The sequence below is a fragment of the Pan troglodytes genome, chromosome 4, assembly GCF_028858775.2.
Source record: "Pan troglodytes isolate AG18354 chromosome 4, NHGRI_mPanTro3-v2.0_pri, whole genome shotgun sequence".
NCBI classification, from domain to species: Eukaryota; Metazoa; Chordata; class Mammalia; order Primates; family Hominidae; genus Pan; species Pan troglodytes.
The window spans coordinates 1692978-1833247 of NC_072402.2; the positions used below are offsets into that span (position 1 = coordinate 1692978).

At 58.9% G+C, this 140270-nt stretch overlaps 1 protein-coding gene and 3 long non-coding RNA genes across 13 annotated transcripts; 2 read left to right on the forward strand and 2 right to left on the reverse strand.

The window, feature by feature from the left end:
* Positions 1-10208: 10208 nt before the first annotated feature.
* SLC12A7 (solute carrier family 12 member 7) lies at positions 10209-118409 on the reverse strand. 8 transcript variants are annotated; one of them, XM_054684135.2, is made up of 24 exons: positions 118211-118409; positions 51655-51749; positions 51034-51156; positions 46419-46565; positions 45671-45725; positions 44330-44460; positions 42760-43001; positions 41279-41490; positions 39788-39955; positions 37776-37874; positions 37091-37148; positions 36227-36401; positions 34652-34770; positions 34098-34196; positions 32484-32603; positions 31682-31786; positions 30450-30618; positions 25273-25468; positions 24369-24538; positions 24130-24261; positions 20309-20416; positions 17457-17635; positions 13159-13292; positions 10209-12257 (listed from the first exon to the last, which is right to left on the reverse strand). In XM_054684135.2, the coding sequence occupies exons 1-24, from the start codon at positions 118401-118403 to the stop codon at positions 12166-12168; spliced, it is 3321 nt and encodes a 1106-aa protein (XP_054540110.2). In that variant the 5' UTR covers positions 118404-118409; the 3' UTR covers positions 10209-12165. The 8 variants fall into 8 exon arrangements, with proteins under 8 accessions (XP_054540110.2, XP_024212295.3, XP_054540115.2 ...); XM_024356527.3 differs by lacking the exon at positions 118211-118409 and adding an exon at positions 71878-72080; XM_054684140.2 differs by lacking the exon at positions 118211-118409 and adding an exon at positions 67532-67553.
* On the forward strand, positions 66047-67323 carry LOC129143916 (uncharacterized). Its single transcript, XR_008547848.1, has 2 exons — positions 66047-66705; positions 66841-67323. It is a non-coding gene; the product is annotated as an uncharacterized LOC129143916 (long non-coding RNA).
* On the forward strand, positions 72615-78199 carry LOC107974591 (uncharacterized). 2 transcript variants are annotated; one of them, XR_008547847.2, is made up of 3 exons: positions 72627-75822; positions 75992-76418; positions 76520-78199. It is a non-coding gene; the product is annotated as an uncharacterized LOC107974591 (long non-coding RNA). The 2 variants fall into 2 exon arrangements; XR_010157107.1 differs by having other exon boundaries at positions 72615-76418.
* A 3578-nt stretch (positions 118410-121987) lies between the features above and the next one.
* LOC107974592 (uncharacterized) lies at positions 121988-136286 on the reverse strand. 2 transcript variants are annotated; one of them, XR_002943870.3, is made up of 4 exons: positions 135794-136239; positions 134607-134725; positions 131010-131234; positions 121988-122313 (listed from the first exon to the last, which is right to left on the reverse strand). It is a non-coding gene; the product is annotated as an uncharacterized LOC107974592 (long non-coding RNA). The 2 variants fall into 2 exon arrangements; XR_010157110.1 differs by lacking the exon at positions 121988-122313 and having other exon boundaries at positions 130526-131234; positions 135794-136286.
* Positions 136287-140270: the final 3984 nt, after the last annotated feature.

A 140270-nucleotide genomic window follows, 5' to 3' on the forward strand; every position in this document is an offset into this window, starting at 1 on the left:
TGAGTCGATGGGTTAGTGTGAATGAGTGAATGGGTAGCTTAGTGTGTGAATGAGTTAGTGTGAATGGGTTAGTGTGTGAACGAGTGGGCGAGTTAGTGTGCGAATGAGTGGGTTAGTGTGTGAATGAGTGGATGTGTGAAGGAATGGGTTAGTGTGTGAATCAGTGGGTGTGTGAACGAGTGGGTGTGTGAATGGGTGAGTTCGTGTGTGAATGAGGGGGTGTGTGAATGAGTTGGTGGGTTTGTGTGTGAATGAGTGGATTAGTGTGTGAACGAGTGGGTTAGTGTGTGAATGGGCGAGTTAGTGTGCAAATGAGTGGGTGTGGAATGGGTGTGTGAAAGAGTGGGTTAGTGTGTGAATGGGTGAGGTAGTGTGTGAATGGGTTAGTGTGAATGCGTGGGTTCGTGTGTAAATGAGTGTGTGAATGAGTGGGTGGGTTAGTGTGTGAATGAGTGAGTGTGTGAATGAGTGGGTTAGTGTGAACGAGTGGGCAAGTTAGTGTGTGAACGAGTGGGCGAGTTACTGTGTGAATGAGTGGGTGAGTTAGTGTGTGAATGAGTGGGTTAGTGTGTGAATGAGGGAGTTAGTGAGTGGGTGTGTGAACGAGTGGGTGAGTTAGCATGTGAATGAGTGGGTGAGTTTGTGAGTGGGTGAGTTGCTGTGTGAATGAGTTAGTGCGTGAATGAGTGGGTGGGTTAGTGTGTGAATGAGTGTGTGAATGGGTTGTGAACGAGTGGGTTAGTGTGTGAATGAGTGGATTAGTGTGTGAATGGGTGTGTGAATGGGTGAGTTAGTGTGTGAATGAGTGGGCGAGTTTGTGAATGAGTGGGCGAGTTAGTGTGTGAGTGGGTTAGTGTGTGAATGGGTGTGCGAATGAGTGGGTGTGTCAATGAGTGGGTTAGTGTGTGAATGAGTGTGTGAACGACTGGGTGAGTTAGTGTGTGAATGAATGGGTGGGTTAGTGTGTCGGTGGGTTAGTGTATGAATGAGTGTGTGAATGAGTGGGTGGGTTTGTGAATGTGTGAATGAGTGGGTGAGTTAGTGTGTGAACACGTGGGTGAATTAGTGCATCAATGAGTGGGTTAGTGTGTGAATGGGTGAGTTAGTGTTTGGATGAGTGGGTGTGTGAACGAGTGGGTTAGTGTGTAAATGGCTGTGTGAACGAGTGGTGAGTTAGTGTGTGAATTAGTGGGTTTGTGAATGAATGGGTGAGTTAGTGTGCGAATGAGTGGGTTAGTGTGTGTCGGTGGGTTAGTGTGTGAATGAGTGTGAATGGGTGGGTTAGTGTGTTAGTGTGTGAATGAGTGGATGAGTTAGTGTGTGAATGAGTGAGTGTGTGAACGAGTGGGTGAGTTACTGTGTGAATGAATGGGTGAGTTAGTGTATGAATGAGTGGGTTAGTGTGTGAATGTGGGTGGGTTAGTGTGTGAATGAATGGGTGAATGAGTGTATGAATGGGTTAGTGTGTGAATGAGTGTGAATGAGTGGGTGTGTTAGTGAACGAGTGGGCAAGTTAGTGTGTGAATGAGTGGGTTAGTGTGTGAACGAGTGGGCGAGTTTGTGAATGAATGGGTTAGTTTGTGAATGAGTGGGTGGGTTAGTGTGTGAATGAATGGGTGAGTTAGTGTGTGAATGAGTGGGTTAGTGTGTGAATAAGTCCGTGGGTTAATGTGTGAATGAGTTAGTGTGTGAATAAGTGGGTGGGTTAGTGTATGAATGAGTGAGTGTGTGAATGGGTGAGTTTGTGAACGAGTGGGCAAGTTTGTGAGTGGGCGAGTTAGTGTGTGGAGTGGGCGAGTTAGTGTGTGAAGCAGTGGGTTAGTGTGTGAATGAGTGGGTGAGTTACTGTGTGAATGAGTGGGCATGTGAATGAGTCGATGAGTTAGTGTGTGAATGGGTGTGTGAACGAGTGGCTGAGTTAGTGTGTGAATGAGTTGGTTAGTGTGTGAATGAGGGATTTTGTGAGTGGGTGTGTGAAGGAGTGGGTTAGTGTGTGAATGGGTGTGTGAGTGGGTGAGTTGGTGTGTGAAAGAGTGGGTTAGTGCATGAATGGGTGGGTTAGTGTGTGAATGAGTGTGTGAATAAGTGGGTTGTGAACGACTGGGTGAGTTAGTGTGTGAATGAGTGGGTGTGAATGAATGGGTTAGTGTGTGAATGGGTTAGTGTGTGAACGAGTGGGCGAGTTTGTGAATGAGTGGGGGAGTTAGTGTGTGAATGGGTGAGTTAGTGTGTGAATGAATAGGGGTGTGAATGAGTGGGTTAGTGTGTGAATGAGTGGGTGTGTGAACGAGTGGATAAGTTAGTGTGTGAATGAATGGGTTAGTGTGAATGGGTTAGTGTGTGAGTCAGTGGGTTAGTGTATGAATGAGTGAATGAGTGGGTGGGTTAGTGTGTGAATGAGTGGGTGAGTTAGTGTGAACGAGTGGGCGAGTGTGTCAATGAGTGGGCGAGTTTGTGAATGAGTGTGTGTGAACAAGTGGGTGAGTTTGTGAATGAGTGGGTGAGTTACTGTGTGAATGTGTGGGCGAGTTAGTGTGTGAATGAGTGGGTGTGTGAATGGGTGTGTGAACGAGTGGGTGAGTTACTGTGAATGAATGGGTGAGTTAGTGTGTGAATGGGTGGGCTAGTGTGTAAATGAATGGGTGAGTTAGTGTGTGAGTGGGTTAGTGTGTGAGTTGGTGGGTTAGTGTGTGAATGAGTGAGTTCATGTGTGAATGGGTGAGTGTGTGAATGGGCGAGTTAGTGTGTGAATGAGTGGGTGAGTTAGTGTGTGAATGAGAGGGTGTGTGAACGAGTGGGTTAGTGTGTAAATGAGTGGGTGTGTGAACGAGTGGGTGAGTTAGTGTGTGAATGAGTGGGTTAGTGTGTGAATGGGTGAGTTTGTGAATGAGTGGGTTAGTGTGTGAATGAGTCGGTGGGTTAGTGTGTGAACGTGTGGGCAAGTTAGTGTGTGAATGAGTGGGCGAGTTAGTGTGTGAATGAGTAGGTGAGTTAGTGTGTGAATGAGTGGGTTAGTGTGTGAATGGGTGGGTTAGTGTGTGAATGGGTGGGTTAGTGTGAATGAGTGGGTTAGTGTGTGAGTCGGTGGGTTAGTGTGTGAATGAGTGGGTGGGTTAGTGTATGAATTAGTGTGTGAATGGGTGAGTTAGTGTGTGAATGGGTGAGTTTGTGAACGAGTGGGCGAGTTAGTGTGTGAATGGGTGAGTTAGTGTGTGAATGAGTGGTTGTTTGAACGACTGAATGAGTGGGTGTGTGAACGAGTGGGTTAGTGTGTGAATGGGTGAGTTCGTGTGTGAATGAGTCGGGTTAGTGTGTGAATGAGTGTGAATGAGTGGGTGGGTCAATGTGTGAATGAGTTAGTGTGAATCAGTGGGTGAGTGTGTGAACGAGTGGGTGAGTTAGTGTGTGAATGGGCGAGTTAGTGTGTGAATGGGCGAGTTAGTGTGTGAATGGGTCAGTGTTTGAGTGGGTGTGTGAATGAGTGGGTTAGTGTGTGAATGAGGGAGTTAGTGTGTGAGTGGGTGTGTGAACGAGTGGGTTAGTATGTGAATGGGTGTGTGAATGAGTGGGTGAGTTAGTGTGTGACGGAGTGGGTGAGTTGGTGCGTGAATGAGTGGGTTAGTGCGTGAATGGGTGGGTTAGTGTGTGAATGGGTTGTGAACGAGTGGGTGAGTTAGTGTGTGAATGACTGGGTGTGTGAACGAGTGGGCAAGTTTGTGAATAAGTGGGCGAGTTAGTGTGTGAATGAATGGGTGTGTGAATGAGTGGGTTAGCGCGTGAATGAGTGGATGTGTGAACGAGTGGGTTAGTGTGTGAATGAATGGGTTAGTGTGTGAATGGGTTAGTGTGTGAGTGGGTGGGTTAGTGTGTGAATGAGTGGGTTAGTGTGTGAAGGAGTGGGCGAGTTAGTGTGTCAATGAGTGGGCGAGTTTGTGAATGAGTGTGAATGTGTGAACAAGTGGGTTAGTGTGTGAATGGGTGAGTTAGTGTGTGAAAGAGTGGGTTTGTGGATGAGCCGGTGGGTTAGTGTATGAATGAGTTAGTGTGTGAATGAGTGGGTTGGTGTGTGAACGAGTGGGCGAGTTAGTGTGTCAATGAGTGGGCGAGTTTGTGAATGAGTGTGAGTGAACATGTGGGTGAGTTAATGTGTCAATGAGTGGGTTAGTGTGTGAATGAGTGGGTTTGTGAATGAGCCGGTGGGTTAGTGTGTGAATGAGTGGGTGGGTTAGTGTGTGAATGAGTGAGTTCGTGTGTGAATGGGTTAGTGTGTGAATGAATGGGCGAGTTAGTGTGTGAATGAGTGGGTTAGTGTGAGCGGGTGTGTGAACGAGTGGGTTAGTGTGTAAATGTGGGTGTGTGAACGAGTGGGTTAGTGTGTGAATGAGTGGGTTAGTGTGCGAATGAATGGGTGAGTTTGTGAATGGGTTAGTGTATGAATGAGTCGGGTTACTGTGTGAATGAGTGAGTGGGTGAATGAGTGAGTTAGTGTGTGGATGAGTAGGTGAGTGTGTGAATGAGTGGGCGAGTCAGTATGTGAGTCGGTGTGTGAACGAGTGGGTGAGTTAGTGTGTGAATGGGTTAGTGTATGAATGAGTGGGTGGGTTAGTGTGTGAATGAATGGATGAGTTAGTGTGTGAATGAGTGGGTTAGTGTGTGAATGAGTTGGGTTAGTGTGTGAATGAGTGGGTGGGTTAGTGTATGAATTAGTGTGTGAATGGGTGAGTTAGTGTGTGAACGAGTGGGCGAGTGTGTGAATGGGTGTGTGAGTGGTTTGAACGAGTGAGTGTGTGAATGAGTGGGTGTGTGAATGAGTCGGGTTAGTGTGTGAATGAGTGTGTGAATGTGGGTGGGTCAATGTGTGAATGAGTTAGTGTGAATAAGTGGGTTAGTGTGTGAATGAGGGAGTTTGTGAGTGGGTGTGTGAATGAGTGGGTGAGTTAGTGTGTGAATGAGTGGGTGTGTGAATGGGTGAGTTAGTGTGTGAATGAGTGGGTGAGTTGGTGTGAATGAGTGGGTTAGTGTGTGAATGGGTGGGTTATTGTGTGAATGAGTGTGTGAATGAGTGGGTTAGTGTGTGAATGAAGGAGTTAGTGTGTGAGTGGGTGTGTGAACGAGTGGGTGAGTTAGTGTGTGAATGAGTGGGTGAGTTGGTGTGTGAATGAGTGGGTTAGTGTGTGAATGGGTGGGTTATTGTGTTAATGAGTGTGTGAATGGGTGAGTGTGTGAATGAGTGGGTTAGCGTGTGAATGAGGGAGTTAGTGTGTGAGTGGGTGTGTGAATGAGTGGGTTAGTGTGTGACTCGGTGAGTTGGTGCTTGAATGAGTGGGTTAGTGCATGAATGGGTGGGTTAGTGTGTGAGTGTGAGAGTGTGAATGAGTGGGTGAGTGTGTGAACGAGTGGGCGAGTTTGTGAATAAGTGGGCGAGTTAGTGTGTGAATGAGTGGGTGAGTGTGAATGAGTGGGTGAGTTAGTGTGTGAACGAGTGGGCGAGTTTGTGAATAAGTGGGCGAGTTAGTGTGTGAATGAGTGGGTGAGTTAGTGTGTGAATGAATGGGTGTGTGAATGAGTGGGTGTGTGTATGGGTGTGTGAACGAGTGGGTGAGTTAGTGTGTGAATGAATGGGTTAGTGTGTGAATGGGTTAGTGTGTGAATGAGTGGGTTAGTGTATGAATTAGTGTGTGAATGAGTGGGTGGGTTAGTGTGTGAATGAGTGGGTGTGTGAACGAGTGGGCGAGTTAGTGTGTCAATGAGTGGGTGAGTTTGTGAATGTGTGTGAACAAGTGGGTGAGTATGTGAACGAGTGGGTTAGTGTGTGAATGGGTTTGTGAATTTGCCGGTGGGTTAGTGTGTGAATGAGTGGGTGGGTTAGTGTGTGAATGAGTGGGTTTGTGAATAAGCCGGTGGGTTAGTGTGTGAATGAGTTAGTGTGTGAATGAGTGGGTGGGTTAGTGTGTGAATGAGTGAGTTAATGTGTGAATGAGTGGGTGAGTTACTTTGTGAACGAGTGGGCGAGTTAGTGTGTGAATGAGTGGGTTAGTGTGTGAATGAGTGGGTGTGTGAATGAGTGAGTGAGTTACTGTGTGAATGAATGGGTGAGTTAGCATGTGAATGGGTGGGTTAGTGTGTGAATGGGTGAGTTAGTGTGTGAATTGGTTAGTGTGTGAATGAGTCGGTGGGTTAGTGTGTGAATGAGTGGGTGGGTTAGTGTATGAGTGTGTGAATGGGCGAGTTAGTGTGTGGGTTAGTGTGTGAATGGTTGAACGAGTGTGTGAATGGGTGTGTGAACGAGTGGGTTGGTGTGTGAATGGGTGAGTTCGTGTGTGAATTGGTTAGTGTTTGAATGAGTCGGTGGGTTAGTGTGTGAATGAGTGGGTGGGTTAGTGTATGAATGAGTGTGTGAATGGGCGAGTTAGTGTGTGGGTTAGTGTGTGAATGGTTGAACGAGTGTGTGAATGGGTGTGTGAACGAGTGGGTTAGTGTGTGAATGGGTGAGTTCGTGTGTGAATGGGTGTGTGAATGAGTCGGGTTAGTGTGTGAATGTGAATGAGTGGGTGGGTCAATGTGTGAATGAGTGTGAATAAGTGGGTGAGTTAGTGTGTGAATGAGTAGGCGAGTTAGTGTGTGAATGGGTGTTTGAATGAGGGAGTGTGTGGGTGTGTGAACGAGTGGGTTAGTGTGTGAATGAGTGGGTGTGTGAATGGGTGAATCAGTGTGAATGGGTTAGTGTGTGAATGAGTGGGTGGGTTATTGTGTGAATGAGTGTGTGAATGGGTGAGTTAGTGTGTGAATGAGTGGGTGAGTTAGTGTGTGAATGGGGGAGTTAGTGTGTGAGTGGGTGTGTGAACGAGTGGGTTAGTATGTGAATGAGTGGGTGAGTGTATGACTGGGTGAGTTGGTGTGAGAATGAGTGGGTTAGTGCATGAATGGGTGGGTTATTGTGTGGATGAGTGTGTGAATGGGTGTGTGAACGAGTGGGTTAATGTGTGAATGGGTGAGTTTGTGAGTGTGTTAGTGTGGAAATGAGGATGTGTGAATGAGGGGGTTAGTGTGTGAACGAGTGGGCGAGTTTGTGAATGAGTGGATGTGTGAATGAGTGGATGAGTTATTGTGTGAATGAGTGGGTGTGTGAACGAGTGGGTGAGTTAGTGTGTGAATGAGTGGGTTAGTGTGTGAATGAGGGATTTAGTGTGTGAGTGGGTGTGTGAACGAGTGGGTGTTAGTGTGTGAATGAGCAGGTGTGTTAGTGTGTGAATGAGTGGGTGAGTTGGTGTGTGAATGTGGGTTAGTGCGTGAATGAGTGGGTGGGTTAGTGTGTGAATGAGTGGGTGTGTGAACGAGTGGGCGAGTTTGTGAATGAGTGGGTGTGTGAACGAGTGGGCGAGTTTGTGAATGAGTGGGTGTGTGAACGAGTGGGTTAGTGTGTGAATGAATGGGTTAGTTTGTGAATGGGTGTGTGTCAGTGGGTTGTGTGAATGAGTTGGGTGAATGTGTGTGAACGAGTGGGCGTGTGTGAATGAGGGTGTGTGAACGAGTGGGTGGGTTAGTGAGTGTGCGAATGAGTGGGTGTGTGAACGAGTGGGCAAGTTAGTGTATGAATGGGTGTGTGAATGGGTGAGTTGGTGTGTGAATGAGTGGGTTAGTGTGAATGAGGGGGTGAATGGGTTAGTGTGTGAATAAGTGGGTTAGTGTGTGAATGAGGGAGTGTGTGAGTGGGTGTGTGAACGAGTGGGTTAGTATGTGAATGGGTGAGTTAGTGTGTGACTGGGTGAGTTGTGTGAATGAGTGGGTTAGTGCATGAATGGGTGGGTTATTGTGTGGATGAGTGTGTGAATGGGTGTGTGAACGAGTGGGTTAGTGTGAATGGGTGAGTTAGTGTGTTAGTGTGAATGGTGTGTGAATGGGGGTTAATGTGTGAACGAGTGGGCGAGTTTGTGAATGGGTGTGTGAATGAGTGGATGAGTTAGTGTGTGAATGAGTGGGTTAGTGTGTGAATGAGGGATTTAGTGTGTGTGTGAACGAGTGGGTGGGTTAGTGTGTGAATGAGCGGGTGTGTTAGTGTGTGAATGAGTGGGTGAGTTGGTGTGTGAATGAGTGGGTTAGTGCGTGAATGAGTGGGTGGGTTAGTGTGTGAGTGGGTGTGTGAACGAGTGGGCGAGTTTGTGAATGAGTGGGTGTGTGAACGAGTGGGTTAGTGTGTGAATGGGTGAGTTTGTGAATGGGTTAGTGTGTGTCAGTGGGTTAATGTGTGAATGAGTTGGGTGAATGTAAACGAGTGGGCGTTAGTGTGAATGAGGGTGTGTGAACGAGTGGGTGGGTTAGTGAATGAGTGTGCGAATGAGTGGGTGTGTGAACGAGTGGGCGAGTTAGTGTATGAATGAGTGGGCAAGTTAGTGTGTGAGTGGGTGTGTGAACGAGTGGGTGAGTTAATGAGTGGGTGTGTGAACAAGTGGGTTAGTGTGTGAATGAGTGAGTAGGTTAGTGTGTGAATGTGTGAATGAGTGGGTGGGTTTGTGAATGAGTGGGTGTGTGAACAAGTGGGCAAGTTAGTGTGTGACTGAGTGGGCGAGTTAGCGTGTGAATGAGTGGGCGAGTTGTGTGTGAATGAGTGGGTGACTGCTCTAGCCGAGTTCTTGCTCCTTGGGAAGCACCGGCCAAGGCTAGGAAGCAGCCTGGTTTTCGGGGTCCCAGGGAAGGGGACACCTAGGGGTTTCTGGCTGGGCCCTGGTCCCAGATGTGTAGGCATCAGTGGGTCTCCAAACCTCCCTGCTGGAATTTGTGAGCACATGGCCCTCAGGATAGTAGGCCCACCCCAGCCGGCTGCTCCCGTGCTCTGAGTCCCGGGTGTGGATGCCTGGGTGCAGCCAGCACTCACCCCTCGGGGGTCCGAGGACGACGCTGCTCTCACGGTCACTCTCCTGTGACCCGAGAGCCAGAGCGGGACCCGCCACCCTCCTGTGCCGTGTCCCTTCCTGTCCACCATGTGTCAGGCCCACTGGACACGGTGCCCGACAGCTTCACACACACTTCGCCCTTCGTCGTGCACGAGGCAGTGTTCCAGCATGTTCAGTCACATAAGCTTCACCACAGCCATTTCGGAACATTTTCACCCAAAAAGAAATCCATACCCTGTAAGCAGCCTCCCCCCATCCCCCATCTCCCCCCATTCCCCTTGACCCACCCCCGGCACCCGCCAGTGCACCCCCTGCCTCTGTGCCTGGCCCACTCTGGCATTTCGTGTTAAGTAAGTGCAGTCCCACAGCGTGAGACCCTTTGTGTCCAGCTTCCTCCCGAGCGTGAGGCTTCCAAGCTTGGCTCCTGGTTCTAGCTGAGTGAGGCCCGCAGCAGGCACGGCCCACATGGACTCAGCATGTTCTCAGACTGCATCCATTTTGGCTGCTGTGAACTTGCGTGCACCCGTTCCTGAGGCTGTGCCACACACCAGGAGTGGACCTGCTGGGGAAGGGGCGGCTCTGTCTCTCACACTTTCAGGAACCACAGGCCCTTCCCGTGCAGCTGCAACCCTGCAAGAGGGGTCAGATTCTGCACGTCCTCCCCGCGATTCTCTGGTTTTGGCTGTGGCCATCACAGGTGTGAGTTGGCATCTCACGAGTTAGAACACGCTGTCCCCACTCATGGCGGACTCTCTGGTGCCTCCATCCTTATATAAATTATAAATCGAATGGCCGGGCATGGTGGCTCATACCTGTAATCCCAGCACTTTAGGAGGCTGAGGCAGGCAGATCACTTGAGGTCAGTTCGAGACCAGCCTGGCCAACATGGTGAAACCCCATCTCTACTAAAATACAAAAATTAGCTGGGCGTGGTGGTACACGCCTGTGATCCCAGCTATTCGGGAGGCTGAGGCAGGAAAATAGCTTGAACCTGGGAGGCGGAGGTTGCAGTGAGCTGAGGTGACGCCACTGCATTCCAGCCTAGGCAACAGAGACTGTCTGTCTCAGAAATACATAGATTGGGTCACTTCTTCAACACACAGCACTACACACAGCACTAGGAAGTTTGGGGTAAGGTCATTTCCAAGCTGATGACATGATTTGGAAGCCCTCGTCCAATTCATATGGTCACTCTTCAGCCACCTGAGTTGGCTGTGGCTGGTCAGCCCTGACGCTCCTGCTAGAAAAGGGGCGGCCAGTACATTTTCTCCAGCTGTCTTTCATGCTGAATGAGACTCAAGAGATTCTTCAACATACTCAGATTTCATAGGATTTTATTTTTCTACTAACAAAGACAGGGAACCTACAAAAGGAAACGGAGTCAATTGTAAATGGCTGTAGTTACTGGTTACACGGAGTTGACAACACAAAGGATGCCTGGTGCTTGCGTGCAGAGGCTGCAGCCCAGGGCGGGGGCAGAGCTGAACCCTCACGAGGTGGTTTCGTGTGCAGAACTGAGCGGCCCTCAGAAGCAGGGCTGTTTTCCAGCCACTAACCAACGTTCAGAGCCAGCACCATGTGGCCGCTGTGCCTCTAGCCTGCTCTCCTCCAGGTGCAGGGGACACAGGACCTGCCGGCCCCATCCAGACATGGAGGAACGTTTTGCTGCTTAACTCATGCTTAGCCAAGGCAGGCAGAGGCTGTGGGAACTGCTGAGCCCCGCTGTGATGTCTGGGACACGCTCTGGGCAGCAGCCGGCACTCTACAGCAATGCCAGCCCTAGTCTGGCTCCTCAGAAACATCTGGGGGCACAAGTGCAGCCTCTGCCCCGATTTGAACTTTGTTGATGGGGCTGATTCCCTTGGGAGACCATGCAAGCCGGACGTAGCCCAAGGCCTGGCCATCTGGGGCCTCTAGTATATAGAAGCAACCTCTTTATGGACAACCTCGTTACCACGTAACTCCCTGGGGTGTTTAAATAAATAAATATGCCACATAGAAAGGGAGGCCCAGTCGGTGCCACTGCCCGCAGCCTGCAAATGTGACCACAACCTACAAAGCAGAAACTCACAGCCAGCCGAAGTGCAAAGTGTTGGGCCCTTGAAAGCTCTCTCTTCAGTGCCACCGCCGCCTCCATGCAAGGCACAGGCCATGGCGGGGGACGCCCGGGACTCAGCCAGACAGACCTGACACCAGGCGCCACTGCTGCCCGAGGACCTCCCACGCGGGGGCCGTGTCCTCCTACACTGGAGCACCGGGGTGGGGATGGCACGTGTGAGCCAGCTCAGGCTGAACTGTGTGCCGTGCTCCTGGGGTGGGGTGGGCAGTCCTGGCTGTCGTGGGCTGTGGGGGAACTCACTGTTCACTCTGCGTGCGTGTGCCCCTGGGTTTCAGTGCATTTGCCTGCATGAGGCACTGATCGCACCAGTGGCTGTAGGCTGGGCCCTGTCAGTGCTTATGAAAAGAAGTGGCTGGTTTTCTGAAGGCGGAGGGAGACTCGGACGGCTGCAAACACAGCCCGGCATGGCAGAGCCACAGCTGGGGGCCCCTTCCCGGAGCGTAGGCCCTGATGAACTGAACGTGTTCACCACACACCCGACAGATGATCCACCACGTTCTGGAAAAGCCGAGTTCCCTTTCCAGATGGCCCTGGCCCACGCCTCAGCTCGTGAAGTGTGGACCTGCCGAGCCCAGAGGCTCCCACACGAGGGTGACACGGGCATGGACAGAGTCCTCCAGCTTCAGTGCCTTGAGGTACAGAAACACAAAGTCAAGGAACAGAGTGACTGACTCGGAGGTGACCCGGGCCCTGAGCAGAGCCATGGCCAGGGCTGACGTTTCACCTTCATCATCAGGGACAGCTTCAGCTCCGGGTGCTCTTCCAAGAATGTTCTGGATGGGGTAGAAATGCAACCTAACCACTGGGTAAATCCAGCCAAGGAAAAGAACTTCCAGAAACCAAGGCAAGGGCTCACTGGCTTCTTGTGACCTGCGAGAAGATCTGGCCACGTCCAGGTCACTCCTGTAGCAGCGTCTGCCCTTAGATGCAAGGAAATCGTCCAGCCACGCCCTGATTTGCTGAGCCTGTTAAGGCTGAACAGGAGAGCCCTAGGTGACGGGCCTAGAAACCTCCGTAGGAAGCCCCATGGGCAGCTTGGGCGGCATCACTGGGGGACAGGTGTGTCTGCCGTCTGTTTCCCTGGGCCAGGCCCAGGCCCAGGCTGCCCACGCCATCCTCCGTGCCTGTCCCAGAGTGCCGTGATGCTGTTGGGCATTAGGAGTAGATGGTGATCACCTCCCGGCCGCCACCCCTGACCAGGAGGACTCTGTTCAGCCCCTCGGTCAGGACTTCAAGAAACTCCATGTCTGTGGTCAACAGAGTTAAGGCCGCAGCTGACCTCACCTGAGTGTGTGTAGCTGAAATCGTGCTAGGAGTGAGGTTCGTCCTCTTCCTGGTTAGCTAAGATTTGGTTTGAGAAACCCAGAGCCAAGGTGAAAAGAGAGGTGGGGATTAGAGAGACCCCCAGGCGGGGAGGAGCAGGGCAGGGGACAGAGGGGCCAGTGCTCAGGAAAGAGAGGGAGCACCATGGCCACAGGGAGGACGAGCAGAGACAGCGACACAGCCCACAGTGCTGACCCCACCCGACAGGGAACCCCAGCCATGGGACTGGGTCCTTGCCAGCCTCCAGGGGACCTGGGCCACGGATTCTGACCAGGACGCAGGGAGGACATGCCCTCACTGGCCCCAGTTCTTGGTGCCAACCTGGCAGGGATGTGCCAGGCGTCACCCTGTCTGTGCCAATACGCCCAGATGCACTGCGGAGTTCTCCTTCCAAACAAAGCACAAATTCCCAAAGCTGCAACCAATTGTGGCCTTAAAGCCGAGAGCTGGGCTCCTCACCTCCCACCGCTGTCGGCGCAGGGTAGGGCTGAGCCCCAGCGGACGTCCCAGAATGCACAGCTGCTGTGGGGATGCATGACGGGGAGCCTCCCAGCCCCAGGGCAGCCCTGAGCACCCGGGGACAGTGGGGCTGGTACTGTAGGCGGGCCCTCCCTCCCCCACACCAATGCCAGGGCTGGCCCCAACTCTGGCCCCGTCACCACTGGGCTCAGAGCCCCACTGCATCCCGGTCGTAGCTCCCAGGGCCTGGGGCTGAAGGAGAGGCGGGGAGCCAGCCTCACTCCCAGCACCCACAAACCCAGGTCTTAGCGAGAAGCCACCAGGGGGTGCCCGCACGCTCAGCAGGCACACTGCAGGAAAGGATACAGTTCTCGTCTCCCTGCCGGTTTTTGGGAGGACCTGGCATGTTGAGCAGGACCAGCTGCGCGTCCTGGGACTTGTTGAGGACGACGCCATTGAGCTTCACAGCCGTGTGCATCCGCCTGACATTGGACTGGTCCCTGCAGGGGGAGGTGGGCACGGTCAGCGGGCGGCGGGTGCACCCCACGCTCCGGACACGAGGCTGAGCCCTGCCTGATGAGCTGCATTCACACATGTTAGAAAGGGCTGTGTGAGTCAGGATCAGGCGGATTCTCTGACCCTGAAGGATGCAGAGGTGGCGGCTCCGAGCGAAAGGCGCTGACTGCAGCCAGGGCAGGCGTTCAGCAGCGGGATGCTTTGGCCTCCAGGGACCTAGAACTCAGCCCACTAAGGCTGCCAAGCTTCTAAGGGCTACAGTCACACGACACAAACCGCAAGCGCTTTCTTAACTACATCTACATCTGCAAAGCAGGCAGAACAGAGTGAAAGCCATCTGGGTGGCCTGTGTGCCTGACGCCTTCAAGGCTGACACATTTCTTTGACATCTACATCATCGCCCCTAAACCCCACGGCAGACGCTGCCAAACACAGACCCGTCAGGCTGGGCACACATGGCCTCCTCTCCGAGGGTCCTGATACAACTGGGTCCAAGCGGCTGGAAGCTCAGGAAGGAAAGACCCAGAGTCCCCAACACCGGCCTCTGCAGCCATTGCTGCTGAAGCTCCCAGGCCTGACAGGGACAGCGTATGCCGAGGACTCAGCTGGAGACACAGGCCCTCAGTGGCCACTACGAGGACTCAGCTGCAGGCACAGGCCCTCAGTGACCACTACTGGGTCCCCTCCTACAGCCCACCCTGCCCCTGTCTGGCCAAGGGCTAAAGGACAAGCACTTCCACCATGTGGCCATCCAGCCCCCGCCTTCCGTCCTCACAACACAGCTCTGCTCCACGACCCTCCCTGTCTGCTCTCTGAAGCTGCTGTGGCCAGTCCATGTCTCAAAGCGTCCCTGGCGGCCTGGGCCCGGCCACAGCCCCGCAGGAGGCTCCCCAGCCAAGTAGGTCTGGGGACACTGCAGAATCATGCTGTGAGGTGCTCAGGCCCTTGCGGGACAGAGCTTATCTCCCTCCTCTACCCCACGGTCCCCTCCTAGGCAGGCCCCTAAACTGCAGCAGAACTGGTGTTCCAGGAGGCCACCTCGGGAAACGCCGGGCGGAGGGCAGCCCTAGGGGAGCACTTGCGTTTCTGTGTTGGAAAAACCCGGCCCGTGTGTGGACTTGCAAGTCGGAGCGGGTCTCAGGCCAGCTGCAGTCAGTGCGGTCGTGACTGTGGCCCCCTGGGGAGGTCACCAGCGCCCTGGACGCAGAGGGGCGGCGGCGGATAGACAGAGGCCGCCCACGCAGGGTCACGGAGAGGCCCCACGGACGCCATCCAGGCTCACGCCCTTTGATCCGCTTGATGCTTAAGCCAAATAAGCCTGATCATAACCACCAATTTCCAGGAGGAACACAGGGAGAGACCTTCTATATTCTCTCCAGCCTGGTCTAATTACAGATGGGGTCTCTGTCCACAGCACAGTCAAGGGGCTTTCGTGCCAAGAACTTGGAACTTTGAATTCGACTTCTGGATAGACCACAATTACCAGTGTGTGTGGGGACAAAGAGCAGCTCCAGGAAGTGAGAGCAGGCCAGGAGCACAGGGGGGTCGGAGTGGGCAGCGTGTCCACAGCCAGTGAGTGCTGGGGTGAAGCGGGGACCTGGCCCTTGGCTACTGGTGGAGTATGCCGGCCGCCACAGCAAGGAGGACCAGTGCAGACACAGGCACAGACACGCACGCTAATGTGTGTATGCACAGACACACTGACGTGTACACACACAGGCAGTCACACTAATACACAAACACGTGCACACACTATCATGTACAGGCATGCAGCCACAATGTGCAAATGCGTGCAGACACACTAACATGTAAGACATGCATAGTATGTGCACACAGACATGCACACTAACATGTACGTGGACGTGCACACAGGCAGGTACACGTCCACCGGCAGGTGCGCTGACAGGTACACGCGAGCACGCACACAAACACACAGACATCCGTAAGTGTGCTCCCGGGGACGTCACAGTAAGCCACGCACATCTCACGCCTGCACTGCCCAGAAGAGGTCAGGGCCGACCTCCAGATCTTCGGAGGGCTTCTCCCAGCCCAACCCCGAGGAAATGCTGGGCCAGGAGAGTCAGTGCCATCCCCGACGCACGCCCCACATGAATACAAAGCCCACGCGTTGTCCATTCCTGACCCTACAGGCCTGTGGAGACCTGCCCCTGCCCCGACCAAGGGGAGGCAAGCCCCGGCGCTGGGAGGAGGCACAGGTGCCACTGCGGGTCCCCGAGCGTGTGTGCCTGCGCACGTGTGTCAAACCCTACTCCTGGGTCTACATGGTTCTGCGGCTTTAATTAACACGCTATTCTGAAGGCACTTTCAGATTTACAGAATGGAGCAGGAAGTACAGGGATTCCCTGCACGCCTCGCACATAGCGGCACAGTTTCTTGAGTCTGATTAATTCAGGTTTCGGGGTTAAAGATAAAAAGGTAAGTGTGGCCACTCAGCCAAGGCGGTCCTCACTCAGGCACCAGGCACTAGGCACTGCCTGCCCACAAGGAAAACATGGCCCAGGCGGTTACTGGCGGGGGCAGGCAGGGGACAGAGACAGCATTGAGGACTCCCAGGGAGCAGCTTGGGGGTCCGTCCAGGGTACACCCTCCCACCTGCCCCGGAGCTCAGACGCAGGTAGCTCCTGCCCGAGGGTCCGACCACACAGATAACTGATCTGCACCCCTCTCCGCCTGGAGGCTGGACAGCTTTAACATAGAAGGCATTCCAGGTGGGCACGCGACTCAGCTAGTGCCTGACCCAGAAGGATGTGGATGGACTCACTGACGGGCCCTGCGAGGCGCACGCCTCCCCTCCACTCCGGAGCGGCTCGGCCACCTCCCAGGTCCCAGTTCCTGGGACTCACATGGGCCCTGCGAGGCGCATGCCTCCCCTCCACTCCGGAGCGGCTCAGCCACCTCCCAGGTCTCAGTTCCTGGGCCTCACTGGACTCACACGGGCCCTGCGAGGCGCATGCCTCCCCTCCACTCCGGAGCGGCTCGGCCACCTCCCAGGTCCCAGTTCCTGGGCCTCACTGGACTCACACGGGCCCTGCGAGGCGCACGCCTCCCCTCCACTCCGGAGCGGCTCGGCCACCTCCCAGGTCCCAGTTCCTGGGCCTCACTTAGGAAGAGGCTTCAGGCGTGTGCTGGAGCCACCGTGAACAGAGGGGAGCGAAGGCAACAGGAAACTGACGTGGGAGCCGCGGCAGCTCTGGGTGAGCTCTGGCTGTACACGGACGCACACAAGCCACCGTGCACGGGGCAGGCACAGGCCTAGAACACGCGCACAGACACACGCAGGCCACACACACACAGGCATGCAGGGCAACCGGGCCCGGAAGGCAACCTGGTTGTAGCGAGTGGACTTACAGGTTTCCCCATTCTCTATGCAGGAGGAAAAAACAAGAGTGCGTTACTGACTTCAGGAGAGAGCACCAGGCTGTTCCAGATCGCATGGCTGCCCGGGAGAACGCCGCCTCGTCCCACCCACAGGGCCCAGGAGCCCCCAGCCCTTCCTGAGAACCTGGCTTTAGGGTCTGGCTCTGACCTCGGGTGAGAGGTGTCTCTGGCGCTCTCATCTGGAACTCAGAGGCTGCGTCTGCAGAACCAAACCCACACCCGCAAGGACCCTGTACAGCCCTGGTGTTCACAGCCCAAGGCCACAGGTGGGAGCCTTGCTGTAGGGCAGGCCCTAGGGCCTGACAGCAGCCTGAACTACCCACAGGGTGAAGGCCAGGAATTCTGTGCCCAGCGGCACAAGCCTCCTCGCCTCCATGGAACAGACCCATCTGCCTGCCGCAGTGAGGCTTGCCTGAGCAAAGCAGGCCTGGCCGCAGGGCTGACTTCAGGGCTGGCCCAGGTACCAGGAGGACTGCTCGTCACCCAGCTGTGGGGTTAACATCAGGGCCCACCCTACGTCCTACAAGGACCCCTCAGCGCTTGGCACCCAGGTCTTACAAGGACTCCCGGCCTTGGCACCAAAAGGACCCCTCAGTGCCCACTCAGGCAGCTCCCTGTTCTCTAACGGGCCCACTGGCCTGCAGGGTTGCCCCGAAGCTCTTCAGTGGTCAGGGAAGGGACTCTGTCCTCACTGCCGGGCCAGCACTGCCAGGATCTGTTCCCCCCAGGCCACACGCACAGACACTCACGGCTTCATGCTGAAGAGGTCTTTGAAACCGGATAGGCTGGTGTCTCTGTTCCTGTACTTCTCAGCAATCAGCTTCTCCCTGGTCCAGGTCATCTGCACCTTGTCTGGCGTAGGCGGCGCTTGGGTCCTGGCTGCCGCTGCGGTGTGGGACGCGGTGTTCCTGTCGTGGATCAGCTGGGCCTGGCGGGCCCAGGACTCGGTGAGACCAGCTGGTCTCAAAACTCCTCTGGGCGAGAACGACCCGGGATGCCAGGCCGGAGGTGAGGCCAGCTCACAGAACGTAAAGGGCCCTGTGTGCCTGCCCCGGGACCCAGCCTGGCATCCCACACTGGTCCTGCGCCGCCCCCGTGACTGCCTCCCTCCTCCCAGGCTTCCCGACCAAACGCTCACCCCCTCACCTTCCCGCCCTGGCCCTGAACTGGAAAGGCCCCATGACCCCATACTGACAGGAGGTGACACGTGCTGGCAGAGTCTCCCCCTCACCTGACGGGGCTCCACACACGTGTTCACCCCAGACCACCTGCTCGCCCACACGACCAGCACGCAGGCATCCCCGTCTCAGGGAGGCTTGGGGCAGGTGGGGCCGTGCCAGCATCCAGGCCCTGTCCCCGGGGAAGCAGGCTGTGTCTGACCAGCCAGGGGACGTTTGGGGGCCGGCCAGGCTGACAGGGGCCCTGTGGGGCACCGCTGGGGCCAATGACAGGGCCGGCCCCCTGTGCGTCACTTCTGACAATCCGAGGAAAATGAAAACACCGTCCACGCCCCTAGCTGTAGGCGCCGAAGGGGAAGTGGCGCCCTCACCGCGAGATCGCACCAATGACGCAGCCCCTGGTGGTTAAACACCCTCCACTGGGTTCTCATTCCTCCCTGCACCCTTCACGCCCTCCATGCTGTCGTGGCCAGCCTGACACGTAGGCCAATGGGAGCTCCCAGACACGGGTGCCACCTTGGAAGTGGTATTTATGCACACACCGGAATGGCCACCTCTCCCACTGTGGCTGGAGCCCCGCCTGAGTTTGTGACGCAGCCCGGGGAGCCACTCGTCCCAGGGGCATCAGGAGTTTGTGAGCCCCGGGGTGATTTTAAAAAGCCAAAGGTCCAGAGTGATTTCACTGGACCAGGTTCTTCTTCCCCGGATAAAACTGTTTAACTTGGATGTCGGTCCTTCCCGAAAAGGAAGAGATTGGCACAGATGGGGGAGGGCCTGGGGCTGCCTCCCTCTCTGGACACAGACAGTGGGCCCCAGGCCTCTACTCATTGTGGCTGGCGCTGCAGCCACCTCACAGCCCGGCCCAGCCTAAATTTCCCATGGCCTTGAACGTGAAACCAGAGCCCAAGGGCTGCCCGCTCTCGGCAGAGCCAGCGCCGCCCACCTGGCCCGAGGGCCACCGTGTAAGTCACTAGAGGGTGTCCACCCAGCGTCTGCACAGCAGCTCATCCAAACCCCGGCTTCTGCAGAGCGGTGACACCTCCAACCCCCACCTGGCCCAGGAGGGGCCCTTCGAGCTCGAGCTTGCTGTTCCCGCTCCCGGTCCCTCCTCGGTCAGCATTTGCTGACTCTCCACACTGAACTTCCCATCAAGCCATGAGTGGATTCTTGTTCCTAGCTGGACCCGGGCTGAACCCTTGTGACGCCAGGGCGACCCTGCCGGATCTCAGGGACCTGGCCTGGACAGAAAACAGAGGATGTGGGTCCTCCCAGACACTCCCGGCTGCCCGGACCCCCGTGGAAGGGGTCTCTGTCCACAGACAAGCTGGGCGGCCCCCCGTGTCCTGCATCTGTGCCCACCCTGACCTGCCCGGGGTCTGGGAGTGGGCAGGACCGCAGCTCCACACGCCTTTCTCTGTTGGGGGAGAGCAGTGGTCGCTGCTTAGTGATTCCGGCTGTCAGCGCATATGGCCCCACACGCAGACCTGTGTACTGCAGGTTCCTGCTGAGGCCGAGGCCCCAGGGCAGACAAATCCTCCATCCCTGCCTCCGCCGTCACTGCAGTCTCAGAAAACCAACACCTGCACCTGGTCTGCAGACACACGTGTGTGATACCAGCCTGGTGGGACCCACGAAGACCCCATGAGGCCGTGATCTCACAGAGCTGAGCATCCCGCTACCAGGTGACCCCCGTGCCGTCCTCCAGTGCGAAGTGACCACAAAGACGCCTGCCCTTGGGGTCTCACAGTGGCCATGGGGCCCAGGCCAGTATAACTCAGGTGGATACACCCAGACGTCCTCAGCAGCCTACAGTTACCCACGGAGCCAAAGCCGCTGCAGCCAGGCGGCCAGCTTCCACGCACGGAGGCTGCACAGGTCTGCGTCGGGGGGTGGGGGGTAGGGGGGGTGGCACCTCCCCTCCAGCTCGCTTCCCTCCCTCCCTGCACACTCACTCTCCCCTCCCACTTGGTCTTAGGACAGAAATCTGTGCATGCTGCGGGGAAGGGCACTGAGGGGCTCCAGGGTTTCAGGCTGTGAGACAAAGCAGCCATCTTAAGCAGCTGTGGACACTCATCCGGCTCAGAAGCCGCTGACCTGCACGCTGCTCGGTTAGAAAAGCTAAGTTCAAAGGTCTCAGCCCTCGTCCCTTCCTGCACATGAGCATGCATCTGGCAGGCTGCCGTTCCTCTAACCAGGCACCCGCACGCCCAGGCTCCGATGAGCTCTGGCTTTGACACCACTCCTGTGCTCCTGCAGGACCTCTGCCACCTCCACGCAGGCTGGGGGCTGAGACTGCGACGCAGTACCTGAGGCATGCTCTCTGGAGGACCCTCGTGGGCTGCAGGAGGGTCCCAGAAAAGACTCAGCGAAGCCGGCTATACTTCTCAGAAAGCCTGGTGTCTGTGGCCACGGCCCCCACGTACCTCTCGCTCCTGCTCGTTCTTGGACAGCTGCATCTGCTTCAGCATCTGCGACCTCTGCTCCATCATTAGTGTCCTCTCGTAGGTGAAAGCAGATATGTCGTTTTCAACCTAGAAAGTTCCCAAGCACGTAGTAAGCCCGGTGTGCACAGAACCACGGATGGCTCCAACACCAGCCCGGTACCCAGAGACCGAGCCGCCCCGAGCGGTGGGAAAGGCCACGCGTCCCGGGCCCCACAGGCCCCCTCTGGCTCTCAGGACCCCCGCCCAGTGGCCAGGAAGGTGTGAGCGCACGATGGGCAGTCACGCCGCACACACGCTCTGCTCATGTCCCTCCCCGGGACCCTCCGACCGGGCACAAGGGCAGCTGTGAGGACAAGGCCACAGCCACAAACCAACCTGGCACACACGGCTCAGGGCGAGGCACTGCCCCATGGGGCTGCATGATCCACGCTCACAGGTGTCATTGTCTATGCTCAGGGGAGCTTGGCACCATGGGAAACCCACCCAGAACACATGGAGAAGCCACAGCACAACCTCAGCGCCCGCCATGCAGGACCCCTGTGTCTCACCCACTGCACCCACCATGCGGGACCCCTGCGTCTCACCCACTGCACCCACCGTGCGGGACCCCTGCGTCTCATTCACTACACCTGCCGTGCGGGACCCCTGCGCCTCACCCGGAACATCCACAGTGTGGGACTGCTGCGTCTCACCCACTGCACCTGCCGTGCAGGATCCCTGCGTCTCACCCACTGCACCCACCGTGCGGGACCCCTGCGTCTACACCCACAGTGCGGGACCCCTGCGTCTCACCCACTGCACCCGCCGGGCAGGACCCCTGCGTCTCATTCACTACACCTGCCGTACGGGACCCCTGCGTCTCACCCACTGCACCCGCCGGGCAGGACCCCTGCGTCTCATTCACTACACCTGCCGTACGGGACCCCTGCGTCTCACCCACCGCACCTGCCGTGTGGGATCCCTGAGTCTCACCCGCCGCACCCGCCGTACCTGCCGCATCCGCCATGCGGGACCCCTGCGTCTCACCCGCCGCACCCGGCTCATGGGAGTTGGGAGCAGCTGTGCCTGTTAAGCACCAGTATTTAAAACAGCACACCAGATCAGGCGCGGTGGCTCACACCTGTCATCCCAACACTTTGGGAGGCCGAGGCGGGTGGATCACCTGAGGTCAGAAGTTCGAGACCAGCCTGGCCATCATGGTGAAACCCCATTGCTACTAAAAATACAAAAAAAAAAAAAAAAATTAGCCAGGTATGATGACGTGTACCTGTAGTCCCAGCTACTCAGGAGGCTGAGGCAGGAGAATTGCCTGAACCCAGGAGGTGGAGGTTCCAGCCTTGGGGACAGAGCGAGACTCTGTCTCAAAACTTTTTTTAAAAAAATAAACAGCATGCCAGACTGAATGGCAGCGACCCAGACGCCCCTCTCCAGCCAGGTGACACTTGTCCCTGCGGCCAGAGCTACGGAGGGGTGGGCAGCCCCAGCCCTGCCAGAGACATGGCTGGGAGCATGGGGGGTGCTGGGAGCTCCAGGTTCCCGGACTTCAGAGCTAACAACCCCTGCTCGGGAGCTGGTGAGCTGCTTCTGGCACCACGGAGGGGCTGGGGGTGCGGCTGGGGCCATGGGCTCACTTTGCCTGTTTCCTCTGGGCCCCAGTGGCCGCCCCACCTGGCCCCCTGGCAGGGCTGGTTCTCCCAGGCAGCATTTTGTTACTATTTTACTAAGTGGTTTTATGACTTGTAAATAACGTTATTCATACGACTATTAGCACCAATAATAACCCCTACAACCTCGAACCCGCAAAGCCTTGTCCAAACAAGACAAACTCCAGCCATCGTCCCCGAAGACACAGCCACATGGAAACTAAGCCCAGTGTACAAAACTGGGCAGAAAACCATCCAGCGTCACGCAGGCCTGCAGCCCTCGGCCTAGGAAAGGTCCTGCAGGGCAAGAGGAAGAGCAACCCCATAGGACAGCTGAGTTCCACGGGAACTGACACAGAAACACAGAAGGTTGTCGGTGAGGCACGAAGCCGTGCCTGGCCTCACTCACAGCCCGACACGAACCAGGAGCAGGTGCTCGGGGCCTCTGCCATACCCAGGGCTGGGGGACTGGGGGGCTGGGGAGACCGCACCTCCCAGGCTGCTGCAGGGGCACAGGTGGCTTCCTGGGGCTGGGGAGACCGCACCTCCCAGGCTGCTGCAGGGGCACAGGTGGCTTCCTGGGGCTGGGGAGACCGCACCTCCCAGGCTGCTGCAGGGGCACAGGTGGCTTCCTGGGGCTGGGGAGACCGCACCTCCCAGGCTGCTGCAGGGGCACAGGTGGCTTCCTGGGGCTGGGGAGACCGCACCTCCCAGGCTGCTGCAGGGGCACAGGTGGCTTCCTGGGGCTGGGGAGACCGCACCTCCCAGGCTGCTGCAGGGGCACAGGTGGCTTCCTGGGGCTGGGGAGACCGCACCTCCCAGGCTGCTGCAGGGGCACAGGTGGCTTCCTGGGGCTGGGGAGACCGCACCTCCCAGGCTGCTGCAGGGGCACAGGTGGCTTCCTGGGGCTGGGGAGACCGCACCTCCCAGGCTGCTGCAGGGGCACAGGTGGCTTCCTGGGGGTCAGCGTGACAGTCTCTATCCAGCTTTATGTCTTCCCAGCACCCACCTCCAGGAGTCCAGGCCCCTGAGGGCAAAACCATGCGCTGGGGTCACGGGAGCTGGAAGAAACCAGGACTTTGCGGGTTCTGACTTCAAGACCAGTGTTGTCGGCGTGATCCAAGTGGGGTCAGAACCCACAAAGTCCCGGGACCGCCAGCAGGACCAGAGGAGAAGGCACAGCCGTGGATCCGGGTGGGCTGGTAGCGAGCAGGCATGGTTCCATCCAGCACAAGGGGCCCACCAGATCCCCAGGATCCAGAGCTCCATGCTTGGGGGCCGGGAGCAAGCGCTCCAATGTCAGGCCTCCGCCCATCAACCCCGTCCTCTCCAGGCGTGAAGGACGGGACGAGTCTCTGTCCAGGCCCTGCCTATAGCTGACCGAGGGCCTGTCTGTCCCATGTGACAGCTGCAGCCTGGCCTCACTGACCAGTGCCCCTCTCCCCGGGTCCCGACTGCTGATGTGTGGTTTCCAGCCGTGGAAAGGTGAGCCTATCTGGGGAGAGCACCCAAAACGGGAGGTGCTCAGAGGTGCACCCACCATGGCAACACCATTGAGGTGTGAGGTCCTGGACGGGGTCCCGGGCCGAGGAGAACACGGGACCATGGGGCACACGGAGATGCTGATGCCGGCTCTAGGGCAACACCCACACCCGCGTGACACGAGGTGTCCACAAGGGACACACGGGGCTCTGTGCTTTCTGTGATGTCCCGGCGATTCCAAAACCAAGCCTCCTTGACCACCCTGCAAGGCCTGGCAGCCCCCGCCACAATCGCCACCGCCTTCTCCTCCCCACCTCCACCTCCACCCCCACCTCATGAGGCCCACAGCCCTCCCCGGCCACCCCCCACCTCCTCCCCACCTCCCCCCGACCTCCTTCCCTCAAGCCCGCGGGACTCACCGTCTCCACCACCTCCGCCTCCCCCGACCTGCTCCCTCCAAGCCCGCGGGACTCACCGTCTCCACCACCTCCACCTCCCCCCAAGCCCGCGGGACTCACCGTCTCCACCACCTCCGCCTCCCCCCGACCTGCTCCCCCCAAGCCCGCGGGACTCACCGTCACCACCACCTCCGCCTCCCCCCAAGCCCGCGGGACTCACCGTCTCCACCACCTCCGCCTCCCCCCGGCCTCCTCCCCTCAAGCCCACGGGACTCACCATCTCCACCACCTCCACCTCGGCGCTGATGCGCAAGTGGTACAAGAACATCTGCAGGTCCTTCTTCATCTGGATGCTGTTGTCGTCCACCTGGGCCACGGTGAAGATACGCATCCGGCACTTCCTCCACACCTGCAGACAGGGAGGGCATGGCTGTGGGGCCTCGGAGGAGCCCGTCCCGGCCCGCAGCACGTGGGGTGGCCGTGCTCCGGCTGGCGTGTCCCCGTCGCACGCCCCACCTTGTGCTGGCGCAGCAGGAAGGGCAGCAGCATGAGCATGCCGCCGTCGTGCACGATCCACCACACGTCGACGTGGCCCCCGCCGAAGCGCTCCTGGTTTTGCGGAAACAAGTCGACGTTCTTGGCCACCAGCAGAGCCTGGTGCGCGGCGGTGGTGTCGCGGACGGTGTCTGCGGAGAGAGGCGGCCGTCCGCAGGTCATCTGAGGCCAGGGTGCGGAAGGGGCCTCCCCGGGGACTCACAGCCAGTGCAGGGGCGGGCACGGCGAAGCGAAGGGGGTCCCCACAAAGCCCCCACCCTCACTCCGTCAGCTCCTCCAAGGACCAGCCAGAGACTCACAGCAGAGTTCAGCTGCTGGTCATGTGTCCAGGGAATCCCCCAGCCCCTGCGGGGCTCTGAGAGAAGGGGAGGGAGCGCCTGGACACTTTCAGATGGCTGCTCCCAGGGCCAGGGCCTTCGACAGCCTCAGAGCACACACCCTCGGGTCGGTGGCCTCAAGGCCCATCAGGACCTGACAGTGCACGGGCCTGGGGACGTCGAGGGGACAGTGAGGAGACAGAGGGGACGGCGAGGAGACGGTGAGGGGACAGAGAGGGGACGGCGAGGGGACAGCGAGGAGACAGAGGGGACGGCGAGGGGACAGCGAGGAGACAGAGGGGACGGCGAGGGGACGGTGAGGGGACGGCGAGGAGATGGTGAGGGGACGGTGAGGGGACAGAGAGGGGACGTCAAGGGGACAGCGAGGAGACAGAGGGGACGGCGAGGGGACAGCGAGGAGACAGTGAAGGGACAGTGAGGGGACGGCGAGGGGATGCAGAGGGGACACCGAGGGGACAGTGAGGGGACGGCGAGGGGACACTGAGGGGACGGTGAGAGGATGCCGAAGGGCCGCCAGCCATACCTACCCACAAAGTTCTTCCAGGAGAAGGGGTTGTCCTCCTGCTTCCAGGATGCGGGCCAGGCCATGAGCACCGTGTTGTGTTTCAGGCCGCCCAGGCCGGCCGACTGGATCAGGTGGGACATGCCATCCCGCAGGCTGGACGAGACCACCAGCTGGCAGAAGCCCTTGGTCTTCTCTGTGCTCATTAGGGACCGTATGTTCTGCGGGAGACAGGACAGGTTGGTGCTACGGCCCCCAAGAAGCAGGAATGGGGTGCAGAGACCCACGCCCACCACCCACGGTGGCCAGGGCACCCGCACCACCTCCTCTGTGGACCCAGCAGGAGGGAAGGCCCGAAGGCTCAACGGTGTGCTGCGGTGCTCCAGGCCGCTGTGTGTGTATGTGTGTATGTGCGTGCGTGTGTGTGCGTGCGTGTGCGTGTGCTCACACACTGGGGAGAGAGACAGAGCAGGTGTGACTGATGCCACGTGCAGGGGATGTGGAGGGCTGCTCTGGGGACACAACGCCAGGCAGTTCTCTGAGGCGATCCACAGCATCCCAGACCCACCCCCAGTTCACTCGGACGCTCTGGGCCAGGTTCATCCACCTGGTGCATCAGAAACACCCGAAAATGGGCCAAATGAGCAGCTCTTCAAAGGGAGGCCGTGGGGTCCAGGATGCAGCACCCTAACAGCAACGGCGGGGGGCGGGGGTGGGGGACTGCCGTGTGGTCTCCTCCCGGGCTTGGGGGGGGTCACTGCTGTGTGCAGTCTCTTCCCAGGGGTGTCTGATGAGGCTGTACCACGGAACGGCTTGACTCCATGGGGTTTGCACGTGCGTGGCCGAGGACCTGCCACACACTAAAGCCGTGCATGTGTGGACGCAGGCCTCCCACCCTCTGACCCTCAGGCCCTGGAACCCCAGGGCCTGCCCTGCTGGGTCTCAGCCTTGTGTGGTACCAGTGGCCCCTTCCCACCTGATTCTCCCTTTTGGAGCAAACATGCCTCTCCTGGCTTGTCCCCTGCTGCATTCTGGGATAACCACTTCCTCACTTGCACATCTACAGACACAGCAGTTTTGTCCAGGATGGACCAGACCCCGCATTTCACTGGCTTCTGGTTTGGATGCTTAGAGGATGAGATTTGGGAGCTCCGAGCAATGAGATTTACATGAGAGTTGGGACTCAGAGCTGGTCTGTGCAGGGCTCAGACTTCAGGAGACACTGAGATGGGGTGAACATACTGTACATGTGTGGCAGATATGAATTTTAGGGCCGAGAGCTCAATTGCAGTGGGTTGAATGGTGGCCCCAAAAAAGAGGATACCCACATCCCAGCCCCAGGAACCTGAGAATGCAACCTTATTTGGAAAACCTGTCTTTATGGATGTATTGAAGAACCCTGTAATTAGGTTATGATGTTGAGAGAGCATCCTGGGTCAGAGGTGGGCCCTGAAGCCACTGACAAGTGACCTTACAGGATGAAGGCAGGAAGAGCTCTCAGACTGGGAGGAAGAGACTGCGTGGAGGCACAGGCGCCCAGGGTCGCCCGGGGGCCCAGGAGCTGGAGGAGGCAGGAGAATCCTCCCGGGAGACTCTGGAGGCAGCGTGGCCTGCGGTCTCCTTCATCTCAGACTCCTGGGCTCCAGAACTAGGAGAGAACAGACGCCCTTTGCTGTGAGCCGTGTGGTCTGTGTCCCATCACAGCAGCCCCGGGCCACTCAGGGATCAGAGCCACCACCTGCCCCCTTTGCCGAGATTCCAGCGGCCCCTACGTCAGCCTGACTGATATCCTCACCCCCTACCCTGGCTCACACCTAGAGCTCCACCAGCCCTTCACACACAAAACAACATCCAATGTTCTCCCACGGCCCCACTCCTCCTCAGGCATCCCCCGTCCTTACCCTGCTCTCCAGACACCTGCACCTTCTGCCCAGCTGCCCGGGTGCAAGACGGGACAGGGTGCAGGGCCAGCAGATATGCTCCTCTTTGAGACTTTTGTTTAGGTCAGGAAAGGCCTGAACACGTTACCCCCAAGGGGCACCAGCCAGCAAGCGGAGGCAGGGGCCCCAGAGAGGCAGAGACCAGCTGGAGGCGGACGCTGCGGGGTGGACACAGAGGTCTCTGGGCAGGAAGGCACAGGGAAGCACCCGCATCGGGGGTCATGTGGGAAGGCGGCAGGAAGCGCGGCTATTTCAGCAAAGGCCACACAGCAGCCCCTTTATGCGGCTGCTTCTCATCCCCACGAGACCCCTCTGCAGGGCAATTCAGGTTCTCTGTTCTTGTGCCCCCATCTGGCCGGAGAACGGAGCCCAGGGAAACGGCTGTTCAGGATCAGCCAAGTTTGGATGCAGCCACTGGAGGGGCCATGAGGGCCTCCAAGTGCTGGAGCCACGTCACGGGGCCACTTCCTACATGACTGGCTGCTGTGCTCACCCCCACATGCTGGCTCCGAGGAGTCGGAGCTGGGGATCTCAACTCTCTTCTGGCCTCACTGTTGGGAAAACCACCTTGCAGGACTGCAGGGTTTCAGGAGGACGCGGCACTGCCCTGGCCTGGCAGGAACTCAACACTGTGTCGGGAGACCCTGTTATCGCAAGTCAGCACTGTGTTGGGGACCCTGTTATCACAAGTCAACACTGTGTCGGGGGACCCTGTTATCACAAGTCCCCGCACCTGCCGGGCGCAGCAGTCACAGAGGCCTCCGTGCAGACAGACCTCAACCCGGAGGACAACAGGCAACCCGGAGGACAACTTTACGAGTGGGGAGCAAGAACACCAGGGCCTTAGGACCCCTTTTATGCCAATCAGTGCCACACAGAACAGAGCACAAGGGCGCGCATGAGCCTCCCTGGCAACTGCATGAGTCACAAAGCTGCACACTTCTTAGAGAAATGTCCATGCTTTACAGACTTGCCCAGACCGGGTGCCGTGGCTCACACCTGTAATCCCAGCACTTTGGGAGGCCGAAGCAGACGAATCACTTGAGCTCAGGAGTTCGAGACCAGCCTGGCCAACGTGGCGAAACCCCGTCTCTACTAAAAATACAAAAATTAGCCGGGCGTGGTGGTGGGCACCTGTAATCCCAGCTACTGGGAGGCTGAGGCAGGAGAATTGCTTCAACTCGGGAGGTGGAGGTTGCAGTGGGCTGAGACGGCACCACTGCACTGCAGCCTGGGCAACAGAGGGAGACTCTGTCTTAAAAAATAAATAAATAAAAATTAACAAACAAAGAAATAAGAAAAGATTTGCCCAGATTTCTCTAATTTCACACTAACGTAGCCACGATGGAGGAGAATACAGCTCCCCAGGGCAGTGCAGCCCCAAAGGCAGCCAAGGGAAGGCGGGGCCTGCGGCTGGCTCCAGCCCTCGCAACCAATGCAGCTAAGTGACAGCCAAAGGCTCCCTGAGAGCAGCGGGGGCAGGGTGCGCTCGTCCTCCCGTCCGCGAGAGCGGGCTCCTGTCTGAGGCTGCCCCAGAGCCCCCAGCCGAAGGGCTGTCGGACGGAGAGGATCTGCCTGTGAGCTGCGTTAACGTGAGAGTATAAGTGAGCGCAGCTCTTCCCATAGCCGTGAAGACTGTGGCAGAGCGTGGCAGGGGGTCCCGTCATCCCCCAGTCACTGCAATCCCTGCCCTGTCCCTCATGCGCACAGACGCGCCCTCACACACCTCCAGGGAGGCCAGGCAGTGCCAGGATTCTTAGAATCCATGCCAGCAGGGCAGTTCCAACTCCGGGATTCCTCCTAAGAGCATTCGAGCATGGGATAAGGAACACGGAAAGGGACATATGGGGACCAGGACTGTGAACATCCCCCCGAAAACCACGATACCTAAATCCACGGGTTCACAGTCAATAGCAGCTAACGCCTGAACCCGTGGTGAGCCATGACGCCGCCGTCAGGGAAAGGGAAGGCCCAGGGCATCTCCTGTCTTCCCTGGAAAAGCGAACCTGCGCAACAGCCTGAGAGGGTGGCCATCCACGTGGCCAACGTGGCGGGAGCGGCGGGGGCCATTTTTTACCTCCATGGGATCCTGGCCCTAGGCCACGCCACCTGAGGCTGCTACCGTCCACGTGCCCACAGCCCTCTTGAGCAGGGTTCCCACCCCTAGGCTGACCGGCCCGGACCTGAACGAGCCTCAGTGCGGCTGTGGTTGTGCAGAGAAACGGACGGGGGTGGGGGGTGGGGGGTGGGGGGTGGGGGTGGCTGCAGATGCCTGGACACACCCACAAGGTCCCAGTGGGGGCCTGGCAGCAGGGAGCTGGCTCCCAACCCACAGCAAGGACAGAGGGGGCACCCGCATGGGAGGGACCTCGGACACACACCACTGTGACAGGCACTTGGTATAGGCCCCACAGACTCCCACACACACGAGGGGGAAGGAGGAGGCTCGAGGCGCCCACGGCAGCCAGCCCTGCCTGGGAATGAGGTGCCCTTGGCATGAAAATCACGCAGGTGGGCACTCAGAAGCTCCCTGCTTTAGCAAGAAATACAGAAGTAACTCCAGGTGACGTGACGTGACGTGACCCCACAGGCTTTCATCGTGTCATCATTCCGTTTCTGGATAGTGTGAAGCTTCCCATAAGAAGTTTGAAAATCAGAGAAATGAAGACACGAAGTCTCAGACCCCGATGTCCTGGGGCAGCCGACTGCAGCAGCAGGGCTCAGAGCTGGCACCAGCATGCTACATGCCCAGGGCACTCACCCGTCCCTCCCCACAAAGCTCTGAGTGGGCAGAAATTCAGCAGCACACGGGCATCACACTTATGCAGCCCCCAGTGAGCCCCCAGCACACGGGCATCACACTTATGCAGCCCCCAACACACAGGCATCACACTTACGCAGCCCCCAGTGAGCCCCCAGCACACGGGCATCACACTTATGCAGCCCCCAGTGAGCCTGAACAGCGGGAGACTGAGCTTGCAGCAGAACCATGACTACGGCTCTGGACGGGGCTCACCCATGGCAGGAGGAGGCGGTCCCAGGGTTCGCCCTTGGAAAGCTAATGGCCCTCAGCACCTCCCAAGCTTCCCGGGGTGCGGCTGGTGCTCCCAGGCCTTAGCGCGCTGCTCTGAGCTCAAAGCCACCACCACGGCTAAAACACAGCAGCACCGTGTTGACACGCTGCAAGAGGACATGCCAGGGCACGTTTCCTGTGCAGCTGGGGTGGGAAAGAGGCCTGGCCCCCAGACCCCGCCCGGCCCACCTCCTCGGCCCGCTGAGCCTCCATGTGCTTGTCCAGGTACGTCCCCTCCAGCACCGAGCCCACGATGGTTAGGCCCTTGCCGGCCTTCAGCTGCGACGTGAAGGACAGCAGGCGGGGGTGCTTCACGGCCTGCTCCGCGTCCAGGTTCAGCATCACCAGCACCTGGGGCCTGCAGCCAGGGTGGGACGGCTGTTACCACGGCAACGCTCACCCGGGCACGGCCCATCAACAGGCAGGGCAGATGGGACGGGTGGGGCACACGACACAGGTGGGACGGGGGATACACGACAGGCGGCACAGGGGACAAAAGGGGCAGGTGACAGATGGGATGGGGAAACGTGACACAGGTGGGGTAAGTTGAACAGGTGACAGGTGAGACAGGCCACAGAAGCCAGGTGGGACAGGCAGGACTGATAGACAGCTGGGCGCTAGCCAGGCAGGACAGGGGAATAGGTAGGTTAGACAGGTGGGACAGGTGACATGCTAGACAGGTGAGACAATGGCCCAGGACACACACCTGAAGCCCCTGCCGAGGCCCTGAGGGGACAATGGCCCAGGGCACACCCCTGAGGACCCCACCGAGGCCCTGAGGGGACAATGGCCCAGGGCACACGCCTGAGGCCCCCGCCGAGGCCCCTGAGGGGACAATGGCCCAGGGCACACGCCTGAGGCCCCCGCCGAGGCCCTGAGGGGACAATGGCCCAGGGCACACGCCTGAGGCCCCCGCCGAGGCCCCTGAGGGGACAATGGCCCAGGGCACACGCCTGAGGCCCCCGCCGAGGCCCTGAGGGGACAATGGCCCAGGGCACATGCCTGAGGCCCCCGCCGAGGCCCTGAGGGGACAATGGCCCAGGGCACACCCCTGAGGCCCCCGCCGAGGCCCCTGAGGGGACAATGGCCCAGGGCACATGCCTGAGGCCCCCGCCGAGGCCCTGAGGGGCAGAGGCTTCCCAAAGATGGCCTTTGCTTCAGCAGGAGCCACCCTCTCCCACCCCAAGCCCAGGGCTGTGCCAGCAGAGGGGCCGGCTCCCCACACCCCCACCCTGCAGCAGGGACACCCCCAGCCCCCAGCTGCGCCATCCGCTCTGCAACAGGCAGTGTTCACACCCCAGACCTTGCCTGAGCGGCTGAAGGTGAGAGACCCCTGAGACTCGAAGGTCCCCACTCAAAGGCCGACCTCAGAAACGGCTCTTCCGTGCGTCTGAGGACCATGGGGCATGGGCGGTGCTCACCTCCAGTTCTTGGTGTGGGGGGGACCGTGCTCCACGCGCAGCAGGGCGTAGCGGGCGGCGTTCAGGGACAGGCCACGGATGCCATCGCCCCACTCCTTCTCGGCCCTGTGGGAAAGGAAGTCAGGGTTTGTCCAGCCGCGTGCCTGGAGGCTTCTCTCCCACCTGGGAAAGAGGGGACTTCTGGGGGCAGGTGAGTTGGGGCAAACAGAACCCCCGGGAAAAGTCCCTGGATGAGGAGGGAGGCCTCCATGCCCACCCTTGCCCTCAAGGGAGCCCGTCCTAGGAGCCACTGGGTCAGAGGGTGCCGTGGCTGTGGAGGGAATGAGGTCTACGTCCAGCACGCGTGAGGTGCCTTCCTCACAGGACGGGGGGCAGGAGGCCCGTGACAGGGAAGTGGCTGGACCCCGGGCACGAGGTAGGTGCAGGTGGAGGGAGGGTGGGCGCTGGGGCACGGGGAAGGACGCCTGTGGCTGCCGAGTACAGACACAACCTGGGGACACCTCGCGAGACACGTAGCAGGAATAGTCAGCCGTGGGCTCACTGCCTGCTGAGGACGGCACGAGACAGAGCTCCAGGCTGGAGACCCTGTCCACAAGTGCAGGCACCTCGGCCTGGCTGGAAGTGGGAGGGAAACCCCAGCTTTCACAACACAGCCCACCTGGACGTGCTCCCAGCTGCCCCTGTGAGGGCACATGACGCTCAAGCCCCAGGGAGGCCCCTCCAGGGAGCTGCCCCAGGCATAGCATGAGAGGGGCCTGCCCTCCCGTGCGCCGGGTCTGTAAGGGGGGCCGACAGCGCTTACCCGCGGTACTCGATGTACTTGTAGATGCAGCCAGCGATGAGCATGGCGGACAGCGCGTAGTACCAGGAGCAGATGAACATCAGCGCCAGGCACAGGCTCATACCCAGAAAGGACAGGGTCCTGGGGGCGGGGCAAGTGGCTCAGGGGTGGCCCAACGCCATGCAGCCCCCACACCTCAGCCACCACCACACGGACACTGCCCCTCCCTCAGTAAAACTCTCTGTTAACACTAGGAAAACAGTCACTGACGCCTGACGACCATGGCTGTACTCAACCACCTCTGAGGGGTGACGTGGCTCCCTGGGCCCCTGTGGGAGCTGTCACTCCAAAACCCAGTACACAGCTCCAGCTCCCAGCGTGCACACAGCACCTCGGCTGTGCATGTAACAAGGGGCTGAAGCGTCCACCCAGCGCCTGATTCCTGGGGAGGGGAGTTAAGAAGACCCACAGCCCTGATGGGCTACGCCCCAAGCCTGGGAAGGCTGGGCTGACCACAGGAGGTACAAGGCGCATGCAGACACCTGGGCATCCTCGTAACCAGAGACCTTCCTCAGGTGCAGTCTCATCAGCTGCGCAGGGGCTTACTCCGCAAAGGGACAGTCAAGAACACACTGGGGTCTTCAGGCCCAGAGCAGCTGGCCTTGCAGAGGCACCCAGTGTCCCAGCCTGTGGGGCCCCTGATGTCCGTGCTGAGCGGCCTCACCAGTGGCAGAGTCACCCAGTGTCCCAGCCTGCGGGGCCCCTGATGTCCATGCTGAGCGGCCTCACCAGTGGCAGAGGCACCCAGTGTCCCAGCCTGCGGGGCCCCTGATGTCCATGCTGAGCGGCCTCACCAGTGGCAAGGCACCCAGTGTCCCAGCCTGCGGGGCCCCTGATGTCCATGCTGAGCGGCCTCACCAGTGGCAGAGGCACCCAGTGTCCCAGCCTGCGGGGCCCCTGATGTCCATGCTGAGTGGCCTCACCATTGGCAGAGGCACCCAGTGTCCCAGCCTGCGGGGCCCCTGATGTCCATGCTGAGTGGCCTCACCAGTGGCAGAGGCACCCAGTGTCCCAGCCTGCGGGGCCCCTGATGTCCGTGCTGAGTGGCCTCACCAGTGGCAGAGGCACACAGTGTCCCAGCCTGCGGGGCCCCTGATGTCCGTGCTGAGTGGCCTCACCATTGGCAGAGGCACACAGTGTCCCAGCCTGCGGGGCCCCTGATGTCCGTGCTGAGTGGCCTCACCAGTGGCAGAGGCACCCAGTGTCCCAGCCTGCGGGGCCCCTGATGTCCGTGCTGAGTGGCCTCACCAGTGGCAGAGGCACACAGTGTCCCAGCCTGCGGGGCCCCTGATGTCCGTGCTGAGTGGCCTCACCAGTGGCAGAGGCACACAGTGTCCCAGCCTGCGGGGGCCCCTGATGTCCGTGCTGAGTGGCCTCACCAGTGGCAGAGGCACCCAGTGTCCCAGCCTGCGGGGCCCCTGATGTCCGTGCTGAGTGGCCTCACCAGTGGCAGAGGCACCCAGTGTCCCAGCCTGCGGGGCCCCTGATGTCCGTGCTGAGTGGCCTCACCATTGGCAGAGGCACACAGTGTCCCAGCCTGCGGGGGCCCCCGATGTCCGTGCTGAGTGGCCTCACCAGTGGTAGAACTTGAAGCGTGGACGCCAGTTGGGGGTACGTAGCAGGGTCTGCACGGCGCAGGCCAGGTTCACGAACAGGTAGCACATGAGGAAGAACCTGCAGGGACGGCCGGCCACTGACACGGGCCCACTGGGCCCCCGAGCCCCCAGTCACTGCCACCTGGGAGACCACCCTTGTCACTGTCCCTCCCACCTGCGCCTTGTCTCCCCATGTCTGTCTCTGCACGTGAGCTGACTCAGACTGATTCCGAATCAGGCCCCCTCAGGTTCCAGCCATCCTGTGACCACCTGGTCCATCAAGAGATGGGCCATCGTCCCTTCCCCAGCAGCTGTCTGTCCAGCCACACTGTCCCCGGCTGACCCCAGCGGGTGGCTGCCTGGAGGCCTGTGTACCTGCCTTCCCCGGCGCAACTCCCTTCCCGGCAGGATCCTGACTGCCCACAGCTGGCCATGCCTGTCTACTGCTTGTCCTGAGCAGGACCTCCCATCCACACTGCCCCACGCTCCAGGCCCATACACCCATCCCCAGGTCCCCGTCCTGTGGGGGCTCACATGGAGAGGATCGGGGCCACGCTGTCCAGAGAGGCGATGAGGATGCCAGTCTCGCAGATGAGGACTGTCAGCAGCAGCGCCCACGTGGGCTCCCCGTTGGCCTTCCCGTGGCCAAACACCTGCAGGGAAAAGGGCAGGAAGATGGGGCAGATGACACCACCCTTTTAGGAGAGAAGCTGCAGGCTGCTCAGGTCTAGCCCAGATGAATCTTAAAGACACAGACCAGCAGAAACGCCTTCCATAGTAGGAAACGCCTTCCATAGTAGGAAACACCTGCAGGGAAAAGGGCAGGAAGATGGGGCAGATGACACCACCCTTTTAGGAGAGAAGCTGCAGGCTGCTCAGGTCTAGCCCAGATGAATCTTAAAGACACAGACCAGCAGAAACGCCTTCCATAGTAGGAAACACCTGCAGGGAAAAGGGCAGGAAGATGGGGCAGATGACACCACCCTTTTAGGAGAGAAGCTGTAGGCTGCTCAGGTCTAGCCCAGATGAATCTTAAAGACACAGACCAGCAGAAACGCCTTCCATAGTAGGAAACACCTGCAGGGAAAAGGGCAGGAAGATGGGGCAGATGACACCACCCTTTTAGGAGAGAAGCTGCAGGCTGCTCAGGTCTAGCCCAGATGAATCTTAAAGACACAGACCAGCAGAAACGCCTTCCACAGTAGGTGCCCGGGACATCACGCGGCTGGCCTGGGAAGAAGCCCTGACAAAGGGCTGCAGCCCAGGAGGCTTCAGAGCTGTGCCTACGCCGGGCTTGCCTGCAACCTGTGTGGCCCCAGCCTGCCCCCCACCTGCCTCAGTTTCCCCGACCACACAACACAGGACCAGCATCTCCAGGGCACTCGAGGTTCCCCAGACCCTGTGGTGACCTTTCTCATCAGGCCACCCTCACCTCCCAGAAGCTGAGGCCCATGGGGCCTGTGTGCCTGTCCCCTTCCTGGACACCATGCCCTAGGCCCGGCTGGGACTGAAGATGCAACCACACAAAGGCCCTGCGGGTCGGCACCCTGCTGAGGGACCAGCGACGGGCAAGGATGGCTCTGCCATCCACGACCTTCCCACAGCTGCCCCTGGGCCCAAGTAGCAGGAGGAGCTACAATCGGCAGCTCTGGGCACAGCACACGGACAGGACCCATGCGGGCGTCCATGCAATCCTCAGAGCAGCCACACACACTGGCTGCAGGTGGCTGGTGACGCCACCTCCCACGGGCTGAAGAGCTCAGCCACACAGAGAAAGACGTGGCAGGCAGGCAGGCAGACAGAGGGCTTCTGACCAGACAACAGACCAGGCACCTCTGGACACATGGCTGTGGGCCCTCACAGCCGCTCCTGACACACCCAGGGCCGAGCTCGGAGGGACCTGCAGGCAGGAGGGCTGGAATTGCCTCTGCCCACCACCCACCTCCCACCACTCCCATGCTCCGTGCAGTGGCCAGGGGCAGAATGACCACCATGGGGTCCAAGCTGCAGGCGTGCGTCCCACACACGGCACTGTAAGGATCCCGCAGGGGAGGAAAGCCCCCGACCCTGACCTTCCAGGGTCCCCCCTGACGAGGGCGCGGGACTCACCTGCAGGAAGGGGATGATGCCGTCACGGGCAATGGCCTGCAGCAGGCGCGGTGCCCCCGTGAGGCTCTGCAGGCCGGCACCGCAGGTGGAGAAGAAGGAGCCGATGACGATGACCCAGGGGGAGGGCCAGGCCAGCATGCCGATGACCAGGTTCCCCTGCAGGGCCTCCCCGAACCTGCAGGCAGGCGGGCGGGCGGGCGGCTTTCAGAAGTGAGCCTAAGTCAGACAAAATGTCTTCTCCCACCCAGAGCGAGGGGCCCAATGCAGTGAGGGCGGCTCCTTGGAAAGCTGAGGCCCGGCCTCCAGTCCCCATTGGCTGAAACCTCCACCAGGCTCTGCCCAGCATGGCCAGAATGCTCTGGAGGGTCTTCAGCGGGGGAGGGGGTCCTGCTCACCTCAGGGTCGCTCTTGGGAGCAGGGAAGACCCAGCCTGGCATCAGCTTCAGTCAGGGACCACCCAGGACCCCCGGGGCCTTGGGGCTGCCAGACAGGCACACCCCATGAGGATGCAGGGTCAGTGATGACCTGCCTGGGACCCCACTACTTCTCCACTTGGCAGCAGGGCTGAGGGATCTCCCAGGGCCAAGCCTCACCCGTCCACACCCCTGTGGCCTCCCCAGGAAGGGCCTGCGCCCCCAGCCGCATCAGGGCTTGGAGTTGGCTCTGAACGGTTCCCCAGGCCCTAGGCTCCAGCGGAAGAGACGACATATCAGACCAAGGGATCCCAACCCTGGGACCAGGACGCCTTCAGCTCTGCACGCGGACATGAAGTCCTAGGGCGATGTAATTTCAAAGCCGAATTTGTCCTCAGGAAAACCCGTGAAGACTACAGGCTTTGCACGAAAACTGCAGGTGGAAACGTACTTATCTCGTAAGACCACGCCTTCAATGCAGGCCCCAAACAGCACAATGCAGGAGAGATCCACAGCCCTTGTCAAGGAAAGGCGGGTCCGTGGGTGCAGGGTCCTCAGGTACGGGGGGTGGGGTGGGGTGGGTGGGGAGATGCTGGCCAGCGGGCCGCAGGATCCAGGTGGGCGGGGATCGTTCTGCATCCCATCCCATCCCGGGCACGTCCTGTCCCCCGTGTCCTCAGCGCACCCTCCTGGGGCTCTGTCCAGCGCCACAGAACGGGGCCCTGGGGTGGTGGACACACACCTGGCCTGGTGCTTGACCGCCAGGGATTGGCAGGGGACCACGCTGAGGGGACAATGCTCGGCTGGAAAGAGGCAGCCTTGGGATTGAGAAGCCAGAGACCCCGCGGGCCCAGCCTGCCGGCGGCACACCCCACACACCGCTGCGCATCACCGTCCACACGCGGCAGGATGACTGCTTCTGTTTTCTCTGCGATCGCATCACACAGTGGTGAAGAAGCCGGGGTCCTGACAGCAGCCCCTGCCCCGTCTCCCAGGGAGGATGACGTGGTGAGAGCACAGCCTAACCTGGGAAGTCACACGCTGGTGGCCGAGGGCACGATGCTGAGCCGGGGAGGGCATGGGGGCCTCCCCCCAGGCAGAGGCTGGAACCCTCGCCTGCACCCCTCCAAGGATACAGATGAAAGACGTCGTCACTATGGCCAGGATGGTCCCCGTGGGGATGGACTTCTGCGCATCCTTGAGGTCCCCGGACCGGTTTGAACCCGCCATGATACCTGTGAACATGGAAAATGCTGCAAAGACCCATCTGAGGAGTCAGTGCCATGTGATGGCAGCCCCTGCCCGGAGAGCTGGAAAGGCGGTCTCTGGGGAGACCCCGAAGGTGAGCTGCAGCCGAGGCTGCAGTCCAAGCTCCGCCAGCCCACGCTGCAATACTGCGGCTGGGGGGATGCGGGCCCAGGCACGCGGATGAGCACCCACGTCTACTGCTCCCCTGGATCCGAGGACGAGAACCGACCCCAACACTGACCCCCACGCCCCCCACACCCAGGGCTTCTCTGGAGCCTGTGTTAATCCCATGGCCAAGGGTCAGCCCAGAGACGGTGCTGAGCAATGGCTCACAGGCCCCCAGGACCTAAGGACTTTGGGAATGAGATCCTAGAACGACTCAGCCCAGCCAGCCAGGCCAGCAGACGCTGCGACCCCTCCCGCTGTGGCACCACCTTGCTCTAAGGAGCCACGGCCGGGGATGTTTCCACACAATCGGCTCCCACAAAGCTCTGGGAAGCCGGGTCGGTGGGGGCCACTTGACGCCCGGCTCGGTCCCATCTAAGGCGCAGCCTGAAGCACCCGTTGCTCGGGGTGGCCTGGGAGGCGGCAGAGCCCACAATCCAGTGCCGCGGAGACACCCGGAGCCACGCAGAGGCTCTGCCCCCACGCCCTCCACCCACGGCACAGAGCGCATGCGGACGGACAGGGGAGGCTGGAGCGGAGGTACAGGGAGAGGACCCCGGGCAGATCGCCCCCTCCATAGCAAGACGGGCCCACCTTCAGGGTAGGCAAGGGAAACACGAGAAGCCAGCGCTGTGGCCAGGCCCTGTGGCTGACCCTGGGCTCCAGGGCTTTCGGATGCGCTGAGATGAAGGCCGGGAGCAGACGTGGGAGGGACCAGAAGGGACCAGAAGGGCAGCTGCAGGCTGCACAAGCAGCCAGCGGCTGTCAGGGGCGTCCCGACAGGAAGGCCGAGTGGAGACAGCCGGGGGCGTGTGTGTGCGACTCGAAGAGCACGGGGCCTGGCCCCACCCCCTGGGGAACAACCAAGGGCCCCACCCACCGCCGGAACAAGGCCCACTGTTTGAGCAGGACACAGAGGGCCGAGGTCCCCAGCCTCTGAGCTCACACTGAAGCCACTCCTAGGTGTCTCCTAACAGCCTGCCAGGTGTTCCCAGCAACCCTACAACAGCTTCTCCTGACACAGGCCTGCCTGGGAGAGCAGCAGACAGGCTTCTCACAAATCCATCAGGACGCAGGGCAGAGACCTCAGCCACTTCCCCTGAGCCAAACAGGCAAGATAAGCAGGGGCAGGAAGGAACACACTAGAGAGAGAGAGACAGACAGAGAGACAGACAGAGAGACAGAGAGGGAGGGAGGGAGGGAGGGAAGGAGAGGGAGACAGAGAGAGAGACAGACAGACAGAGAGAGAGGGAAAGGGGTAGGGGGAGAGAGAGAGAGTGCAGGAGGAGAGAATGACAGAGACAGAGAGATGGACAAAGACAAAGAAAGAGAAAGATGGAAGCCAGGCGTGGTGGCTCAAGACGTCTGTAATCCCAGCACTTTGGGAGGCTGAGGATGGCTTGAGCTCAGGAGTTTGAGACCAGCCTGAGCAACGTGGGGAGACCCCTGTCTACAAAAAATACAGACATTAACCGGGCGTGGTACCGTGTGCCTGGGGTCCCGGCTGCCCCACTCTACAAAAAATACAGATATTAGCCGGGCGTGGTACTGCGTGGCTGGGGTCCCAGCTGCTTGGGAGACTCAGGTGGGAGGAATATTTGTGTCTAGGAGTTGAGGCTGCAGTGAGCCGTGATCACACTACTGCCCTCCAGCCTGGGTGACAGAGCAAGACCTTGCCTCAAAAAAGAGAGGGAGAGAAAGAAAGAGAAGGAGAGGCCTGGAGCAGCGGGCTCACCGGTCACGGAGGGGAAGTAGATGCCAACCAGCAGGGTGAAGGAGGCCGCGATGTCGGTGAGCACGTAGGGCAGTGCGCTGGCACGGCTCTCCTCTGCCACGGGCACCGAGGGCACACCTTTCTTCTCCACAAACGCCCCCGCGTGCGCGTACGTACTCCACAGGTTCTCTGCCGGGCAAGGAAGATCCCATGGGTTTCTGGCACCTTCTGTGCAGTGCCCCCGCCATGAGGCCGCCCACTCCCCGGCAGGTGCCACTGGTGGCCGGAGGGGAAGGGTCACAGCTTGTGTGCTGCAAGCAGGCTCCAATTCAAACAAGCTTTTGAGATGGTACCTCTGGGAAAGCTGCCTGTCTGCGTCTACGGAGGGAAGGTCAGCACTAAAGAGAAGCCTCATGTGGGGAACAACATATTCCTGGAAAGCCTGGGCTTCCCGTCTCGGGTTCTGGAAAGTCCGGGCTTCCTCTCTAGGGCTCTGGAAAGTCCGGGCTTCCCATCTCGGGTTCTGGAAAGCCTGGGCTTCCTCTCTAGGGTTCTGGGAAGTCTGGGCTTCCCGTCTCGGGTTCTGGAAAGTCCGGGCTTCCTCTCTAGGGTTCTGGAAAGCCTGGGCTTCCTCTCTAGGGTTCTGGAAAGTCCGGGCTTCCTCTCTAGGGTTCTGCAAAGTCCAGGCTTCCCATCTCGGGTTCTGGAAAGCCTGGGCTTCCCGTCTCAGGTTCTGGAAAGTCCGGGCTTCCCCGTCTCGGGTTCTGGGAAGTCTGGGCTTCCCGTCTCGGGTTCTGGAAAGTCCGGGCTTCCTCTCTAGGGTTCTGGAAAGCCTGGGCTTCCTCTCTAGGGTTCTGGAAAGTCCAGGCTTCCCATCTCGGGTTCTGGAAAGCCTGGGCTTCCCGTCTCAGGTTCTGGAAAGTCCGGGCTTCCCCGTCTCGGGTTCTGGGAAGTCTGGGCTTCCCGTCTCGGGTTCTGGAAAGTCCGGGCTTCCCGTCTCGGGTTCTGGAGCAGGTCTCGTGTACCCTGCCAGGGGTCCTTTTCCCTCAACCCCCTGGGGCAGGTCCGAGGCAGCCTCTCATCAGAGAAGGATACACAGAGGGGGAAGTTACCGCCCAGCCACCACTCCCTTCTTAACACAGCAAGTTCCTCATACATGCTGCCAGGAGGTCATGAAAATAAATCCATGGCATTAAGACCAGCTTGCTGACCATGACGGAGGCTGTCTCCCTGCCACACCGTGTTTGGCTCCTATGGCTCTGCCAGGGGTGTGTACAGGGACCCCCAGGCTCATCAGCAGCAGCTGGGAAGGGACTCGGCCAGGCAGGAGGAACTGGGGCCCTGAGAGTGACTCTAAGGCGAGAGCAGCCACCAGGGCCAGCGCCTGCTGCCCCCACCACCCCCCAGCCCCTGCTGCCCCCGCCACCCCCCAGCCCCCGCTGCCCCTGCCACCCCCCAGCCCCTGCTGCCCCCGCCACCCCCCAGCTCCAGCTGCAGCCCTGCGAGCCTCACCCAGGAAGACACCACTGGCCGCGCCCGGGATGCCCTGGATTTCGGTGACGTTGTTCTGGATGAAGTACTCGTCACAGGCGGCGCTGGGCTGGGAGCCGTTGCAGAAGAGGCCCCAGAGCGCGGAGGTGGCTGAGTTGTTGTGGATGCCGTAGGCCTTGACGCAGGCATCGAAGCTGCGCCGTGACAGCGTGCGGTTCCCCAGGAGGCAGACCCTGGGCGGGACAGGGAGGCACGGCACGTGTGCTGCCACCGAAGTGGCTTTTACTGCCCCACCCAGCTCCCCCAACGGGCACCCATGGTGTCACCCGCGAGTGGCTCCTGGCACCCTGCACCTCCCAAGACAGGAAGGCCACAGATCACGCCAGGGACTGGGCCCGGGGCAGGCTGCAGCAGGAACGCAAGGGCCAGGGATCACACTGGGGACCGGGGACCGGGGACCGGGGACCAGGCCAGGCTGCAGCAGGAACGCTGTACCGTACAGCCGTCCCCTCATCCATGGTTCGGCCACCCATGGTCCAAACGTGCTAAATGAAGCGTTCTAGACATAAACAATTCACACGTTTTCCACCGCGCAGTGCCGAGTAGTGAGGTGGAACCCAGCAACCTCCCGCCGCGCCAGCACAGCCACGCTGCAGCCACTCCCTCCCCGAGGCCCTCGGCGGCGTCCTGGCCGGCTCAGCTGTCACAATCTCAGTGTCTGAGTTCAAGCCACCCTCGTGCCACGTGCCAACGGCCAAGAGCACAGGAGTGCCACCCCCGACGTATAAGCCAGGCCTGTGCGTGGAAAACAGTCTACACAGGGCTGTAGCGTCAGGCATCGGCGGGGGGTCTCAGGACGGGTCCCCGAGGGGGAGGGCAGCTGTGCTTCCCTAAAATGGGCTTGTGGGGTTGCAGCTGTTCTGCCTCCCTCTGTTTTGAGGCCTCTATGAGGCTGTTCCTTCAGGGGCTCCCTCCACGCGGAGACGGCAAAACCGCGGGAGCCTCAAGGGGCTTGGCTGCTGGCCCTTTCTGGACCTGCTCCCTGCGGGCTCTGGTGGCCACTCCCATGTTCCAGGACCCTGGGCCGCCTCCCAGCTGCTCCTCCAAAAGGACAAGAAAAGAGCCCCTCCAAGCACCTCTGGGAGGGAGAAGAGACCCAGGCCCCAGCAGCAGCCAGGGCCACACCCACGACGCTCAGTGCACCTGACCGTGCTCAGGGCCACCGGCCACCCCTGAAACCTGCCAGACCCCTCACCAGCCCTCCTGCCACTGAGGAGGGTCTTCGTGCTCAGACCCGGCCACGAGGGTACCTCAGCCCACCTCACCGTTGGGTTTCCCGTAATCCCCAGAATGAGCCCACGGGGGTTCCCGCCGCGGTCACACCCAGCCCACCCCTTGCGGGGAGCTCGGCGTCAAGGATGATGGACGAGAGGCGGGCAGAGCCCACGGGACCTGGCCCCAGCCCCACACACCACCCACGGCTCAGAGGCCCCGAGACTCACGGGATGTCCGGGGGGTCGAAGGCAGACTTGATGACGCCGGCATAGATGGCCAGGATGGACAGCACGACGCAGGCCAGGAAGACCAGTGCCAGCTTGTTGACATACTTGACGCCCACAAAGACCACCAGAGCCATGAGCACGAGCGTGCACGTGCCGTACACACGCATGTTGTGCAGCATGGCGGCCGCCTCGCCACCCGCAGCCTCCACCTGGAAGATGGCCGCACCCGGGGAGATGTACGTCTGCGGGAACAAGGCGGGTCGGGAGGCCGTCCCCGGACACAACTCCCCAGTGCCCGTCCCTCCCGCAAGCCCCCAGCGCCACACAGGGGCCTCCTCCCAACAGGTGCCGGGGCCATCGGGACGCATCCGTGCTGGACGGAGCCCGCGGGGGTCAGCGCACAGGCCATGGACAGCCAGGGGCCTGAACGTTTCCCAGGAACCACCCGGGAGCCTTAGAGTAAAGCAACTTCAGGACCCGGGGCATCCGCATGTCTGCACTCAAAAGAAACACCTTCTGCTAAGAGGAATGTGACTGCTGCCCAGAGAGCTCAGCCCACCCCGGCTGGACGTCCTGGACACACACAGGGGCTGACCACGCCGGCGGGGGGCAACCTCTGTTCTGCCCAGATTCAAGGGAAGGGACGGAGACGTGAGACGGTGCTGCTCAGCTCCCTCAAGACCAGGACAGGACTGGGGTGCAGCAGGCATGGAGGGCATGGCACCCACCCCCACCAAAGGGGATCCTGGGAGTGCGGCAGCCACGGCACCCGGGGCAGGTGGAAAGACGGAGGGACATGGCCAGGGGGACTCGGGTTGGGACGGGTGTGGGTGGGACCCCACTGAAAGGTTTCAGAACCTTCTTGGCCATGTGGCTCTCTTCAGGAGCCCAGGAGGCCAGGAACCAGGTCTGGCAGCAGAGGGAGGGGCAGAAAGACTGGGGACAGGGGCTCAGGTGAGCGTCTCTGAAGCCCTGCAGGGACAGCGGGTTTCAGAACCTCAGCAGGAAGGACAGCACCCGTCGGCCAGAGAAGGGCGGTTCCCGTTCCCGCGAAGACCAAGGAACTCAGGCCACAGCTCTCGGCTGTGCTCAGGTGATGTGGGGCATGCTTTGAGCATGCCTGTTTTGAGAAGGTGATGACATCACCTGGTTGTACATTGCTGGGCTCTGGGACCCTCGGCCAAGTGCCCAGATCAGGCAGGGAAGAGGCTGGGATCCTGGTGAGAGGTTCTTCTAAGCGGAGTTCCAGCCCTGCTCCTAAAACAGCTCCGACTGCAGGACTACACCTACGCGGGGCTCAGATCTACAGTCCAGATGTCTACCCAGCTCATGCCAGGCACCCCTCACAGAGGGCAGCAATGGTGCTCAAGGGGGACACAGGTCGCTGCTGAGTGGACGCTGCCCAGTGGCTTCCGCCATGGCCAGAGCCCAGGAGAGCCCAGGGGCAGCCAGGACAGTGGGGTCAGGATGGCTCAGTGTGCTGTGTGTGCCACAGAGTGGGTCGGGCAGGGCGCCTTGGCATCCTGCCACAGACTGTGGGGTGGGAACCCTTCCAAAGCAGCACACTTACCAGAAAAATCTCGATGGTCCCCAAAATATACATGGCCCCTGCAAACGTCGTGCCCAGGTAGAAGCAGAGGCCGACAGCGCCTCCAAACTCGGGTCCCAGCGAGCGCGATATCATGTAGTAGGACCCGCCAGCTGCGGAGACAAAGGCGGCAGCCGCGGGTCAGGGGCGCACTTGGACTCGGACCCGAGGTGTGGTCTGCGCTGCCGTTCACGGGCAAAGGAGGGCCTGTCTCTGCGAAGGCAGCGTGTAGACCCTCATCCACCCGCAAAGCAGCACATGGAGATGCTTCCACGGTGAACTCTCCCCTCCCGAGGCTCGGCACACGTTCCATACCGAGAGCACGCGTTCTCATGGACATGAGGACCAGGTGAGGTCAGGGATAAGGCTCCCTGGGGAGCAGGAGGCCCCAACAGGTCCCAGAAAAAGTCCCGCGTACATCAGTGGCAGCCCCAGCCCCCACTTCCACGAAGTTTTGCTTATACAAAAGGTAAAAGAGAAACTAGGATGTTCAGGAGTCATCTCGTGTACTGTGAACCACGCACGCTAGCACTGGCGGGAAAGCCGGACGCAACCCCAGGGCTGCCTGGAGAACGCAGCTCTCCCTGCTCTGAGCAGTGCGTGTGCCATGTGGAAGGGGTTCTAGTGGACGCGGCCATCGTGAGGCAGAGACTGGTCCCCTGGCTGCGGAGGGAGACCCCTGGTGAAGGCCCTCGTGCTCTCCTGAGGCCGGGGAAGTCCGCTGAGCACCAAGCGATGCCCCCGTGGGGATGGGGACCAGCTGCGTGAGGACCTGGTGCTGAGCAAGCCCGGCCGTTAACACGCGCAGCACACATGCACTCAGAGGCAGACGTGGCATCATCTCCGTTCACTAGTTATTTCGTATCGTAATTCATTTATTGCTAATTAACAGTATCATCTCAGTTCACTAGTTATTATGTATTGTAATTAACTTATTACTAATTAACAAGGTCAGGGCAGTGTTTTGTCTTCACCTTCCCTCGTGAGATACAGGTTCCAAGAACTCAGCCTATGGCACACGCTGGGCTACAGGCGCCACTGGAATCGCCCGTGCCTCCCCCTCCCCAGCCCGCTGCCTGGTGGGCACTGCCTACCCTGGCAAGACATGGTCACCACGCAGCAAAATGGGGAAGAAAACCAAACAGCCGTGACCTCACGGCTCAAATGCCAGAGGAGCCAGTGGAGAACACGCAGAAGGCCCGGCTGAGACCCCCAGGCAGCCCCCAGCCCGGCCTCGCCGAGCGGCCTCCTCGCGGTTGCCGTGCGGCAAAACACAGACTCCTCTAACAGGACTCAGGGCCGCGGCTGGCGGGCACCCCTTACCTGGGACCACACCGTTGGTAGCGATCGCACTCATGGAAATGGCGGTCAGCATTGTCTGCAAAAAGACAGGCGGCCATCTGAGGAGAGTTTTCCAACAGCCTGCCAGCATCGCAACACTCCCAAGTCAGGGTCTATGACCTGGCTCCCGCCGAATGCCAGCCCCCAACTCCAGGGCTCTCCGTCTCAATGGAGTGGCTAGGAAACAGGACCTGGAGGCTCCCGGGCACCTGGCATGCAGTGTCCTGGTTCCCACCCCTTTCCCTATGACAGCGACCCCTGAAAGTGCCCAAGGTCCTTCCAAACTGGAGGTGATGTCATCAAAACACAGGGTGTCCCTTCCCTTGGAAGCCTCAGCCCCCGGATGCCGCCCCATGACACCCACCACTGGCTGAGATGCCTGTCCGCAGACACGGGTAAATGAGGTGCCAGCACGCCAGTCAACACACCAGCGCTAACCCCGGACAGTGTGGCGTCTCATCCCCGCAGCTGCCCCGGCTCTTGTGGAGGAGACGGCGCTGAACGACGTCTACACGGGCGTCTGGGGAGGGCCCTACTGTCCGGCTGCCACCGCCCGAAGGCACAACCACAGCGGCCAGGGGAGATGGCATCTGGGGAGAGCCCTACTGTCCGGCTGCCACCGCCCGAAGGCACAACCACAGCGGCCAGGGGAGACGGCATCTGGGGAGAGCCCTACTGTCTGGCTGCCACCGCCCGAAGGCACAGCCACACCTGGCCGGGGGAGACTCACACAGGTGCAGCACATGGCCACGATGAGGAAGGACTCCAGGACACCGGCCACCCCCACGATCCACGTCAGGCGCAGGAAGAGGATGACGCCCAGGATGTTCTGCAGGCACGGCAGGTAGACGCCGATGAAGGTGCCCATGCGCGGAGCCTGCGACAGAGCATAGCGTGTCCCGGGGGCTTGGACCCCACACCCAAAGGGAGCCCCCTCCCCAGGCTGCACTCAGGCCCTGGGCAGGCAAAGCGGCCGTGGGGGCAGGAGGGGGCAGGAGTCCTTCCCAGAACAGATGGAGGTTCAGAGAGAGGCCCAGGACAGGACCCCTGACCATCCCGGAACAAGGGCTTAGGAGAGGGGAGCAGAACCACATGGTTGGCAGAGAACCAAGATGCAGCTGCTCCGCTGTGCCTCCCTGACGGAGGGAAACCTGTTACACTGGAAAAGTTATGGAAAAAACAAGAGGGAGAACGAGAGGGCCCCTGGCTCCGTTCCCTGGATGGCTCAGGGCCTCAGATCTGACACCCCGGGAGAGCCTGAGACTTCAGGAATGGAAGCAGAGCCAGCGGAGGGATGAGACGGCTGCTGCCCATAAAGCTAAAAAAAAAAAAAAAAAAAAAATCCACAGCTCAGCATCGGCCCTGGGCGGAAACTGACACATCTTAACCGGGCACGGAGGTCACCACCAGATAACAGCAAAGGTTCAGATATCCACCCTGGGGGCCACCCCGCCTGCCCCAGCACGGAGCAGGCAGCCTGCTTCAGACACCTGTGCCAGAGAGGGGGACACACCCTGTGCCCTGAGGAAACCCGCATGGGCAAGGGTCAGCAGCACAGCCAGGAGCAGGCCAGCGCCTGCCAGGCAGCTCCCCAGCTCCGCTCGGGACAGGCCAGGCTGGGGTAGAAGTTTCAGCTCCATCCCCACTGCCTGCTCAGCCCCACTCCCGCCATGAGCAGAGGCACGTGGCTCAGACCTGGAGGACGGCTGGTGCCAGCACAAGGTGACGTTTTAACAGGAAAACGTTTCAAGGTCAATACGGAAAAGGGGGAAGGTTTTATTTGAAGACACTTCCTGTGAACAACGGCCACAATGTGGATCAGAACAGGCCCCGTGCGGGGCTTCGATCCTGGGGTTCACACAGCCCAGGCCTGGGGAGGATGGGAACAGGGCACCAGGTGAGGGGCAGCTCCCAGGGAGAGCACGCTGAACACCACACCACAAAAGCAAACAGGGTGGCTTCCGGGGTCACCGTGCCGGAACGCCTCCCACAGACAGGCCGAGGCTGGGGCCAGGGCAGGGCTCTAGGGCTCCACCAACTTTAGGACCCTGGGAAAAATAATGTTAAGAGAGCAGCTCGGAGCGTGGGAAGCCCTGGATCTGAGAGCCTGGGGGATTCACTTGGTTCCCTGAGCCCTAGGTGGGAAGCAACAGGGGAGCGACTTGCTTCTGTCGGGGGCCCTGGAGAGGAGAGGGTGACGGGGCTGGGGGCCGCTGCTGGGCCCCCCAAATCTGGGTATGCTTTGTTCTTGGTGCAAACGAGAGAAGCGGTGGCGGATGGTGGAGAACTGGCTTTGGGACATTCTCACTGGATAAAACTGAGAGCCCAGGGCAGAGGTGACAGCAAGGCTCCAGGGACAATTGTTGCTGTGACTTCCCAGAGAGGCTTCAGCTAATGCAGGAGCCAACAGGCAGAGCTCCAGGCAGAGACGCGGTCCACACAGGGGCCCCTGCCCTCCAGGCTCAGCCTCAGATCCCGCAGCCCCGTGACAGGCGAGTCAGAAGCTGGTTCTCGGCCAAAGGCGGGGGATCCTGACTCCTCACGGAAGGGCATGGCCGGCCTTGGCCTCTTGGTTCGCGCCTAAAAGGCAACTTTTAAGGCTCAACCTGACCCAATTTCAGGCGCGGGAGGCTGGAGATGCCTGGGCCCTTGAAAAGGCTCCTCAATGGGAGCAGGTCTGCTGGGGATGAGCCTCTGAGCCTGGCAAAGAGGACGAGGGGCGGCCCCTGCCCCTCCACCCCAGGGGCCGAGCCACGGTCCCCTAAGGGAGCCGAAGGAGTCACTGCCAACTGAAACCCGCCACCGTCAAACAACAGGCCTGCTGGGGTCACCGGCCCTGGTCCCTCCACGACTGAAACGCAGGCAGCATCAGCCTGGGGCACCTGCATGTTGTCCCTGAGGGACAGAGGCCTGAGAGCCACCAGCCTGGGGGTAGGGTTGCCAGGGAGGGCCAGGGAGAGCCTTCCAGGTGGGAACCTCCTGGGCCCTGGCCCACCGTGTGCCGTGAACAAACGCACCTGCCTGGACGTTTCAGTCATGTCTCAGTACCAAGTAGGGTGAGAGAAGCTGGGGTGTGCTCTCTATGGGCACCTCATGGCAGGCTGGGCTCCACCAGGCAGAGGGGTTGGAGCTGGATGGCCAGGCCAGTGGTGCCTGAGCCCAGCCGAGCTGGAGCTGAAGCCTGTTCCCGGAGCACTCGGACCAGGCCCGTGGCAAGACACCTGCTCCCTGGAGAAAGCCAACATCTCCCTAGGACACAAACTCCAGCACACAGGCGGACAGACAGGGAAGGCCTGTGGCTCCTGAGTTTTGGTGCCAGAGTACCAGCCTGAGCCCATGAGGCCTCAAGGTAGTGCCCAGCATGCGTGAAACCCCAGAAAGGTGCTGAGTGCTGAGCCTGGCAATACCCAGTTCCACAGCGTCCACGTGCAGAAAGGTGCTGAGTGCTGAGCCCGGCACAACACCACCCAATTCCACGGCGTCCACGTGTGGCACGGCAATACCCAGTTCCGCAGCGTCCACGTGCAGAAAGGTGCTGAGTGCTGAGCCCGGCAATGCCCAGTTCCACACCATCCACGTGCAGAAAGGTGCTGAGTGCTGAGCCCGGCAATGCCCAGTTCCACACCATCCACGTGCAGAAAGGTGCTGAGTGCTGAGCCCGGCAACACCCAATTTCGCAGCGTCCACGTGCAGCAGTGATGGTCCCACCCCAAAGGCTGGCCAAGCTACAGACAGGCGGGGCGGCCAGAGGCTCCCCGAGCCAGGAGGGACCCAGCAGGGGAACCAGAAAGAGGTCCAGAGATGCAGCTTCTGAAGAGGCCACTACCCTGTCCTGGGACAACAGCCAGGGCTGAGGGCCCTCATGAGGCCAGGCCCCACCCCAAGGTGGCCGCACGGTCACGTCCCTCGTCTCCGGTTACTTCAACCCCAGAGTGAGGCTTCTCAAAAACAAAACCAAATGTCTTCAAGTATTCTGGAAATGCAGTATTAATTCCGCTGTGTTTACAGTAAAAGGAAGGAAAGAGACATCTTCAGCGGCCTGACTTCCCGACTGCTGTGTGGGACCCAGGTCAGCAGAACACTGGACGCTGGCAGGAGGCACTCAGGGGTGGTGTCGACGCAAAGCGCAGAGCCCAGGCTGGGCGGATGCAGGGGAGGGCAAGGGGCCGGCCGAGGGACGCCCCACTTGGTGGAGGTCACACGCAGCAGGGGGGCCCACCCTCCCTGGACCTGGGGGCGCCTGGCTCAGCACCTCCTTCCTTCCTGCTCACTGGCCTCTACCTGGCACTACAAAACCCTCCCTTCTGAGAAGATAGGGATCTCCTGACGGTATTTTTAGAGTTAGAAAGTTAAGGAAAATAATAGGGGAATTTAAAAATCACCCTAAAAAGCCAACGTATGCCCTTAGCTGTCTGCCGAAGGAGGGGGGCACAGGCTAGGGGCTGACTCGGGAAATGACAATTTTGTGTCAAGACTGGGGGAGGCCGTCGCCCGGCTTCAGAGCAGGGCCTGCGCTGCTTGGTTTCTTCCGGTGGATTATTTTTTTTTGTTTTTTGTATCTTATTCTAAAGCAACACACACATATTTGAAAGAAGATTTAAAAAGCAGAGGGAGTTGAGAAGAAACTGAGCCACCCGCCGCACCCCCACAGCGAGGACGTAAGATCTCCCCCAACGGGGGTCCAGGGTCTTTCTCGCCTGTGAGCGTCACCTCAGGGCCTCAGGCCTCAGGGTGGCTCTCAGGCAACCCATCTGTGCAGGACGGCAGAACCCTCCCAAGGATGCTCAAGGGGTTTCCACACCTCGTCACCCACAGAAACCACTCAAGGGAAACCTTTCCCCACTGCACCCTGCCTCGTTTCCTAGGATGGATTCCTGGAAACAAATCCTCAAGGAATAAAACTGCAGGGAAAATGCTACCAGGCTAAGTGTCCTGGACAGGAAATGAAAAGGAGGGCGGCCCCTGGGAGCACCGAGGCCACAGCACCCTCTGGAAGGGGCCATGTCCCGGCCTCTCGGCACCATTCAGACTCCTCTCCACAGCAGGAGATGGGGCCGCTCCCGCAGAACGAACAAAACACCCCAAGTTCATTTCTCGACAGGGAACCCGGCCGCCCAGATGCATGGGGGATGTCACGCTTCCCCGGACGGTGGAGAGGGAAGAGGGCTCGACAGGAGCTGCAGGGCAGGCACCATCGAGCCCTCCCAGGAAGAAAGGGTTGGACGCGGCCATGGCACCAGAGCTCAGGGCAGCTCTTCTGACGAGCAACTGCCTTGCCGGCGTGATCTAACCCTGCCGGGACACACAGGGCGGGGACTGGGCGGGCACGGGCAGGGCGGCAGTACCTTGGCCTCGCGCCGCCGGCTCTCCTCGTCCTCCTCGTGCTCCACCACGCCCTGGCTCAGGTTGGTGTAGTTGGCCAGCTTGTTGAGCAGCGAGGACACCATGGGATTGCTGTCCATCTCCTCCTGCGGGGCGTGGACGTGGTCACAGGCGGCCCGCACCTCGCCGTGGGCCCCCCGAGCTCCCTCCCCGTGTTCAGGGTGTGGAGCTCAGGCCCTCACCTGGTCCTCAGCCCCTGGGTCTGAAGCAAGCCAGAGAGGCCTGGACACCTGTGTGGCAGGTCTGAGTCCGAGGCCAGGGCTCCAGGCCTCACTGAATGGGACCACCCACCCATGGCAGGGACCCCAGGATGTCCAGCACTCAGCAGCTCAGAGGGGTTCCCGTGGGGCCAGAGCACCCTAGATCCAGGAAGGAGCCCAGAAGCCACCAGCCGAAGAGCACGTCCCAGCTCAAGTGCGGGACCGGGCCCCCGCCACGGCCTTCAGGACAGGGAGGCCCCAGTTCCTTCCACGTGGTGTCCAGTCCTGTGGGAGGCCCCGGCCTGGGGACCCCCAGGGGTTCCTTTACTTTTCCACATCAAAGCAACGGCCCTGGCACCTTCTTCTTCTAAAAAGTAAAGTTACCTCGAAAAGTGCCATGTTCTTCCCTTCAAAGAAGCTCTCTTGTTCCACCTCGACATTGTTGAGGAATGGGCTGTTTTCTCTTGGATTTCCATCTCCTAGTGAGGGAAAAACAATTCAGAGTCAGCTTAGAAGGAACTAAAAGCAAGCACAGAAGGCCAACTACAGATCTTGCATGGACGGCTCTGGTCCCCACTAGCTGTCACCTCTGAACCATGGCTAAGGGTGATACTTCTCACACACTCTCCTTCCTTCCACACATCTGTGTTCCAAAGAAAGAGGCATTTCCCAGGGTGCACGCTAGCCCCAGGACACACGCTAGCCCCAGGGCACACGCTAGCCCCAGGGCACACGCTAACCCCAGGGCACACGATAACCCAAGGACACACTCTAGCCCCAGGGCACACGCTATCCCCAGGGCACACGCTAGCCCCAGGACACACGCTAGCCCCAGGACACACGCTAGCCCCAGGGCACACGCTAGCCCCAGGGCACACGCTAGCCCCAGGGCACACGCTATCCCCAGGGCACACGCTAGCCCCAGGACACACGCTAGCCCCAGGGCACACGCTAGCCCCAGGGCACACGCTATCCCCCACACACATCATCATTGAAGACAAAGCCCCCGAAAGCCTCAGCAAGTGAGCTGTTCAGCCCAGGGCAAGGGTACCTCCCTCTGGCATTGAAAATCTCTCATTCAGCCAAATGTGGGCAAAATTCTCACTTTTAAAAGTCGGGGGGTGGGGCACCTCCTAGCCTTGCTGCTTAATCCGCCATTTCGGAGGGACACAGAGGACTTCCCACTGTTCCCTGTTGAGGACGCCGCCCACAGGCTCTCTAGGTAAATGAGCCCCTCCTGAGTCTTTCAAGAAGGCTGGGCCGGCGACCCCTCCATGGGGCTGAGCCCAGGGCTTGGAACCAGGGGATAATCCTAGCAGCTGCCCGAGAGCATGAGCAAGGGAATTGGGGAGGAGGACTTGAGGCTCCCTGGCGGGTTGAGGCCCAATGGCCCATGTGATGGTGTTAGGAGATAGGGTCCGTAGGAGGTGGGGCCTGTAGGAGGTGGGGTCCATGGGAGGTGGGGTCCGTGGGAGGTGGGGCCCATGGGAGGTGGGATCGGTAGGGGGTGGGGCCCATGGGAGGTGGGGCCCGTGGGAGGTAGGGGCGGTAGGAGGTGGGCCCTTAGGAGGTGGGGCCCGTAGGAGGTGGGGTCAGTAGGAGGTGATGAGGTGTGGAAGGGGATGAAAGTCCCTACATCCAGGCCTCCGCAGCAGAGCTCTTGCCCTCCCACCCTCCATCGGAGGACACGGCAGGGAACCTAGGGCCCTCGCCAGACCCCAAACCTGCCCAGGCCTTGGTCTAAGACTTTCAGCCTCAAGAACTCTGAGAAGTTTCTGTCTTCATGAATCACCTGACCTGGGGGACTGTCACAGCAACACAAGGAACTCGGCACAGGCCACTGCAGAGACCACGGCCTTCCCGGGACCCCTGAGCAGCCCATGGCCAGGAGAACAGGGTCTGCAAATGCACATGCCCCAGCCAGGCACGGTGAGGAGCTGAAGGGCATCAAACCCACAGCCACCCGCACGCCCCAGGGCCCTCAGGGCCCTCTGCCCCATGTGCTGCACACCAGCTCCCCAGACTGGGAACGACCAAGCCGGGACCCTTCCTAGGGGTGCTCGGCCCATCCTTGCCCAGTCCACCCTAGCCCTGCACAGAATGGTGTGGGACCCTGAGGGTGCAGAAGAAACGGTCAAGGCAGGATGCAAGGTGGCCAGAGGAGGGCAGGCCAAGACCTCATCACTGCGCCAAACAACCCCAGCTGGGAGGGTGGGCATTCTCTATGGGACATTTCAGATGTGCCAGAGCCCACTGGCGGCCACCCTGGCTGGCTGACAGGCACCAGCCGCAGGAGTGGTGGGTTCCAGCCGTGCCAGCAAAGAGGGCATCGCCGTCCGGGGGGTAGGCGGGCAGCACGTGCTCCCAGTAGGGTGCCTGGGGCGGAAAGCACAGCCCTCAGGGTGTGCAGGTCCTCGGTGCGACCATGAGTGACTGCAGATGCCTAGACCATGGGGCACACCACAGAGAGGCCAGTGCCACGGAGCAGCGGCCCCACCCCTCAAAAACGTCAGGGAGACAACACAGAGGAAGCTCCAGGTGACAGAGACGGCCAAATGCACGCACAACCTCAGACTTTCTTTTTCTAGAGACCGTGATTGGGCCAGTTGGTGAGATCTGAAAAAGATCTCTCAGGTGTGATCATTAACTCCCTGATTCTGGTGACTGCACTGCAGAGATTCTGAAAGAAACGTGCTTGCTTTTAGGAAATATGCCTGTGAGTGGCACCACGTCAGCTCCTTACTCCCAACAGTTCAGAAACAAATGTGGGGGTGAAAGACAGAGACCCGGGGCAGGGCAGGAGGGACATAGCCAACACGGCAGGAGGTTGGCATTTGGGCAACGGAGGCCAAGGGCAGATGGGCATTCTCCACATTGGTCTTGCAACCTTTCTGAAATCTGAAGTTACATGGAAATCAGGTTAAAAGAAAAATTACAAATACTTTCAACTAAGAAAATATGTCTAAACGTCTTTCCCATCAATTATAGGTGTCTTTCCAAGATGAGTCCCATCCAGGGCCCTTCCCCACTCTTCAACGGTTTCAGTGGATTCCTGCTCAGGCCCCTTTTTCTGGACATAACAACCGGCTGTTTACAGAGAGATCAGTGGTGACTGGCGACTCTTTCTGGAGTCAATGGAAGATGAAGGACCAGGACCCTGGTGCAGCTATTCTTAGAGGGAGGGAGGGAGGGAGGGAGGGAAGGAAGAAAGGAGGGGGGGAAGGGAGGAAAGGAAGGAGGGAGGGAGGGATGAAGGGAGGGAGGGAGGGGAGGAAGAAAGGGAGGGGGGAAGGGAGGAAAGGAAGGAGGGAGGGAGGGATGAAGGGAGGGAGGGGAGGAAGAAAGGGAGGGGGAAGGGAGGGAAGGAGGGAGGGAGGGAGGGATGAAGGGAGGGAAGAAAGAAAGGAGGGAGGGAGGAAGGGAGGGAAGGAAGGAGGGAGGAAGGAAAGGAGGGAGGGGGAAAGGGAGGGAGGGAGGGAAGAAAGGAGGGAGGGAGGGAGGGAGGGAGGGAAGGAGGGAGGAAGGAAAGGAGGGAGGGGGGAAGGGAGGGAGGGAGGGAGGGATGAAGGGAGGGAGGGAAGGAAGGAAGAAAGGAGGGAGGGAGGAAGGGAGGGAAGGAAGGAGCGAGGGAGGGAGGGAAGGAAGAAAGGAGGGAGGAAGAGAGGGAAGGAAGGAGGGAGGGAGGGAGAGACCCGAGGGTGTCAGGTTCTCCCTCCCACGCAGCCAACCCCACAGACAACCTTGGACAAAGTCACAGCTGCTTGGGCTCAAGTTTCTCTTCCCTGCAGGAAGGGTGCGTGGCTCCGGAGGCTCAGCCCTGCCTGCCCTTCTCCACCAGGAGTGCAGCTTGGGGCTCCGCTGCCTGGCCTACGTCCCTTCTGGAAAGCACAGGTTTACTGGTGGTTGGGGTCTTAGCATGTAACTATGTCTGCGTTCAGCAAGCAACCACTGTTTATCTGAACTTCTACGAACTGCGCAAGTAGGAAAAACGCGTACACAGCAAGCACATTCGCTCAAACCAAGGGGACCAACATCCTTCCCGTCGCCTCCAACACTCCCAACACACCCCTGCTCACCACAGCGTCTCCTCTGCACAGCCCACTTGGGAAGATGGCAACGCCTATCAGGCCCCAAGGACACCCCGAAAAACACACACACAAGCTCCCCACGGGCAACCTATGCAGTTGGAAAAAAGCACTAGAAACAACTTGCTCAAGTTGGATGAATATCGAGAAATTCATTAAACTTAGAAAACATAACGATGTAACCACCACAGGGTCACACCCGAGATCCCTTCGTCTGACTGTGCAGGGCTGTGCGCCAGCGGCCTCACGACAAAGCCCTGCGCGTGGGGCCAGCGAGGCACGACTCTGTCCTGCTGCTGCTTATTAAAGTAACACAGACGATGAGTCCAGAACGCGAGGACGCACAGAAAAGGGGGACGGAACACAGAAAATCGGGGTGTGGCTGGTCCTCCCAGGTGGGGACTGCACTGAACACGTGAGCGTGTGTTCAGCCACCAGCATGTTGTCACCAAAAGCAGCCTCAGAGCATGATTACAACCTTCAAGGCTTTAAAGAGAACGCATCTCCCCTTTCTTGAGAAGAGTGTCGCTTGGTCTCTACGGAGGCCGCGGCAAGCGTGCTCTCAGCAGGATGGAAGTGCCCACTTGGGAGACGCACAAACGTTTCTATCTGGTTAAAACAGCAAGGTCAGACCTGAACCAAGAGTGCGTCCCGGGGACGTCATGGGCTCAATGCCATCCCAGTCAAGAGACCCTTCGTTAAAAATCCAATGCCCTCTCTAACCTTCTGCACACCCAGCCCCTCTCTAACCCTCTGCAAGCCCAGCCCCTCCAACCCTCTGCAAGCCCAGTCCCCCTCTAACCCTCTGCAAGCCCAGGCAACCTCTAACCCTCTGCTCGCCCAGCCCCTCTCTAACCCTCTGCTCGCCCAGCCCCTCTCTAACCCTCTGCAAGCCCAGCCCCCCAAACCTCTGCACGCCCAGCCCCCCTCTAACCCTCTGCACACCCAGCCCCCCCTCTAACCCTCTGCAAGCCCAGCCCCCCCTCTAACCCTCTGCACACCCAGCCCCCCCCTAACCCTCTGCAAGCCCAGCCCCGCCAAACCTCTGCATGCCCAGCCCCCACAACCCTCTGCAAGCCCAGTCCCCCTCTAACTCTCTGCAAGCCCAGCCCCCCAACCCTCTGCAAGCCCAGCCCCCCTCTAACCCTCTGCACACCCAGCCCCCCTCTAACCCTCTGCACACCCAGCCCCCCTCTAACCCTCTGCTCGCCCAGCCCCCCTCTAACCCTCTGCACGCCCAGCCCCCCTCTAACCCTCTGCACGCCCAGCCCCCCTCTAACCCTCTGCAAGCCCAGCCCCCCTCTAACCCTCTGCACGCCCAGCCCCCCTCTAACCCTCTGCACACCCAGCCCCCCCTCTAACCCTCTGCAAGCCCAGCCCCGCCAAACCTCTGCATGCCCAGCCCCCACAACCCTCTGCAAGCCCAGTCCCCCTCTAACTCTCTGCAAGCCCAGCCCCCCCAACCCTCTGCAAGCCCAGCCCCCCTCTAACCCTCTGCACACCCAGCCCCCCTCTAACCCTCTGCTCGCCCAGCCCCCCTCTAACCCTCTGCACGCCCAGCCCCCCTCTAACCCTCTGCACGCCCAGCCCCCCTCTAACCCTCTGCACGCCCAGCCCCCTTCTAACCCTCTGCACGCCCAGCCCCCCTCTAACCCTCTGCACGCCCAGCCCCCCTCTAGCCCTCTGCTCGCCCAGTCCCCCTCTAGCCCTCTGCACGCCCAACCCCCCTCTAACCCTCTGCACGCCCAGCCCCCCTCTAACCCTCTGCACGCCCAGCCCCCCTCTAACCCTCTGCACGACCAGCCCCCTTCTAACCCTCTGCATGCCCAGCCACCCTCTAACCCTCTGCACACCCAGCCGCGTCCCTTGAGCTCCCTGGCCTGGACTTGGACATTGGCAGGCCTGGCTGCTGTGAAGAGCAGTGAGTTTTTCTCTGGCCGACCCTGCCTGTGTTTTGGGGATAGAGCCGCTCGCCTGGGCAGTGAGTTTTCCTCTGGCCAAGCCCTGCCTGTGCTTTGGGGATAGAGCCGCTCGCCTGGGCAGTGAGTTTTCCTCTGGCCGAGCCCTGCCTGTGCTTTGGGGATAGAGCCACTCGCCTGGGCAGTGAGTTTTCCTCTGGCCGACCCTGCCTGTGTTTTGGGGATAGAGCCGCTCGCCTGGGCAGTGAGTTTTCCTCTGGCCGAGCCCTGCCTGTGCTTTGGGGATAGAGCCACTCGCCTGGGCAGTGAGTTTTCCTCTGGCCGACCCTGCCTGTGCTTTGGGGATAGAGCCGCTCGCCTGGGCAGTGAGTTTTCCTCTGGCCGAGCCCTGCCTGTGCTTTGGGGTGTTTTGGGGATAGAGCCGCTCGCCTGGGCAGTGAGTTTTCCTCTGGCCGAGCCCTGCCTGTGTTTTGGGGATAGAGCCGCTCGCCTGGGCAGTGAGTTTTCCTCTGGCCGACCCTGCCTGTGTTTTGGGGATAGAGCCGCTCGCCTGGGACAGCACCTCCTCCCTTGTCATTCTGCATGTTCATGATGACCGGAAGGCTGAAAGGACAAACGGACACAGGGGAAAGCCTGGGCGTGCGGTGCAGGAAGGTGAGATGGGCAGGGTCCTTGCCGGGTGGCCCACAGTGTCTAACCCTCAGGGCAGGTCCTGGTGGTGCCCCTGCCCAGGCGCCATGCACCAGTGGCCTCTGCCAAGCAGGGTGAAGCGGGGGTGAGGGATGGCCCAACAACCCAGATCAGGTCTCCCCAGCCAAACCCCACCCCATGGGCCAAAGAGCAGCACCCAGATACCACGTGCCCTGAGGCAGGAGCGGGGTACAGACATCAACCCAACCCCGACCCGGTCCACCTCCTCCGGGGGACAGACATCAACCCAGCCCCGACCCGGTCCACCTCCTCTGGGGGACAGACATCAACCCAGCCCCGACCCGGTCCACCTCCTCTGGGGGACAGACATCAACCCAGCCCCGACCCGGTCCACCTCCTCTGGGGGACAGACATCAACCCAGCCCCGACCCGGTCCACCTCCTCTGGGGGACGGCAGAACCCGACCCGGTCCACCTCCTCTGGGGGACAGACATCAACCCAGCCCCGACCCAGTCCACCTCCTCCGGGGGACGGCAGGGCCCGACCCGGTCCACCTCCTCCGGGGGACGGACATCAACCCAGCCCCGACCCAGTCCACCTCCTCCGGGGGACGGCAGGGCCGGACCCAGTCCACCTCCTCTGGGGGAAGGCAGGCATCCTCAGCGGGTCAGAGGATTGATCCCAGTTCCGGCCAGGACACAGAATGAGCCATGGTACCGACCTCCACAAAACTCGCCTGCCCTCCCTCCTCCCGAAGACAAACCTGTTTCTGACTTGTCTCCACATTTAAGGGCTGAAATGCTGAACTCACCTCACAGAAGCCCTGTAAAGGCCGGCGGCTCCTTTCACATTGTACATCACAGCCGTGGCCTGCCCACGACAGCTTAGAAAGGCTGACTCGGGAATCTCAGTTTGTGCCAAGCTCATGGTCTCCCCAAAACCAAGTGCAGCAAAACTCGGGACACCTTAAAACCAGCGATAGGAACGGCCCCTTCAGAAACACCACGGTCCCCTCCGGCGGGCGTGTGGGGCAGGAGTGCGCAGGGGAATTCCGGGGTCCCCCAGGCCTGGGCCGCCCCACTTCGCAACCTGACGGTGCATGACCATTCCTGTTATCACTGAAAAAAGCGACTCATAAGGCTTTAAAAGGAGGCTACTTCAGCCAGTAGCATCCAGGGCGAGAAGAAGAAGGCATGGCATTTCAACCCTCTCCTCCTACCCGGCCGGGCTGGGCTCCCACACGCCTCGGAAGAGAAGAGCGAGGCAGCCGCTCAGGAATTTCCCCTTAAAGGAGACTCAGGCGGGTGTCTGCAAATAGCTCACGAAGCCCATGAATCATCCACGAATGTCCCTCACCCTCGGGCAGCACTGGGACGGCAGGGGCTGGTACTCTCCGCGCCGCCTGATGAGGCTTGTACGGTGCTTCCTTCTGCAGACACGCCGTCGGAATTAAAAATCCACAGGACCCGGCCAGAGTCACTGGGAAAGAAGCCCATGTAAAGGCCGCCTGGCCCCTGGGCCACCCGCAGCCGCCTGCCATCTATCTTTCCACAGCCTTTCAAAGGCTCGATGGTCTCACAGCAGCCCCCAGGTGCCCTGGGTTACTCCACAGCACAGCAGGCCCCAAAGGCAAGCCCATCTGCGGATCCGACAGTGGGAACCAAAACCAAACGAGGGTCCAGAAGCCTGGCTGGGGCGGGAAAGGAAGGTGAGCTGCGCTCGTGGGTAACAGAGTAGGAAGATGGCGCCCTCGGAGAGACCGTGCCAAGTGCTGTTGACGCGTGCCCGGACGCCGCATGCAGGGAGGGCGCCTGTCCTCTGGGGTCTTCCTCCCCGAAACACTCAGCCACAGGCTAACCACGAGAGAAAACACCGGACACCTCCCAACTGAGGGGCGTTCTCTAAAATGGACCAGGACTCCCCAAAACTGCCACAGTCGTCAAAAAAAGAAAGTCTGAGAAACTGTCACAGTCAAGAGGAGCCCGAGGCGGCGTGGGAACTTGGTGTCTGTCACGTTGGATCCCGGACGTGTCCTGGGACAGAAAAGCACACCCGGGAAGAGGCGGTGAAACATGAGCCTGCAGGGATGTGGCTCCGCATGGTGACCACCCACCAGGAGCCCTCGACGAGCTGAGCCCCGCACCCGTGGCCAGCTCCCCCACAGCTGTGTGCGCTGCCCTCCTGCTCCGTCCATCCCAACTTCTTCCCAGCTCTGGGAACAGCCCCGGCCTCGGCCCGCCTCGTACCTGGGAACAGCCTATTTCAGCGCCCTCTCCCCAGAGGCCCCTCCTCGCTCACCTGCCCCGAGCAGCCCTAAGCAGCTGGCACTGGGTGGACTGCCCTGCCCACCTGCACTGGGACAGGGCCTCGGTCACTGTCACCGGTGCCCGTCCCTCCAGGTTTAAAGCAGTTCCAGCAGCAGCTCTGCTCACAGCTTGTCTGGTGCCTTCATGAACCCCATGCACCAGGCTGACCTATCCCCAGGGGCCAGGGTCTCAACAGGACCTGCCCCAAACAGACGTGCCCGGGACTGACAGCGTCTGGCCAGCAGGCCCAACCTAGGTCCAGGCCCCAGAACCACAGCCTCTGGTGGGTCCCTGAGACCTTGGAGGAGCCCTCCCAATAGCCAGCAAAGGCCGACAGCCGCTGGTGGAGAACCAGCGACACCAGGCTGACCAATGCTGCCCTCCTCCTCAGCCATGAAGGCGGCGAGGTCAAGCCCTGGCCTGGAGAACTGGCCACAAGCCAGTTTTTTCTCGTCTTATTTTTTCTACCTCTTCATTTTATTATAAAAACGACCCCAGGTAAGCAAGTGGGCAGACACCCTGTGCAGCCCTACGGGTGCCAGCTGTCCACGCACAGATCCGCCTCACACAGCCCTGGTCTGATGCATGTCATGGCACACAGTGGCCACCACCGCCCCGACCCCCCTCCACCCCCCAACACTGAGCAGCCTTGTGGCCCTCCGGAGCCGCTTTGCTGAGTTTTCTCTGGCTGCAGCTGCCTGGGCAAGAGAACTTCTATCTGCTGAGCATTAACAAAGGCCTGCCCCCGCTCACCGGACCTACCAAGAGCCTCCCACCGCTTCCCCAGCTCCCTCCCTGCCAAGCCCCCCAGCCACAGAGGCAACCTCCGGTCTGTTTTTCACTCCAGGCTAGTTTTCCGGACACCTTATCAACAAAGTGAATGCAGACCCTGTGGTCAGTAAGCAGATCCTGATGGGCTGGGCCCTTGGGGAGCAGCCTCCTGGGCTTGTCCAACCAGGCTGTGTCTCCACCCCGAGAGGGAAGGAGGCGGCTGCAGGTGGAAGGGCAAAGACCAGACACACGAGTGTCCCGGCCAGAGGAGTGGCAGACCCTCCAGCCAGAGAGGCAGTGAGAGTCTGTGTGTCAGATCCCTGACCCATCCCGATCCAGGCCTGGGAAGTGCGTTCATGGGTAGTTTCTGCAGGGAGAAGCTGGCTCACCTCCCTAATCGGCCCTAATCCCCTCTGAGATCACAACGCCTCCATCAGCCTCCCTACCTCCAGGCACAACCTCCTCCCTTTCTCAGTGGCTCATCCCTCCCCCTCTTCCTCCGGCGTTTTGGGATTTTACAGCCATTCTCCGCAAAGGGCTCTAGCAACTTCCTCTTAGACTCAGCCTCAGCCGGAAGCAGCTGACAGGCAGGAGGGGCCGTGAAGCTGAAGCCAGGTCCGACAGCCTCCGCCCCTTCCTGCCCTCCAGCGTGGGTGGTCCGTCCAGCTACCCAGCCCTGCAGAGCAGTGGCGGGTGGCACCGGACCTGTGCACACAGAGAGGCGCCGGGCCTGGGGCAGGGGACAAGCAAGTCCAGGCTTCCCGGCTCCCTGCACTCGAGGAGGTTCTCAGGCCTGGCTCTGTGTGTCCCCTGGGTCCAGCGGGCCACCCTCCCCTGGAGCCACAGGAGCACCTGCAGCAGAATGAGTCCCACCTAGTGACCCAGTGGCTTCAGCCCACGTGGCCTCTGGGGACAGCCCGAGACTGAATGGACCCAGGAACACTCCCAACCCCACTGCCTGGAGGCTGGGCTCCCTGTGAAGGTGCCGGGCACTGAAATAAAGTGTGTTTAGGTTCCAGGATCCGAACGCCAGCTGACGACCCCTGGCCCTTGCCCTCCCTCTGCCCCTCACAGTTTGTGCTGTGTGGGCCCTAAAATCTAGAAACTGAGGCTCTCAAGGGGCACAGGATGAGAACGGCCCAGTGTTCAGGCTGGGACACGGGGGGCTTCAGGCAAGCTCTCAGGCTTCCAGCACAAGTTTCTGGCTAAAGCAGCGCTGCCTTCTGAGGGAAAAACAGGCCCTTCATCACCCATTCCCGAAGGGACCTCATCCCAACAGTCTGTGCAGACACCACCGCCAGTATCCTGTAAACCAGGAGAGCGCCGGGAGATCCCAGCTCACCGTCAGAGGCACTGGAAGCAAGGAAGCCTGGCTGGAAGGTCCTGGCAAGCTATGGCCAGACACACATGAACACATGCCACACAAAACATACACTCACATGCACAGAGACATGCATGTGTACACATGCACAGACAGGCACTTCCACATGCATACGCAAACTTGCTCACACGGAAGACACTCTCCATACCCATATTCACACGCTTCCCCCCTCATTCATACACACAACACTCACCTCGCAAACCTGCACACGCACCTGTCCTCACATGTGCATACCCATACCCGCAGTCACATACACACACCAACACCCGCACATACACGTGTACACACACACATACCTGCAGCACACACATGTGCACAAAGTCCCAGGGGCTACAGCCCCCAGACTGCACGACCCACGGGGCAGGGTGCCCAGGACACAGGCATGCACTGGGACTACAGCCCTTCCATCTAAAGGACACGCCTGCTCGCGGGAAGGTGGCCTCGGGTGAACTCACTTCCCGAACCCTCTGTCACGTGGCTGTTTGCTGGTCCTGGTCCAGCCTCCTCCCTCAGCAGCCAGAGTGACGTCTGAGCCATGGAGGGGCCGTGGGGTCCCCTAGTTCCAGAGACTCGGGGCCCAGGCAGCCTGCAGGAGCAGAGATGAAGGAAGGCGGGAGAGGCAGGGCCCCCAGCGCACCTGCCAGGCCCTCCCAGGGCGGCTCCTGTTACAGGCTCCCTCTGGGCTGCGGGTCGGGGACCCTTGGCGGCATGGAGGGGACCCAGGAGGGGCCTGGCCTGGCGCACTTCCCTCCTCCGATTTCCACTCCACTCAATCCCTCCCCAGTGACTGCCCAGGGCGTCTCTGAGCCTCCCTGAAAGCCCAGGCCCGACCCGCTGGCGCCAGAGGTCTGCAGACAGAGCCAAGGAGATGAGAGGTCACAGCCACCGCCACCCTCGTGACAGGCTGGCTCCTGCCAAGGGAAACTGAGGCACAGAGCAAATGTTCAAGGATCACTTTAACAACCTCCTCCCGGCTGCACGTCTGCAAGGTGGACATCCCCTGTGCACGGGACTTAAATGGACAGGAACACTGGGAGGGCCAGCGGGGCTACCCCACCATGAGGACAGCTCCAGGCCATGGCAGACACACAAACCAGGCACGCCAACCAAGCACACGGGCATGCTGCGTGCGGCTATCCATGGCCAGCCTTGGGCTCAGGTCCCAGCCCCCAAACTTCCCAGAGCCACTGTAACCACTACAGTGGATGGCAATCTGATTCCAGGGGTCAACACAGGCCTGGGCGGGGCCCACTCTCATCCCAGACCCCACGACCACTCCCCACAGAGCCGAGGCCCACCAGGGGGATGCGTGTGGGGTGCGTGTGGGGTGCTGCCCAAGAAAACCCCAGAACGCAGGAAACAAACCACCCCAGGTCCACACGTGATTCAGAAGCAGCACTCTCCTCCCCACAACTGTTTCCTCAAAAAGACACCGCCCAAGGGGAGAGCGGAAACAGGCACGGGCTGGCAGGATGGGGGCCCACGTCACAGCCCAGGGCCGCAAGCACCACTCGGACCCCGAGACCCCTGCAACGGCAGCACACGCCCCTCCCCGCAGGGGTGAGGTCCTGCAGTCACCCACCAGCCAAAAGGGACCCTCCCCGCAGGGGTGAGGTCCTGCAGTCACCCACCAGTCAAAAGGACCCTCCCTGCAGGAATGAGGTCCTGCAGTCACCCACCAGCCAAAAGGGACCCACCCCGCAGGGGTGAGGTCCTGCAGTCACCCACCAGTCAAAAGGACCCTCCCCGCAGGAATGAGGTCCTGCAGTCACCCACCAGCCAAAAGGGACCCTCCCCGCAGGGGTGAGGTCCTGCAGTCACCCACCAGTCAAAAGGACCCTCCCCGCAGGAATGAGGTCCTGCAGTCACCCACCAGCCAAAAGGGACCCTCCCCGCAGGAATGAGGTCCTGCAGTCACCCACCAGCCAAAAGGGACCCTCCCCGCAGGGATGAGGTCCTGCAGTCACCCACCAGCCAAAAGGGACCCTCCCCGCAGGGATGAGGTCCTGCAGTCACCCACCAGTCAAAAGGGACCCTCCCCGCAGGGATGAGGTCCTGCAGTCACCCACCAGCCAAAAGGGACCCTCCCCGCAGGAATGAGGTCCTGCAGTCACCCACCAGTCAAAAGGACCCTCCCCGCAGGGATGAGGTCCTGCAGTCACCCACCAGCCAAAAGGACCCTCCCCGCAGGGATGAGGTCCTGCAGTCACCCACCAGTCAAAAGGGACCCTCCCCGCAGGGATGAGGTCCTGCAGTCACCCACCAGTCAAAAGGACCCTCCCCGCAGGGATGAGGTCCTGCAGTCACCCACCAGCCAAAAGGGACCCTCCCCGCAGGGATGAGGTCCTGCAGTCACCCACCAGCCAAAAGGACCCTCCCCGCAGGAATGAGGTCCTGCAGTCACCCACCAGCCAAAGGGGACCCTCCCCGCAGGGATGAGGTCCTGCAGTCACCCACCAGCCAAAGGGGACCCTCCCCGCAGGGATGAGGTCCTGCAGTCACCCACCAGTCAAAAGGACCCTCCCCGCAGGGATGAGGTCCTGCAGTCACCCACCAGCCAAAAGGACCCTCCGCGCAGGGATGAGGTCCTGCAGTCACCCACCAGTCAAAAGGACCCTCCCCGCAGGGATGAGGTCCTGCAGTCACCCACCAGCCAAAAGGGACCCTCCCCGCAGGGATGAGGTCCTGCAGTCACCCACCAGCCAAAAGGGACCCTCCCCGCAGGGATGAGGTCCTGCAGTCACCCACCAGCCAAAAGGGACCCTCCCCGCAGGGATGAGGTCCTGCAGTCACCCACCAGCCAAAAGGGACCCTCCCCGCAGGGGTGAGGTCCTGCAGTCACCCACCAGCCAAAAGGGACCCTCCCCGCAGGGGTGAGGTCCTGCAGTCACCCACCAGTCAAAAGGACCCTCCCCGCAGGGATGAGGTCCTGCAGTCACCCACCAGCCAAAAGGGACCCTCCCCGCAGGGATGAGGTCCTGCAGTCACCCACCAGCCAAAAGGGACCCTCCCCGCAGGGATGAGGTCCTGCAGTCACCCACCAGCCAAAGGGGACCCTCCCCGCAGGGATGAGGTCCTGCAGTCACCCACCAGCCAAAGGGGACCCTGCCGTGGGCCTGCCCCCCGGCACTCCCGGCCAGAGGCTCCAGGACCCTTGGGGAGTCAGCAGCCACAAACAGGGGAAGAGGCAGGGCCTGGACAGCATGGCCAGCCAGGCAGCTCATCGTTCAGGCTGCTGCGCTGAAGCCAGAGGTTTATCTGCACAGAACAGGCCTCTGCCCCCAAAAGGGAGTTTCCCCCTTCTTCATAAAGGAAAGGTATTAACCCTTTGTGCTCTGCCCTTGTCCCTGGGCAGCACTTCCCCAGCATCTGAGAAGGAAGGCCAAAGGAGACCAGCCCCCCATGTCAGTTACCAGGAGGGCCCCCAGCCAGCTGCTCACCAGGCCCCAGACACCCCCAGCCCAGCCCACTGCCCTGAAGACCAGCTGGTCCACTCCTGAATGCCGTCCACGCCCAGCCCCACTGGGCTCCACGGGGTTCCCATGCCCCACAGTGGGAGGGGGAGGTCTGCCCCTCAAGGCCCCTGGCGGGCCTCACACTCCCCAGCACCCAGGGACTCCTGCCCCACCCACCACACAGCTGTCACAAAATGACTCTGGGATCCACCCTCAGAAACACTCAGCTGATGGAGCCGGTTGAAATCAAAAGCACCCAGCCAGGAACTGTGGTTAATACTTAACGTCAAACATCAAACTTTGCCCTCCAGACCTCGGTCTAAGGCACAGCTTAGAAAATTCATATTCTGGCCAGATATGGTGGCTCACTCCTGTAATCCTAGCACTCCGGGAGGCCGAAGTGAGCAGACCACTAGAGGCCAGGAGTTCAAAACCAGCTTGGCCAACATGGCAAAACCCCATCTGCACTAAAAATATAAAACGTAGCCAGGCGCGGTGGTGCGTGCCTGTGGTCCCCGCTACTCGGGAGGCTGAGGCACGAGAATCGCTTGAACCTGGGAGGCAGAGGTTGCAGTGAGCTGAGTCTGTGCCACTGCACTCCAGCCTGGGTGACAGAGTGAACTCTGTCTCAAAAAAAAAAAGAAAATTCATATTCCAACAGGGATGGTAACAGGAGAGCCCTCCGGGCAGCCAGCTGGCCTCACAGAGGCCATCCATCACTGGGGTGTCGGCTCCACTCGTGCCCTTCACAGCTGGGGGGTCACCCTGGGCTGACCTCCACTCCCAGTGCTGTGCCCAGCGGTGCCACGTCGGGATGTGTCTGCAGTGCCCAAGGACGGCAGCCCTGGGAAGGCTCCCTGGTCCAAGGTATGAAAGGAAAACAGGATCTCGGGACCCAAACACACTACGCCACAGGCAAGAGTCAGGCTGGGAACCGGGTCACGCAACCTGCCTTCCACTTTCTTCCTGTGTAGAAAGCTGCAGGCCTCCCTCACATTTTAGGACCACAGGATCCTTACGCTAAAGCAGTTGCGATGAAACTCACCCTGACGGTGGAAACGACAGCTCATCCTCACGGGTGTGGGACCAAGGACAGAACCAGGAGTCGCTGCTCTGCTCGCCGGAGGGAAACGCACACCTGACTGCTTCGCCCACCCTGTATTGACTGTGTCCTGGCTCCTTCGCCCACCCCGTACTGATTGTGTCGAAGGTAAATGTGCAGATTCACTGAGCGTGAGCCGTGAGGGGTTCTTCCTTTACCCCCATGTGTAACACACGGGTTCAGTGAATGCTGATCAAACACTGCCTGCCTCTTATCTGCCCTCCCTCTTCTTTCTCTTTCTTTCTTCCCCTAATACTCACGCTTTACTCTCTGAATATTCAAGTTCTCAGCCTTCTTTGAGAAGAAAAGCTGGACCACAGGAGTTTCCCGTGGTTCTGTGTTAGGCGTATCCTTAACCTCGGCAAATAAACCTCTCAAGTGATTGAGGCCCACCTGGGTCACTTTCTGTGATTTACAAAGGCCACCCATCCCCCATGCAGGAGCCTGGGCCATCTGGGAATCCCTGGGTCAGGTCCAGGGAGCTGTGTAGGACGTGGCCCCACGTCCAAAGGGCAGAGGCCCTGACAGAGGTGGCTTCACTCCACGGCCCACTCACTGCCAGGCATGAGGGGAGGACAGCCCCCAACTCACCCTCAGGGTCCCTCAGGTGCCTCTGCTTGACTCCAGCCACCACCTGAAGGTCTCCGACATCCACGATCCCCAGCAAACCTGTGTGGCTTCAGCCCCGACCAGCCGCCCTGCACCCAGGCCTGAGCACCTGGCCCTCCCCTTGGCACCACCTTCCCGACAGCCATCCAGACCACAGGAGAGGCACTGAGAAAGCCACGCACTCTAAGAAGGGGATCTGGTGTCCAACGCTAGACAGAAAACCACCGTGGAATCCGTTTGGCCTCGCCCACTCAGAGAGGCCTGGGGAGCTTTGCAGAAGAGGAAACCATGAACCTGAGTCCACGAGGCAAAGGTCTCCTCATATGATCAAAGGCCCAGGAGCAGGTTCAGACCTGAACACGAGGCCACACCAGGAGAGGGAGCCCCTGACCACTCACTGACGGGCCTAGACCAGGGGGGAGGGAACGGATATCCAACACCCAACACTGCGTGACCCTCTGCTGCGGAGGAAGCCCCAGCCCCTCTCTACCTGCCACAGCATACAAACACACACACACACACACACACGTGAGCATGCCCACAGCACACAGCTGTGCAAGAGCACAGTACACACATGTATGCACACCCGTGTACATATATGTGCACATATACACGGTGCAATCACATGGCTCACACGTGGATACACCTGCACACTCACAAGGCACATAGGTGCCCACACACGGACCCGGCCAGCTGACCTAAAGCACCATGCTTTACTGCATGCCTGCTAAGGAGAGCCTCTTGCCGGGAGACAGCCTGGGAGTATGTCAGGCGCAGGAGGAAGCACAGGACCCGGCCTGGATGCCCAGCAGCCACGGCGTTCCTGTGTATCTTTTGTTTCCTTTGGTTTTAAAAAGGGAACTCGATACACAAAATGCATGTCTTGTAGCCTCCCTGCCTGCTCACCACATACCCATGACCTCCGTTCCCGCAACGCGGTGCCCAGCTGCTGCAGGGGCTCCCGGGCACAGCTGCGGGGTCAATGGCCTGCCTGTCCCTCCTGCTCCGACTGCCTCCCATGTCCGTGTCGGGAACGCCCTCCTGAAATCTGGGCACAACGAGAGCTCTCTGTCCCTACTCGGCAGGACAGAACCTGGACGCTCTGTGTGTGGTCCCCCTATCTAATGCGTGATCCCCCAAGTCCCTGCATCCCCAAAGGGGACCCCAGATCAGCACGACCGGCGTGCACCATCTCGCCATTCCCAAGGGCAGTACAGAGCATGGCACCCAGCACCCGACAGGCAAGGATGGCCCAGGACAAAGCGGCAGCTCTAGCTGTCCTCAGATTTTGGGAGGGGGCTCCCAACATGGACACGGGAGGTAGTTGGAGCAGGAGGGACAGGCAGGCCGCTGACCACACAACCGGGCCTCTGTCGGCGGCCAGGGGCAGAGGGAGGCAGGACCGCCCCTGGACAACCGACACGTGCTCAGCCACAGTGGAAAATCTCAGAAACGGAACCCAAAGAGGGAAGTGGCGCCCAAGCCAGGAAGAAGCTCCCGGCAAACCTGGGAGAGCCCCAGCTGAGGGTGGGAGACCTGGGGGTGCAAGGCAGGACCCACCCTCTCCCAGCCCAGGGAGCCCCGGACCAGTGGAAGTCCCTCCTAGAGAGTGGGTGGCCAGGGCCTGTGGGACCTTGACGGAGGCTCTGCACGCTGCACCTTCCAGACAGGCCAGGGCACTGGCCAGCCCTCCCTTCCCACCCCTCCCAGGGTCTCCGAGGCCTCTGGACACACCCCTACAACCTGGGAAGGAGTGAGTCTACCCTGACGTGGTCACGGAGGAAGGGTGGGCTCCCCCAAGTCAGTTACAAAACCCACTCTACCCTGAAGTCGGACGAGACGCAGCCAGCCCCCAGCAGTGTCCTCCCACCTCCTACTCTCAAAAAACCACCCCACTGAGAAACTGAGGGCTAACACGTCCTTCTCATTTCAAGATGAGGTATTTCACATAAAAATAAAACCAAGAATAAAAGCTCGGTCCCAAGAAGTGCTGAGGGCACAGTGCCCATCCCCGGGACAGGACGCCTCCCACAGAGGCTCCACCAGAAGCAGCAGGGAAGCTGCAGGGGTCAGGGACAGAAGGCTCCTGGAGCCAGGCTGGGCAGACGCGGCCTTGCTGGGCTCTGGGTCGAGCCAGGCAGCCTGGGCAGCAGCATCTACCCTTCTTTCCCCAGAACCCCCCAACCCAGGCTGGGGACACCAAGGCCCCTGCTCCTCAAGTTGGGGTGGCTCAGGACGCCCTCTCCACACCAACCAGGCCCCTCAAACTTGCTTCGCCGTCACCCAGGCGCCAGCCCAGAAGCTCCAGTACCTCCACAGACCGTTCAGGGGAACGGCAATGGAGTCAGGAAGAGCTTGGGTGCTGGTAACTCTGTGGCCGGACAGTTTTGGACCTGGCCTGTGACCTTGTGGTGTGGACCCCACACAGCAGGCCTTTGGGAGGGGCTCCGGCTTCTGCAGGACCCCCGCCCCCCACCACCACCAAAAAGCAAAGCCTGTGCCTCCTTCCCCAGGCTCTGTGCCCATCACGGGACTCCTCGCCGCACCTCTGTGGGCTGAAGATCAGGATGTGATCAAGTGGATTCCGAAGGGCAGCTGCGTGCCCGTTACAGCCTGGCAGTGGCTGGGCACCAGGCCCTTTCTGTGGAAGTAGGAAGTGGGTCCAGCACAAAAGCCCCAGGTGCAAGTTCTCTGCCAGTTCGGAGAAATCTCCCAAGTTCAGCTCACACCACAGGGCCACCCTCAAAAGTGTCCAGAAGCCCACACCTGGCCCATGCCCTCCCATTCTCAATTTCGTGAAGGCCAGGGAGCCTCCTGACACGCCCGTAGCAGGACCTGAGTGCGCGGGCAGCGACATGGGCAGCGCTCGGCCAGGGCCACTGCCTGCTGGGCAGACACAGGCCCAGGGCACTGCTCAACAGCCTTGAGAGTAGAAGAGACAAGAAAAAGAACAAGCACAAAATTCTCTCTGGCTTAAAAGCAAATGACACTTACAGTCTAGAGACAAAAGTGAACCTGATCAGCCTTGAGAAGGGGCCGGCCAGGCAAGAAGAGGCTCCTTCTGAGTGCGTTCCGGGGGCGTTGCTACAAAGCTCACACAGAAAGACCACGCCAGGGCCCACCCTCCTTGGTGCTTCCTGCCTCCGCGGTGGTGACCGGAGAGAAGGGGCTTGGACTCACGGACCCTGCTTAGTTAGCACTTCACCTGGTGTTGAGCCTGGCGCCCCGCCTGACCACTTCCAAGATCTGGGCTGGCCTCTGTGCAGAGGAAGCTGAGACCACCCTTCGCCCACCACGGAGACCCTGATGACGCACCCCAGGCCACCAGGCCAGTGCCTTCACGGTGGGTCCCCACCCGTGTCCCCGGGGTTCCTAAACTGCCTGGAGGGGATGTCTGGCCTTTCCTGCCCGGGATGGTGGGTTAGGAAGGATCTGGGGTCTGGCGCCGGACTTGTCCCTGGACAGACCTCACCTTCCTTCCACTGCCAGGGAGCAGGGAGGCTGCCACCCACTGCATGAGACCCGGGCACATGCGGGCACTGCCAGCACGCGGGGTGGGGGCTGGACTGAGTCCGGACACCTTCTCAGAGACTCCGGATGGAAGGGCCTAAGAGCCTCCGGTTTCTAGAGGGGGCTGAGATCCGGGGAGTAACTGGGATTTGGAGCCAGGATGGAGGGAACAGGGCTGGGGGATTCTCTCCCCAGCCCCATCCCCACCCCCTAGAGAAAGTGAAAGTGCTAGAAACCTCCAGATTCCCGGAACGGGGGACGGGAACACGGAGGACGCGGCCTGAGCAAGGCCCCGGTGGCTGCCCCCTCCCCAGCCAGGGCGCAGTCCTTCCTGTTCCGCCTCTGGGGGGTGGGCGGCTCCTCCAGGGTCAGGCGGGGGCAGGACGGGCCGGCCCGGGCTAGTGTTACCGGACGGCCGCGGCGCAGGGGAAGGGAGAGCGCGGGGGACGCAAGACGCCCCGGCTCCCGAACCGCCACCCCTGTCCCACTAGGGACCACCCAGGGGCCCGGGCTCCCTCCGGAGGCGCGTTCCAGCCCCTCCCCGTTTCCATGGCTACCAGCAGCGGCGTCCACACCTCTGCCCCCGGTCCCACCCGAGCTGACGGTACCGGGAGCCCGGGCAGGGCCCCTCGCCCCCTAGCCCTGCCACTAACGTGGGGTGGGGGCCCTCGTGGGGGACCGAGAACAGGCGGTGAGGGCGCGGGAAGGGGCGCCTCCTGTACCCCCGGCCCCGCCGCTCGCCTCCGCTCCCGGATGCCGGGCCCAGACCCGCGCTCGGGGCGCTCGGCCTTTGTCCGGCCAGGTGCGGCCGCGCTCACCCGGACTGGGGCGCTCGGGCTCGGGGCCCTCGGGGGTGCCCGGAGCCTCCGTCCGCTCGGCAGTCTCGTCCCCGCCGCCGTCGGCGTGAGCCTCCACGGGCACCACGGTGAAGTTGGTGGGCATGGCCGCCTGCAGCCCACAGTCCCCGTCCCGGCCCGGCCCGCGCTGCGCCGCTCCCGCCGACGCCAAGGAACTTGGAGGCAGGGGCGGGGTCCGACCGACCCGCCCCGCCCCGCCCCGCCCGGGCCACGTGACTTCACCTGCTTGCCCCGCGGCCCCACGAAAAGTTGGCCCGCGGCGGAGCTGGGCCAGGCGACTTCCTGCAGGGACCCCAACCCAGGCTGCGTCCGTCTGACCGCCGCGACCCGGGACGCGGGGCTTTCGCTGCCTGCGCCCCCGACCATCGCAGAGCCCGCGAATCCCCGCTCAGTCTCCTGCACCCCCTCCTGCTCCAGCCCCCTGCCCCTCCTGCTGGAACTCCCCGCCCTCCCCGCCCCCCTCCCCCCTCCCCGCCCCCCTCCCCCCTCCCCGCCTCCCCTCTTGTCCCCTTCCCCGACCCCCCACTCCTGCTCCAGCCCCCTGCCCCTCCTGCACGCCCTTCTGCTGGAACCCCTCACCCCTCCTGCACCCCCCCACCCTTCCTGCACCCCCTCCTGCTGGGCCCCCCCGCCCCTATGAACCCCCTCCTGCTGGAACCCCTGCCCTTTCTGCACCCCCTCCTGCTGGGCCCCTCCTCCTTCTGCGCCCCCTCCCGCACCCCCTCCTGTTTGCCCCCCCTTTCCTGCTCCAGCCCCCTACCCCTCCTGCTTCCCCCTCCTGTTGCCCCCTGCCATCCTCCAGCACCCACCTCCCACACAGTCCACCCACCCACTCCAGGCTGTCAACACCGGCTCAGACCCTGGGCTCCTAGCCTGGCTCCTGGCTAGCCCAACCTGGCTGCGAAGGCAACTCCAGTGAACGGAGCCTTGGATAGCCTGGGGGTGGGGTCCTCCGGAGCTTGGTCCAGCTCCAGTTTAGGGACCTAACCCAGTAGAGAGAGTCCCCCCCACCATGACAAATACCACCCACGAAGACCCCAGTCTCCTCCACACCTGCCCCAGGAGTGCCCCGCGGCCCCTGCCCTGGAACCCTCCCTTCCCTCCTTGGGAAATGTTCCAGAAGCTCACAGGGTGATGCAGGGAAGGTGGAGTTCCAGAACCCACCAGGCAGACACCAGGATACCACTGGCCAGCACCTGGCGCATTTCTCAACAAATGACTCATGAAAAACGGAACAATCAGATGTCCGTCAATGGGGAATTGGGCTAAAATGCTATGGCACACAGGTGCAATGAGTCAGCCTTTATTCCTAATCACCCACAACTGCTGTACGACAACAAAGCAGAAACACAGGTGGTGTGGGCAAACACGGCCACAGCCTCTTGTCACGTGGAAAATGGGTATGGCCTGGCCATGTTTTAGCAGTATGCCTGTCTAATCCTAAAAGGCAGCTGGAGGGGAGTGATGGCCTCCGGGCTGTGGGATCACGGGGCTCTGTGGGTTCAAGGAACGCAAGCCCAACCTCTCCAGCCATTTCCAGTGAAGCCAGTCATGCCCTGGGGTGGCCCAGGGTTCTACCCCTTTGCCCCATGAACTCTTCTGGGCAGAAGCTGTAGGCCTGGGACCCTCCTGGAACGTCGCCCATCCAGCACCAGCCCTTGCAGAGGTGGGTGTTCCTCTGGCCTGGGTGTCTGGAGCTGTGCCTGCTCCACACTCTCACCCCACTTCCCACCAAAGGGAGCTCAGGGCTGTGGATGGTGCTAGGTCAGCTGCCTCCCTGGGTCAGTGGGTTGGAAGGTAGGAAACCATCACCTCCCCAGAAGATAAAATAGTTCCCAGGCATCCTTATGAGGAGGGCTGGCTTTGCTGAAAAGATCCAGGGGGTGGGAACAGAAGTGCCCAATGGGGTCAATTATAGGGTTCACACTTAGGGTGCTGGGTAAACCCTCTCCTCAGTCACCCCAGCAGGGGCTTCTGTACATTCAACCCTGGTCGCCACCCAGCGCTATTCCCGAGGGTTGGACAGAGCTCAGGGTGGGCACGAGGCCTTCCCAAGTGATGCCAGCAGGAGCAACAGATGTGCAGGGCTCCCGTCGCACGTCCAAGCTCTGCTTCACAACCCAGGACCCCAGGGCCGGCTGCCCGCCATGTGCTGGCTGTGGACCTTCAGAGGAGCTGGTTTGGAGGGTCTGTGGCCAGGGCCAGCTCCCGGACTCAGGACTCATCAGCTTCATTTTACAGAGGAGGAAACTGAGGCCCAGGAGTTTAGGGTCCCGTGGCAGCTCCGAGGGTGGTCTTCTCTGTGATTACAAAACCTTGACTAGGATCAGGGGCCATGGCTGAAGCACCTGGGTGGGTGCCCAGCCCTGCCAGGCAGAAGGCAGGTGGCTTCTCTTGTTTAAATCTTAGATCTTACTTATGGGAGACCTCGGGTGGGGGGTGAGGTCTGCCTTTTGCATTCTAATCAGGTGAGTCACAACAGGGATCAGCACCCTGTAAGCACCTGCGGGTCAAGACAAAGACCCTTGCCGGAGCCCAGAAGCCGCTGCAGGCCCCTCCCATCCCATCAGTAGCCCATCCCTAGGGGTCTGGTGGCCTCTCCCTTCACTCTGTGGGTTTCCGTGTCCACGTATATCCTCCCACACGGCAGCCTGGGGTTAAATGTGCGTTGTGTGACTTTCAGTGCCCTCTTCCTACCCACCTCCATCCCTCTGTCCTTTTCTGTACCCGGCACCTGTTGTAGGAAGTGGCCCTCGGACACGTGGAGGTACTCGAGGCCTGGGTTGGAGCTGCATCTTTCGGTGCAGGCCTCTGCGTCTCCTGGAAGTGGGCACCTGGAGCCAGGGGCCTGCTGGGATCCGGGTCCAGTCCCCTGGCAAGGCCGGGGGCTCGCAGAGGGAGCCACGCACTGTCTGGTGGTAGCTCCTCCATCTGCAGTCGTTGGTGCTTGATGTCTGAATCGACAGATTCATGGAGCAAAATGGTGATTTTCCAGTGCGTGGTGGCTTCATGATGAATTCACTGGAGGGAGAGGCTCGTCTTGTCCGTCTGGCCGTCTGGATAATGGTGCCCACAGGAAAGGCAGGGCAAGGGTGCCTCTCCCTCATTTGTCGGTTTTCACAACGGTGAATTGGTTCCCGACAATCTCCCAAGTATATTTGTACATCGCTGATGAAACACATTGGTGGGTCTCAGTCGATCGCCATTAGTGCCCTTTCCAAGCATCGGCGTCCAGCTTTGCCCAGGGGAGTCTCTTCATATGCAATCTCGCGTCCTTATGATGTGAGCCTGGTCATCTGCGATGGCCTCTTGGCCGTGTGCAGGGCACAGCCAGGGGAACCCTGGGATTTAGTGCGAAAGTGTAGCCGATGGTGGTTACATTCTGTGTGTAGATTCTCGGAACAGTCCCTGCTGCCTGCCACCCTGGGGTGGAGTTTCTAATTGATTAGGACGGACACCCAATGCCAGCTTCCAAGCCAGGAGGCCGCTCGTGCCCACGGCTTGGAATCAGGGCTGTGGCCTGGGAGGGCTCTCACCAGACGCAGGCTGCCTCCAGGTGTCTGTGTGCCTCTGCCCACGGAGCTTCTCCCCAGGTCCGCGGGTCCCCCCAGTCCACTTCTGCTTTCCTGTTAGGGTGGGGGGCTCATCTCCTGGTGCGCCATCTGCATCCTTCTCGGCTGGGAACCTGCTGTCGGGTACCAGGCAGGGCGCACCTCCAGGGCTGAAGGATGCAGGTGGGGCTGGCAGGCAGAGTGTCTGTGGAGAGCTCCGTGTCCAGGGAAGGGGACACCTGGAGGAGGCCGGCCCTGGAGGCCCCACACTCCTTCTCACCAGAAAGCCACCCGCCTTCTGCCTGGCAGGGCCGGGCACCCACCCAGGTTCTTGCCTGTTGGCCTGGCACCCATGGTGAGTGGGGGAGAGAGCGAGTAGGGCAGAGCAGAAGAGAGAGGGGAGGAAGGAGAATCGGGGGAAGGGGGGAGGGAAAGAAAAGAGGTGGGAAGGGAGGAGAGGGAAGGGAAGCCCCAGTTACCCAAGGCTAAAGTTATTTTTAAAAAACAAACCTTTTTTTTTTAAGTGTGGTGAGCCTCTCCTGGCAGGGTGGGGTATGTGGACATCAGTGGAGGAAGCAGAGGCTCCGGCCACCTGTGGGACCCGCACTCTCCCTGCCCAGGAGTCCCACCAGGGCCGAGAATTCTGCCCATGGCCAGGGTGGCCCTAAATCCCCACATCCGCCATCACCTGTGGGGGCTCGAAGGGAGCTGTGGTAGGCAGGGATGACAGAAGACCCCAGCCACAGCCCCAGGCCCACGGCCGCATCTCCCCTGAAGAAGCAGCCCTGTCCCAAGGGTTCTGCAAACAATGCCAGGCTCTTCCCAGGCAGGCACCGCAAGCTGCCCCCCCCCCCCCCGCCCTGATCCCTGGCTTGCCCAGGGCGGGGCCCCTGGGCCTGGTGGATGGTGGGCCTGGCCTGGCGCTGGGGAGCCTGTCTGCACAGTGGCCAGGTACGTGGGGTTCTGAGCCTCCCCCGGGTCCTGTGCCTGCTGGGCAGGGGTACATCCCATGGAGCTGAATCTGGGAATAGAAGGGGCCTCCCCTCCCACAGAGCTCGTCTGAGACCATCTGTGTCTGAGACTGTAAGTGACGCCAACAGAAGGTCAAGCTTGAGCGACAAAGCTCTCAGTCCTGTAATTCACGGACACTGAGTCTTCGCTCAAGTTCCCTCTGGAAGATTCCGTGGATGAGTCCGACACACTCTTCCCCTCACTCAGGAGGCTCCAGGATTTTTAGACCACGTGTGTGGCTTTCCTTCTCTCAAAGTGTAACTCACATAATGTTACTCAGAATCTCACACGGACGCCCGTGAGTTGCAGACACAGGGAAGGTTCGCATCTCCTCTGAAGTCCAAGCTGCCCAGAAGCCCACCCACCCCCCGCCAGCTCTCGTTCCTGCTCCACAGGTGACTTCTTTCCCGTGAACCTTGGGCAAATGTTTGTTGTCGGCTCAGGGGGAAAGGCCATGCCAGGGTCCAGATGGGCTCAAAACCTCCCAACCTGGCAGACACGCAGCCCTTCAGAAACGGAAGCAGAGCGCAGCACACGATGTGGCCAATCCTCTCTCAGACGTCATAAAGAGCTGGGTTTGGAAGACGAGGCCAACCCTCATGGATGCCGCCCCCAACCCCGGCAACACCATGAGATCAGGGATTTGCTGGCTCTGTCTCAGAGCCGCAGAGGGTCCTGCTCAAACCCCAGAGCCACGGGGATGGGCTGGGGGGCTGGTGGGGGGCGTACTGCGAGGGGCCACTGAGCAGGCTGGGGTGAGCTGGGCCTGGTCTGCGGGGGTGGGGGTGCAGCCTTCGCTGGGGAGGCAGCCAGGGAAGGGGTTCCTACCAGCCCGAGATGGAGCAACGAAGCAACTAGTGAAGCCAAGTTTGCAAAATTATCACCGTTGGTGGAAGGGTTCCGACCTGACTCCATCTTGGTTCTGACCTCCAAGCTGTCCTTGTTCCTTCCTGGGCGTAGGCTGAACTAACTTTGGGAGGAACTTAGTTTATAGTTAAAATAAACCTCCTTCTTGCCTAAGGGCTAGACTGCCTTTGTAGGATTAACAAATTAGCCACAAGATTAAAGAAATTGTGGTTTAGGAGTCATGCAACTGGAGGCTACACGATTCTGACCCTCCCTAAACTGCTCCTAAAATCCATGCTTGAGATGTTTTGCAGACCCTCGTTGCGCTAGATGGATCAGCTGGCACCACCCAGATCAATAGACTGGCTCATCTGATCTTGTGACCCCCACCAGGAACTGACTCCGCACAAAAGGACAGCTTCAATTCCCTATGAGTTCATCTCTGACCTGACCAATCAGCACTCCTGGCTCGCTGGCTTCCTCACCCACTAAGCTGTCCTTAAAAACTGATCCCTGCCGGGCGGTGGCTCACGCCTGTAATCCCAGCACTTTGGAAGGCTGAGGTGGGTGGATCACGAGGTCAGGAGATCGAGACCATCCTGGCTAACACGGTGAAACCCTGTCTCTACTAAAAATACACACAAAAAAATTAGCCGGTCATGGTGGCAGGTGCCTGAAGTCCCAGCTACTCGGGAGGCTGAGGCAGGAGAATGGCGTGAACCCAGGAGGTGGAGCTTGCAGTGAGCTGAGATCGCGCCATTGCACTCCAGCCTGGGGGATAGAGTGAGACTCCGTCTCAAAAAAAGAAAAAAAGAACTGATCCCAAATGTGTGGGGAGACTGATTTCAGTAATAATAAAACTCCGGTCTCCCGCACAGCCAACTCTGCGTGAATCCCTCTTTCCCTATTGCGATTCCCCTGATTTGAGTGACAGTAAAACTCCGGTCTCCTGCACAGCCAGCTCTGCGTGAGTCACTCTTTCTCCACTGTAATTCCCCTGTCTTGATCCATCAGCTCTGTCTGGGCAGCAGGCAAGGTGAACCCATTGGGCGGTTACATGAAGGGGAGTCCATGGGCCTCAGCCCCTTGAACAGAGAGATAAGAAGATCCCACACTGGGAAACGTTTCAGTGCAATCTGAGAACATCGTGGGCAGGCCTGGCAGCCATCCAGACCCGGCAGAAGAGTCTTCCTGGCAGCAGCACCAGGGATTCTCCAAAAACAGGTGTGACCCAGACTCGCGCCCTCGCCAGACACAGATGAGCTGTTGGCCAAATGCGAAGGCCGCCAAAGCCGTCCTTGGGCGTGAAAGGTCTTGGGAAGTTTCCCCTTTCTAGACCGGGGGATGCCTCTTGCCAGGAAATTCGAATGAGTCCAGGAGGAAGGAGAAAGCCTGGACCTGGCATAGGCCTCAGAGAGCCTGGTCTCACCCATTTCTAATGGAACCCATTAAAAATCAGACAGTGTGGGGGACCCAGACAACAGTAAACAGCTGTGCTCATAACATCAAATGTGCTGGCCCCGCAGCCTTGCAGGTACCAAGGTTGTTTCTGGTGGCTTCTTCCAAGGCTGTGGGAGGTGTGGGGGTGTCTCGCTGAACTTCTGGGCCGGCTGGCGGGAGAGGCAGAGCTGGCGCTGACATCAGCCTCCCGGCGGGAGGGGCTCACAACCCACACTGAGCACCCAGAGCCAGACCTCCCCAGAGGAATGTTCTGGGGGAGAGGGAGTGGCACAGACGACTGCTCCCGAAAGGAGGGCCCTGCCTCGTTTTGTGGCCCTGCATCTGGTGTGCACACCCTCAGTCTGCAGCAGCTCGAAGCCCTCCTGATGAGAGCCGACACAGGCAGGGGCCAGAGTCGCTTTTGCAGAGCTGGAAGACTGAGTTCTGCCATCAGCTTTGCATTTTACAGCTTTCTGGTGGGATCAGAGAAGCACCTGCACAACCTCCCCTGCGTTTTCTAAACATGCAGCTGGGAACCTGGACTGCAAAGCCCGGCCTCAGTTACTGCCACTTTTTCCCAGAGCCCTTTTGGGGTGAGTTTTCTGGACTTGTTCATCAGGGCCAGCACTCGTTAAAGGTGAGGACCCCGTGACCCCACCCCGCACAGCAGCACCCAGACACCCGCTAGGGCCCCAGCTCCCAGGGGACGCCGCAGGCACGCACACATCCCTGCCCGGGTGACGCCGAGGTTACACACACCCTTTGGAAAGCTCTGGTGCTGCCTTGGCTGCACCATAATCCCCTCCAGCTGTGTGCGGCCGGCTCGCCGCCCATGGTGCCGTGGTCCTGGTTGGGCGGTGAGGTTCAGCCCTGACCGTCGGGCAGCAACCGTTTCAGGAAGCACGGGAACAACGGACTTTGAGCCACCTTCCTCTCCCCAGCACCCTTTCAGCCACATCGTGCCAGGCTCCCCACCCACACAGCCCCATCCCAGGCACGCGGTGGCTCTGGAGGGCTGCATGTCAGGGTGCAGACCAGAACACGCCCGATTCCTTCCAGGCAATGGACAAATGGGGTCCACCGGCGCTGTCCTGTGATGGGCGGGCTGGGGGGCGGTGCCCAGCTTTGGGCCCTGTAGCCTCAGGCCTCCCCTCAGGCCACCTGCCCCCTGTGGCTGCTTCTGCCTCCCCCCAAAAATCCAGTCTGAGCTGGCTGAAGGCGCACAGGTGTCACCATGGCCCAGGCAGCTGGTGTGCTGGTGTGCGCCCCAGGGTGAGTCCTGCCTGCCCTTGAGCTTCACGTAGACAGCATCATGCCGACCCCCATAGGTCAACTGCCTCTCATTGGGGTCACTCAAGGGCCTTTCTGCCCAGCTGGCAGGGACTGACCAGGTCCCCTGAATTTCACCCCCAGAGTGCAGTGGATCCCCCTGGGGCTGAGGGGACCCCCTCCGTGGCCCCAAAGCCACAGAGCACAGATTCACACTCAGAATGATGGCTGCAGACCCTGCCACAGCCCCAAACATGCTCTTCATAAGAGAAAGGCTGACATAGTGGTCTTCACTAAAATGACACACTTCTCTTTCTCAGAAGACGCTCTCAAGGGCAGGGGAGCAAGCCCAGGTACAGCTGGGTGGGCACCTGCCGTCCACAGGGCCCCCCCACCGGCAGTGTCCGGATCACACGAAGACGGCCTACAGACCAGCAAGGAAACGCCGAACCCAGAGGACAAGAGGACAAAGACTTGAACTAACATGGAGGAGCACGTGCAGATGCCACCTCGCCCGGGGACGCGCGCCGTCGGCAGCGTGCCGGGAACACCACGGTGTGCTGGCCAGATGCTCACAGCCGCTGTACCTCCCCGCACAACTGGAGGCCCGTGGAATGCACGGCCACTGTGGAAAACTCCAGACACACCTCCATCACCACCCAGAAACCCCACTCTCAACAGAAACACACAGACACTAAGCAACAGACACACAAAGGCCTTCCTGGGAGCCCAGACTGGACACAGCCCACATTCCCATCAGCAGGGCAGTGGGCGACGGGCCACGGATGGCGTGTCCCTTCAGGGAGTGCCTACCACACACGCCAGGGATGATCTCGCACGCGGGCCGCAGGGCAGGAGGAGGTCGGCATGATGCCATCTACGTGAAGCTCAAGGGCAGGCAGGACTCACCCTGGGGCGCACACCAGCACAGACGGCAGTCCCTGTGCAGCAGAGACGGCTTCCGGGGCTTGGAATGGCCACGCTTCGACGCGAAGGGCTCCTGGGCCTGCCCGTGCTCGGAGCTCACCCGGCAAAGATTTAAGATGTGTGCCGCTCCCTGGGTGCCAGCTGCACCTCACTTAGAGGAAATAAGAGTGGCTCAGAGCATGTGCTGCAAGGTGCATGCAGGTGCATCCTGACCTTGACACTGAGTCCACCCAACCCTCCTGCTGCCCCACCACCGTTCCCCAAGCTGCCTCCTGCACGTCCCCGCATCCCTCATCTTGCAGGCAGTGGGACAGCTGGGCTGTTTCTGTCACATTCTCTGTGAAGAAGAGTCCAGGCCAGCAAATATTTATCACCAAGTGTCTGGTCAATGCGGTCCCCAGACACAGCTGTCTCCGTCCCAAGGCCTGGACTTTACACGTGGAATTCCCTGTGTCGGTCCCCAGACAGCAGTGGTGCCACCTGGCAGGGGTTTGGCCTGTGGAGGGCTGTGCCCCTGAGGCCCATGGGAAAGCTCGTGGACTTGCTGGGGGGCAGGGCCGACATCAGCGCCCGTGTGCGGATCCCCCTGCAGCCGAGTCCCAAGCAGGATCGTCACCCTCACATTCCTCTCTGGTGGAATGCTGCTGAGAGGTCCTTTAAGCATATGGTCTCAAGTAATCGTGGAAAGAGAAGGCAGCGGCATCGGTGGGCACAGGAAGGATCCATGCCACTTTGTGGGACCCAGAGAGGCAGTGTGACCTCAAGGGCTCACAGTCAGTGAGTGGCAGGCAGGGACAAGGGGGAGTTCCAGAAGCCTCAGGACATTCCTTGTCCCATGGATGACTGGAAGGACCCTTCCCAGATGGGAACCCCCCACCCGCCCCAGCCATGCCCAGCACTGAGGGGTGAACCCTGGAAGCACCCATGGGTCAGCCCCGGAGCTGCGCAGGTCCTCCTAGGAAGGGGTAACTGTGCCCCAGACTCAGGAGGGGCCGTCCTGTCTTCCTGCAGGCCTTGGAGGCCACTGTCCCTGATGGGGTTGTGCAAGTGTGGGGGGCATGAGAGGGGGCCCCTTCATCAGCTCAGTGCCCACCCTAGGCCTGCTTCATGCCAGGCACACACTGCGCTGCAGGCACGAAGCGGGGATGGGGTCCCTGAGGCAGGGCTCTGCCTACTCCCAGACCCTTGTGGAGGCCCCGCCTCCCAGCCTCTCTGCCTTGTGCCCCGGGCCCACGGCAACGCAGCCCCCATTCCAGAGAGCCAGACTCTCCAGCTCTCAAGGGAACAGCAGGGAAGACAGGGATGGTGTGGGGGGACACTGTCCTTGGGAACTTTCCCTGCCCCCACCACCTGCCCTTGCGCATGGGCCTCCCTAGAAATGTGTCACCCCAACCCTTGAGAAACCAGAACCCCCGGCAGGGCTGTGCGAGGCGGGGCGGGATTTGGGGGTGTCAGAATCTCATCAGCATCCGGGCAGTGGGGGGATGAAAATTCTGGCTGCCCGGCACAGCCCCCGCCACTGCGCTTGGCACCTCAAGGGGCTTGGGTTCTCAACACCAGCTCAGATAACTGGTAAAAATGTTTGTTAGTTTTAACTTTGCTTTTTCCTTTTTCTAAAAAAATCCATTTTATTTAATTGTAGTAAAATAATACATAAAATTGCCATTTTCACCATCTTTAAGTGTCCGACAGACGAACCGCATTCCCACAGCTGTGCGTCCGCCTTCACCACCAGTCTCCAGAGTCCTCCCAAACTGAAGGCCTCTCCCCAGCCTGGCACCTGCCATTCTGCGTTCGGTCTCTACAGATCTGGGAACTCCAGGGACCTCCCAGGAGAGGATCAGACAGGGCCCCGCGGCATGACGTCCACACAGCTCCTTGGTGCTGTAGCCCGTGCCAGCATCTCTTTCATTTTCTCGGCTGTCGAGTGTCCACTGTGTGGACGGGCACGTTTTGTTCACCCACTCATGTGCTGATGGACACGAGGGTTGCTATTCCCCCTATGTAGAGTGATGGGTAACAACTTCAAAGGTATGTATCTAAGTAAAAATGAAAATGTGTAAAATGTGTGAAGCCCCCCACGTGCGCACGCACAAGCCCTCTGGGAGGAGCTGGGGGCGTCGCCCTGGCTGCCTGGGGGCGCGGGGCCTGACCTTCTGCCTACGCTCCTCTGTCCTGTTACCTGGGGTGGCTACGCCAGCAGCATCTGGCCAAAAATACCTCCTAATCGTTCTGGCTGAGCCGCTGCCACTGCCACTGCCCAAGATAAGCAGGGCACGCTCGGGCTCCCGGCAGTGATTTCTGTCCTATTTTTACACTTGGCTCAGATAAGGTCTCGGGTGGCCTGTGCCCAAGGTCACTCTGTGGAGCCCCAGGGAGGCAGTGGCTTGCCCTGGGTCCACATTCCCTCTGGGGAAGTGAGTTCCAGGAGCCGCATAGAGAGGCATGCTGGGCGTGCAGAGCAGGAGTGGTCGCAGGGACCCCGGCTCCGAGGAGGGGAGGGGGCCGCTCCTGGGCCCTTGAACCCTTGGGTCCCAGCACCTGCAAGCACAGCCCTGCCAGGTAACACCACCAACTCCTGGAGGCGCACTAGAGCTCACATCTGGGGTTCCTGGCAAAAGAACCGCCAGATAAATGAGTTAAGCTGTCTAGCCTCCTCCCTGCCAAAGACCCCCAGATAAATGAATAAAGCTGCCCAGCCTGGCCCCGCCGGCCCACTGAGGGGTAGCGGCTCAGCAAGGCAACGAGGCCGGCCAGAGACCGCCGCACAGGAGTGGGCGTTCCCCACCGAGGGGCCGGGGGCCGCGGTCAGCTTCTCTGAGTGTCCTGGTCTTGGAGGACACACGTCACGTGTGTTGGCCAAGGAGCCGGGATCGGGGCCTCCATCAAACAGTATTGCAAACTGGTGGAGCATATCCTGAAGGTTTAAGCTTCAAATTTTGCTTGGCAAACTGAACCCAAATCCACCTCTCTTGACTTTCTTCGTTTGTTTCATTAAGAGAAGAGAGAAGAGGAAACATGTTTGAGTAACAGTTTCTGAGATAACTCTCTTGGTCTGATTGCCTCATTGAAACCTTAAATATTTGGCTCGCATCACGAGAACAGTGAGGCCAATATGCTACTAAATTCATCGCTCTCAATGGAGAATGACTTATCTGTGCAAATACCACAAGTCATCAATTTCTATTTTCTCAGGGCGATAAGTTAAAAATACATTAAAAAAATAAGCTTTGATTGCTTTTGAAGGACAGCAACCTCCATGGACCTCGCAATGCAAAACCCACAGCTGACAGCAGGTCAATCTGCTCCAACAACTAGCAACAGCTAGATTCGTCCTCAGGGACACACTTCACAGGCCAGAGATCTTCAGCATAGAGATCAGCGCCCACAAGCCAAGAGAAAAGTCTTTCAAAGACCACCTAATCCCTCACTGTTTTCAAGGAGAAAAGGAATGCACATTTGAAAAACAAAAACCAAAAAGATTTGCAGCTCCAGCGCCTGGTCATGAGGAAGTAGCTGCGTGCAGTGGTCAAAGATCAAAGAAAACACAGAGGACAGAAGACCATGGGAGGGTGCTTCCAAAGTACAGAGAAACAGCTGCAGCCTCGACCTCTGCGCCAGCAAACACTATCTTCAAAAATGAAGGCAAAATCAAGACATTTCCAGACAAACGAAAACTGTGAGGATTTATCCCAAGTGGAAGGAAAATGGTTCCTGATGGAAACACCGAAATCCAGAGCTCAGAGAACACGGACTGGCGGGGCAGGCGGCGGAGCCTTGCGGCGCTGGACACATTGAACACTCAGCGCCCAGCACAGGGGAGGGAGGCCCTGGAGTCCCTGATCGCAGCAGACCTGGACCATCGAGGGCATCTGTGCAGGGCAGACACTGGGGCGACGACCGTGAGAACAGCAGAACACACAGCTAGCAAGCAAACACAGGGAGAAAATGGAGTAATAAAAAAAGTGTTTAATCCAAAATAATCAAAAGAAAAGACACCGGTGCTTGCACTAACCGGAGAACCGAGGCGGCCGGCCAGGCCTCGAATCTCATGCCCTGATGACGCCCCGCTTCAGCAAAATCCAGAGAACTGGAGGAGAAACAGACACTACTCCAGGGAACAGCTAGAGATTTCAAGACACCTCGCCCCATAACTGGTAAAACAAATCACTGGAGAGAAAGAAGATTTGAACAACACATAAGCAAGACTGACCTAATGGTCAGCTATGTGGAAATGCACCCAGCCAATGCCCGGCCCCTACTCCACACCACAGGGTTGAGAGAGGAGCTCTGACAGCTGGGAATGGAGCGCAGAGCAGCTGTGGAAAGATAATGGAAAATCCCCCGGGGCCTGGGAACTGCAGCACATGGAGAAACCCACGTGCTGAAGAGTGAGCCGTGATCGGAATGAGATAATGTTTTCAATGAAAGTGTGTGTGTGTGTGTGTGTGTGTGTGTGTGTGTGTATTCTTTTTAATTCTAAGACTTTCATATAGAAACATCACTTCATGGGTAAAAGCAAGTAAAGTCAAACGGCACACTTTTTAAGTTTATTTTAGTATTTTCATGCTGAATAGTATATAATAATGGTATTTTAGTATTTTCATTGAATCTGCAGGCGTGTCAACATGTTAGAAATTGTACTGTGGAAAATGTCACTGCTCTCCAAACTGCAAAACAGTGGTTTTGGAAAGTTTATCTAGGGTGGGAGACTATTCTAATTTATTTATAACTTTGACTAATTGGATCCCAATTACTTTGGATAAATGGTAACATATGAAATATATCAAACATGGTTAAAATGTCTACCTGGGTCGGGCACAGTGGCTCATGCCTGTAATCCCAGCATTTTGGGAGGCCGAGGCGAGCAGATCACCTGAGGCCAGGAGTTTGAGATCAGCCTGGCCCACATGGTGAAACCCCATCTCTACTAAATATACAAAAATTAGCCAGGCATGGTGGCATGTGCCTGTAATCCCAGCTACTCAGGAGACTGAGACAGGAGAATCACTTGAACCTGGGAGGCGGAAGTTGCAGTGAGCTGAGATCACATCACTGCACTCTAGCCTGGCAACAGTGCCAGGCTCTGCCTCAAAAAAAAAAAAAAAAAAAAAAAGTCTGTCTGCTTGCATTGTTATATCTTCATTAATTTAATTGTTAATGTTTCCAAAAAGTCACCCATGTTATTAAGCTAATTCTTAGCAATATACACATAGTATATTTACACAATGTTAACCCATGAATTCATCTATTCTTTTTATTTTATTTTATTATTTTTTGAGACAGAGTCCCATTCCAGGCTGGAGTGCAGTGGTATGATCTCAGCTCACTGCAGCCTCCACCTCCCAGGTTCAAGTGATTCTCGTGTCTCAGCCTCCCAAGTAGCTGACAGCTGGGATTACAGGCATGGGCCACCATGCCTGGCTAATTTTCTATATTTTTAGTAGAGACAGGGTTTCACCATGTTGGCCAGGCTGGTCTTGAACTCCTGGCCTCAGGTAATCTGATCGCCTCGGCCTCCCAAAGTGCTGGGATTACAGGCGTGAGCCACTGCACCCAGCCCCTACCTATTCTTTTTAATGTTTAATATAATTGAGATGTTACTCACTTTTTAAAACATTTTAAATTGTTTAGTTTTTCTCTTCTGATTTGTTTTTGGTTTTTGTTTTGTGTTTTAAGTTTCAGGGGTATATATTCACGTTTATTACACAGGTAAATTTGTGTCATGGGGTTTGTTGTACAGATTATTTCATTACTCAGGTATTAAACCCAGTACCCATTAGTTATCTTTCCTGATCCTCCCCCTCCTCCCACTCTCTGCCCTCAAGTGGGCCCCAGGCTGTGTTGTTTCCCTCTATGTGTCCATGTGTTCTCATCGTTATCTCCCACTTGTAAGTGAGAACATGCTGTATTTGGTTTTCTGTTGAACTAAATTATAATGAAAATACAACCTATCGAAACCATAAGATGCAGCTGAAACTGTGCTTAAGGGAAGCATCACCACTGTAGATCCTGCAAAAGTATAAAGGTAGTGGGGTGGGTTGAGCTGGGCTCCCCCAGAAGGATATGTTGAAGTTCTAACACAGGTACCTGTGAATGCCCTGACTGGGAGGTAGCTCCTTGCAGTGGGGACCACATCATGAAGATGGGGTCATCCTGGAGTAGGGTGTGGGCTCTCAATCCAATGACTGATGTCTTTTTTTTTTAGACGAAGTCTTGCTTTGTTGCCAGGCTGAAGTGCAGTGGCGCAATCTCGGCTCACTGCAACCTCCACCGCCCAGGTTCAAGTGATTCTCCTGCCTCAGCCTCCCAAGTAGCTGGGACTACAGGCACACGCCACCACGCCCAGCTAATTTTTGTATTTTTAGTAGAGATGGGGTTTCACTGTGTTGACCAGGATAGTCTCGATCTCTTGACTTCGTGATCCACCCGCCTTGGCCTCCCAAAGTGCTGGGATTACAGGCGTGAGCCACCACGCCTGGCCGACTGATGTCCTTATATGGACAGCTTTGAGACCACAGAGGAGAGGCAAAAGGCAAGGGCCACAGAGATGGAGGCAGAGGTTGGGGCGATGGGGCCACAGACCCAGGGATGCCTGGAGCCGCAGAAGTTGGAAGGGGCAGGAAGGATCCTCTTTTAGAGCCTCCGGAGGGCGTGCAGCCCTGCCCACACCTGGACTTCAGATTTCCTTTCTCCACCACTGAGAAGGCAGATCTGTGAAGCCACAGTGTGTGGTGATCACAGCAGTCCGAGGAAACTGATGGATATACAAATACCACAGATAACTCTGTGATAACGATCTTGTAAATGGAGATAAAATAGACACATTCTCTGGGAAACAAAACCTACCAAAATCCATACAAAAAGAAACAGAAGCTCTGAATAGTACTATGTCTCATGAAGAAATTAAATCCTTGATTTAACCTTGCCCCCCTCCTGCACATAAAACCTTCAGGGCCACACAGACTCACTGGTAAACTTTTCCAAACACTGAAGGAAGAAATAATACCAGTTACATTGAAGTCTTTCAGAGAATTTTAAAAAAGAAGTAATTTTGCACATGTCCTGTTATCAAATTAGCACTTGTCATCACAGAAGGGAAGACAAAGCACGAGGAGATGCCCACACCCCAGGAAAGTGTCCCAAGAGTGGCTCAGATTCTCCAGGGCTGCGACGTCCTGGTTTTCATCTGGGGGTGGTGACAGGCGCGTGATCTCTGGTTATTCCAGAAGCAGTGAATATAGGATGTGTGTCATTTAGCTTCTCACGCCATGCACTGGGGCAAGTTCACTGAGGAAACAGATCTCGTCCTTAAGGAAGGCCGGGAGTGGGCGTGGCTGGGAGGTGGGTGCCTGAGGAACACTCTCGCCCCCTCCCCTGCACCTGTGGTCTCAACCTGGCGGGAAGTCCGCTCCAGCTCCTGTGGGATCAGGGTTGCTGGATCCAAGTTGCCAGGTAATCTCCCGCTGATCTGCAGCACAAGAGCCAAATCCCAGGACGAGCTCTCACGGAGCAGTCAGGCCCAGTGGAAACTGGTGGCCTCACTCCAGGAAATGAAGCCAGACTCAGACAAACAAAAGCCACCAGCAATGCATGGAGGCAGGACGGGACATCTCACGCGGACCCAGGGACCCTGGAGCATGCCTGGGTACAGATGGAGCCCCCAACAGGGGTTTCTTTCCTCATGTGGTTGATGGAAGGTTCTAGAATTCATCTTCTCATAGGGAGGAAAAGTGCTGCCCAGCCCCCTACACACTGAGACCACTGGGGCTCAGTAAATATTTGATAAACAACAGGCTCGACGGAAGATTCTAGAATTCGTCTTCTCATAGGGAGGAAAAGTGCTGCCCAGCCCCCAACACTCTGAGACCTCTGGGGCTCAGTAAATATTTGATAAACAACAGGCTCAGCAGGTGCGGTGGCTAGTGAGACTGGTACAGACCAGGTGGCCCATGGGTATTGGGGCTGCCCTGTGACCACCAGTCCTGACAGGCTGCAGCGGAGCATGTGTGCACATGTGTGCATGTGTGTGTGTGTGTGCATGCGTGCACACCAATGGGAGTGGCCCCAAGTGCCTGCCTGGTCTCTACACGGCTTCCAGCCTTTTCCTAGAACGGATCACATGTTTGCATACACACATATGTGCACACACATGCAGAAGCCAGACCCACTCCCACCATCCACCCACACAAGCTGGACCCTCAGTCACGCGGCTCCCTGCCACGTGCTCCATCCCCATGTGCGTCCAACACACCTGCCAGCTCTGCTTTCAGCTTTCCCTGATGGCCAAGCATACCCCGCTGCCCCTGCAAGGCTTGGGAGCACCCCTGGGATCCCAAGTCTGATGGCCTCTAGAAGTCCCTCTCCTCAAACCTCGGTCACAGCTGCTGCCTAGGGCCTGCCAGGCCAGGGGGACAGCCACATCTCTCCTAGACACACGAGGACACCCCTCCAAGAGGCCTCCCTCAGCCAGCCGCCACTGCTGCCGGCCCCTCCGTGCATCCCCAAGGGCTGAGCTGCTGCAGGGTACAACGCCTCCTGGCTCCAAGTGAAAGTCGGAGGTGGGCAGGACGTTCAGGTAACACCCCCACCTCCGAAGTCCAGTCTCACAGAGCCTTAGCAGCCACCCAAGGCAAGGAGGTGGCCACAGGGCCACCAGGAGTGTCCCGGGCATCCCAGGCCCACAAGGGCCAGAGAAAGTTCCGGGCTTCCCCTGGCGTAAGGGACAGAACCAGGCGCCCTCCCCTCCTGGCCCCCTCAGCTTTCCTGTGACGCCCAGGACCAGGACAAGGACCAGGACCAGGGAAACCACAGTGTCCCAGGCGACAGGGTGGAGGGCGGCTCCAGGAGCCCAGCTGGGGCATCGGCCAACCCCCGAGAGACACACTTGCTCAGGCGTCCCTGGCAAGGTTTCCAAAGCCCTCACGCGGATGAACACGAGAACACCTGGGGCGCCCACTGTTTCACGGAAAAAGTCACAGCGGTCACCCTGATGGGATGTAATTTCTGGATATGATTAAACAGGAAGAAAAGATCCCAGCTGAGATTACTGTTCAGAAGCACCTTGGAGCCGGGCTCTTGACACTGCTGACCCGAAACCTGGTGATTCAAGAGGAAAAGAACGCCCTGCTGCCGTCAGAGCTGGAAACTGCACAGCCCATTGTGTCCTGGGCGTGAAGCCATCACCTGACTCCCAGGTGAGGAGCCTGTGGGTCAGGGGTCAGAACTCAAGGGACGCCCTGGCCACCTGGGGCAGTCAAAGCTACCTCTGCTTCTTCCCCTGAAGGAGGAAGTTTAAATACCCAAGAAGCTTTGATATCTCCTCCATGACTTTACTTCTGGATGTGGTTCAGAAAAATCTGCGGAAAATCACCCAGAATTGCACCCGTTTGGTTTACAGGAGTATTAGCTGTGGGGGCCCCTTTTCCACCACCCCCATCAAGCGGCCTCCCGGGCAGCCCAGGACCCTCCAGAATCTTCCAGAAGCCACAGCACTCGCTTCAGTCATAACCTGCAGGACCCCACCGGGCGAGGCTGGCTGGGAGGAGGCACTCTCAGGACAAGGGACCTGGGCAGGCACCTCCTGTCTCCGCTCGACACCCAGCGAGGACAGGAGGACCAGGGTGCACCTGCATCTGCGTCTGGGCGGAGGAGCAAAGACGTGGCCTTCCCAGAGCTTGAGCTGTGGGAGGAAGAGAGGCTGAATGAAAGCCCCGCCCCCGCCCCACCCCAGGAGAGGCCACCTGGGGCCTCCCACAGCCCTGCCCACGGCTGCACACGCGTGTCCCCTCACCTCCTTAGCCAGGGCGGCTGCACATGCGTGTCCCCTCACCTCCTTAGCCAGGGCAGCTGCCCGCACAGGTCCCCTCACCTCCTTAGCCAGGGCGGCTGCCCGCGCAGGTCCCCTCACCTCCTTAGCCAGGGCGGGGGCAGCAGGGAGGGAGGGCGTGCTGCATTCTTCCCTGGGCCTGCAGGTGCACCTGTGCCTGCCCAGAGGGAGCAGCAGGAGCTTCCAGCAGACACACCTGGACAGGTGCACGGAGCTCCTGCCAGGGAAACCCAGCACAGACGCAGGTGGGCGGGTGGTGGGAGGGTGGCAGAAGCGGGCAGAGGAGGAGGCTGAGCTCAGCACAGCCCATGCAGTCTCCTTCCGGCCAAGGGGAGCGGCTGGGCCAGTCTGAGCCGGGAGGCAGCTCAGGGAGTAAGCCCTGGGGACAGCATTGGAGTAGCACAGGGGTCCCTGACAGAACCTCACATCGGAGGGTGGTCTGAGGGCCACTGGGGGCCCACCTAGGAGATGGGGTCCCAGGACACAGAACAGGGAGTGGGTGGTGTTTCCAGGGTGAGGCCTGGGGGAGGGTAGCAAGGCCTGGACTAGGAGATGGAGGCCTAATCAAAGCAAAACAGAGACTCAGAGCTCAGCGCCCATATTAGCAGGGACACACAGGGACTCACAGGGACGTCCCGGATCGCTAGGGGACTCACGGGGACACGTGGGGACATGCTCGGACTCACGGGGACTTGCAGGGGCCCATGGGGATGTGCAGGGACACCGTCCCTCCCGGCTGTCCTGCTCCTTGCCGAGAGTCACCCAGAGGCTGGGGCCTGGCACCACTTTCAGACAGGGGCATTCCTGGGCCCCTCCTTTTGGCACCTCAGCCTCAGCAGCTGCTGAAGGGCGTGGGGGAGGGAGCCGGTATTGGTGCAACAGGCAGATGGTTCCAGAAACTCAGGATTCTACACAATCCTAGCACCTGAGGCACAGTCCTGCATGGCCGCCACGCTGTCGGAAGCAGGCACCGGCCCTGGTGGTCAACACAAGTCCTGAGGACCCCCCAGAGGGCATGCTCCAGGCAACCTGCCAGGACCACCTCTCCTGCCCAGTGTTGGGGGCCTCACCTGACCTCTCCGGGTCCCTAACCAGGCGCTAGGGCTGCCTCCCTTGGGGCCCCCAGAATCTACCCTGGAACGGCTGCTGGGACTGAGATCCTGAGTCAGGCCAACCCCCAGAGCCTTGCCCAGCCATGGCTTGTCTGGGGTGGGTTCCCAGATCCTTGTCCAGGACACGGGAAAGGGGCTCCCTTTGTGGCCTGTGCTGTGGAAGGGCTCGGTAAGCAAGGTGATCCTCCTGGGAGGTAGGGCAATGCCTGCCAGGAGCAGCTTCCCAGGCGGGGCCCAGCGCCCTGGCTGTGTACACGGCAAAGCTCACTGCCCCTGCTTCCGTCAGGGGCGTTTGAACCAGAGTGACTCCATCTTGAACAGGGGCTGGGTCTGATGAGGCTGCGGCCTGCTGCGCTGCATTCCCAGGAGCTTAGGGATTCTCAGTCACACGGTGAGACGGGACGACCGCGCAAGAGGCAGGTCGTTAAAACCCGATTAATAAAACAAGTTGTGGTCAGGAAGCCGCCCGATACCCAGCACCCACCAAAACCAAGGCGGCATGAAAGTGACCTCTGGTTGTCCTCACCGCTCATTACACGCTAATTAGAATGCATTAGCATCTAAGAGACACTCCTACCAGCACGGTGGCAGTTTATAGGGGCCATGGCAACGTCCAACGTCAGGAAGCTACCCTCTATGGCCTAAAAAGGGGAGGAGCCCACAGTTCTGGGAATTTTGTACCCCTTTCCCGGAAAATTCATGAAAAATCCACCCCTTGTTCAGAGCATAATGAAGAAGTAACAGTAAGTGTCCTTGGTCGGGGAGCCGTTCTTCATCCCTTCACTTTCTTAATAAACTTACTTTCACTTTACTCTATGGACTCGCCTCCAATTCTTTCTTGTGTGAGGTCCAAGAACCTTCTCTTGGGGGTCGTCTGGATTGGGGCCCCTTTCTGGTAACCGTTCTTTTTTCTTTTCTTTTTTGAACTAAAACCCGGGCTGTTTTCTGTCCCTTCCCTTCCAGGGGGCCCTGACTCATGAAGAACCCTTGCCTGCCTTCTGGACCATTCCGGGCCCTGACGCACGAAGAACCCTTGCCTGCCTTCTGGACCATTCCGGGGCCAGCTTTCCCCCTCGGCTTCCTGAGATCATCCTAATGTCCCCAGAACATCTCCTTGGCGTGCTTCGGCCCCTCCTAAGAGGCGTGTGCCCAGCTTGCTTCCCTCTGGAGCCTTGGGGCCAGCACCGCCTCCCAAGAACTGCACTGCAGTGTCCATGGCCAAAGGACCTGGTAGGGCTGCCAGATAAGACACGGGCACTCGGCCCAGCACAAATTTCAGATAAATGATGAATTTTATTTTGATGTAGTGTGACCCAAATATTGCTTCTACTAAGAATTTATTTTTGAGACAGTCTCGCTCTGTCATCTAGGCTGGAGTGCAGGGGCGTGATCTTGGATCTTGGCTCACTGCAACCTCTGCCTCCTGGGTTCAAGTGATTCTCCTGCCTCAACCTCCCGAGTAGCTGGGATTACAGGCGTGCGTCACCACACACAGCTAATTTTTGTATTTTTGGTAGACGGAGTTTCACCATGTTGGCCAGGCTGGTCTCGAACTCCCAACTTCAAGTGATCTGCCAGGCTTGGCTTCCCAAAGTGCTGAGATTACAGACATGAGCCACCGCACCCAGCTGCTTCTACTAAGAATTATTTGTGTTAGTTTGAAACAAATTTAACCAGGCGCCCTGAGCTGGGCTAATGGCTGGGAGTTGCACATGTGGGCAAGACCTCCCCCCAACCCCCCGACCTCCTCAGGATCTTCAGACCCCAGCTTGAATCCCGTCAGCCCCACCTCCTCCAGGAGTGGAGGATTTTCAAATGCACACAGCTCCCTGGAAACCCTGCCCTGCTGGTCCTGGGGGAGAGGGCTGGGTGAGGTGGGGGCAGAGCCATGAGGTGCCTGTTCTTTCCGTCGACAGGACTTAAGGCAAGAGAGGCGAGGGGGACCCCACACAGTGCTTTCTGGGGTTGACTGTGGGTGGAGAGAACAATCCCAAATACTGGTAGGCCGCTGTGGCTGCTGCTGACGCTGACGCTTGCTGGCCGGCATGCTTGCTGGGTGTCACCCCAAAGTACTGTCAGAGACGGGAGGCTGGACGTGCGCCCCTCGGTGAGAACTTCCTCTATGTGTGGAGTTTTGGGGTATGAACATCTGCTGCTGAATCTCAGAGGCTGAGGTTGGGGGCAGCTCAGGAACCCCCTGGGGTTCTCAGACCCTGTAAATAACTTTCCCAGTAATCCCAGGGGAGCCAAGTTATTTCCCTGACCAACCGAGGCAGCAACACCAGAGAGGGTTGTGTGGAGCTGCAGCTGGAGGTGGGGGTGGGCTCTTGTTCTAACCGCTGGGCGGCCTTGCTCCCTGAACTTTCCAGCACGTACACCATGGAGAGAGGGAGCTTGATTGTGCCCACAAGCCTGCTCAGCCCAGCCAGTCTCCCTGGCCCACCACAGACCCACCCCAGACAGCCGGAGCCTAGTACAAGCCCAGCCTCCCCTTTAAAAGCCTCCCGGCTGACTCTCATGTTGTGAGAGAACTGGGTGCCTCTCCCAGCTCCAGCTCTGCAATTCTGGGACAGCTACGTGTTTCTAGTGAGTTAAAAAAACTTGGCTGGGCGCGGTGGCTCATGCCTGTAATCCCAGCACTTTGGGAGGCCGAGGTGGGCGGATCACCTGAGGTCAGGAGTTCGAGACCAGCCTGGCCAACATGATGAAACCCCGTCTCTACTAAAAATACAAAAATCAGCCGGGTGTGGTGGCACACATCTATAATCCCAGCTACTGGAGAGGCTGAGGCAGGAGAATCACTTGAACCCGGGAGGCAGAGGTTATAGTGAGCTGAGATCATGCCATTTCACTTCAGCCTGGGCAATAAGAGCAAAATTCCGTTTAAAAAAAAAAATTTGAACACCCATGAAGACGGCTACTATCAAAACAGGAGAAAATGAATGCTGTAAGAATGTGAAAATACAGGGCCCTTGTCTTCTACCGGTGGGAGTGTAAATTGGTACAGTCCATACGGAAACAGAATGGCAGTTCCTGAAAAAGTTAATAGAATGACCCTCTGACCCAGCAATTTCACTTCTGCACGTGCTATAAAGAACTGAAAGCAGGGACTCGAACAGATATTTGCACACCCGTGATTAGAGCAGCACTACCCACAACAGCCAGGTGGCAGAATCAGCCCGAGAGGTGGTGAGCAGATAAAGCCATGAACAAAACAAGTCCGTCCACACAGCGGGATGTTGTTCCGCCTTAAGAAAGAAGGGCACGGCCAGGCGCGGTGGCTCATCCCTGTAACTCCAGCACTTTGGGAGGCTGAGATAGGCAGATTACCAGGAGTTCGAGACCTGCCTGGCGAACATGGTGAAACCCCGTCTCTACCAAAAATACAATAATTACCTGGGTGTGGTGGCGGGGGCCTGTAAACCCAGCTACTCGGGAGGCTGAGGCAGGAGAATCGCTTGAATCCGGGAGGCAGAGGCTGCAGTGAGCCGAGATCTCACCACTGCACCCCAGCCTGGGCGACAGGGCAAGACTCCATCTCAAACAAAAGACATTCACCTTCCTGAGCCTCAGTTTGCTCATCTGTAAGATGGGGATGAGTAGATGGAAAATGAAAGGAGAAACATCTGGAAAGACTGTGGGGCCAGCCAGAACCTTCCTAGTAAGGAAATTGAAAGGTGCATTTGCAGCTGAGCCTGTGAGATTTTGACTAAACAGGCAGAGGGAGTTCCCAGGACCCAGGAAGTCAACCACACACAACCACCATGCTCCGTTTTCCAGGGCCTTGGACAAATGCCTCAACACTAGGCCCGTTTCCAGGGCCTTGGACAAATGCCTCAACACTAGCCATTCTCGCTCCAGCCCAGGTGCAGTCAACTGTGGGTGATGTCACCTGCGGCCCTCGTCCCCAGCCCTGCTGCCCCGGGATCCAGGGTGGCCATGGAGATACATGATGCTGGTCCCAGGGTTGAAGTCGCCACAGGGGTACAAAGACAGCTCCAAAACAAGTCTAGGGCGGTGCTTACCCCTAGTGCCATTTCTGTAAGTGTGAACATGTGCAAAGTGATGCCACACGCAGCTTCAGGTGCGTGCATGAGTGGTGACAGTGTGACGATATTCCTGGAAAGACAAACGTCCCATTCAGGGTTTACTGAAGGCTCAGCTTAAGTCCCTCGCCCTGGTAAGGGCAGGAACACACCAGGTCTCTTGCAGAGGAGTGCAGTTTCACCGCTGGTGGGTTTTCCAAAAATATCTTCAAGAGTTTGACAAACAGTGCCAGCTTGGACTGCACCATCCCCACATCCAAAACGCACTCCCCATTTCCCTCAACCTCCCTGCTCATCCTGTAAGTTTCCCACAGAAATGGTGGCCTCGTCGGCCCTGCGGGGTGCAGGGGTAAGCAGCACACCATCTCCAGGCCTGGCTTGGGTCCAGAGGACACGGATGCACATTGCCCCTTGATTCATGCTGAGATTCCCATGTTTAAGCAAACAGCTGCTGATGAGAAGGTTCAGAGGCCATGGAAGAGGAGACTGCGGAGAGGCCACAGGAGGAGGGAGAATCGTGGCCGTCTCTGCTCCTGCAGGCACTGCTGTGCGGCTTTGTCCTCCCAAGGAACCATCCATGCAATAGAGGGAAACACTCCACTGTCCCTCCAACCCAGCTCCGAGAAATCACGACTCCTCCTGACACCCACCAAGACATGAGACACGACTGACACACAGACATGTGCACACACCCCAACACCAGGACACGCAGCCACACATGTGCTCAGACACCACCAGGACACGCAGACACACATGTGCTCAGACACCAACACCAGGACACGCAGGCACACGTGCTCACACCCCAACACCAGGACACGCAGGCACACGTGCTCAGACACCAACACCAGGACACGCAGGCACACGTGTGCTCAGACACCAACACCAGGACACGCAGCCACACGTGTGCTCACACCCCAACACCAGGACACGCAGACACACGTGTGCTCAGACACCAACACCAGGACACGCAGACACACACGTGCTCACACCCCACCAGGACACGCAGACACACACGTGCTCACACCCCAACACCAGGACACGCAGGCACACACGTGCTCACACCCCAACACCAGGACACACAGGCACACACGTGCTCAGACACCAACACCAGGACACGCAGGCACACACGTGCTCACACCCCAACACCAGGACACGCAGGCACACGTGTGCTCAGACACCAACACCAGGACACGCAGGCAAACACGTGCTCAGACACCAACACCAGGACACGCAGCCACACGTGTGCTCACACCTCAACACCAGGACACGCAGACACACGTGTGCTCAGACACCAACACCAGGACACGCAGACACACACGTGCTCAGACACCAACACCAGGACACGCAGGCACACACGTGCTCACACCCCAACACCAGGACACGCAGGCACACACGTGCTCAGACACCAACACCAGGACACGCAGGCACACACGTGCTCAGACACCAACACCAGGACACGCAGGCACACGCGTGCTCAGACACCAACACCAGGACACGCAGGCACACGCGTGCTCAGACACCAACACCAGGACACGCAGGCACACGCGTGCTCAGACACCACCAGGACACGCAGGCACACGCGTGCTCAGACACCAACACCAGGACACGCAGGCACACGTGCTCACACCCCAACACCAGGACACGCAGGCACACACGTGCTCAGACACCAACACCAGGACACGCAGGCACACGCGTGCTCAGACACCAACACCAGGACACGCAGGCACACGCGTGCTCAGACACCAACACGAGGACACGCAGACACACGCGTGCTCAGACACCACCAGGACACGCAGGCACTCGTGCTCAGACACCAACACCAGGACACGCAGGCACACGTGCTCAGACACCAACACCAGGACACGCAGACACACGTGCTCAGACACCAACACCAGGACACACAGACATGCACACATACCACCAGGACACACACACATGTACTCACACACCACCAGGACACACGTGCACACACACCAACAGCAGGACACACACACACGTGCTCACACACTCCAACACCAGGACACACATGCAGACACACGTGTGTCTACAGTGAGTGTTTCCCAGCCCAGAGCTGGCTGCACAGAGCCACACCCAGCCACAGTGAGGCCGCTGCAGTCCCGGGTTTTCACCCCCTCAACCTCACCCTGCCCCTACTGCAAGGATTCATGCCCCAATCACAGGCGGGGCCACCTGTGCCCTCTTCCCAGAGCACTCGAGGCCAGGCACGATCCGGAGCCACTTCCTGTGTAGACCCCTCCATCTGTGCCCCGAGAAACCAAGGACTCGGAAGGACAAGGATCAGACCACGAATGACAAAGAACCTTGGCCCAGAGAGCCAGGACTCCATCCCTGACTGCCTGCCTCCCCACCTTGTTTCCTTACAGGTCGGCACCTGCCAGGGACGTCAAATACACCCCATCCAGCCCCAGGGGGTCCCCACTGCTAGACGACCACCTTGAGCTCCAGCTACACCTTCCCTTCCCGTTATCCACACCTTCTCCCTCCTCAACCTGCCTGGACATCCAGACCCCCAGAGCAGGCACTGAATGACCCCGTTCCCCTCCGGGTGGTCCCCACTCATGTCCACGGCCTCATCCTGGGCTTGGCAAACAGGGCCCGCCCCAGGACATCGCACAGCTGTCCTTGGGCCACACGTCTGGGCGATTCGGGGCTGGGGCTCCTCTTCCTGGACATGGCCTCTGCAGGTCAGGCCCTCCCTGCTCGCCCAGGTGCGTCATCAGAACCCGTGGTCTGGCTGGCGAAGAAGCCAGCACAAGCGCCCGGATCTGCCCCTCCCCCGGCACCAGCTCCCCGGGGCCTGGCGCACTGTGAGGGAGAATCATGGACGTCGGCACCAGCGCTGTGGAAGACACCCTAAGGGGGTCCAGTGGGCTGTGGCAGAAGGAGCAGTCTCTCTTGCCGGGTTGGTTCCTGGGCTCCTGGTTCCTGAGTGACCCTGGAGCAGGGATAGCCGCCGGCACCTGCCCCTCCTCTTCTCAGGAGTGGTCACGCTGTGTCCAGAGTTGGTTCCTTCCAGTGGGTTCTTGGTTTATGCTGACTTCAAGAATGAAGCCCCAGATCTTTGCAATGTTACAGCTCTTAAAGGTGGCACGGACCCAAAGAGTGAGCAGCAGCAAGATTTATTGCAAAAGGGGAAAAGCGGAAAAAACACAAACCTTCCACAGCATTGAAACGGATCGCGGGGCACGGCGGGGCGCAGCGGGGCGGCTTTTATTCCCTTATTTGTCCCCACCCACATCCTGCTGATTGGTCCATTTTACAGAGCACTGATTGGTTCATTTTACAGAGTGCTGATTGCTCCGTTTTTACAGAGTGCTGATTGGTGCATTTACAAACCTTTAGCCAGACACAGAGCTGCTCATTGGTGTGTTTACAATCCTTTAGCTAGACAGAAGAGTTCTCCAAGTCCCGACCCGACCCAGAAGCCCAGTGGGCTTCACCTCTTCACCTCATAGGGCCTCCTCGTTTGCGTGCCTCTCTCCTCGTCTGTTTCTGATTTTCCAGTGGGCTTAGAGCCCGCTCAGATAAACTGGGGCGACTTCAGCTGGAGATCTTTACCCCACATGCAAAGATTCTTTTCCAAATAAGGTCATATTCTCGGGTTCCAGGAATCAGGACATAGATGTAGCTCTTTGGAGGCCACCATTTAGCTTACTACAAACCTTGAAACCAAAACAGGATCAAGGTCCAAACTTAGAAGGACTTGGGCTCCAGAGAGAGGCCCAGGAAGCTAAGCCCCACTGCCCGACACAGCCCTGTGTGCACAGTGGGAGCCCCAGGGTGTCTGTTCAGCTGCAACACACAGCTTTCTACCAGGTCCTTAACACATGCTGGGTCCTAACATGTGCCCTGAGGTGAGCCGGGGATACTCGACTCCAGGGCACTGGCCAGAAGCCTTGGACCTGCACCCACCACCCAGGCCTCTGAAAGGAGAGCAAGCTGAAGTCTTGACTTTGAAACAGCTGCAGGGGTCGCCCCTCACCCAAGCTTGGGGTGGGGGGGCCTCTGGGCGGCAGCAGGTGCACTTTGGGAGCCTCCGATGGTCCCCACAGCTGGGCTCCCTCCTCATCCCCATGGGTGTAGCCCACCAGGTGGCTGCTGAGTCCTCATGGTCCGTAGGCAAGAGGAAGGGGGAAAGTGTGGGCCCTTGGCCTCCACGGCAGCCGGCTGGGATCCTGGCGGGGGACCCTCGCTGGTAACAGCATCTCCCCAGGACGTGCGGCCCCAGTGCCTGCACCCAAGCCCAGTCCTGGTGGGGAGCAGCCCCTGGAAGGCGGGAACCACTCCAGGCAAATGCAACTGGCTCTCAGCTACATCCTCACGAGGGCCCTGGGCCCCAAACCAAGAGGCGGCTCAGCCTGACAGATGCGGTTCTGGGAGCTGGGGCGGTTGACACTGCCTGGGCCTTGCCGGCTTGGCCTTCTCTGAGGGGTGGTGTCCACACAGCAGCAATGGTGCCACATGCCGGAACCTGGAGCCGAGGTTGCCTCGAGAACTGTTTGGGCAGTGGCCCTAGCGGGTGTGGGTGCCGGGAAACAGGAGGCAGAGTGGCCCCCATGTTCCTCTGCGGGCGTCCGCACAGCCTGCCTTCCCCGATTGCACACAGCAAGCTTGCTTGACCCTGGGGTGGCCACGGCCCACTTTTGTGACCCACGCCCCTCCTCCCGGCAGGCCCTGTGTCTTTGGGGAAGGTGAGTAATTCTGAATCTGGTTCCCGAGCCCCACTTCCCAGTCTAGGGCCACTGTGTCCCCACGGTTCTGGGACACTTGCTGAGACAAAGGCAGATTTTGTGAGTCAAAAGGGACTTTCCACATCTCCAAACGGCGTTTCCGGATGCATGGGCCTCAGGGCTCTGATCCCAAGAAGTGCCAAAAAGACCTCTGTGGTCACAGATGCGGACCAGGCCGGGACATGCTGGAAGGTGTCAGGACACGCCCGACCTGCACCTCTGTCTCCCAGAGCATCCCAGGTCTCAGGGCATCAAATGCTCCGAGGTCGGTGACCGGGCACCACCGCCTTGGCCTCAACCAGCACCCCAGAGGCGCCGTCCTGCCCTCAGAAGGCCCCCCAGAAACGCTGTTTCCCATCGCTGGCTGGCTGTCTCGTACCAGCCGCTGCAGGACGTGAGAGACTCTGCAGCCCCGGCCCACCTGCGTGCAGGGAGCAGGGCCCCATGGGAACCCAGGCAGATCCCCCTCCTGAGGAAGGTGGCCCTGCCCCAGCCAGCACATCCCAGGCGATGAGGCATGTGATCCCCATGGCCCCTCGGGTGAATCCTGACCGCCAATCTGCACACACAGCCACACCTGCGTCTCCATCTCCCTCGGTTCCGTTCCCATCCCCGGGTCTGGAAGACACTGGTAAGCAGGGGAGGAGGAAACAGGTGCAGCTCCAGCGAGGCGGTGCTCCCTGCTGGTGAGTGGGTGCCCCCTGCTGGTGAGGGGGGTGCTCCCTGCTGGCTTCCCCTCCCCACAGCTGTCCCTGGAGGGAGGCATCATTCTGTAAACAGGGAGATGGGGTTCAGGACGGTGCCAGCATGCCCAGCAATCCCGGAGTTCCCCGTGCTCAGGAACTCGCACCGCTGGCTCCACGCTCTCTACTCCAGGGGGACAAGAAAGCTCTGCTCACCAGGCAACGAGAGGCGCAAGGGCGGAGCCCAGGGCCCCGGGGAGGGCTCAGGTGGCTGGCGGAGGGGGTGCAGGGGAGGGAGATTCACCCAGGAGGGCCGTTGACAAGCACTGGCTGGGGAGGGATGTGGTCACTGCACCGGCATGACAGCTCAGAGTAGCTTCTTGGTGACCACGCCATGGGAGAATGTTCTGAGGGGAACCCCTTGGGAGGCTCAGCATGAGGCAGAGCTGTGGGGGGCTGCAGCCAAGGTGGGCAAGCTGGGCCTGGGCCAGTTCAGAGCAGCCAGGCTGAGGGGGAGGGTGGACACGGGACATTTATACCAATACGCTCAGGCCGCTGTGGAAATGAGTGCAGCCAGGCTGTGCACACCACAGACACGTCTCGAAGCCTCGGGCCTGAAGTCCCAGGTCAGTGTGTGGCTGGGCTGCTCCCCTGAGCTGTGGGGGGCACCGGTTCCGGCCTCTTCTTGGCTTGCAGGCCCCAGCTTCTCCCTGTGTCTCTGCATCGTCCCTGCTCTGTGAGTGTCTATTTCTGTGTCCAGATTCCCCCTTTTAATAAGGACACCCGTCATATTGAATTAGGACGCACCCCTGTGAGCTGTCACTTGATGACCTCTGCAAACAGCTCCCTCCCAATACCATCACATTCTCAAGTGCTAGGCAGTAGGACCCCCAGTCCTCTCCCAGTCCTAATGGAGAGATGTCACTGAGCCTGTAACTTGGCTGTCCCAGCCGTCCCTGCTGCCACGGGCACCACAGCCGCCACGGGCACCACAGCCATCCCTGCCGCCACGGGCACCACAGCCATCCCTGCCGCCACGGGCACCACAGCCGCCACGGGCACCACAGCCGCCACGGGCACCACAGCTGTCCCTGCCGCCACGGGCACCACAGCTGTCCCTGCCTCCCTTTCTGTGCTCTCCCCTGGCTTGTTTTCTGTATCTCCTGGGATGGAGGCTCCCTGGGGACTGTCTTCCCCGCTGTGTCCTCAGCACCCAGACCTCACTGGGACAGCAGCCACTAAGCTTGTGTGGTCACTGAAGTTTATATCTAAGTTAAAATTTTTTTTAAAAAATGAATCCAGGTCCTCAGCCACAGCAGCTACAGCTCAAGTGCCGATAGCCACATGTGGCCGGTGGCTGCTGCATAGGACAGCGTGAACAAGGAATAACTCCGTTGGTGCAGAGAGGCCATTGGACACTCAGGCAGAGACAAGAGGGTTCGCCGGGACAGATCAACAGATGAACAAATTCAGAACAAAATGCTTAGTGAGGGAGAAGTGAATTTTCATTTTGTCCGAGTCACCATTATCATGGGTGCTGCTGGCAGGATCAGACCCGGTCATGTGGAGTCTGAAGTGCTCCCAGCCACCAACTGTGGCTGTTGCTTAGAGATACCCCTCTTCCCTGCAGCCCTGCAGGACTGCCCGGGGCTTCCCGGCCTCCACCTTTGCTTCTGGTGCTAGAGGCGGGGCAGGTGGTGTCAGGGTGGCCGCTCCCCTCCCCAGAGCTGCACTGGGCCACAGTCAGTTCACCCGGCCACCCCTGGCAGCATCTCTGGGCCCCAGACAGGGCCCCTCCATACAGAGCCCAGATGCTCCACAGGGCAGGGGCAGCCCAGCCCTATAAGCCCTGGTGCCCCCATAATCAGGAGGAAGAAAACCTCCCCCGTCTCCTGTCCCCTCTCTCCCCTCTCCCCTCCCCCCTCCCCCCTTTCCCGTCTCCCATCTCCCCTCTCTCCTCTCCCCTCTCTCCTCTTCCCTCTCCCCTCTCCCCTCCACCTTCTCCTGTCTCCCCTCTCCCGTCTCCCCTCTCCCAACTCCCCTCTCCCCTTTCCCCTCTCCCCTCCCTACTCTCTCATCTTCGCTGTCCCCTCCCCTCTCCACCCTCCCCTCCCCCCTCTCCCCTTTCCCCTCCCCACTCCCCTCTCTCCCCTCTCTTCCCCGTTCTCTGCTTTTCTGTGTGTGTCTCTCTCTCTGTCTCTGTCTCTGTCCATCTGTCTCTCTTTCTGTCTCTGTCAATCTGTCTCTGTCTCTGTTTTTCTGTCTCTCGCTGTCTCTGTCTGGCTGTCTCTGTCTCCCTGTCTCTCTGTCTCTGTCTCTGTCTCTGTCTCTGTGTCTCTCTCTGTCCCCCTCCCGTCTTCCTGAGCCACTGCCCAGAACTCCAGGCAGGAGCTGCTCACGGCCCTCCCCACATCTTCCCCCTAGAATACCCGTGACCATCAGCTGCCCCCCCATACACACCCCTCCCCTCCAATCCCAAACTCACTCAGAGCCCCTGTTCTTTGGGCAACGTGCTCAGAACTCAGGGGAGGTAAGGGGGAGTAGGTCAGCAGAAGAGGAAATGGACTTTCCTGGCCCATTCTCCATCCTGGGAGGGCACTGGGCCCCGGGCCCCGGTATTCATGGTAACGGGGGCTGAGAGGCGGCCAAAGAAGGCTTGTTCCCGTGCCGGGCACCACAGAGCTTACAGCTCCATCTGTGACACGGGCCTTCCTTCCCTGAGGGCCCCAACACAGCCTCCCGGGCAACACGGCCCTCCGTCCGCAGGGTCAGAAGCCACAGCTCAAGGATCACCTGCGGAAGGTGGCATTTCCCAAGACCGGAGCTTCCCAACATCCCGCCACCTCCCGCAGCGCTGGTGCCAGTCCTCTCGGATAAGGGGCAAGTGTAAGACCGGCCTCATCAGCTCCAGCAGTTGTAACAAAGCGCCATGGGCGGGGGCTTCAACACTAGAAATTGTTCCCTCGCAGCCTGGGGGCTGGAAGTCCAAGACCAAGGGGCTGCTGGGCAGTTTCTCCCAAGGCCTATTCATGGCCCGCAGATGGTGGCTTCTCCTGTGTCCTCCCACGGCCGCTCCTCTGCGCACACGCATCCCTGGTGTTGCTTTCTCTTCTTACAAGGACACGTCCTATTGGGTCAGGGCCTTCCTCACAACCTCATTTAACCTTAAGTCCCTCCCTCAAGGTCCTAGCTCCAGATACAGTCCCGTTGGGGCTGGGCCTCAGCTGCGAATCTGGGGGCACGACTCAGTCGGCAGCTGTCTGTGTCCTGCGTGCGCCTCCGCTGACCTTCCCAGGGTTCTCCCTGTGTCCTGGTGCTGCTTCTCCACCCAGAGTGCTGCCACCCACTGCTGAGCTTCAGACATGTGACCTGCCCAGTCCCCTCTGCAAGCCCTGCACCTTCCTCAGTACCAACCAGCAAACCTGTGGCTGCACCGGGGCCAGCAGACACGCTCGGGCAGAGTGCTGGGCACCCTGGCCTCCTGGGCACCCTGGCGCTTGGCACCCTGGCCTCCTGGGCACCCTGGCACTGGGAAACCTGGCCTCCTGGGCACCCTGGCGCTGGGAAACCTGGCCTCTTGGGCACCCTGCCCTCCTACCCCTGGCTGGCTTGGGCGGCTGTCACCAGTGTGTTCTAAGACTGCAGCCCAGAACCAAGAAATAGGGAGGGGGCGAACAGCCCTGCAGGGAGGGGCACACCCGCCAACCTCAGAGAGGGGACCTGGACGCACCCACCACCCTCAGGGAGAGGACGTGGACGCACCCACCAACCTCAGGGAGGGGACCTGGATGCACCTGCCAACCTCAGGGAGGGGAAGTTGGCCGGCGCAGCGCCGGGTGGCGGGAGAGGATGGTGTCTGGGGCTTACGCCATGCCCAAGCTCCCGCAAGGCAGGGGCCCACGTCCCGGGCTCCACGCCAGGGCCTTCCTCTGCCAGGGCAGCTCAGGGCAGCTCCGACAAGGAGTGGCCCCTTTGAACGAGATCCTGGAGAGTCAGGGTTTTCACTCAGCTTTAAAACAGTTGCTCCCAGGCCGCCGCCACCGCCCCCACCCACCTGTTCTTGGTCCCAGCATCATCATGACAATTTGGGGGCAGGAATTCAACTGTGGAACGGGAGGAGCCCTCAGCTCCGGGTCACGCTGGGTGGAGGGCACGGTGAGGTCACGCTGGGTCACGGTGAGATGATGAGGCAGGCAGCCCGGTGGGCACCCGCCTTGAAAATGACCCCTCAAACCAGCAGACCGCACCACACTTTACAATTGAGTACAGATATTTATCCATTAACACCTGCACCACTTCCAGACCAACAGATCACCAGGCTGCGGTGGGGACATGTGAGAAAATTACAGGCAAGGAAGCAGAGACTAGAACCAGGTGTGTCTCTGAGTTCCAGCCCTGCTGAAATGCCCGTCTGAGTAAACAGGGGCCGCTGCCATCCCGGCCACGCATGCACAGGCCTCCGAGCGGCAGAAAGCAGGGATGACACCAATGTGGCTTTAAACCAGTGTTCAATTCCCACGGCTGATTCGGAACGTCCTGAGGCAAAACGTGAAGTTTACTGCATCCGAGGAAGGAAGTGCAGCACCCACAGCAGCAGCCGGCACCACTGGACCGACCGGGCCAGGGCTGGGGAAGGAGCATGTGCTGTCGGCACGGCCAGGCCGGGCCTGGAGGGCTGGAGAGAGCCTGCGTGGGACAGCAGCTGGAGGCCGCAGGGGGCCCAGGGATCACCCCTTCTTCAAAGGGAACCTGCGCCGAGAACTCGGGTGCGGGGTCTCTGGAGACAGGACAGTGAGTGGCCGCAAGGGCCAGGCAGGGGCTGCTGCCAGTGGGCCTGGAAGACCAGCGACGGCTCATGTCCATCACACGGTCTGTGCAGTAAATGACGGCCGGTTCGGCAGACCCCCTCCCTGTGGGGACACAGCTGCTGGGGTGGTCACCCCTCCCCCTAATTCCCAGCTGAGGTGCCCCTGCAGAAGCCCTGAGTGCCCAGCGGGGTAATTGCGGCCAGGTGCTTGCTCTTGGAGCACTGAGGAGCCATCGGAGACTGCAGGCTGCCTAGGGGCCAGGCTTGCTGCCCCTTCCTGGAATCTGCCCACAGGAAGTCAGAGGCTGCCAGCCCCTTCACTGACCTTTCCAGGACCAGCCAGGAAGGGCTCACAAAGGATGTTATTTGAAACAGGAAGGTCCCTGGACAAAAATATCTTTTCCAAGAGGCCTGAAAGAGCACCTTGCAGAGAGTAATTTAGATTAAACAGGACCCCCTCCCTGGAGAGCCTGCCTAGGTGTGAATTGATTTAATCAAACTGGCCTCCTCTCAGAAAACTAGAGGCCAGGATCAAGCGCCTCTGTCCTCTGCAGAAGGAAGGGGCTGGGGGTGGGGGAGGATTTAGTTTATCTCTAGGCCCCTACTGTCTGCTTGCATTTTCTTTTTGGTATTTTTTGTATTGTGATAAAATACACAAAACATTTTACCATTTTTACCATTTTTGGGTGAGCAGTTCAGTGGCATTAAATGCAGTCACAATGCTGTAAAACCATCACCGCCATCCTTCTCCAGAACTTCCTTTGCAAAACTGCAGCTCTGCACCCATTAAACTGACTCCCATTCCCCTCCCCCAGCCCCTGGCACCCCCCGTTCTGCCTCTGTCTCCTATAATTTGACAACTCCAGGCTCTGCCTGCAACTGTTATCCTGCAGGATTGACCTTTCTGTGTCTGGCTGCCCCATCCCTCCTCATTCCCAAAGGCTCTCCCTGGAACCTGCTCCCAGCAGGAGGGGCCATTCCCTGGTCACCCACCTTCTTGAGGCTCCTCTGGGAGAGTCTCCAGGTCTGTGATGAGACCTCAGGGACCTGCCAGCAGGTGGGCTTTTGGAGTGGAGTTGTGGGAGCCCAGATGCTGGTGGCCCCTGGAGGTGACCACCTGGGCCAGTGACCACGGACCTCCAGGCCTGGGTCCCTCTGACCTGGCCGTGGAATGAAGCCTGGGGTGCCTGCATGTGGGTGGGAGCAGTGGTGGCCTGCTGAGAGGTGTTCAAAGCCATCTCTGCAGTGTAAACAAAAAATAAAATTCTAAGGCTCCTCCCCGACCGTCTGAATGGACCCCTCCTCTGGGCCAGGACACCCCAACGTTAACCAGAAAGACTGCTTCAGGCCACGATGGGAAGCGGTGGTTGGCCACGCCTCATGCCGCCCTCCGCCCTTTCGGAATTTAGGAAAAGCCGGCCAGCAGTAACGTCAACACAGACCTTAAGTCTGGTAAGAAACACCATACAATCTCTTCTCTCTGGAGCCTGCTACCTGGAGGCTTCACCTGCATGATGAAACCTTGGCCTCCACAGCCCCTTACCCTAACCCAGACATTCCTTTCTATTGATAGTAACTCCCAAACAATTGCCAATCAGAACATTTTTAAATCTACCTATGACCTGGAAGCCCCACTTGGAGCCGTCCCGCCTTTCTGGACCTGACCAATGTATATCTTAAATGTCTTTGATGGATGTCTCATGCCCGCCTGAACTAAGGCCCAGCTGCACCCGCCCACCTCCCGAGGGCCGTGTCACTGCACCGTCACTCTGTGTGGCTCAGAATCAATCTCTTCAAATATTTCACAGACTTTCGCTCTTTTCACTGACAGGCTTATTTCGTTCACACAATGTCCTCAGCCTCCATCCATGTGGCAGTGTGTGTCTGAATTTCCTTTCTTTTGTAAACTAAAAACAAAATCCAAAGTCCCACAGACAAATGAACGGAACACCCCTCTTGGACAAGGGGACCCAGGGCAACAGGAAACACTAAATTCCCACGGTGACAGAAGGGAGGAGGGACTCTCCTCCTCACGGCCCCCCCCGCCCCTCCGCCCCGCCCCCGCCTTTAGGAGTTCAGGTGCAGCTGATCCACACTAACTCCAAAATAGTTATCCAAAGACGGCAGGACAGACTCTGTGGCGGTAAGACCCCAAATCCAGCCTGACCCTGGTATAGAGACCCACTGAGAGTCCCCCCGACCCGGAGAGACCCGCCGAGGGTCCCACACCCGGAAAGACCCGCTGAGGGTCCCCCACACCCAGGAGAGACCCGCCGAGGGTCCCACACCCGGAGAGACCCACTGAGAGTCCCCCACACCCGGGAGAGAACCGCCGAGGGTCCCCCACACCCGGGAGAGACCCGCCGAGGGTCCCCCACACCCGGGAGAGACCCACTGAGAGTCCCCCCGACCCGGAGAGAACCGCCGAGGGTACCCCACACCCGGGAGAGACCCGCCGAGGGTCCCACACCCGGAGAGACCCACTGAGAGTCCCCCCGACCCGGAGAGACCCACTGAGAGTCCCCCCGACCCGGGAGAGAACCGCCGAGGGTCCCCCACACCCGGGAGAGACCCGCCGAGGGTCCCACACCCGGAGAGACCCACTGAGAGTCCCCCCGACCCGGAGAGAACCGCCGAGGGTACCCCACACCCGGGAGAGAACCGCCGAGGGTCCCCCACACCCGGGAGAGACCCGCCGAGGGTCCCCCACACCCGGGAGAGACCCGCCGAGGGTCCCACACCCGGGAGAGAACCGCCGAGGGTACCCCACACCCGGGAGAGAACCGCCGAGGGTACCCCACACCCGGGAGAGAACCGCCGAGGGTACCCCACACCCGGGAGAGAACCGCCGAGGGTACCCCACACCTGGGAGAGAACCGCCGAGGGTCCCACACCAGGGAGAGACCCGCCGAGGGTCCCCCACACCCGGGAGAGACCCGCCCAGGGTCCCCCACACCCGGGAGAGACCCGCCGAGGGTCCCCCCGACCCGGAGAGACCCGCCCAGGGTCCCCCACACCCAGAGAGACCCGCCGAGGGTCCCCCACACCCGGGAGAGACCCGCTGAGGGTCCCACACCCGGAGAGACCCACAAGGAGTCCCCACACATTTGAAGGCCCTGCCTGCCCTCTGTCCTCTCGGGGCCGCCTCCTGGAGGCTTCTACGTCACCAGCACCTTGGTCTCCACAGCCCCTCAGCCGAAGCCAAGCGTTTCTTCCCACCCACTGCAAGCCTTCACGTCTTCAGCTTAACTCTTTCAACCAAATACTAATCAGAAAACATTTAAATCTCTCTGCTCCCCTTCAAGATGTCCCTCATTTCCCACCGAATCAATGTATACTTTCCATGTACTGATTTATGCCTTTGCCTGTAACTTCTTTATTTAATTAAATTAATTAATTACTTTTTTGAGACAGGGTCTCGCTCTGTCACCCAGGCTGAGAGTAGTATCTCAATCACAGCTCATTGTGGCCTTGACCTCCCAGACTGGAGCCTCAGCTTCCCAAGCAGGTGGGACCGTGGGTGTGCACCACCACGCCTGGCTAATTTTTAGAAAATTTTTTGTAGAGATGGGATCTTGCTATGTTGCCCAGGGTGGTCTTGAACTCCTGTAGGGAAACAATCCCCCCGCCTCAGCCTCCCAAAGAGCTGGGATTATGCGTCGCCTGGCTTTGCCTGTAACTTCTGTCTCCCTGAAATGTATACAACCAAACTGTAACTGCCTCAGGCACAGGCTCTCAGGCCCTCCTGAAGCTGTTTTCTGGGCCATGGTCACTCACATTGGCTCAGAATAAACCTCTTTAAATATTTTACAGAGTTTGCTTTTTTTTGTTGATACTTTTTTTCTTTCTTTCTTTTTTTTTTTTTTTTTGAGATGGAGTCTCGCTCTGTCACCCAGGCTGGAGTGCAGTGGTGTGATCTCCGCTCACTGCAAGCTCCGCTTCCAGGGTTCACACCATTCTCCTGCCTCAGCCTCCCTACTAGCTGGGACTACAGGCACCCACCACCACGCCCGGCTAATTTTTTGTATTTTAGTAGAGACGGGGTTTCACCATGTTAGCCAGGATGGTCTCTATCTTCTGACCTTGTGATCCACCTGCCTTGGCCTCCCAGAGTGCTGGGATTACAGGCGTGAGCCACCGCACCTGGCCTTTGTTGATACTTTTTAAGGCTAAATAATATTCCACTACATGTACTATCAAAATGTTATACAAAATTATAACAAATTTAGCTGTAGATTGAATTGGCTTTTATTCTCGATTCACGAATGGGGCAGCCTCAGTCGAGGAATGAGAGCTCCCCCTGGGCAATGACCAACAATGGGTTTTGTAAAGTGGGTACAGGGACACGGAACAGGAGAAAGGCTGACGGTTGACATCGGGTTCCCTCAGGTTCCTTGTTGTAAGGGTTAAAGCAGAGGGACTTCCTTAGTACACTGACCAGGTAGACTGGAGTCTCCTGTTTTCAGGAAAAACTGGTCAGCTTTGGGATCTATCTGCTTCCTTAAAGTTTCAGTTTGATGATGCCATTTAGCCTTCAGGCCAAACCAAAATGGAGTGATGTATTGGGGCCTGGTGTAGGAGCTCCATTCAAAACAACAGCTGCCCATAATTTTTGTTTAAAAGTACATGTCACATTTTATGAATCCGTTCATCCACCCACGGACAACTGGGTTGCTTCCACCTGTGTCTACCGTGAATGATGCTCCCAGGAACATGGATGTGCAAATGTCTCTCTGAGCCCCTACACCCAGAAGGGGGACTGTGGATCCTACGATGCCGCACCCAGAAGGGGGACTGTGGATCCTACGATGCCCCGCCCAGAAGGGGGACTGTGGATCCCACGATGCCGCCGCACCCAGAAGGGGGACTGTGGATCCTACGATGCCCCGCCCAGAAGGGGGACTGTGGATCCCACGATGCCGCCGCACCCAGAAGGGGGACTGTGGATCCTACGATGTCCCGCCCAGAAGGGGGACTGTGGATCCTACGATGTCCCGCCCAGAAGGGGGACTGTGGATCCTACGATGCCCCGCCCAGAAGGGGGACTGTGGATCCTACGATGTCCCGCCCAGAAGGGGGACTGTGGATCCTACGATGCCCCGCCCAGAAGGGGGACTGTGGATCCTACGATGCCGCACCCAGAAAGGGGACTGTGGATCCTATGATGCCGCACCCGGAAGGGGGACTGTGGATCCTACGATGCACCCGGAAGGGGGACTGTGGATCCTACGATGCCGCACCCAGAAGGGGGACTGTGGATCCTACGATGCCGCACCCAGAAGGGGGACTGTGGATCCTACGATGCCGCACCCAGAAAGGGGACTGTGGATCCTATGATGCCGCACCCAGAAGGGGGACTGTGGATCCTACGACGCCGCACCCAGAAAGGGGACTGTGGATCCTACGATGCCGCACCCGGAAGGGGGACTGTGGATCCTACGATGCTACCGTGTGAGCTTCTGACATCTGTTTTCCAGCCATGCCACTTTACATTCCCACAAGCAGCGCACAAGGGTCCCCACTTGTAACATCCTCACCAACACGGTATTGTCCATTCTAAAAATAAGAGCCTGGCCGGGTGTGGCGGCTCACACCTGTAATCCCAGCACTTTGGGAGGCCAAGGTGGGCAGCTCACTTGAGGTCAGGAGTTCGAGACCAGCCTGGCCAACATGGCGAAACCGCATCTCTACTAAAAATATAAAAATTAGCCAGGCGTGGTGGCAGGTGCCTGTAATCCCAGCTACTCTGGAGGCTGAGGCAAGATAATCACTTGAACCCGGGAGGTGGAGGTTGTAGTGAGCCGAGATGGTGCCACTGCACTGCGGCCTGGGCAACAGAGAAAAACTCCCTCTCAAAAACAAATAAATAAAAATAAAATAAAAATAAGAGCCATTCAAATAGCTGTGAAGTGGTGTCTTCACAATTATTAGTGTTGATTTGCATTTCTCTAGTGATTAGGGATGTGAAGCATCTCTCCATGTGCTTATTATCATTTGTGTATCTTTTTGAAGAAATGGCTATTCAAGCCGGGTGTGGTGGTTCACATGTTATCCCAGCACTTTGGGAGGCCAAGGTGGGCGGATCACCTCATGTCAGGAGTTCGAGACCAGCCTGGCCAACATGGTGAAACTCCGTCTCTACTCACAATACAAAAAATTAGCTGGGCATGGTGGTGCACGCCTGCAATTCCAGTTACTCGGGAGGCTGAGGCAGGAGAATCGCTTGAATCTGGGAGGTGGAGGTTGCGGTGAGCTGAGATCGTGCCATTGCACTCCAGCCTGGGCAACGAGAGCGAAACTCCATCTCAAAGAAAAAAACAACAACAATAAAAACAGAGAAATAGCTATTTAAGCCCTTTTCCCATTTTTAAAAGGGTGTATTTGTTTGCTGTTGCTGTTGAGTTGTAGGAGTTCTTGGCATCCTCTGGGTATGAACCCCTCATCAGCTCTATGATTTGCAAATGCTCTCTCCCATCCCAGGAGCTGTTCTTCTACTCTGTGTGTGTCCTCTGATGTGTGTTTGCATTTTTTTTAGTCTGTGCTTGTAGTTTCCTCTGCCCCTCCCCCGACCCCGATAGAGCCATGCAGGAGCCGACATCCATGCACACACACCTGCCCCCTAACCCCATCCCTCATTTTCAGGGCACAGGCCTCGACCAGAGGAACAGAGGAGGCACCTGGGTGGAGCCCTGCACCAAGGCCCAAAGGCCCAGCCCACAGTGAGGACCCCAACTCATGCCACAAGCAGCTGAGCTGCAGGATCTCTTCCGAATATTCAAGTCTTTATTTAAAGAAAATTCTGGTGTATACATGGAGCTGGTGTCTCAAAACCCAGGCCCCCTCCAGTGGAAAAAGAAGCCAAATTAAACACTAAATAGCAAAGAACAGAAAGGATGGACATGTGTTCAAGCATTTTCTTTTAAAGCCAAAATTAAAATCACTGAGTCGAGACTTCTTTAAGAGCAAAGTGACAAAACGCAAGCTTGTCCTGATCCACGGATAACTAGAGGCAGCTCATGGATGAACACGACGGCCGAGCTCCATGAAATATTTAAGCAAAAAGAAAACAGAGTCTGCCCCGTGGGGCCGGCAGGTTTTCAGACACCAGAACCGGCGGCCTCCGCCTGGGATCTGCACACCACGTTTCTGAGCGGCCCAGGAGGGCATGCAGAAGCAGCCTGGTGGTCTGATTTTCCCCACAAGGAGAGCATGCAGCCAGCTGAGGACATGGGATTTTCCTGAGGCTTTCCCCCATCAGAAGGCAAAGGCTGAGGGGGGAGCAGCCCACTCTCCTGTGGTCCACGGATGGGGAGGGCGGCCTTGGGAGCTGGACGGAGATGGCGGGGCCAGAGCCTAACTGCTGTGCCCAGCAGGGTCTGGGCCCATGGGGTACCCAAGGATCCTCCTGTTCCAGATCCCCGGGATCCCAGCTCACAAAGCTCAGGCTTGCAAAGGCGCCTTCTACCATGAGCATTGCTTCCCAGCCAGAGCAGTTTCCAAGGCTCAGGCAACGAACTCTTCACCTTCTCCTTAAGCGGCAAAAACCCAACACGCTCCACAGAGATGCAGACATCCACTCACACACAGAGACACACAAAGAAACCTCAGCCTGGCCTCGGCACACATCTCATTGAAGATGTCAGTGGGCTGCCGTTGCTAAGCTGGCGTCTGCAGGGGCCCAGCCTCTGCCAGCCCCAGCACTAGGGGAGGGTTCCTTTGGCCTCCCAGAGTGTTCTGGGCTGCACACAACCCTCCAGGTATAATTATGAGTGTCTGTAGGGCTCTGATGGCCCCGCCAGCCATAACAACAGCTGCAGGGAACAAAAGGCCCAACCCTCTAATCAGGGACTCAGAACTGGTCTCTGTCCCAGTGCCAGGGGTGAAAACCACCAGGACCAACCGGTGCCAGAAGGGTCCGACAGGCTGAGGGACCCTGAGTTCCAGCCTGCCCATCCTCTAGAGCAGGCTCAGTGCAGCCCGGGAGGTGGGGGGCAGGGGGTGGGTGGTGAGGGGCGCACAGCTTGTGCTCCCCCTCAGCTGTGGCCTTGAGCCACTTGGACCTCCCTGAACGTCCTGTCCTCTGGGCAGCCTCCTGCACACGGCTCTCCTTGCAGGCTGGGGACCTACCTTTCCTCATCCCTTCTGGGTCTGGGGGCACGCCAGGTGACGAATCCTGCCATGTCCTGATAGCTGGATCTGGGACCCCGCTGAAACCATCCCACAAAGGAAGCTACATGGGGGCGGTCATGGGCATCCCTTCACTGGGAAAGAGGGTGCAGTCACGTTCACCTTCTGGAGCCTCTGGAACCATCTGTGAAATGGTCCTATCAACGCCCAGCTGGACCTTCCCACAGGGCCAGGGGGCTCTGCCATTGCCTGGTGCTCCCTGTCTCCCCTCCCCTCCCCTCTCCTCTGCTTTGTGAAATGGCCAGCCCCATCACCTCCCAGCTGGACCCTCCCACAGGACTAGGAGGCTGTGCGATCGTCTGGTGTTCCCCAGCTCATCTCCCCTCTGCCCTGCACACCCGGCCACCCACCCTTGTGCCCACGGAAGATGCCACAGTGCGCAGGGGGCAGTCATGCCTGCAAGGCTGACTCTGCGGCCGGCCACCAACTGAGTGTAGAAGCCACAGGCTGCTCCCTGCTGAGCAGGAAGTGGCACCACCCTCCTTGATGCAAAAACATAGCCGGAAAGCCCCTGTCAGACCTGCCTGCGCCCGTGGGCTCACCCAGCAGGACCGAGGGGGAGCTGGCACAGGGCGAGAGTCCCAATGGCATGTTTACATCCTGTGGCAGAGAGAAGGGACCCATCCCCTAGAGAAGGGAGACCTCCCTGGTAAGGGAGATCCCCCAAGCTAGAGAAGGGAGACCCTCAAGCTAGAGAACGGAGACCCTCAAGCTAGAGAAGGGCGACCCCCTCACAGAACGGAGACTCCCCCCCGACCATGCACTGCCTCAGCACCGACACACCCCAGCCATTCTCAGCAAAGTCAACTGAGTACAAAGTCGGTGTGGATTCCTGCATTGAAAACTGAGGGATGACCGAGACGGGGGAGGCCTGCGGGGATTACTGACTTATCCCTGGGGTCTGTGAGCAGAGAGGAGCTGTCTCTGGAGGATTAGAAAGTTCATCTGATCACCAGGCCACACATCTGCAAGGGAAGGTCAGCCCAGGACAAATGGCCCGCCTGGCGTGCAATTCCTGTGGCGCCCAAAGCATGCCAATAAAATGTTTGTTTGCTTTTTTAAACTTGGTTTACATTGTCTTAATGGCACTGTTAAATAATAGGTCTTCTGTTCATATGTAGCGGGCACGACACAAAATCATTCAGCTGATGGTTGGCTGGAGCCATCCTCCTCCAACCCCCACAGGACTGGAGCCCAGCTGTCCATGGCAGCCAGGCAGCCGCATGGCCGTGGGCAGAGTCTCTACCCCCGGGTGCTGACGTGGGAGGAGGGACGGGCTTGCCCAGCCCCTGGGCGGTCCAGCCCAGCCTCCAAGCACCCACCCCAAAGAGGAGATGAGGTGGGTGGGGAATGCTAGGCCTGAACGGGGTCTCCCACCTGCTCCATCCAGGATTAAGGCAACACCTCCCTCCATGCCCACATGAATGTGCAAACATTCACAGCCTGAAGCAGGAAGGACAGATGAGTTCAGACCTTCACCTGCCCCCACACACTTTCCTCAGGGGCCTCTGGGGGGTCCATGGGCCAGTGTGCTGGGCACCCGGAGGAGAGGCCAAGGCTCCCTAGAAAGGAGAATGAGGTGTGGAGGAGACCAGTAGGGTCGGCCCGACTCAGGACCCTGTCCATGCCTGGGGTGCTGGCCCTGGCACTACAGAGCCAAGGAACAGCCCATGGGGAAGCCCCTGTTGCCACAAGCCGTGTTGTCAAACCATTTCCCCCGGAACAAACAAGGCCTGAGGACGCCCGAGAACCCTGCAGCCCTGACTTGGCGCTCTAGTTCACACTAACCGACGACCTGCAGAATCACCAGCTCCTTTGTTGGCCTCCACAGAGAAAATCAAGAGGAACGTGCACCCTGGTGAGCAGGCTGACTTCAGAACTAGAGAGAAAACTTTGTGCGCATCTGGGGAGTGCCACACAGCAGCTGTTTGAAGACAGGGTCTTCCTTTAGGGAGGAGACCACAGCATCCTGTATCAGACATTGCAGGGCATGACCCTGGAGTCCAAGAAATGACTCCAGGCTCAGGAGAAGGACAGGGCTGGACCCGAGAGCTACAGCTGCCACCTAGAAGGGCAGGTGTCTCGTCCATCTCATCTCCACACGCATGTGTTCCTAACCCTAACCCTAATCGAGAATAACAAGTGTCCCATCCTCTTCATCTCCACACGCATGTGTTCCTGACGCTAACCCTAACCCACAAGAACAAGTGTCCCGTCCACCTCGTCTCCACAGGCTTGTGTCCCCAACCCCAACCCAGAAGGGCAGGTGTCCCGTCCACCTCATCTCCACACGCATGTGTCCCTAACCCTAACCCTAACCCCTAACCCCTAATCCCTAACCCTAACCTCTAACCCCAACCCTAACCCTAACCTTGTCTCCAAAGCGTGTGTGTCCACAACCTATCTAGGGCACTGAGCCGAATCCAATTGAGACACAGACCACAGCTCCCACCACACCCCTGTACCAATCCATGCAGTCCTGGACAACTGGTGTCCGCAACACACACACACACACAGAGAGACACATACAATGCACCACACACATCTAGACACAGACACACACTACACATAATATAGACACACACACCCCATATGCCATACACAAACACATATACACACATCACACTATAGACATATACATATACCACACATCACACACAGAGACACACACACGGACACACACACACAGGCGTGGACACTCATATGGCTCCCGGCAGTGCTGCAGGAGGTCAGCACAGAGACGTGCTGAGGAGCCTGAGATGCTCGCTCCTCTGGGCCATCGCGTGTAAAGGCTGCCCTCGCTGTGGACTCTCACATGTGTGACATACATGAACAGGCGAAACGGACACGCACGGCCCCCACACACGTGAGCTGGGTCCCCCAGGGCCCGTCGGAGCCCTTCTGCCTGGGACCTGCCTCATCCCCGGCCCCTCACAGGGCAAGACATCGCAGTAACCGCAGGTGTTCAGAACAGCCCACCCTGGCCATGCCAGGCGGGAACAGCAGATGGACCCTCGGGGCACCCAGGTCCCACGAGAGAGTGACAGCTCAGGGACATCTGTCCTCGGGGCCCACAAGCTTTAAGCCCAAGCCAGGGTCCAGGCCTGGTGGCCTCTGTGTGGCCAAGGCTGGCGGGGGGCTCTCCATGATCCCAGGCAGGGCCCTCCTCAGCCCACTGGAGGCGGGCTTGGCTCTGGGTCCTCTGCCTCCCCCCGCCCCCGCCCCGCCCTCCCAGGCCCCTCGCCCACCTCAGGCTTCGGGACCCCCGTGTGAGCAGCGAGTGGTCAGGAGGACACGGCTCTGCTCCCCGCAGGGACGAACCCCCACTGCTTCCCAGATCTTCCGGGCCAGACCCCTGCCACCCTCCCGCGCTATAAATCATCAGATCACAGCCCCGCCCAAGGCCTCAGGGACCCGCAGTGGTCCCAAGAGAGGCAGCCCTGGACGGGAACAGGACCCCTTTTCTGCCTGGTCCCCGCCCTCCCCGCGAGGTGACCCCGTCTGGACTCTGCAGCCGCGGGAACAGCGAGGTCAGAGGGCGCCCCGGGAGCTGTCGGCCCATCCCCGCGGACGGCGTCGTCCCCCACCCGCCCCCCCCGCCCCTGCCCCGGCTCGGTGTCACCTGCAGGCCCCGGACAGGGCGGGATCCCCGCAGGGAACTGCCCCAGGTCCCCGGAGCGCGCGGCGGGCGGCAGGGGCGGGGCTCCGCTGGGCTGGGGGGACGCCAGGCAGGGACCGACCCCCGGGCTGACCAGGAGCCCCACCCCCGCCGGCCCGCCAGGCCGCCGCCGCCCACCTGCGCCCCTCGAGGGGACCGGCACCTGCGCGCACCTACCGTAGCGGCCGGGCTCGCGGCAGTAGAGCAGAATGGGAAGCGGGTCCTCGTCAGGCGGCTCGGGCGCGGCTGCGGGGTCCAGGCCGGGGTCGGGGGCCCAGCGGGGGCTCGGGGTGGGGCGCTGGCTGCCGCCTTCCTTGGCCCCGGGCCCCGCACCCCCCGCCGCGGGGGTCACCACGAAGCGCTGGGACATGGTGTCCGCGACGGCTGCGGGGAGCGGGGACCTGAGCGCGGGGAGGGCGGGGCCGGCGGGGCGGGCGCGGGAGGCCGGGAGGAAGGGAGGGACCGAGCGCACCGCCGGGGATGGGGCCGCGCGGCGCGGGGAGGGGGCGGGAGGGCGAGGCGGACTCCGGCTGACACCTCGGCAGCGGTCCCTGCCCGCGGGGGGACCACGGCCTCAGCCCCCGAAGAACGAAGAGCGGCCTCGGGTCTCGCTGCGTGACCTTGGAGACGCCCCAGCCAGGTGACCGGGTCAGCGCGCGGTGCAGAAGCCTGAGGGGAGGAACAGACCTCGCTCTGCGCCGCCTGGAACCGACGACGACCAATCCTGGCAGCAGCGCTGCAGCCCGGGGTCTCTGGCGACGCCCACCGAGGGCCGGGACCAGGGGGCCGGTGAGGGTGGAGGTCTCGCTGGCCTTTGGGTCCGTGGGGAGGGGCGCCCTGATCTGGGGCCTCCACCTCCCCCATCCCCAGACTGCAGCCCTTGGCCAAGCAGGGTTCAGCCGTGCCTACGTGCGAGGCAGAGGGCTCCTCCTGGGACTTCCACCTGGGGAGAAAGGCCTCCGGGGAAGCCAGGGTGGAAGGCGGAGGCCAGCCTGGCTGCAGAGGCGCTGGGAGCCGCGGACCCTAGAAGTCTTGGGAGACCCCGCCTGCTCTTCAGGGGTTCCTGCAACCACCGCAGCGGCACAAATTCTGCAACTGGCTCTTTCCTCCCCTCTAATGATGCTGTTGCCACCACCTTGCGTGGAAGTATTGAGCACTTTACAATATGTATTCACAGATTCAATAAATATTTATGAATGCTAACCTGTGCCGGGCCCTGCAGGTGACAGAAGGGAACCCCTGCCTCTGTGAAGTGTAGGTTCTAGAGGGAGGCAAGGGTAAGAGCTCTGAGGTGTGGGGAGGGCCTCAGGTGACATCTAGACAGTGACTTACAGGGAGCAAGTGGTCAGCTGTGCTGCCTCCAGTCATACTCTGCCCTCGTCGTCCATGGTGGCTGCTGCTGGTCCAACCATCACATCTGAATCCCAGCAGTAGAGTGAGGAAGCGGGAAAGGTAGCTAGCCACTCCTTCGCAGAGCACAGCCTAGGAAGCCTAGGAGTGCACATAGCACCTTTGCTTATCCTGTTAGCCAGAACTTAGTCCTGTGGCCACACCTTCGTATGCAGAAGGCTGAGAAACACACCTCACCCATGTCTGTGGTGCTATGGATAAGAAATCACCAGAGGCTGGGTCTCAAGGGCACAGCTAACACCAGTGGGAAGACCAGGGAGGATGAGAACTCCTTTCTTCAGCACATCCTCTCACCATCGCCCCGCCTCCACTCATGTGGCACCGGCAGGCATGCCTGCTCACACCTGCCCACACTGGCTCACACCTGCTGACATCTGTCCACACCTGTTCCAGCCCACTCACACCTACTCACCCCTGTGCCACCTGCCCACACCTGCTCACACCTGTTCCCATCTGCTCACACCTGCCCACACTGGCTCACACCTGCTCACATCTGTCCACACCTGTTCCAGCCTGCTCACACCTACTCACCCCTGTGCCACCTGCCCACACTGGCTCACACCTGCTGACATCTGTCCACACCTGTTCCAGCCCACTCACACCTACTCACCCCTGTGCCACCTGCCCACACCTGCTCACAGCTGTTCCCATCTGCTCACACCTGCCCACACTGGCTCATACCTGCACACATATGTCCACACCTGTTCCAGCCTGCTCACATCTACTCACACCTGTTCCCACCTGCCCACACCTGCCCACACTGGCTCACACCTGCTCACATCTGTCCACACCTGTTCCAGCCTGCCCACACTGGCTCACACCTGCACACATCTGTCCACACCTGTTCCAGCCTGCTCACATCTACTCACACCTGTTCCCACCTGCCCACACCTGTTCCCATCTGCTCACACCTGCCCACACTGGCTCACACCTTCACACATCTGTCCACACCTGTTCCAGCCTGCCCACACCTACTCACCCCTGTGCCACCTGCCCACACCTGCTCACACCTGTTCCCATCTGCTCACACCTGCACACATCTGTCCACACCTGTTCCAGCCTGCTCACATCTACTCACACCTGTTCCCACCTGCCCACACCTGCCCACACTGGCTCACACCTGCTGATATCTGTCCACACCTCTTCCCACCTGCTCAACCTTTTCACACCTGTTCCCACCTCCCCACACCCTTTTCCAAGATGAACTTTTGAATCATTTTTGGAAGTTCCCCCCAAATACATTTCTGATTTGGTTGAGAAGTCACTAAATGTATAAATAAATTTGCTGAGAACTGACATCTTTATGGTGTCAAATATTTTCACCCAGGTCCTGCACATTTTTTCCATTAATTTATGTGTGTGTATTCACATTCTTGTCACTACTGGACTGACATGTAAAAACAGGATGATACACCTTTGGCTGTTGTGTTTCTTTTGTAATCTTCTACCTCGCAGAACTCTAAATCCTATTATTCAAATACATTTCCAGTTCAACCTCTTGCATTTTGCAAGGAATTTTTGTTTTGTTTTGTTTTGTTTTGGAGACTGAGTCTTGCTCTGTCACCCAGGCTGGAGTGCAGTGGTGCGATTTTGGCTCACTGCAACCTCCAACTCCCAGGTTCAAGCAATTCTGCTGCCTCAGCCTCCCGAGTAGCCGAGATTACAGGCGCGAACCACGCCCGGCTAATTTTTGTATTTTAGTAGAGATGGGGTTTTGCCATGTTGGCCAGCCTTGTCTCAAACTCCTGACCTCAAGTGATCTGCCCGCCTCGGCCTCCCAAAGTGCTGGGATTACAGGCGTGAGCCACCGTACCCGGCGTGCAAGGAATTTTTTTAACCTGTAAGTAATGATATCGTTGTCCTTTTTTGTTGTTTTTACCTCTTCTGTTTTCTTTTCACCCCTTTGTTCTTGTTTTGGAATTTCCTAGAAATTCCAGGGCGATATCCAGGGCTGTGTTGCCGGTGGAACTGAGTGTGTGGCCTGGACCCACGTGAGGGTGGTTCTGGTGTCTCCGGGAACCACTGTGCCGCCTGGGGAGTTGAAGTGCTGCCTCTTGCTCTACCCCATGAGGCCGACCCTGGACGCCTCCCCTGAGACCCGGAGGCGGCTTGGGACGGACTTGAGGAGGAAGGAGGTCCCACAACTCAGATCCCCTCACCTCCCGGCCTTCCGCCTCCCCTGTTCAGGCTCCTCAAGTGAGAGCTCCTCCGGACTCCTGCCCCAAAGGCAGCCTGTCCCCAGCTTTCATTTCCAAATGCCCCAATATCTGCCATTCAGCCACACCCTCTGCCCACCCTGTCCCTGGGTTTGAGGCTGCTCCAGAAATCTGGGAGGCCCTGGAGCCCCTTAGAAGCCTCTAGCCATGCTGAGTCAGCCTGAACGATGGGGCTCACTGCGGCCACTGCCCACCTTGGTCTCCCGTGGACAGTGGCTGCATGTGTCCCGGGAGGACTGTGGTGAATGCCTCCCCAAGACAGGACTGGAGACACAGGAGGCCCAACAGGCTCTGATCGTCTGACGCCTCCGCAGGAGAGAAAGGATGTAAGAATCCAGGTTCTTTTATGAAAGGCTAAAGACAGAAAAATGCCGCCTGGCTCCCGTAAGTTCTCCACGTTGAGCAGTGGATGGGAAGAAGGACAAGGGCTGTGGATGCTGAGCGGCTGAGGACAAGGGAGAGGTGCACCGGCCACGCGCGTCCCTCGGTGGGGAGATGGCTGCAGACACCAGGAGGCTGAGCACAGGCTAACCGCTGTTCCTGCTTTATCCTCCTCTCCAGGTCTTAAATTCTGCTTCTATCACTTTCTTGTTTCAAGATGGTTTTTCCTCCCGTCTTGATCTGAGTACTCCTTCATGCTTTTTGTTTATCTTGCTAAATAGAGAAAACAGTGAAGCTTATACAGTTTCCCCTGAAAACAGCCTTGGCCCCTTGGTGTCATTGTTTTCCACTGTCTGTAATGACAACTTTAATCTCTTTGACTAACAACCTACTTATAGCCCCTAATTTTTTCAATTGTCAGTTTGCAAAATTGAGGTCTGATCTGCGAACAGTAAGACTCGCCACTTTTCCTGCAAGTTCTGTGGGGGGCTGACTGCAAGGGCCAGGAGGGTGGTCTGGCCCCATGCAGGCACCTCTGCCTTCATTCTGCAGCCAGGTCAGAGGGACCCAGGGGTCACCTCCAGGGGTCACCTGCACCTGGGCTCCCATGACTTCACTCCCACCTGCTGTCAGATCCCTGGAGTCTCACCACAGACCTGGAGGCCCTCCTCGGGGAACCTCAACAAGGTAGGTGACCAGGGAACGGGAGAGCCTTTGGGAGTGAGGAGCGATGGAAGTGCAGTGGGGAGCAGAGACAGAGAAAGAGAGGGAGAGAGAGACACAGAGCGGGAGGGAGAGAGACAGGGAGAGTGATAGAGACAGAGAAAGATGGAGACAGAGAGAGGGAGGGACAGAGAGAGGGAGGGAGAAAAACAGACAGAAGACACAAGATGAGTGATAGAGACAGAAAGACAGAGACAGAGAGAGGGAGGGAGAGACAGAGAGAGACAGGAAGGGAGGGAGAGAGAGAGAGAGAGAGACAGAGATGGTTGGAGGCAAGGGGCAGGAGAGAGGATGTTAACCCTTTCTCCCCACCATTTACCGAACTGTACGTTGGATGATGGGACGCCTCCTCCCCCTACCCTGTGACGGGGTCCTGGAGGGGCAGACTTTGGAGAGGAGCTGCTGAAGAGTGGTGGGAGAGCAGGCAGGGTGCCACCACAGCGCCACAGCGACACTGCTGCTGGGGGCTGGGTTCCATTCCCTCTGCCTCGAGATCACGGGGGGTACTTGGATTATTGTTCAGCAAACACCTAGTCTCTTCCCCCTCCACCCCTCTGAGGACACAAGCATGCTCTGCTCTGGATCAATAGTGGATCAATAATGGATTTCAAGCAGGCTGGGCTTGGCCTCTGCTGTCACCGTAAGAAACACACCCCAGGGGCCAGGCGCGATGCCTCACGCCTGTAATCCCAGCATTTTGGGAGGCCGAGGCGGGCGGATCACAAAGTCAGGAGATCGAAACCATTCTGGCTAAAACAGTGAAACCCCGCCTCTACCAAAAATACAAAAAATTAGCCGGGCGTGGTGGCGGGCACCTGTAGTCCCAGCTACTCGGGAGGCTGAGCCAGGAGAATGGCGTGAACCCAGGAGGTGGAGCTTGCAGTGAGCTGAGATTGCGCCACTGCACTCCAGCCTGGGTGACAGAGCGAGACTCCATCTCAAAAAAAAAAAGAAGAGAAGAAAAGAAACACACCCCAGGTATGGCTGCCGGCCCCTGGAGGGTGAGAGACCTGGAGAGAGGTTCTGGGCCCAACCTCAGCCCAGAGCACGGCCCAGAAGGGCCGATAAGCCTAGACCAGCTGGCCCCGACAGTGAGCAGGGATAAGTAACTGCAGCTCGACTTGATATGCAGTGTTACTGACCCAACAGCAGACTGATGCACTTCTCCTGCACCCCCTTGCCGAGGTAAATCCTCCCAGGGCCTCAGCCTCCTCACATCCGAAGTTGGGAGAACAATGGTGCCTCTGCCCCAGGACGGGCTCAAGGTTCCGCCCCAGGACGGGCTCAAGGTTGAGATGACTCAGCGCAGGGGAATTCTCTGCACGCCCTGTCCTCTGTGAATGCTGCTCTTGTTCCTGACTTCCAGGACCAGGGGAAGGTGGCCCAGCTCCCTCCCCGCAGCCTGTTCCATGGCCCACGGTGCTGGGCGTGAGACTGCTCCCTGGTTCTGTGGGCTGGGCCCTCCCTCTGGGCAGGTTCTGTGGTGGGAGAGACAACAGGCTCGCTTTGTAACTCCAGCTGCCAGGTGCACACCCACTGTGTCCTCCAGCCCAGGCGCTTCCTGAAACTCCCCCTTGGTGCTCTGCAGCTTGTTTGCAAAGCTGCTACTTCGCCTGCTGAAATAGTGTCCCATTCAGCTCTCTACTCCCGCGTGGTCTGTTGGTCCACGATTTGCCCTTTGTGAGCAGCTAGCTCAGTGGCGTTTCCTGGAGACGAAGGCCCAGGGTTGAGGGTGCCGTGGAGACAGGGCTACCTAAGGAAAGGCGCAGCTACAGGGCACAGCCCCTTGCTGGGGGCGGCCGCCGCAGGGCCGGGCATCTGCCGACCCTCAGCCAGGTCTGGGATCACCCTCACCAGGGCCAGGCCAGTGGGGGACCTGCAGCAGACCTACAGGAGTAGGAGCTGCTCCGGGGTCCCAGCCGTTGCCTGTCCACGGAGGTCACGTTCAGGCTAAGCTGGACAGCCCGGCCTTGTGTTGCTGGCCCCCAGCCGAGGGAGGAGCTACGGGAGGGGTTGGGGTGAGGCTGTGACTGGGATGTGCAGTGCCCAGCGACGGAGGGTGCTGGACATGTGCCCGGCTACTGGACAGCAGCCAGGGAGCAAGTCACAACAGAAGCCGAGGGGGAGGATCCTGCATCCCCACTGCTCCAGAAGGTGCATCCAGCCGGGGCGCCCTCACCGTGCGGACACAGGGCCTCCCAGCTTTCTGTGCACGCAGGGCCACAGCAGCAGCTTCCTGGGGTCCGCAGATGACCCAAAGCACAGTTCATTTTCTTCCAGTACCCTCTCTGCTTCTAGAACCTTCCTCCAGCCCCATTCCAGCGCCCACTCTGGCCGAGACCCCTGCCCACTCACTGGGTGGTGGCCGGCCAGCCGCCCACCCCACGTCAGCAGAGCCAGCTGCCCATGGCCCGAGGATGTGTCCTCGCCATGTTCCTATGGCCAGTCCTCCTGAGGCCACCGTGACCCCGAGGGGTCCCATGACGGGACAGGCAGCTGACCCAGCACTGGCCACGCGGCCACCCACTGGAACAGGATGAGAGGAAGCTCCCAGGCAGCAGAAACCAAGCCACCCTCCCCTAGTCACCCCTGCATTTGTCACGTGCCTCCTGCATCCGCGGATGCCCTTCGAGGCCCTGGGGGTGGGGGGTGGGCGTGTCCTCTCTCAGACTAAGGAATCCGTGTCTAAGGTGCGGCTGCCCTTGGGATTTTGCAGGGTGGGTGACGTGCAAAGGGTGGGTGATGTGCACAGGTTTGGGCCTAGGATAGAATTTGGGCTCTAGGGGACTCTGAGCAGAGCGGAAACGAAACATCCAGACGTTCAGGAGCCTGGCTTTTGGGTGCAGCCTCCACCTGGCAGCAGGTTCTGTTCAGGAACAGGGGCTGAGAGCTGGCGCCTGCCCCAGCCTAGTGAGGATGCCAACGAAGGCAACTTCTGCTTTTCTTGAGGAAGAAACTTGGCTTTTGACTGGCCAGATTCAATGATTTTTCTTCCCTCCGAAACATTCCCTCCTGTCACTAGACTCTTTTCTTTTTGATATCTGTTTCTTTCTTTCTTTAACAATGAGCTCAGCACAAGGGGTGTGTTTGCCACCTGCCAGGAGGCAGCTAAGGGCTTATTGTAAGAACTTCTTTTCTTCCCATGGCAGCCCTGGGGGAGAGGCCATGGCTGTCCCCATTTTATAGAGGAGCAAACCAAGGGCCACAGCCATCGGTCACCTTGCTAGGAAGAAGAGGAGGGGGATTTAGGCCCAGCAAGCTGGTGAGCGGCTGGAGCTGTGAGCTTGGTGCTGGGCTGGGCGCCAGGAAGGCCTTGAGTGCTGGAGGGGCTCTCGGTGGTCTGAGTGTCTCTATAACCTCCCATTCCCACTCCTGTGCTCTGCAGTAAGCTCTGGGGCTCCCCACTGGGAGGGTGGCTGTGCTCCTGCCCCTTGGGGACTTCCTGGGGGCAGAGGTCTGAGCCATCTCCAGGGCCGGCCCCTGCAGCGCTCAGTTTAGGTGCGATACAAGGGTCTGACGAGCCAGGTGTGGGGGCCGGTCACGGGGTGAGGGTTGAGGGAACGGTAACATTTCTGGACGCGTTTTTCTGTGGAGCAGGCAAGGCGGTCTGGTCAGGGTGGTGGTCTCCCCTGGGCCGTGGCAGGGGTATGGGGACACTGAACCACAGTCGTGGGGTCCACGGCCCAGTTCCAGTAGCCAATCAGGGGCACATGGTCCTGGTTCTTACCTTGGCTCATTGAGCAGCTGTGCCCAGTGCTGTGGGGTCAGGGGTGACATCCCAGATGGGTCTCCTAGATTTGGGCTGAAAGATCAGTCTTGGGGTACCCCCAGGGTCAGGGTGCTCAGAAACCCCCATGGTGGGCCTGGCCTTCCTTCCTGGCCTGCAGCCCTGCCTGATGCCAAAAGGTCACTGGGCCAGTCCTTGCCCACGGGCTCCTCCCCACAGTGAGACCTGCCCCACTTGAAACTTGCAAACATGGAAACTTGGCGACCTGACCCATGGCCTGGCCCAGCACTGCGACCTGATCCTGCGGCCCTGTGGGCCCCGGGCTCCCCATCGAGGTTGGGTTTCCAGGCTGCCTCAGCCTGTTCCAGCGAGAGGCGCTCGGGGTACGCTGGCCCAAGCCCCGCTGAGGTGCCTCCCAAGGAGGAGCCCGTGACCCTCAAGTGCAGGGGGTTGCAGATGCCCGTGAGCTCTGTCTCCCTCGTGAGTGGCCTGGGCACTGCTGCACGCGGGTTGTGGGGGCTGTGGCCCACCAAGGATTCAGCCTGGTAAGCGGCAGTGGGTGGGAAGGATGGTGTGGGCTCACTTGAGGGTCATGGGAGTCCGAAAGACTGGGGGACAGACTCAGGCCTGGGGAAGTCACATCCACAGGGACATCAGGTGCCCCCCTTGGGCCACCAGGACCAGACACATAGCACCCTGGACTCTCATCTCACAGTGTGGATCTGTGCACACACAAACATAGACACAGATGCACACAGATAAACACACACAGAGATATACACAGAAATACACACAGACATGCAGATACACAGAGAAACACACAGATGGAGACACAAATATGGAGACACACACAGATACACACAGAAATAGACACAGATACACACAGACATACATAGACACACAGATATGGAGACACACACACCGACACACACACAGAAATACCGACACACACAGCCAGCTGCTCCACCTTTGTGACCCCACCACCTCCTCCAGGGGCCCACCCTGATTGACTGAGAAGCTTTGCTCCTAATTTGCTGAAATGAAGCCACCAGCGCTGGGGGGAGTGTGGCCCCGTGTCCCTTGAGCTCCCCGTGTCCCTTGCGCTCCCCGTGCTGGCCTCAGAGACCACATGTTCTAGCTGCATGAACAGCCAGCACACGGATAAATCCGTCTCCAGAGGGTACTTTTCGTGCAGAGCCAGTCGGCTGGGCCCTTTTTCTCCCTGCAGGACACCCTGTGTCTCTGTGGGAGGAGGGCAGTGATGCGGAGTGGGGAGTCCTCCTCAATCAGGTAACATTGTGTCTCCCAGACGAGAGGCCCATGAAGGTCAGGGAGGGCACAGGGCTCTCGGAGGGAGTGTCTGGGGCCAATGTCACAACCTCTGCTTCACGCCCTTTCCAGACACAAGCACAGACACTGAGCAAGGAGGAAGGAGGCTGAGACTCTGCAGGCCCGGGGACTGGCAGGAGCTCTTGTCCATGAGCTGAAGCTGCAGCACCAGGGTGGGGACAAGCCGGGCCCATGGTTTCCAGGGCCTCTGTCCTCCGTCCACCTGAGAGTTGTGCCTTGAGACAGGAGGCACTGGGCAGCCAGCACAGCCGCACTTTGAACAGCCACGCAGAAGCCTCCACCCAGGCAGCCCCTCCTCCCAGGCTGGCCGCACCATCCTTCTGATGAAGAAAAACCAGGTTCAGCCCTCTCTTATCGGGACACAAAATAAGGGCCCTGGCACACCAGAGCAGGGTCATCCCCCTAGGGTGCAAGGAGGTGTTTTGGCCCCCAAGGACACAAAGAGCTGAGTGGAAAGACCAGCCCCTTCTAAGGGGGCGCTTAGAGGCAGATGTAAAGGGCCCCACCCAGGGCTGGAAAAATGCTGGCCCCAGGCCACGTCCTGGAGACTGAGGCTGCGCCTACTGGGAGACCAGGAGCCTTTACCTTTGCAAGGAGCTCCTGGGTGGTCCCAGTGAGTAACGCCCTGAGAGGTTACACCCATATCTCTCAGGAGTCAGGCTCCTGCCTCTGTGTGGAGCATAGTTCACAGAGACTGGTGCATGGGACACAGGCCACTCAGGGACCGTAGGGTAGATCCAGCTCCAGGGCCTGAGGAACAAATTCACCTACTCATTCATTCACTCATTCTTTCATTCACTCATGAACCCATCCATCCAGTAATCCACCCACCCATCTCCCCATCCATCCATCCATCCATCCACCCACCCATCTATCCATCCATCCATCCACCCACTCACCCACCCATCTGTCCATCCATCCATCCACCCACCCATCTATCCATCCATCCATCCACCCACTCACCCACCCACTCATCTGTCCATCCATCCATCCATCCATCCAATCATACATCCATCCCTCCATCCACCCATCCTTTCACCCACCCTTTTATCTACCCACCAACCTACCCATCTATCCATCCATCCATCCATCCATCCACCTAACCATCTATCCATCCATGTACCCACTCATCTATCCATCCATCCATCTATCCACCTACTCACGCACCCACTCATCTATCCATTCATCCATCCACCCACCCACCCATCCTTTCACCCACCCTTCTATCTATCCACTTACCCACCCATCTATCCATCCATCCATCCATCCACCCATCCATCCATCCATCTGCCCACCCACTCACCCACCTATCCATCCATCCATCCATCCACCCATCCATCCATCCATCTGCCCACCCACTCACCCACCTATCCATCCATTCATCCATCCATCCATCCACCCACCCACTCACTCGTCTATCCATCCATCCACCTACCCTTCTATCTATCCACTTACCCACCCAACTATCCATCCATCCATCCATCCATCCATCCACCCACCCACCCACCTATCCATCCAGCCATCTATCCATCATTCCATTCACCCATAAATCCATCCATCCACCCACCCACTCACTCGTCTATCCATCCATCCACCTACCCTTCTATCTATCCACTTACCCACCCAACTATCCATCCATCCATCCACCTATCCACCCACCCACCCACCTATCCATCCAGCCATCTATCCATCATTCCATTCACCCATAAATCCATCCATCCACCCACCCACTCATCTGTCCATCCATCCATCCATCCATCCATTCACCCACTCTTCAGATAGAAATCTATCCACCTACCCACCCATCTATCCATCCATCCATCCATCCACCCACCCACCCACCTATTCATCCATCCATCCTTCCATCCATCCACCCACCCACCCATCTACTCATCTATCCACCCATCCATCTACCCACCTATCCATCTATTCATCCATCCACCCATTCATCGATCTACCCATCCACCAATCCATCCATTCATGGTACGGGGATGTGCAGAGAATTAGATACCTTATGTGGCTGGGGACACAAAGGGAAACCCCCCAAGGTAGCAGTCCTGAGACGTCTGCCATCAGGAGGGAAGTGAGAGGCACTGAAGGGGTGTGTAGGGAACCCAGGGAAGGTCAGTCATGGGGTGGGCAGTGCAGGGAGATGAGGCATGGGGGAAGCACCTGCCCATCAGGTTGATGCCAGGGGTTCAGAGCAGTTAAGAAGAGCCAGAAGGTGTTCAGGCAGGGGGACCCCCAGGCTACCAGCGTCAGGGAATAAATGACACAGATTTGCAGAGAGAGGCCGTGGTCAGTCCTGCCTCCAGCTTCCTGGCCAGCCCTGCCTGCCCAGACATCTGAGTCAAAGTAGCCTCTGTCTTCTGTTGTTATTTTCAACATGTGTGCCTGCCACTTACGGTCCAGAAGGTGATGATGACAAGCACTGAAATAACCTTCTTGATCCAGGTGCTTCCTTCTTTCTCCACAAAGGCCTCCCTCAACCTAGAAGGCTCCATGGCTCCTTATGGCCAAGCAAAACCCTGAGTGGTTTCAGGGCTCTTGGTAGCTCCTGCCCACTCCACACACACATAATCTTAGTCCCATCCTCCCTGCTACAAATTCCTGCAAGTTTCGTACTCAGGAAATGCAGCTGGGGATGGGCACATCTGGGTACCAGGTGCTTTCAGAAGGAGCAGGTGTGGTCAGGGTGCAATTTATGGCAAAAACAGAACTTTCGGTCAAAATATCCTGTGCATGGTGACTGAGCACCACCTTGCGGACAAACTGCCAGTGAGCCGAGCCCTCCGGGACAGATGCTGGCAGTGGGGGAGGTGGACTCCGTGTAGACAGCTGTGTCCACCTGCATCAACACCACCCCAGAAAGCTCAGTCCTGGCCTTGCTGTTGGCCCTCGCCCAGGGGTAATATTGGCCTGGCCATCTCTGTCCCAGGCATGCTTTGCCTGCTCCAGAACCCCACAGGACAGGGCCCCCGGCTTCCCGTCTCCTCGCCCACCGTGGTCCTGACATTGTGTCCACAGCTCCGTCCACAGCCCCTGCCCCTGGTGCTGAGCAGCACTCCATGGCACAGATGTGCCACAGCTGCCAGTCACGCTCCTGAGCCTGGACTCTGTCATCTCCAGATTGGCGCAATTACAATATTGAAACACAGCGGCTACGAACCTTCCTGTGCCTGCATCTGGGCAGATGTCTGCGTCCATTTCTCTCTGGTAAACACCAGGGGGAGCCGCTGGGTCACAGAGTAGAAGGATGTTGCATTTCCTGAAAAAGTGCCACACTCTTCCAAATGCCTGTGGCCGTCTCCCACGCGTGGGGCCCCTGCCCATTTCGTAAGGCAGATCCGCCTCCATGCCGCACTGCCTCCTCCGTATTTTTGGCATTCGGTTGCTGAAATAGAATAACAGCCATCTCTGCTCAGCACTGTCCATTCTAGGAACCTGCAAGCATTTCATATACATGATGCTATTTTGGCAGAATCCTTAAAAACACAAGTGTTACTACGATAGACAGATGAGTAAACTGAGGCATAGAGCAAGAGATAACTTGCCTGTTTCTGCTTGTTGGTGTTGAGCTCAGTTGCCCCAACCCCCATCAGGCCGGCCCTGACACAGAGGCCTTGGTCTCCCTTAAAAACCATGATTCTCAAGGTCATAAAGATCCCAACACACGCCCCATCACAGGACCCCACCGCACAACTTCCTGAAACGACCACCAGCCAGCCACCACCCAGAGGCCCCGTGTGCAGCCCTGACCACCAGGCCGGCCCTCTTACAACACACAGGATCTATTTCTAGGGACCCAGGGCCTTAGGCTGTTGCGTCAGCCCAGAGATGGTGCGTGGCGAAGCTCCCAGTGCAATGAGAAATTGTGGTCTTGATTTGTATCCAACCAGACGTTTAATATCCGAGACCATGCCCTGTGGTATGATGGTTGGCGGCAGGAGCTCTGGAGCCTAGTTGGCTTGAGGCCTAACTGCTGCTCTGGCAACGGTGCCCAATTTTCTCAAAAGTGCGATCGTCTATAACGATAGCACCAGGGTGGTAGCTGTGAGGTTTGAGAGTCCCAGCACCTACTGGGACTAGAGAGCCCCAAACACCCAACAATGACTAAGACTCCTGAAGTCTGCGGGTGCCTGGAAATGGCGTGAGGGACGCCTGGGCCCTGGACAGAGCTGCCTCCTCCTGCCCGTCTTGCCTTGCCGCCTCCCCGCACACTGCCAACATCCCCAGCTCCAGGGCCCAGGTGGATCCACGGGTTCCCCACATGGCCAGCTCTCCGGTGTCCTGGGGTTGGTTCAGTGATGCGAGCATCACCCCGTTGGGATCTGTCATGTCTGGGATTTCCAGGAGGGAGCACGAGATTAGAAACGTGGCCGAGGCCTGGTGCTTCGTGGACGAGAGCTGTGGGAATCGCACTGGGATCTGGGGAGGTCAGGGCGGCCCCTTGTGCCCCGACCTCCAGAGGACCCTCTGGTTCCTGGAGGCGAGCCTGCCATGCTCCTGCATGACTCTGGAGACCAACCACGCTGGCGCAGGGGTGGTGCAACTCGGGAGGCAAGAGCCTCCTCCCTAATAAGGAAAATGTCACCCTATGAGGAAAGTGCCATGTTCCTGGGTAAGGTGGTGTCTGCTGGAGACTGGAGACTGCACCTCCCAGCCCAAGCCTGCCGAGCACAGGGCTCCTGGGGGGCATGGCAGGGCATCAGCCCCAATGAGGACAGGACAGTCAGGGTCTGAACACTAAAGGCTACAGCAGGGAAGGAGGGGAGGAGGGAAGGAAGGCTGGGGGCTGGCCATGACAGGTGTGAGACATGGCCTTGGTGTCTGTCCCCCGCCAACAGACCAAGTCGGGTCACAAAAGGGCCTCCGTTTCAGGACAGCTGGCTCAGAAGGAGAACAGAGCACAGAGCCTTTGGTGAGGGAGCAGGGCCTGAGACGAGGCCAGCCCTCCTGTCCTGGACGTCTCGTGTCCCTCAGCTCATAGCCCTGTCCACTAAAAAAGGAGTCAAGCTTTTAAATAAGGGAAGTTCGTCTTATTTGGAAGTTTTTCTGAGCACTGCAGCCCGAGAGGGGTCTTTCAGAGTCACGTGGTCAGGCTGCTGCGGAACAGTCCCAGCTCCTGGCACAGCTCTGGTGATGCAGCTCGAAATGTGCACAGAAGTCACAGAAGAGCAGAGTCACACGGAGCTGCGCGCGGGTTACAGAGAACGTCTGGATTATAGACACAGGAGTCACGGAAGAGCAGAGGCACCCGGAGCTGCGCGTGGGTTACAGAGAACGTCTGGATTATAGACACAGGAGTCACGGAAGAGCAGAGTCACCCGGAGCTGCGCGTGGGTTACAGAGAACGTCTGGATTATAGACACAGGAGTCACGGAAGAGCAGAGGCACCCGGAGCTGCGCGTGGGTTACAGAGAACGTCTGGATTATAGACACAGGAGTCATGGAAGAGCAGAGGCACCCGGAGCTGCGCGTGGGTTACAGAGAACATCTGGATTATAGACACAGGAGTCACGGAAGAGCAGAGTCACCCGGAGCTGCGCGCGGGTTACAGAGAACGTCTGGATTATAGACACAGGAGTCACGGAAGAGCAGAGTCACCCGGAGCTGCGCGTGGGTTACAGAGAACGTCTGGATTATAGACACAGAAGTCAGGGAAGAGCAGAGTCACACGGAGCTGCGCGTGGGTTACAGAGAACGTCTGGATTATAGACAGAGAAGTCACGGAAGAGCAGAGTCACACGGAGCTGCGCGTGGGTTACAGAGAACGTCTGGATTATAGACACAGAAGTCACGGAAGAGCAGAGTCACACGGAGCTGCGCGTGGGTTACAGAGAACGTCTGGATTATAGACACAGAAGTCACGGAAGAGCAGAGTCACACGGAGCTGCGCGTGGGTTACAGAGAACGTCTGGATTATAGACACAGAAGTCAGGGAAGAGCAGAGTCACACGGAGCTGCATGTGGGTTACAGAGAACGTCTGGATTATAGACAGAAATTACAGAAGAGCAGAGTCCCATGGAGCTGCACGTGGGTTACAGAGAACGTCTGGTTACAGAGAAAGCCTGGATTGTACTGAATGTCCAATTACAGAGAATGTCTGGTTGTAGAGAACGTCTGGATTACAGAGAATATCTGGATTAAAAAGAACATCCGGGGCCGGGTGCGGTGGCTCACGTCTGTCATCGCAGCACTTTGGGAGGCCGAGGTGGGCGGATCACCTGAGGTCAGGAGTTCGAGAGCAGTCTGACCAACATGAAGAAACCCCGTCTCTACTAAAAATACAAAATTAGCTAGGCATGGTGGTGCGTGCCTGTAATCTCAGCTACTAGGGAGGTTGAAGCAGGAGAATCGGTTGAACCTGGGAGGTGGAGGTTGCAGGGAGCCGAGATCTCGCCATTGCACCCCAGCCTAGGCAAGAAGAGTGCAACTGTCTCAAAAAAAAAAAAAAAAAAAGTCTGGATTATAGAGAACATCTGGTTACAGAGAATGTCTGGATTATACAGAATGTCTGGTTAGAGAGAACATCTGGTTGCAAATAATGTCTGGATTATAGAGAAGGTTACAGAGGACAACTGGTTATAGAGAAAGTCCAATTACAGAGAACTTCAGTTTACACAGAACATCTGGATTACAGAGAACGTCCAGATTATACAGAATGATTACAGAGAATGTCTGGTTACAGATCCCAGAGGCATAATTACCAACCCTGCCAGACCTTATCTCGTGCAGCACACAGCAAGGACGTGAGTCACGTACCGTCTTTAAGGAATGGAGTGGCTCAGGCAGGAGTCGGGGTGACGCATCGTCAGTTCATTGTGTCTTCAGAGCATCTTTCCAGCAAGCGGCAGTCATCACAGTCGGGTTGAGAAATGAGGCTGCAAGTGGCAGTGGGCACACATGGCTCCTCATGCTGCTCCCTTGCCCCACAGCCCCCTTGTTCTTGGTCCTACAGCATCTTCCTACATCATCCACCCTCCACCCTGCTGCCTGTCCCCATCCTTGGTTGAAGTGGATGCCCAGATCCCACGTGTCTAAATATTCAGTTTTAAATCTCAGGACAAACTGTCACATAAAGTCAGCTCTGGGCCGTCACAGTGACCCACAAGGCCAGGATCCGGGTAGAATCTTGGCTCCCCACATTCAGAATGGGATCTCTGGCCCAGGCCTCAGGGAGACAAGCTGCCCCCTCCACCCAAGCCCTGAAGGCTCCAGGACGCACCCTCAGTCCTCACACTGTCATGGGTGTGTAACCTGCCCCAGCACTGTCCAGCATAGAGGGAGACCCAGCAAAGTGGGAAATGGGAAGGTGGCCTCCTCTGCCCCACCCCATCCCCCAGCAGCCTGGGGAGATCAGGAACATGGCGCTGCCCACAGAGGACCCTCCTGGCCCACCGTCCCCTCGTGGCGGGCATCTGCCCTGTGGGCTTGTGAGCTCTGACTTGACTATGGGTGGCGTGGGGGTGTCCACAAGGCTGTGCGTGGAGGCATGAGCCACCTGGGTGACCCCAACACAGGGACAGAAGCCAGCAGCATGGCTGGTGTGGGAACACTGCCTGGCTGGTACCCTGATTCCCCACCTGGATCTGGGGAGTTGGGCCTCTCTGGGGAGGCTTCCCTAACCAAGTGCCATGGGATCCCGGGATGGAAGGAACTTCCCATCACCCTATAATGGCCAGTAGGTCCGGGGCTCCTCGCAAGCCCTCCCCCGGCCGAGGCCCCATTCCGGGCCAGGATTCTGCAGAGTGACCAAGACCTGGGAGAGTCAGTCCGGAGTAGAAACCACCATACGGGCCCGGCCTGGTGGCTCACGCCTGTAATCCTAGCACTTTGGGAGGCCGAGGTGAGTGGGTTGCCCAAGCTCAGGAATTCGAGACCAGCCTGAGCAACGCGGTGAAACCTCGACTCTACTAAAATACAAATTAGCTGGGCATGGCAGCGTGTACCTGTAATCCCAGTTACTCCGGAGACTGAGGCAGGACAATTGCTTGAACTCGGCACGTCCGGAACTGGTTTCTTCCGGTGGGTTCTTAATCTCACTGACTTCAAGAATGAAGCCACAGACCCTCGGGTGAGTGTTGCAGTTCTTTGTGTCTGGAGTTCCTTCCGGTGGGTTCCTGGTCTCGCTGACTTTAGGAGTGAAGCCACAGACCTTCACAGGGAGTGTTACAGCTCTTACAGGTGGCGCGTCTGGAGTTGTTTGTTCCTCCCAGTGGGTTCGTGGTCTCGCTGGCTTCAAGAATGAAGCTGCAGACCTCTGCCAGGAGTGTTATAGCTCATAAAGGTTGTGCGGCCCCGAAGAGCAAGCAGCAACAAGATCTACCGCAAAGAGCAAAACAACAAAGCCACCAGAGTACCGAGAAGGACCCAAACGGTTTGCCACTGCCGGCTCGGCTACCAGCTTTTTATTCCTTTATTTGACCCCGCCCACATCCTGCTGATTGGTCCATTTTACAGAGTGCTGATTGGTCCATTTTACAGAGTGCTGATTGGTACGTTTACAAACTTTAGCTAGACACAGCACTGATTGGTGCATTTACAAACCTTTAGCTAGACAGAAAAGTTCTCCAAGTCCCCACTGGACCCAGGAAGTCCAGCTGGCTTCACCTCTCACCGGGAGGCGGAGATTGCAGTGAGCCGAGATCGCACCATTGCACTCCAGCCTGGTCGACAGAGCGAGACTCCATCTCAAAAAAATAAAAGAAAGAAAGAAACGGCCGTGTGGGGTGGATGGTAGTCAGGGTCTGCACTGCAGAGACCCTGGGAGCTCCTGTGCCTGAGGGCAGAGAGTGCCCACGATGGTGAAGGGGCCTGCATCTGGCCTGACCAAGGACCAGGCCAGCTGATCGCTGCTCAGTGGACTTGGTGTGGACAGAGGGTAGGGAGGCTCCACAGGCCCTGGCCGCAGGCACCTCTGGGAAAGCATATCCACATCATCTTCCACCGTGAGGCGGGTGGCGACCAGAATGCAGTCAGTGTCTTGTATAAAACCCAGCGCGATGCCTGTGTTGCTGCCCCATGTCCCCAGCGGGGAGAAATCGCTGGGTCTGAGTACTTGAGGATGCAATTCAGACTGTCAGGAGGGGAGCGCCCCACCCAGCCCGAGGGGCCTCGTCCCACCCGTGCCCAGGGACACACGTGGACGCAGGTGGGGCTGAGCCGCCCCTGGGGTACTGTGGGCACTGGGGCACTGCTGGTGCCATCTCCCACCTCAGGCCCCTCCAAGGGGTGTCCCTGGGCCGCTTCCCCTCCCTCTGCTGGGGGGCTGCCCTCTCCCTGAAGCACCCCCAGTCCCTCCCCAGCAGACTGATGCTGAGACTGAGGCAGAGGCTGAAAGTCATTTCCAAAAGGTCCTTGGTGACACTGGAACTGGTTCTGCTTGTTAAAAATTTCAAACCGGAACGAGACTTTGGAGCTTATTTTGTCCAAGCCTTTTATTTTTCAAAGGCGGCAACTGCACTGAGAGCGTTAGACTCAAGGTGCCTGGCACTGACTCAGGCTCCAGGGCACCCCCTCCCCGGGATGCCCCACACGAAGCATCCGTCCCTAGAAGGTGGCCCCAGGTTCGTGGTCCCATCTTCAACCCCAGGGTTTACTGTCTCTATATTCTCTGCCGTGAAGTCTAAGGGCAGCTCAAATTTCATAAACGGAGAAAGAGTCCTATTTGTCGATTCTCAACTGCCTTTATCTCCAGAGATCCCGTGAGAGCAGGGATTTGTGGAATGACTCACTGTGTAGCAGCGTCTTCTGGCGGTGGACGAGGCCGGGCGCACGATTTTCCCTGTGGGTGAGAGTGCCCTCTGCTGGTCCATCCAGACACCGCTGTCAACAAAGTTTCCTGAGGAATGGTCACCTGGCTCAGCTGGGGGAACCGGACTCCCCATTCTATCCCATTCCGTCCCCCACCCAGAGTCTTAAGCTAGACCAAAGCTGATTTTTCTCCCACACTAAGAATATGCCCGGGGCTGGTATAGGGCACCAGGTGTCGGGAATGCAGGCTCCGTGAGTCTCGCCAAGTCACTGAGTTACCATTGCAGCACAGGCTTCCTCCTGATGGCCCAAGGTGGCTGCTCAGGCTCCAGCCCTCACATGTGCCTTCCAGGCAGCCAGAAGGAGACATGAGGAGGGGAAGGGCCTGTCCCTTCCTTTAAGAAAACTCCTGGAGGTTGTATTCACACTTTTGCTCACCTGTCATTGACCTAAACATTTTCCTGTGGCCACGCCTGGCTCCAAGGAAGCTGGGGAGCCAGGGGGTCTAGGAACAGTGAGAGATGCTCATGTTGACAAAGAATGTGCCCGCCAGCCACAGAGCAGCTCCGCCCAGTCCTACACTCACCCTGCATGCAGCGCCATCACTTCTCTCAGTGCTGGCGGCTCCAGAGCTTCTGGAGCTGCAGGATGCTTGGAAAGAACATAGACTCAAGGAAAGTGGCGCCTGGAGCCTGCAGCCACTGGTGAGATGGGTGGAAGCAGCCCTCAGAGGCCGATCCCTCCCTCACACCATCAGGATAGTCTGTTAGCCTCGCCAGGCCCCAGCTTTCTTGTCCATGGAGTGGGGATACTAACAGTTCCCACCTCAGAGGCTGGGATTCATAGAGTCTGGGTTTTAGGGGAGGCTGGGATCAGAGAAGCTGGGATCAGGAGGCTGGGAGTGGGGGTCCTGGGATGGAGGAGGCTGGGATTAGGAGGCTGGGATTGGGGAGGCTGGGATTGGGAGGCTGGGATAGAGGAGGCTGGGATTGAGGGCACCTGGGTTCCCTCTGGTCTCTGCCTTCTCCCTGGCTACCTGGTTGGTCCCAAGGCCACACTCAGATTTGGAAGGTGATCTGTGTCTCATCCAGGCATCCACTGTGGCTTCATGTTTCTGTCAGTCATATGCACTAGGCTGCACCTCACCTTGTTAAGTAGAAATTTTAACATTCACCCCCTGAACATGAAATCAGCATGTGGACTAAACTCAGAAAGATTTCCCGAGGCAAAATCGTGTTTTTAGTGGGCCATTTAGTGTGGGATCTACTTAAACTATCACTGGAATACATGGTGGATGTCAAGGAAGGCCCTGGCCCAACCCTGCTGCTGCTGAGGGAGGGGGTGGGGGTGAGGCCTGGTAGGGGGGCGGGAAGCACCTCTGGGTTCTGTACCTGGAGTGCCCACCCTGAATCACCCACCTTCACGCACCGTCTTTGTGGCTGTGGAAACATCCGGCACAATGAGCATGGGGCGACTGTGAGTCAGGGCCTTAGAAAGGGCGCGGTCTCTGGACTTGGAGTGAATGTCTGCACCCTTGGGTGTCAGACGCCCCAGTGGCTCTCAGTATCGACTGGAGGCTCTACAGAGAAGCGCAGTTGTGTCTGCTCTGTGGTACTCGCTGGTGACGATGAGTTACTGAGCTGTGACCATCGACACCAACTCCCACTCTCAACAGGGCTGAACACCTGCAGCGACTCCGTGGTCCTGCGAAGGTGCTTATGGCCACGCTGGGGCTTGGTCGACTCCTCCTGGGCTCCGGCATCACTGAAATAGTGTCAGGGACCTCGATCTCGGGCCTCCAGCCTCCAGAACGGTGGGGAAGCAATGTCAGTCACTCACCCAGGCTGTGGCATTTTGTTACAGCGGCCCAAGCAGACCAATGCACCCCCTCGCCCTGTGGGTGGTAGTGACCGGAATCCATCACTCCAGCGGGTCGCCTCATGGCCAGAGGCATGGCAGGCTGGAGAGGCCGACTGCGGTCGGAGGGACCTGCTGTGTTCTCCTGGCGGAAGAATCAAGCCTTGAAGTCAGCAGAGCCCAAAGCTGCGGGGTCGGGGGCGCGGGGGGCGCTTTGCACGTGGGTCGCTGAGAGCGAGAGCGAGAGCATTGCTCACCGCCACTCCCGGGACCTGTGCAGAAGGAGCGGCCCCAGCCCCGGCTCTGGCCCCAGCGTTGACTGAGAACCATCGCCCTGCACCTGAGGCAGGAGAACAGGGAATGGGGTCACCGAGGGCTAAGGCAGAAGCAGGAGGGCAGCAGGTGCCGCCGGTTCCTGGCTGGATTGGGCGGCACACAGGCCGCAGCCTCCTTCCTGGGAAACCAAGACAGGAGTCTCCACCTCAGCCTCTGATTGGCCGCAGGCCAGTCTTTCATAGGATGCAGCCAATCAGAGACCTTGAAAGGGCACCTGGGGGTGTTACCAAATTCTTTTAGCCCAATACAAACCCTAATGGGGGCTCCGGAGCACTTGCTGGAGTCCGCGTCCCCCCTTGTGGAGTGCATGTTCACTGCAAAGGATCTGCGCTTTCATTACTCTGTTATTTGTCGTTTTGTGAGTTTTGCTCAATTCTTTGTTCAACATGCCAGGAACATGGACTCACAGTCAGGACCTCCCTTCCGGTAGCACACCCAGTAGGGCCTCCGGCCCACCCACAGCGTGGCTCCCACCGCCCC

What these genes read in the sequence shown, in the direction of transcription:
- SLC12A7 (XM_054684135.2), bottom strand. Translation starts at nt 118,403, where the DNA reads ATGTCCCAGCGCTTCGTGGTGACCCCCGCGGCGGGGGGTGCGGGGCCC. An exon ending in TGGCCATGTGCTGCACCTGT is followed by an intron (nt 45,726 to 46,418) that starts GTGAGTCTCCCC and finishes GTCTTTTTGCAG; the next exon opens with ACAATGCTGACCGCCATTTC. An exon ending in GGCCAGTGGTGTCTTCCTGG is followed by an intron (nt 39,956 to 41,278) that starts GTGAGGCTCGCA and finishes CTTGCCCGGCAG; the next exon opens with AGAACCTGTGGAGTACGTAC.